The sequence below is a fragment of the Zophobas morio genome, unplaced genomic scaffold, assembly GCF_036711695.1.
Source record: "Zophobas morio isolate AGI-343-1 ecotype UQ-CSIRO unplaced genomic scaffold, CSIRO_AGI_Zmor_V1 ptg000021l, whole genome shotgun sequence".
Taxonomy (NCBI): domain Eukaryota; kingdom Metazoa; phylum Arthropoda; class Insecta; order Coleoptera; family Tenebrionidae; genus Zophobas; species Zophobas morio.
In genome coordinates, this window is record NW_026972126.1 from 5606898 (window position 1) to 5751076 (window position 144179).

A 144179-nucleotide genomic window follows, 5' to 3' on the forward strand; every position below is an offset into this window, starting at 1 on the left:
GGTGGAAAACTTTCTCTCTTGCCCTCGGACCATCAACTAAGTACAGCACGTACTTAGTACCTTGAGCAAATTCAAGACTATTGACGTTATGAGTAGGTAGATATATTTGTGATACAAAACAATAGTTAACACGTGTTTTGTAATAAATTATTCCTTTAACCATATTTGAAAATTTTTATTTTTTAATAAACATAAATTTGAACAATAAAATTCATGTTGATTGGCAAGCCACAACGATATTTTCAGAAAATGAATAAGCCCTTTCTGACTTTTTTCAGTATATAGCAATGTTCGTAAACTTGTTTCGATTTTGGAGGTAACAAATTAGGTTATCTATTGCTATAGTGGCGACTTATAAAAGTTTTGGTGGAGTTCCAAGATCACTTTTACTGTCACTCATATTCAATAATTTTAGTGAGAAGGAAAACAGATGGCAATGAGTAGGAAGTTGCCAACATTCTAAAATGATTACTTCATATAAAGCGTGTAGCTAGCTACTTTATAATTTTGTTTATTCAAAAATCAAACAATTTCAAACACACAATTTGAGAACATTCTGTCTTTCTACTCAATCATCAGTTTATCTTGCAGACTGGGGGTTAAAAATGCTGCAATCAAGTCAAAACTCGACATTTGCTTATTTCTCAATACGAAGATTGTTGATAAAAAATTTCAACCCGTTCGAAGAAACCCTTAAAAATCACCCCAAAACAAACTTGTAGGCTGGGCCTTAAAAATATTATTACCAAATCGAAACTTAATGTTTAGTTTTTATCTATACGAGAAGTGATAATGCAAAAAAAACTGAGCGTAAGCAAAGAAAGTATTACAATCGAGTCCGTCGGCCGACTCTCTACTTTTACATTTTCTCGATCTTTCGTGACCCCTAGAAGACGAAGAAATAGGTCTCTTGTTTCCGTCTGTCTGTCCGTCTGTCCGTCTGTCTACGGTCCCCGATTTTTATTAGACAGATAATCTCCGAAAGAACTGGACCGATTGTTGTGAAATTTTGTATTATGTTAAAAATATCATGTAAATGATAAAACGCTAACCAAAATTTGCCTAATCATCCCCACCAATAATGTTATGACGAAGCTGTGATGATGGCTTACTTTCAAGACCTGGTGAGTTAGTATCGTTTAAATATATGTTTACTAATAATGGTCCTTTTTTATATAGTCTGAAAAATACAGCCCTAATTCCTTGTGGGCAAAGTATTCGTACTTGAAAGCGACTTTCCTGATAAATGAAAATATTGACATTTCGATTTTCAAACAATTGATTGCATTCCTTAAGCAAAAATCGAAAGGATATTCTCCCAAAAAATCACAAGTCTTGACAGTTTAACGTCCATAAGAAATGCGCCTAACGAAACGCATCTTTTGAACAAGGTATGCAAAAGATTTATTTGAGAACGTTTTCTCAAAATATGTTGTTTCAGGTGATTCTAGTAATGGGCGTATTTGCTGCGTTAAGAAAAATTGAGATGGTGCAACTAACTATCGAAAATGTTATTGATAAAGGAAGTGTTATATTATATAAATTCCAAAAACTAAAATCGATGAATCCAAGTCGTTTACTACAATAGAAGAGGAAGAATTGGGTGCGTTGAAGTTGGTTCGGAAGTACGCAAGTTTAACACCTGCACAAAAAAATTATCTCTTCCATTTATCAATCGCTCGGTGATATGTGATATACTTAGTGATTAAGTGCATGTGCAAAGTAAAAATGTTCGGTTCCGTAAGTATAAATCGTGTCTTCAATCAAAGGCTACTATTTTTTTCTTTAAGATAAATTCCAAGAAATACTTCGACAGATTTGTACCCCATAGAATAAATACTGAGATAGATTTAATGAGAAGCAGTGACGCCGCTGGGTTGCTAAATAGTCCAGATATTCAAAGTGATGTTGGATTTATTAATTACGCCAAAGTGCGATACCATGACGGCAATTTTCAAAAGCTCTTAAGAAACACCTTACTTCCGTTAGAAGCCAAGGTTTTAAACTTTTTTCCCCCCAAAAAAATTTCATTGAATGGTGTTTCCACTCAGTGGAATGAAACGTGGCCAGTGAAACTACGCAGAAAACCAGTCATTGGTCCACCTGAAATGATCCTAGATATGCCACAATTTGACTCACGTCAATGTTAAGTAGTAAGTTTTTGTGGTTTTGAAAGAAATGACAGTCATTGTAGGTCATCATGTTGCCGACTGGAGTAGCCAAAATTGTCTAGCTACAATTTTTGAAAACGAAGTGCACATGTGGTATCCAGGCTGTCGTAGAGCGACAACTAATACAGGACAAGGTGTTCAACACTGCGTTAAATGAGCACCCGATGGCAGCAAATTTGCTGTTGGTTTATTTCCTAATAGGATCGGTATTTGGTGTATCGTCAAGAATAAAGTAAGAATGCATTTGTTATTCTAATTTTTCAAATCCTTTTTTATTTTACCAAAATTTCGATTGTTTGCAGCAAATACATGAAAACCATTACTGCTTGCATTTCTGCGAAATATTTTGCCTAGAATGGCTAGATAACAAGATGTTAGTAGCGGGATGCAGTAGAGGCATTTTAAGTATTTATACATCCGAATTAAATATTTTAAAAAGAGTCTGCTGTTTTCCAAAATGCAGTATCATTAACATTACTGTTTCCTGTGATAAAAGTTTTCTTGCTACAAGCAATATGAACAAGACGGTGATTGTGTGGAAGATTTCAGACATGGAACGAGTGTTCACCATTAAAAGCAAATCAATATATATAATTATAATTAGAGTAAGTTAACTTTCAAGATAGAAGCTTTTGTTTAGGTACATTGCGCCCTTTTTGAAGGCTTTAGCATCGCACCCTTGGAAGAGGTCATTGCTTGCTTGTGGCTGTACTGATGAAGCTTCAGCACGTGTAACTATATGGAATATAAATACTCAAAACCAAGTTGCTCGTGAAAAAACATCTCACAAAAATTCGTCTATAGGTGCTTTAACTTTTAATCCAATTAGTGGAGAACTTGTGGTAAGTAATTTTCCTTTATTGAACAAAAGTCAAATTCGTCTTTCAGGTCAGTTATTTTGTACGTGACAACCATGCAGGAACTGGAATTATCACTGTTCTTTCTAATATTCATACAGTTGTAGAGGAACTCCATATTCATGATGCTCCCATTTTGTATCTTCTCTGGGGTAGTGGAGGAAGACAGTTAGGTAATAACAATATCATTAGATTAGGTATCAGGTATCAGTTACAAAAAATTCAATACATACACTCCCCCCAAAAATTATCGCACCACCTCCAGTTCTAGCGAACCGGACTACATGTGGTTACCATATACATAGTAGTGATAAATGTGTGCAAGACAATGCCAAAAAATGACAATATTTAAAAAATATACATATTCTGGGCCTGATTTGGAGACTGTCTTAATGTAGGTACATAAGTTTATAAGCGTTAATTAAATTAATATCGTGTATTTCCACCCATGGCTTGAATAACGGCTTCCATCCGTCGTTGCTATCTTCGTAAAAGTGCACAATATTGTCTTGAGGAATATTTTCCCATTCTTCCATAAGAACTGCTTCTAGCTGTTGGAGAGTTCTAAAAGCAATTCCACGGCCCGCAACACGACATTGCAGATCATCCCACACGTGTTCGATGGGATTCATATCAGGGCTTCGAGCTGGCTGTTCCATAACAGGCGTATTTGTTTCTCTGAAATAAGCTTGTACAACGCGGGCTATGTGCGGCCGAGCGTTATCATGCATATAAACAAAATTTAGACCAATAAATGGTCCGTATGGAATGACATGTGGTTCCAAAATGTCTGTTATGTAACGTACAGCCACCAAACGAGCTCCAGGTAATGGTACTAAATCTGTACGATCTTGCAAAGATATGCCAGCCCAAACCATAATGGAACCTCCACCGAACTGTACACTTCTTTGAAGTTACATTGAAAATACTGCACCCCAGGCCTTCTATACACCAGTATTCGTCTGTCATTTGAGCAAAGAGAGAATCTAGACTCATCAGAGAACATCACATTTTCCCAATCTTCAATTCCCCAATTCACATGCTCCCTTGTGAATTCTAGCCGGGCTACTCGGTGGGCTCTGGTGAGTAATGGTCCTTTTGCAGGAACACGAGCTAGAAGATTATCTTCGCGAAGCCGATTTCTTACTGTCTCTACAGAAATATCCACATCTCGAGCACCAAACAACTCGATTTGAAGTAATCGATCAGTGCAATGCCTCGTACGGAGCGCTGTTAAGTGCAAAAAGCGATCATCCCATGGCGAAGTCACCCTTCGACGACCTTGTCCTGGTCTTCTGGCAACACTTCCTGTTTCATGGTACCTTTGTACAAGTCTAACTATTGTGCAATGATTAACTCCTAAAACTCTTGCTACGTATCGTTGTCTACGACCATCTTCCAACAGAGTCAATGCTCGTACAACTTCCTCATGGCTCAAATGCAAGGTTAAACGTTGAGGGACCTCCATAATGTCGAATATGTATGACAGTAGCAACAGATGTGTACATAAATCCTTTGCAAATCAAAAGGACGAAGTTCGTATATGTGCATATTTATCCAAAGAACTAGAAACCATCGTTTTAATCCTCATATTGGTTTTTGTTCTGGCAAATAAATAAATAAAAATATGTTTGGATATGATTTAGCCCCATATGTGTCTTCTACAAATTTTCAAATTGGAAATAACCAAAATTTTGAGGGTGGTGCGATAATTTTTGGGGGGAGTGTATAAGAACCATAGATTTTTATGTCGACTCTTTGAAATTTCTGGAGACACAACATCAAAAAATGTTTACAGTTTGCAGAACCAGTTTTTACAATTTTTAATGTTATATAATTATGTCATGCACAGATTTTTTAGCAAATCTTCTAAAAAAATGGTATTTATGTTTCAATTTCTGTAAGTGCGGATGAGAATTTATGTATAATACCTGCATATTTGGTATCTGATTGTGCGTCAGCCCATTAATGTTATTATTCAATCTAATCCTGAAAACCTGTATATTTCCTGAAATTTGGAAATTATCGATCATAACTCCTATTTTTAAGAAAGGTAAAAGAAGTGTGATAGTGAACTACCATGGTATCTCGCTGATCTGTAACTTTGCTAAGGTTTTTGAACTTGTTTTACATAGATTTCTTCTTTTTAATATTCGTAGTAAGATCTCAGAATCTCAGCATGGTTTCGTGTATGGCCGTTCTACTACTTCCAACTTATGTACTTTTACTCAGTTTGTGTCTGACTCTTTTGATAAGAGACTACAAGTAGACGTTGCATACATGGACTTCTCAAAAGCTTTCGATAAGTTAAATCATAAAATTCTATTAGTTAAGTTGAACAATATTGGATTCTCTGTCGCTCTTCTGGAACTAATCAAGTCTTAACAGGCTTCAGATTGTAAAATATTTAGGACATGCGTCCAAGACGTCTGTTGTTTCTAGTGGCGTACCACAAGGCTCAGTCTTAGGTCCTCTCTTCTTCGTGATATAATTATATTAATGACTTAGTCCAAGCTATTCACTCTAATGTTCTTTTGTATGCAGACGACGTAAAAATATACAGTGATATAGCTAAATATGAGGACTGTCTATTACTGCAAACGGATTTACTTTATCTCCTACAGTGGAGTAAATTGAATATGCTTCCAATAAATTTTGATAAATGTCACATAATGTCCTATACTAATAAGAATTCACAAATCTCATATGATTATACTTTAAATGAAGCTGTGTTATCCAGAGTAGGCTACTTTTCTGACCTGGGCGTGACTTTCGATCCCAAACTTACGTTTCGAGCACATATTAACAACACCTGTGCAAATGCTCTGAAATCCCTTGGATTCATTCTGCGTTGTGGCAGCAATTTCAATGACTTGAAATGTTTGCGAATCTTATACTTTTCTTATGTGCGCTCTAGGTTGGAATATGCAAGTATAGTATGGTCCCCTTTCTGTCAAAACCACACTGACGCTCTAGAACAAATTCAGCGCCGCTTTCTTAAAATTTAGCATATGGAGTAGATGGTACATATCCAATAAGAGGTACACCCCAAATCTCTCTTTTAAACCGATTTCAACTTACGGATTTAAACACTAGACGCACTTCTTATTCATTGAACTTTCTTAGAAATCTAATGGGCTCACAAATTGACTGTCCCACTCTTCTCAGCAAGCTCTATATCTTCTGTCCAAGACTTTCTTCTCGTGACCACCGTTGTTTCTATCTGCCTACACCGCGTATAGATGTCGAAAAGTACTCGCCTGTTTATCAAATGACCAATAATTTTAATTTGAGTCAGAATGATTTTGATATTTTTGTTAACATTCCCTATGGGATAAAGTAGTAATTTTAGCTACTGATTACCTATTACACATTTATTCCCATTTCTTTTGCAAGTGTGTAATTGGGTCTTGCATCCGTTGATTTACATATATATAATAATATTATTATTAATAATAATATTATTATATATATAATATAATAATAAGTCAGATTAGGTTAGCACCAGTAGGTCAGAGTAGTGTAGGTCACTTTCCAAGTGATGCGCGGATAAATGGTCGGTAGTTACGCTAGACTTTTGGGGATGGGGTGAGATTAGAGAATAATAGCAGACTAATTTGTATGCTGTAATTCTAGAATCTCGAAAGTTGTTCTGTTAATTTAATCAATACATATCATTACTTGGTCTTAGTACCCGTAATGATAGAAGTCTTGCCTGAATGCCGGTCATTTCCGGATCAGTGGTGGGTCTTAGAATAATATTAACAGCACTTTATCTGTTTTCCCAATAATAATAATTAATTAAGAAATTAGCACTTTTCTGGGTTCTTTTTGAAATTCAAATAAAATTAAGTTTGAGCTTCCTATTATTATTAATTTAAACTTTCTCTCAAAACGTTTTCTTTACGTTAGGTTTCGCAGAAATTAAAAATGTCTCTAATCTTCTTTAAAATGTCTTAAGATTTTGTTTCCTCTGAATTTTAAATTTTCTCTTCTGGACACCACTTTGTATTTTTTGATTGATGATGAAAGTTTAATAACAAGTACCTCAAAGAACTCAAAACCAGCATATAGTATGTACTGAATGAACCAAGTTAACAGCAAAAATGACATGTAAAAACACACCCCAAAATGTGAGACTGGACGAAAAAATGCCGAACTTATGCATTCTTACATAGTAGCAACTGATTATTTATTATACTAGTCCAAAAGCTATAAGGTTATATGACCATCATAAAAATAGTTGACCGGAAATAAATACCCCCTTTGTGTAGTTCGCACTAAGCTTACCGGTTGGCAATAAATCGTCTTCTAAACATTTCTTGCTCGCATTTAACAGGGCCGGCTTTCAAAGCGAGTGGTTATTTTGGAACCCTCAGCGGCTGCAGGTAGTAAAGGAATAATGGAGTGGTGGATTTACATATTTAGTGAAAGCCGCCCCTGATCGAAACCTCAACAGCCGGTCGAGCTGCAGTGGACACATTATTTACGACCCTAAAACCTTTTCTATTGAAACAACTTAACTTGGGATAATTTTATGATGGCCATATAACCTTACAGCTTTTGGTCTACTATATCTAACAACGATAAACATTAACTCAAATTATCGCAATTCACGTATCTATAACAAATAGTCCTATATTCGTAATTTATATATTTTGTAAATTTAAATTTAAATACTTATTAATAAATTAATTAATAATTAACAATAAAATAATAAAAAAATAAATTAAAAAAACTAAATTAAATTTAAATAACAAAATAATTTTTTGGAGTGATTCGTTAGGGACCCTGAGCTTCTAAGGCGATCGCTGGGTAGCCGGGCTGTCTTAATCCCTAGTCTGTTTCTTTTAAGGATTTCTACGAATGTATTGAAATTTTGTATCAACAATCCTCGTTTTGATAAATAAGGAAATGTCCAGTTTTGACTTGATTGGTGTATTTTTAACCCCTATTCTCCGAATAGGCTGAAATTTTGCATCAATAATCCCCATATTGAAAAACTACCGTATTTTTAAGCACCAGTCCGCAATGTTGTTTTGGGGGTAGTTTTTAAAGGTTTCTCCGAACGGGTTGAAATTTTGTTTCAACAATCTTCGTATTGAGAAATAAGCAAATATCGAGTTTTGATTTGATTGGAGCATTTTTAACCCCCAGTCTGCAAGATAATCTGTGGTCTGCAAATTAGAAACGCCTCCCAATCATAAAATTTATAAGATAATTAGGTACTCTAAAATTTATATGTTTCGATAATTTTTGTTTATTGGATTCTAAACCAGTGTGAACTGGTGTCTTTACAGAAAACAATAAAAATAATTCACACAGATTGGAAATGCACTGCAAAACCAACAGTTGCTGTCAACAGACTAACAATAACAAGTACAATAAGCTAGGAGTATGCGATTATTTAACTCAGTGCAAGATATATAATTTTTTCCAAACAGAATAGACTCTTTTGTGATAACGTTATCTTCAGTATTAAATGCGATTTTTTCATTGTGTAACATAACATTAGATAATGTTATGAAACTATAAAGTTATACAGGACTTTCATAAATGATTCTAACAACCAAGTGATAAGCAAACTGATTTGAACCGCCTCTTTAGGATTGTGGATTGTTTAATTAGAATGGAAGCAAAACTTCAAATGTCATAATTATTCTGAGGAATGATATCGCAGTCATATTATTTAAAATAAAAAAATTGCAATAGTTCTAAATTTATGAACGCCATGTACCTACTTATGCGTTTATCTCAGTAACATGTTAAATAAAGTGTAAGGATAGGAAGATATGGAGACAAAGTGACAAATACAGCAAACAAATGCACACAGTAACGAAAGTACGAAAAAAGATAATGAACTCAGCAAATGGAGTACAATGCCAAGGGAATGATACCCATGATATATAGATTGATGATGATGATGATGATGATAATATGTAGAACAGATAGAACGGATAGAAATTTTGAAATTCTTTAAAAGACTTTTGATTGACTTGAAGGGGAAAAAGAATTTAGTAAATTGTAAATATATTTTTTAAATTACATTTCCTGCATTTTTAACGGATTTTGATAGACCATTAAATTATAATTGCAATAATATATAAAACATTTTGAGGGTGATTCGTGCTTCCGAGGTTTACGATGCGTAAGCATAGCAAGTATGATATAATTAAAAGTGACATTGCAAGTCAAAGTAAATATGCATAAAAATAATATAAAACATTTTGATATTCGTTTCATTTCCAGTCGATAAAAAATAAAATATACTTAATTATATACTTGTGGCGACTTCAACCCTTTGTATATAGGCCACAGAGACTACTACGCGACTCAGCAATTGGTCAAACGACAACGCAGGCGCCCAGAAGAGAAGATGCACCGAAAAGAAACCGAAACTCTCTCTTGGGTCTAGGACACGATACCTATAAGACGTCGATTCTGTACAATTTTTATCGTGTAAATATCTGTGAATGAAGCTTGTTAAACCATAAGTATTTCGTTCCTCCTTGAATTAGTATAAACCGAAAACGTGAGTACCAAAAATAACTAAATACATACTTGTAAGATAGGTTTTGACTTAACATATGTTTCCCTTCATATTTTTTTATATTTGGGGTGTAAAAGCATGCAGTTAAAGGTCGATTTATAAACTTGACGCTGACGTTGCCGTTGGAAGATAAATATACAGTAAAGGTATGCATTGTTTATATCATCCGTTGACGTTGCCGTTGGAAGTTGGCACGCCGTTGGGATGACGTTCGCGATGACCAACATAGAAGATATAACATGGCGTACAGAAAAGTTGACCGAACTTCAACTTTAGCGTATTCTTATGCTATGTTTCCTATGCACAGCCAATCAGCATTCGTTCGTCCCCCCTTCGGCTATACGGTGGTACGCGGCTTATTTCTGTTTCTAACCTAGATAAGTTCTAAACTCTAAACTCATTTTAATTCAGAAGAAGCAGAATGGATGACGGAATCAATTATCAGCGGATACAACATTATTATAACTTCTAACCTCAAGTTTGACCGCGAATGACAGTTATAATATAAACAAGATACGAAAAGAGAAACGCGCATGTCAAAAACATAAATTTACGTGAATTACAAAGCCATTGTGAGCGGATAGGTTTGGTGCAGGGGCGGCTGGTCAGGGGCGGCAGGGTCGGCCACGCCGTACCAGTCATTTTAAAATACTTATTAGTAAGCGTTGAAATTAGAAAACAAAAAAAGAAATAAAGTTTGAATGTACGTTAGGATAGATCATATATATTAAAAATATATTTTATTATATTGTAGGTACAAAATAAAGCATTTGTTGCTAATTTTAAATGCTGATAAACACGCTTTGCCGGCGAGATTTCGGCACGCCGTATCCAGGAATGCATTATGCTCGATGTTTCGACTTCGTAGCAGCTTACGGTTTCATCGTTCTCTTTGTCTAGTCCACTGTAGTAGACAAAGACCTGGCGGAACGTATGTTGTGCCAGGTCCGGCGAAATCCTCCTTCGCCGTACCCAGCAACGCGAATTTAGTTTTTAAAACGCTTAATATTTAAGATGGCTAACCAAATTACAAAACAATAACGGCTTCGATGTTCTTCAGTGCATACTATTTTTTTTTAATAATAATTGTCGATTTAATACATTTTCCTGTGTATGAATAATAAACGAAAAAAATTACATTAAATTATCTAAAATTTTATTTTTCGTACATAACTTAGCTACAACATAAATGCGCTTTTTCTGTATTTTTAGCATCTAAGCGTTTTCAGATATTTCAGAAACGAATTTAAAGTTTTAAATCATTTTAATTTTTCAATTATTCAATTAATTTATTTGACAATTTGTCATATACATTTAAAAAAAAAATGTAAATGAAGATAGTTAACAGTTGGTACTTTTATTATTACTTTTTTTTATATTTTTTAACTGCATGTCATTATTTAATTATTATTATTTAATTGTGGATGTACGGGGTCGGCAAGCCGTATAGCCGCCGGTCGACGCGGAACTCAGTAAAAATAATGTTTTCGGTGGTTCTCAATTAATGATAAAGCAGAACAAGTAGAATTAAGGATTAATAGTATTTGGAATCAAACTGACATTGTCAATTTCCTATAAAAAATTATTTTAACAGGTCGAAACATTTGAGATGTTTTGTACATCCTGGCACGTAAAATGTCAGTGGTTAATGAGTAGCAGCCATACATTACGAAAATATATAACACCAAGGTGTAGACTCAAAATATTTGGCCGACCCGAAATTTTGACCCACCAGCCGCCACTGGTTTGGTGGTATATAGACTTTCTATGTTATGTCTTTTTGTCATGTTACGTATGCTAAGTGGATGTGAACGAGGTTTTACACTTGAGCGAAACAACTCTGAGATTATCGCAATCGCAGGCAAAAACAGAAACACGTGTGACTCAAAAAGTAGATCTGATTGGGGTTGATTGGTTGGCTGTGTTTCTTTTGGGGGAGTGCAACTAAAAAGTCCTGGATAAAGATTTCAGTTTTAAAAGTGTTATCAATGAGTTATCGGTTCTTGAGGGTGTGGTGATGTGAGCGAGATTTCACAAGGGTGTAATCCGTACTGATAATCATCATAAAATCTAATTGGATAATAATCTGCAATAATTCGGTGAGTCCGTTCCCTATCATTACTGCTGTATTTGACCTGATTATTGATAAGTGGTACCGAGTCAGTTGTCAAATACGAGTAATGTTAACAGAATTTGAGAGAAATTGAGAATGTAATAATTGATGAAATGAGCCTTGACATGTCGAGCTAACTCAATTAGCTGTCCGCCTTCCTGTGTTACCTAACTGGCAACTCGAGGTAGTATGTGGGGCCGGTGAGGGCGCGTATTTACCCCCTTGCCATTGCACAGTCCGGTACTACCCGTTTTTGTGTGAACTATCTGTTGTAGCGGATAGCCTCCTGTTGTTGCGGGGGAAGTGTCTGTTTGTGGCGGACAGAGTTGTCAGTGGGACATCTTGCGCGTCTTTAATTTTTCCCTTGATGTCCGTGGTCAAAGGACTGGTTATCAAAGTGGGCACCTCGCGCGTCTTCAGTTTTTCCCTTGGTGCCCCTGCACTCTTTGATACTAGACCTGGGATAGTAACTGGAGCGGGGGCGTCGTGCGCCTTTTTCCCCTCGCCCCATTGCACGACTCAGTACTAGTCGCCATTGTCGAAAGCGAGGGTGAGTACTTCGCGCGGTATTCCCTTAGTACTCATTGCACACTCCGTATCAGACGATAGAGACCGTTTTGACTCCAACCTCTTGAACAGAGCTCATTGCTGAATAATTTGTGAAGTAAATCAGTCTTATGCAGATCATAATAAAATGGTACTGAACTTGTTAATTATCAATTAATTAAAAAGACACGGACTCGCTGGTAATAAATATCACTAAAGTAGCAGATTGCATCCGGCAATCTTGGGGATCGATGTCTTATACCTCCCTTTGCATTTTTGCAGGTTGAGTAATTGTTGATAAAACCGATTCACCTCGACACCGGCCTAACTGACAAGGAAATAATAAAAGTGAGTTTATAATTTATGTTATATCAAAAACTGACGTTTGATAATGTGGATAAATGGTAAAGAAATAATGTAACGCCCTCACGCACACTCACATAAAAAAAATGTTTTCTTCGAAATTTTTCTCTCCTACATACTTATATACATATTATAAATATATACAAAACTGGAGTTGAGTGAAATAAAGAAGGTACTACCAATTTATTTTACAAACATTGAGTAAAATCTATTTTGGGACACCTGTATTTATTAGCAAGTTGTTTTGTGTAACAAATAAGTATTGTATTGAGCCATAGGGGGTTGTTATCACACAAAAACAAAGATAACAAACCCGATGGTCTCCCCTTGATGACCTTTGTTAAGTCACGTGTTGCGCAAGAATCGTGCGTTATAAATTCAACACCATCTGCAACCTCCATCTTTCAAAGTCCAAGTCAATAGATAACATTTTATTTGTGCAAACGTATGTAAATCGTGGTTTAGAGCCGAGTTAACTGTTTCATTACTTGTCTTGGATTTTAGGAAAAGGAAAAAGATGTACAAAACGCAAAACGGAGATACCTTTGATTCCAACAACCCCTACTGTAATTACCGGTCACCCCTTAGCACGAGGTATGCGAGTAAAGATATGCAGTACAATTTTAGTGAGCAAAAGAAATTTTCCACGTGGAGGCGATTATGGATAAATTTAGCCAAAGCTGAGCAGGTGAGTGCTTCAGAAATTCTTATTCTTGAAAAGTTAGGTTATGTTATGGTGATTATTGGGAAATTTTTGAAATTTGTACCCGGAAAATTTATATTGTGTCAGTTTATCCCTTTTAAGAATAATCTGGTAACTTAATTTTATAAATATGCATTTATTTGTTAAAATTAAATGTGAATGATTATTATCGGTGGGAGAAGATTTAGTATTGGCATATTCGATTTTTTGATGCCTAATTTTGGGTATAATGGTTGTGCGGTGTGATTTGTAGTTTAAAAAGTATAATTCCACAAAAATCTAGAATATCTGGTTGTTAGAGCCGTTCGGAGTTACTAAGATTTTGCGTGTTTTATTGGTTGCCTATACTATGTTAGAATATTGATAGGAGTTTTCGGTTTTTCTCACTTCTTTAATATTATTGTTCTAAATTTCTCTTAGAAAAATTATTTAGCAAGTTTTCAACTGTGTAACTTTAATTCGTATGTTCAAAGTTAAATAATTGGTGCGCACACTTGTAAAAACAACGATTTAAAAAATTGTCTATAAATTCACGGTTTTTGGTAGAATACTGGAGCACTTGAAACAATGACCAGTGTATTCTTTTTTTCTGGAGGATGAGATAGAACCAAGGTGTTTCATATATCCATTCCTCTAATATTTCTCATTTCTCAACGCATCTTAATATGTATACTTGGTTGCGTACTCAAGTACTTTTATAATCGATAACACTAATAATATAATCATTACCCAGAAACAAAATGTGACGAACTTATGGAACAATTTTTTTATTTGATGAACAATATTCGTCAGCCTAAGAGATATTTAATAAATTAATTCAGTCAATGACCTTACCTGTAAACCTTCGTAGTAAACTCAAGATAGAAAGCTCAAATTAGGGTAGCAATTTTTTTTCGAAATTTTTAAAGTACAGTTCTTGAAAACAATATGCAGATATTTGTTTTCTGGAAAAATCTAGTACCATTTGAATTGTTTAAGTCAATATCACTAATTCTCACTAATGATTGGCTTCAGCAATCGTACAAATAACAAAAAAGTGAAAAATTCGCATTTTGTAGTAAAAAAATCCATTGTTATATTGATAAAATTATCAAATCTGTTTTTTAATTTTATCGCCTAACATGTGGCTGTACTCACATTTTATTTTATAATCAAGAAAATCTGTTTTGAAAGTAGTTATTTTAGAATGTGTTCGAACTGTCGTAAAATTTATTTCACTCAACTTGAATTTTTTTATATTTATAAATTTTATATTTTTTATAAACTGAAAATGAAATGTAGTAAGTGTTGTATATTATTGTAATCGCAATTTAACGGTCTATTAATATCGGTTAAAAAAAGATACCTACGTTGCAATTCAAAAAAATATAGGTATGCGTCGTAACACGGATACCGTATATGCCTCATGTAGTAAAATATATACTAAATTAAGCTCACCCCTTCAAGCTAAAAACAATGACGTTTACAGAATTATAATATCTTGTATATTAAAATAAAAAATAATTCGGTAACGACGTTTTTTGACGCATATTAATAACTTTTTGCGATGCAGGAAATGAATGAATAGGTTTTACTCGTTGTGCTGTTATCATTAAATTAATGTTAGTAAGTATCTTACTAAAATTTCTTTCGTCGTAGATTCTAACTCAAACGTAAAATTTTTATTTCATTTCTGTGATTATACGTATGACGGTACAATAAAGAAAAATGGGAACACATTATTAAATCACAAATAATCACATTGTAAATATCAAGTTTATTTTTATGTAATATTAAATTTTGAGATGACGTCAACAGTTACGAACAGGCAAATTCTGGATAGTAATTTACTATGTTAACGACAATGTTTTCTAATTTATAAGTTAAACTGTGAAAGTTTTTTCTGCAATTTTCGATTTTTTTTTTTAGAAAAAATAAGGGTCGATTAATAAATCACTTTCATAGATCATCCCCGAGGGATAAAAATGTTTGACGGCATCTTATCACCAAATCAACAAATAAAAACGATCTAGTTAATCTGGAATCTCCAGTGACTTATTTTTGCGTTTTGTCTTATTTTTATGTATACAAGCGTCATTCATTTTACGCGGTATTTTATATATAAATATCTATACTGCTTACTTTGTTAAATATACTAACAACACTGTAAATTACTGTAAAATTTGTTTATTTTTAAGTAAGAGTAGTGTATAAAATAAGTTCTAAAAATGTAACCGTGCAACAGTTACACTTCGAAGTTCACAGCTTTTTTAATATTGAAAAACAAATCGAGACCATACAGCAAAGAATTTGCGTAACTTAAAATAGCCTGCGCAAGAAGTAGCGCTTGCGGTATATCCATATCAGGCGTAAGGGATTTTTTACTGGACCATACCGTGATTGAAATTGTGGCTGATATAAAATATAAAATCATTCCGATTGACAAAAACGCCCTTGTTACAACATCGGGCATAATTTGGCCGAATATGTAACTCATAATTATAACAGAAGTTATTATTATGTAGCTGCCAAAAACCACATGTGGAAAACACACATAAGGTAAAGTCTCTGCCGATATAGTTACTCCTTTAGTGTAAAAAGCCACGCAAATAATACCAGTCGCCTAAAAATAGAAAAATTGAAATTTATTGAAATGCACGAATGTAACCTTACCAACTGAGTAATTTTTAGCACAAAATCTTTGCTGTAAAAATTGTACGTTGGTGGCGAAGAAGTAGAAATATTACAGGCCATGTTGATGTTGGAGTCCACACTAAAAAACCTCAATAATGCTTCTCTGTTGGATCTGTTTAGTTGATCGTCTTCCCCTGTTGACTGGGTTATGGTCACTTCGGCCATTTCTTTGACTTGCACGTTTAAACTGAATATTTTACAGAAAATTCGAAAATGTTTATCTTTTAGCACCTTTGCGATTTGTTTATTTACGAAGCGGAAATGTAGGTGGTGTTCATTTATTTTCACGAACAGGGATATTTCTTTCAAAATATGTATTTGTATTAAAATAAAATATAACAAAGTTATGTTTTCGTAACATGAAGTAGCCAATTTAGTATCACTACAATTCCTTCCTTATAAAGGTAAATCTGTTCTTTGAACATCAAACACCCTGATCGTTCGTGTTTCACTTGCTTTTACACCAAGTCGTTCCCGGTATCTCTGGGGAAAATGAACTCTACAGTTTCCGTTTCCACAAATCTATCACTTATCACACTGTGTAGTGTACTGCGAAAATAGCTTTTGCTGGATGTTGGAAAGTAGAACGTTGGTCATACCGTAGTTGAGGTGTGCTGCGAGGGAAAAATATCTGCTGGCATTTCTCGATTATCCCAGTGTGACGGAATAGCGTGTGATTCATATTTACATTCTGAAAAACTTGGCAGTGAAACCACAGGAGTTTCCGTATACAAACAAATCCCTGTTGACCACGTGTTGGGGCTAAAGGTGGAAGTGGCTGAACAAGGTGGGGGTTGAGCGCATGGTGATTTTGATCACGTAGTAGAGTAGCTAGAAGTAAGTGAAAATTACTGCAATATTCTTTATTAATTTTTTAGCACGTGACTTACCGGCAACCTCAGAAAAATTTGGGTATTGACAAGTTTCGTTGACGGACTCGGCAAATTGTAAACCTGTTTTAGCATAATTAAAGGAATGTTACATTATTTACTTTTTGAAGTTACAACTTAAAACAGTTGCAAGGTAAAAACAAAACATTCTGTTTATTTTACATATTTACATATGGTTTTACTCGTGTACGTATCCTTATGTACACGAGTAAAACGCAAACCACTTACAGTCACCAGCACAAAACTACTGTCTTCGTTGTCGAATTATAAATGAGTTATAAGGTCCAGAATAGTCGTAAAGGGTACTTATCTTCAATGTTTGTAACATGTTCTACGCATTTGGACAATTCCTTTTTTGACAAAGTCATGACTTGATTTTTAATTAGTTCGATAGCTTCCGTGTTAAATTTTGGACTGACGATATTGCTTCAAATTCTTCTTTTTAAATACCCCAAATCATGTTTGTCGTTGCCCACCAAAAAATTATTTTTCCTATTTTCGATTCACTAGTCATGACTTAAGATTTTTTCTCTTTGTACACGTGTAGTAACATATTTTTTAAATTGCTTCCCATTTCTTTTCTACTGATACTGAATTCGAAAATTGTGGTTTTTTAAAATTTTATAACCAACCAAAAATTATAATGGCTTTAATGGTTCCACCAATTTTGTGGTGGAACTTTTTTTGTTTTTAATTTTAGTAAAAATAAGGTTCTTCGTTCTAACCCGATTTATGCATCTAACATCTAACATAAGAATTGATGCAATTATATCTCAGGGACGAGGAACATTCTGGCTAAAAATTCTATACTTTTTATAATTTACGTGCGGGGATGTTATAATCTACCAGTAATAGTATCAAATATATATAATCTAATCTTCATAATGTACTTTCGATAAGTTTATTTTCTTCTTTTTGAATGATGGTGATGATTTTTGAAATTGTCTTAACTTTTATTGTTTCTGGATTCAGCAGTACTAAAGCCTAGGTGTTGAAGTAAATGAAGCAACTTTGTGAAAAATATAAGCTCTGTTATTTACTTATTATTCTGAAATTGGTTTCACAGATTTTCGCTAACAAGCACTTTAATGTTTTTTATTAATTAATATTTTTATTCCATTCTTCAGAGAGGCATTTTGTGACGATAACAACGGCAACCTAATGTACAGAGGCTTTGAAATGAACTACATCACCCAATACTGAATCACCTCCCTATAAATCAGAAGCAAAAGAGTGTTGGTTGCCTACATTTACAAAAATGTGTTGCTTATATTGGATAATTTATCACAAAAATAAAAATAACTTCTGTGTAGGTAATATATCCTATATTTTACTTCAAAATGCGTTATAGATTTATCTTAAAAATTAATTTGTTTTTTTATTTGTCGTTTCGTATTGTGTTTTAAAGGAAAGTTTTAAATTTAACATAAAATCTTCATGTGCGTAAGGGTCAAAAAAATTTCACAAACGGACAGATTTGCTTAGTTATAATATAATTGGTCAAAATATAAGATATTAAAAAGTTATATAAATTTTCTAAAATAAATAAACTAAAAAAGTAAGCGAATTCATCAACCTTACTGCTTAAAATAACAAAACATCTACCTATTATTACGATTTGGTCCTTGTAATTGTACATTCATTTTTTGGACATCGGATGCTTTAACCATTCGTGTTTCACTCGTTTGTACCGAGTCGTTACCCATGGATATTTGAGAAGCTTGACCTTGGTAATCGTCTCTACAAATGCAAGCTTGCTCGCCCATTGCAGTGTACTGCAAAAACAACTTGTATTAAATAATACTAAGTACAGCGTTGACAATACTTCAGTGGAGGTTTCCTGCGAAATAGGAAATTCAGTTGGTGTTGTACGATCGTCCCAGGTTGAGTGCATTTCCGATTCACATTCACATTCTGAGATAGTTTGCAGTCCAGGAGTGTCCCTGACGGGTGGCGGTGTTTTTGGTTGCGGCGGTGCACCTATGCTTGTTTGACTCACAAGATTAGCTGATCTTGGGCTATGACAAGTACAAGGAGGAAGTTCTGCAAGAGCCACAGAAGAAATAAGTCCTTCCGTCGTTGAAACCGTTTGATAATGCATTTTTCCACATGTACATTGCCTTTGCATTACCTGATGGTACATCGCCTGTGGTTGTTGTTGATATTTTATAGCACATCTGAAAATAAGTTATTAGGTAAATTAAAGTGGCCTTCAATATATTACTCACGTAGCAGATTCGGCACTTTTACAAGGTCTTTGTGTAGAGATTTTTGCGTCGGAAGATGTGGGCGCACTTCCGGGTTTTTGCTGTCTCGGTTTTGGAACCATCCTTGTAGATACGGCTACTGTTCTAGAACACACTGGGCTGACGCTTGGACTTCTTTGTGGCACCGGGCTCAAAGAACGCGATTTTTCGTGTACATTTTGTTTTTTACCTCCGCAACACTTAGCTTTTCGCTTCTCTGGATATCGATGCACCGGAGTTCCATCGAGGTTGTACAGTTCCCCACGGGGCCCTTGATACATTCGGACACCGTTAGGAGTTACTATTTCTGTGACGGGCGTACCATCTGCCAGGTACGTTGCTTGCGGGTTTGTTGGTTGGGAGCAAGGATTCATACAAGATCGTACGTCCTCGACCCTATGTATTCTTGGGTCAGAAGCTATCCGTGTTTCATCCATTTGTTGTTGATCTGTTGGTAAATAACAAGGACCGGTACATTCACGAGGTTGAATATCCAGGGGTCTATGTATTCTTGAGTCCGAAACTATCGGTGTTTCATCCATTTGTTCTGGGTCTGTTGGTGAATAGCAAGGACCACATTCACGAGGTCGTGCATCCCCAGCTTTATATGTTATTGGGTCAGGAGCTATCGGTATTCCATCACTTGTGTACATTACACCATGCGGGTCTAAGTAGTAGACATCTCCGTTGCGCTGTATTACCTCATTCAGGGGTGTCTCATCTGCCAAATACATCCTGCCGTCAGATCCTTTATGCAACCGACCACTTGTTGTCGTTGTTAATGTTTGCGATCCACTTGGACGAATATTTTTCCGCCGAGATTCACAGCGGGCTAGAGGCGCATTATCACAAGTTTTTTCAGGACTTGGTAGGGGGGTTTCATCTTTAGCCACAGGGAATGTGCCTCCGTATGAAATGCAGCTTCTGTTCCTACATAGCTGTGTAGTATATGGATATGGTTGTACGGCGGTGTGGTGCGTAACAGTCGTTTCTGATAGGGGTGTTTTAGACCTTTTCGCCTTTACCTCGTGGTACGAATATTTCGGCCGTACTTCTTGCCCTCTTTTCTTTAGAAATCTGAAATTTAGGAGATGTATTGTAAAATACATTCACTTTCATTTCTATACTCACAAGAGAATGAACAGAACTTCAAATAAAAATACATTGGCAGTTAATGCAAATAGTACAATAGCGATAATTGGTAATATCCCAAATTTAGCAAGCGTTCCCATCAACATTCCAACAGTTAAATAAAACATTAAGGACCCAGCCATGGCGAATAAAATCCATTTGTTCCAGTGCATTGGATTCCGGTAACAATTTGCAATTACATCTACTATAGTAATAAATGCAAATGCTGATGCTACCACAAGTATTAAAACTTTTGTAACCATAGGTAAATGTAATGTTGAGTAGAGCAAACCTGCTAGTATCAAACATATGAGACATAATACCTAAAATCATTTCATTTTAAAATCACGTAATAATTTTTTAACACGCGTATAGGAGTTACCATCTCAACTACACGGATAGGGTTCCCAGCATAATTTACTGGGTCATAAACTTCGTAACGATTTCTAAAACATCTGTACATTTTTGAAAATATTTTCTGACATTGACGTTAATGCTTCAAGGTAACACTACTATTTTGTTGTGTGTGATTGTTATAATAGGTAGGATTTATCTTTGAATTTTACATAAGTATGTGTGGGTGAAAAAAAAAAAGAGAAGATTTATTAAATACACATGTTAAAAAATTAGTGTAAGGAACTACCTCCTCTTTATAAAGTAAATACTACACGCACGTTGCAGTGAAAACTTAGTGACAAAATGGATTTTCAACAATAGCTGAGGGACGTAGGATAATACTTAGCGACAAATATAGGTCATTTGTGTCAAAACTTTCATATTTAACAACATTTGCAATTTTAGTTTGGTAACTACTTGGGTAACAAGTAATAATAGAGGTTAACAGTATTATTATTTGTCTGTCACGTCGAATGATCATATCCACATTAAATCCTGTCAACTGTATTCTTGACACTCTACTAGGTTTACCAACAATTCTTATAAATACATATCCATATTTTTTTAGTAGCTGTTGCTTTCTATCTTTCTGTCGTTTTGTATGGACTTCAGAAGAAAAAATTACCAGTACTGGAAAATTGATACAATTGCATCGTATCGGCCACATGTGGCCGAAATACCAGAAGTCCTGACTATTAAATGACACTAAATTTAGTTTTACCTTGCAAAGAAAAAACAATATGAAAATTACAACCTACTCTTTTCAATCCAAGATTTTGCAGGTTAATAACGATCGTTCAACAATGAAAAGTTTGCATTCGCAAATTTTTCTGGAGATATTAAAAGATAACTGGAGGTATAGACTTGCTATTATTATCATAATGATTTTGGAAAGGACTGAACGTTGAAAAATATCTGCCACATTTGAGATATCTGTCTGAGAATATAATTCATGTATCACATGACCCCATTTCTTCCAATAAGATTTGTTCATGCCCTTAGTTACATGTCTATCACAGCGATAATAATTTTATTGCCTTATTGTGGTCTGTTGCTACCTAAATTTAAAAACTGTCAAGTTGACAAATTTTAGAATTTCATAAATTTTTTCGTCTTTTATGGCTTGCCAACGTTGGAGGCAAGCTCAAAACGACGAAATCAATTTTGTTATCAAAAAATGTGTTCATTTATTATATTCTCATGTTGAATATAACTCGTGATATGATTAATAATCGAAGATATGGCTCGTGAAACCGAAGCAGCACATTCAACTCGAGCTTCGCACTCGTTAAATCTGCAGCTCGGTTTCACTCGAAATATTATCGATAATAATCATATCACTTGTTATATTATAATTGATAATTATTTATTATTCTAGAAATTCTTTTTATGAATTTATCAAGTGACATACCAGACAAAAATTACGATCTTATGAGTATGTATTAAATATAGAGTTTCTATAAATGATTATAGGGTCGCAGTAGGTCATGTAAACGTGCCGCCTCTCAGATTTAACTGTACGGAGATCCGTACTAAGTACCCAAGGACGCATGACAAATATCACACATATGTATAACTGGTTGCCTAAACGCTTCATATGTTTTTAAAAAATAAAACTAATTCATTACGATAAAAAGAAACAAATTTATTGCGGTTAAACATCACAGTAAATATTGAAAATGTTCATCACTGTGTTCAAGGCACATGTTCATTCTCATTTTAATTTCAAAAATGTTCTGTAACATCCTTTCATCAATACTCTGGACCCGTTGTTCAATTGTTCAATTCTGCTCAAGTCGTCTCAAATCATCAACAATTTCCACAGATGAAGTCTTCCACGAGATTTCTCTTTGTTGATACTGCCAGTTCGAACAAATCTGCTGATTACATCTCTAATGTGGGCCTTTAACGATGTATCTTGAATTATTAAATCACAGTATTTGGTCAGATATTCTTGCTAACAAGCGATTACAGAATACACCTATTCTTCGTTTACGAAATCCCATTGGGATAACAAGACATAACGATGAAAGAAGTGTGTTGTTCAACAGAATAAACCATTTTCACAGTCTTCGCTTCCTAGCACAAAAACAAATTTTTCGCAAGCAACCACCAAGAGTTCTGAAAATGACTTTTTTGTAGAGATGTACCGACTGCAGTCGGCCGACTGTTTATAAATGCAACAGACAGTGGGTTTTTTTTTCTATTTCTCTGACTACCTTAAAAACTTGTTTTATTTTAATAAAAGGAATAACTGAAGTTTCTTTTTTTTCCAAAAAATGTGTTAAATTTTTTTGGATAATTTTAACATTTAATTTTTTGTAGTAACTCGGTACAAAAATAAAGAATAACACAATTTAGGGTAGTTTATACAATACTTAACCAATTTTAACCACTTTTTTGGAAAATTTTTGAAAATTTTGAATTCGCTTTGCGTGTTTATTGGACCATATATCGTGACGGCGATTTCAGAATCGTAACTAGCGGAAGATTATCTACACTTTGAGACCAATTTTCGGTCGATTAAACTAATTTTAACCGGTTTTGACAAAGCCGACTAGTCGGCCGACTGTAGTCGGTACATCTCTACTTTTTTGTTGTTTTGAGTTTGGATCAACGAGAATTACTGTAATTCGCACTTGAAAAACATTAAGACAATAAAAACAACGAGTTAAATGACAGGTTACAACTGACAGTAGACATTAATGTGACAAGTGAGAACTACAGGTATCAAAGTAGTACAGAATACAGAAATCGGACACTTATGTTGAGGCAGAGGGTTACGTTCATCTCCACAACACCGAAATCACAACAAATATTTGTCGAAGCGTTTCGCCAACCACGTTGGCATTGTCTAGACAAATTTACAAATATCTTTATGCGTCAGGTTAAAAATATTGAGAGGTCATTAAATCACAAATAAAGCAGCAAGTCATAATATGAAACAGAATCAAATAGATAAATTTTGGTTAGTACTTTACCGTCTATACGAAAATGTTAAAGAATATTTAAAATAATACAGTGATTAATCCAGATAGACAAGCGGACAAAAGGTCGGAAATTAGTTTTTGCGTTTTATAAAAAAAAATCTCTTACCTTTGTAAGTTAGTTAATTTTTCTTCATCTCAAATTTATGATGAAAATATTTTATTAAACTTTTGCTTAGTAAACCCTGAAAGTTGTTAAATGTGATAGCACAATTATGTAGAGTGAACAGAATAAATGCAATCTTTATTGTTATGTACATTTTTACATTTATTTTACAAAAATGGACGGATTTCGATAATCTATGAAAAATATACAAATCTTACTTTAAACAAAAACTATTCTTAATTTTATTTGTTAAATGAAATAAATTTATAAGTCCTGCCGCCTCATACAAGTGAACACTGCTTCAATGGTAAAAACAGTGGCATTCACGAATGACAAACAAATCGAAATTGTCATCATACTCAATTGATATTGTCTGGGGTGAAAAATCTTCCCACTGAATTTCAATCTGTCAACCGTTAACAAAATTCCTGTTATTAAAAATAACGCAGCTCCGCTTATTGCAAATAGTACTATTGTTGGAAAATAAATTCTATCCTTGATAACTCGAGAAATCAGCAGAATGATATTGATCAGCATGAATCCAGTGTAGGCTGTGTACATTATCCCGATGTGGTGCAGATTTGTGTGGGCCAGGTGGATACCATTTACTGGCTCATAGATGAAACCCATGCACGCTCCACAGATCAACTGTAAAGAAAAAGAATTCTTATATTGTTTTTGAATTGAGTTTTCGAATTTTACCTGTTAGTAAAGTATCAAAAATTAGAAATCCTCTTGTCTTCTAAATGTTAGAACAGAATCGATTGTAAAAACGGCGCTAGTGGCAAAAGAAATAATCACCGACACCAGTATCATGTACTGTTGGAGTGTGGTGGCAGGACTCACGTAATGTCTTATGTAATCTGATTTATCTACTAATAACAAAACTCCAGTAGTTAAAAACAATCCGGCGCCACAAATTGAGAATAAAGAGGACGTCCTGTATGGGATTGTCACTTCTAAGCAGTAGTTCAAAAGGAATACTACAGTGATGAGAATGTAACCGGTGTATGCTGTGTACAAGACACCTACGTGATGAAGATCACTATTACCAATGCCCATGGTGTCAATGGCATCAAAACCTGTGCCGATGCAGAGTATACAGAGGAGCTGGAAGAAGAGAAGATATGAAGATACAACTTTCATTAATTTTAGCAATGTTTTTTAACGCGTTTAAATAATAATCAATTGTTGGTACTTCTAGGTTTTTTAAGGCAGACCAGCTTGTCACCATTTTATAGTCGTGATCTACCGAGTCGTGATTTTCTTACTGTTGCGATTTTAACAACTGTAAAAAGGCGAACGACTTAACACTGCTGCACACAATTAATTTCTATCAATAAAGAATGTCAATGAATTTTCTTTTTCGAATGGAATTATTTTAGTTTGGACAGTGTAAACCTACAATTTGATTTGTATTCGATGTCCTTCAAAATCTTCGGATCTTGTGACATTTTATTTCTTTTTGTTGACTTATTTAAAAGAAGGGATATATTTACACCTTTTACGATAGTGTAAATTGTAAATGTTTTGTGTAATTCCAAAAAATAGGTCAAGTTTACAAGGGAGGATATTGTCTATAGGCTCGTTAGAATGTTTAACGTAAGCCCATTGCATACGAAATATGTATTATTTGTGTAAGTCCTTAGATTAACGATCGAAAAACTGTTAGGATAATACATTCAAAATTTAAAAGCAACATGCCCTGGCAAGCGCACGAAAAAATAACTTGTTTGCAAATTTTATGTTTAGAAAGGATCTGCAACGACTAATTCGGATATATAACGACAATAATGAATACACAAAGAAACGTCGTTGCACCAAAAACAATTTTTAAGAAAATTTTTGTAATTTCAAAATTCCGGTGAAAATGAAATCGTTTAGACGAGACGTGGATTTACCAGAATGGATCTTCCATTCGTCGTTGGGTACACGAAACCAACTTGCAAAGGAACTCAGTCAAAATTGTGATTTTTTTTACTGAATTCAAAAAATAATGACAGGTAATTTTTGTAGACATACTGAAGTTGTTTTGGCTGCCTGGAAAAATATGTGGGAAATTTATCGTTCGAAAATATTCCTCCTCTTATTGTTTCATTAAGAAAATCTGAATCAGAGTCAGATGATGGCGATGACCCGGACAATGAATTAGATTCTTCCAGTGAAATAATGGGGATAGAAAATAGTGAACTGAACTGAAGTTAGGTTAAGTTTAAAGTTAAATACTTCCTTACTATTATGTTAACATTTAATAGTCATTATTTCCAAAGTGATTGCACTGAAAGATTAAGCTCAGCTAGTAAGTTTACTCTCCTTTGTTTTCAAATTTTAACCTATTTATTATTCTTACAACAAAGATGAAGTTTAAAAAAATATGCTAAAAAGAACACAATTGGAAGTTATACATCACACAATCAAATTCATAATGGCTGTGTTTAAGGCTGCAGATTTAATAATACAATTATTAAGCAAGATTGAAAGAAGCAAGTTTTCAGATCACTAACTCCAAAAATTCGAATTATTTGTTTTGTTTATTCATACTGACAGGTTTTGGTTGTGTTGTACATACTTATATTAACAATAAATTGCTTCTATGATCTTAAACAGAGTAATAAAACATCAAATAAATAGCAAAGGATAAAAATTCATTAATAGAAAAATTTATCGTACCAACCGATAAAGGAAATCTAACTTAAGCAACGCAGTTTCTACATTTGTCACATTATTGAATGATTTTACCTTATTTTTAAACTAAAAAAATTGTAAAATTTCCATAGCCGACCCTGGTGTATTTTCAAATCCTTGAATTTATTAATGTTCATAAATTATGTCGTGTTGACAGGCCTAAAAATGAATGTGTACAAACATGGCAATATTTTAAAATATCTCAAAAATATTTTTACTTATCATAGAATAAATAAAGGTATAAAATAATTCTTTCTAGCTAAAATAAATGAATAGCAAATTATTGACACTATGAGCTTATCTAAATATTGTTTTTTTTTAATAATAGGCACTTAGTGAGGTCTTATTAATCTAAAAAAATTCGACCAAGAAACTTTGACATGGCGGGTTCACTGGCACGTGTTGTCAGCATACTAATTTTGTGTAGGTACTAACAAAATTTTGAAACGTACACATTTAATTTGGAAAACAATATTTTGGCTACAGGATAAATTAATTATACTTAGCTAAAAAAAGAAAATCCGTGTTCTTCAACAATCACAAAATAATTAATCTACTCTTAATTTTGTCTATTAATGTTTTAAAACTCTATTAAAATATAGGTCAGATACATATTAAACAAGTCGACGTTTGAACATACTGGTTAAGATGAAACATTGTTAAACACATACCAACTCTAGCAGTTTTATTCCAACTTGCCAATGTAACTTAAGCTTATGTCTAATACTTTTCGGTTGTTCTTTTGTCTCTTCTTCTTTACTATTTTCCACTTCCGCCGACATGATAATTCTTTTTGGTACGTCGTAGTTTAGCTCACCGTTATCCACTTTGCTGTTTTAATAATGCAACAGATACCCGAGTCTTAGATGCGTAATGCACGACTATTGTACGACAACTAAGGAGAATGAATAAGACAAGAGCTTTAATAATCACGTAATTGACATTAACCCTTGCTGCACTTTTCTAATTGGATCCGCACACCCACGTTTAATGTTGATGGTGACACTTACGAATCCCAATTAAAAACGTTTATAACAAAAGTGATAAACTATAAAATTTGATTCTGCAAATTTTATTTGTTTATGTGACCCCATCTAAGTTCAGATAAAAATAGGAGTAGGTTACGAAAACATGGACAGATAAACCATTCAAGTGAGATTTTGTTAATAACATAATTTGGAGCGTGCCGTGTAATAATATAAAACGATCCTGCGTTCCCAGAATTTTAGGACAAGTCGTTTTTAATTTAATCGGTAAATGTGCTGTTTCATATATTAATTTTCTTGAAACATTCTGTATAAGTAATTCTAAAAAAAGGGTACACTGATCAAGATAGATCCATAGCATTATGCTTTTCGAAGAATTTATTTTTCATTTGTAGTTTCTTTTGTTCATCACTGCTTTTGCCAATATTTTTTTTACAGTTACATATCAGTTTTACGTGCTTGATGACATACTGGAATTTTAAATGTGCTACACTTAAATTAATAAAACACAAATTAGGGAACATTAATATGTCGCAAGTAATAATTTATTAGTCGCAATGTGTAAAGTTGCTAATTAGATTTGAATGCTCTAATTAGGTCTATAATCATCACAACTCCGGAACCTATCATTAAACCTCCAAGCACCAATGGAACCCAGTTTCCTTCGTATGTTATTGCATCAATAAGGAGCCAGACGCCACCACCTAGGTTTACTATAATTCCTCCGATGAGAAAAAGTATCTCAAAAAGGCGATCGCTGTCATCCGCTATGTAAATTATTACGAACAACAACATTATGATCATGTAACCTGCAGTGGCTGTAATCATCATTTCAAAATGCGCTCCATAGGTAAATGTTGGTGCAGTTGCCAATCCAACTAATCCAAATCGGAACTTGAACTTATAACTACTCCATTTGGCCGAGTGACAAGTCCATATTGCAAGGGCACTAAAACTCAAAATCTAAAAAAGTAAGAAGCATTAAAATCAAAATTTGGTACCATCTACGTACCAAAACAATCAATTTTAAATACACAGCTTTGTTCGAAAATGTTGACTTCAAATCTTGCATTATGGCTATATTAGTTCATAGATTTGATGAACGGGAATAGTATCAGAAAAGTCATAAACATAGAATGACAGTAAAATTGTGTCACTCCTTCTCCATTGTTTCAAGCAATGACTTCTTTAATAGCGTAAAGTGTAGCGTGAGATTAAAAGCCTGATAAAATCATTAGGACAATGTGCACCTCATACTAGTTTTTCTAATTTAAACCAAATTACCCCCACATATTATAGGTAATATGGCATCATATTTTCGTATTCTGCAAACTGTAATATCAACAAAAAAATTTGACGTTATTCAAGACTTTTGAATAAAGCAGTTTTTGATCGCGTGTGACAACTAAGACCCTGTTTTATTCTTAATTTCTAGTACTTGTTGAACTTTGACTGTTTATGTTTATACTTCGAAAAAATTCGACCATTACCACGTTCACATCGCATCAGCGTCGTCATCAAAGTATGCATTGGTGTTAAAAAAAAGGGAAATTTGATTGATTTTATCTCCTTAACACAAAGGAGAGGATTAATTCATTAAGCGCACTCGATTTTTTTTTTTTTGCAAAAAATGTAGGAGTAGTTAATAGCAGGAACAGTATTAGAAACAAAAAAACCTATGCAATATTCGAAAGTAAGCCATTTTCGCATTACACGCATGAAAGCAAGCACGATACTCGTTGGGCCACTGTAATATTGTACCAAGACCGCATAAGTATAATCGTAGAAAAGGTGGCAATACAAGTTGGATTTTTTTTGCCAAGTTCGATACATAAAGAACAACTACAAAAACACAAAGTAACCTATATTTATAAATTGTACAATTCTTTTGTTTTTTTTTTTTTCTATATTTCCTCTGGTATTCTGACTTTTCTTTTTGGTACTTCAACCTATCCGCTCTTATATTTTCATATTCTACTATCGTTGCTCCTTTTCTGTGTTTTATTGTTACCATTTGTTTAGTTTTGATCGATGTTATCACTAGGTTGTAGTTACTCTCATTTTCTAACCCTCTTCTTACTCTTATATATTTTATTCTTTTCAAATCTTTTCTTCTAATAATACTAGATCTATTACATTGACTTTTCTCTCCTACTTATATTTACTCTTGTATACTTATGCATGTATATCTTTATGTTGAAAGAATATATTACCTGCTTTCATATTATTTAGCGTACAATATTTTATCATTTTTTGTGTTAAGGGTTGTCCGGTTAATAGACGTACAAAAATAATTAGTTCGTCTGTACTTTTTGACGTACGAAAAAATTAGTGTTCTGTCAAATTTTTGTAAATCTGGTCATATATTGCTTAAAGGTTGGTTCGAATTAGAATTTTAATAACTCTGTGCAAAATGGCGAGAACCGAAAATGAACAGTTTGCCAAAAGAGTTGTGCATTATTGTTTAAACCAAGCTGATCGACAAAAAAATCTTACTGTGCAACACTTCCAACAGGAAGGAATAGCTCGATCGACTATATGCACAATTTTGCAGCGGTTTGAAGTTACCAAATCACTTGCATACAAGAAAATTCCTGATAAGCCAGCTACACAAGCCATCCCAAAAGTATTAAATGCCATTTCCAAGATGTTTGAAAAAAATCCTTCACTTTCCGTCCGAGCTGCTGCAAGACGATTAAATATTGCGAAGTCAATTCTTAGCGACATTAAAATTAAAAAGTTAGGCATCAAAGCATGGGTCAAACAAAAGGCCCCTAAATATATAAAACACCAAAAAAAAAACGTGCAAAAACTGTCTACCGAAAAATTTATAAATGTGGACTTCGTAAAATTCTTGTTCTTGATGCCGAGACTTACGTTCCTATAGATCCAGCAGATATCCCGAAACAAGAATTTTTCCACTGTTCTGACCCAAGTAAAGTGAGTTGTAATGATAAAGTTAAACAGCGTGCAAAATTTCCGAAGAAATATTTAGTTTTGTTGGCGATCAGTGAAAATGGACAAATTTCGGACCCCTTTATGACAGACCAAAATATAACTTCTCAAGTGTATTTGACTGAGTGCATTAAACGTAGGTTAATTCCCTTTATCCAAAGCATTGACAAAAATGATGTATTGTTTTGACCCGACTTGGCAACAGTAAATTACGGCAAAATTGTTACATCGTTCCTGAATAACGAAAATGTAAGTTTTGTACAAAAAAATGAAAATGCCCCTAACGTTCCTCAAACTCGAGGAATCAAACGTTTTTGGGCTTTATGTAAAGAGGAATATTCCAAAAGAAAAGCCCCACCAAAAAATTTGAATGGTTTTAAGAGAGTCTTCAAAATAATTGCGCAAAAAGTGACAGAGAAGTCAGGAAAAGTTGTTATGGACAGTGCATGGAAGAGACTTCGAGAAATCGGTTACCATGATATTGACGGTACTGGAAGTCTATCATAATTATTTTATTGTGAATGCTTTACTATAATAAAATTTTGTTGATGAATCCGTTGTAATACATTAATTAAAAATGAATATTAAATTTGTACGTCTATTAACCGGACATCCCTTATTTTAGTTTCTTCCTCGAATTTTCTGATTTCTCGGGGTTTTTTCCAATTCTGCCGTCCCAATCTCCTATTGGCATTAAAAAACCTTTGTTTTCGGTTCTTGTACTCAATTCCAAAATTCGTCTACCTCTTTCTTTGTCTGTCCTCCATTTGGTCCATAGACCTACTCTTTTTTTCTTCCTTTTCGCGTTCCCTTATGTGTTTTTGAATCTTTTTCTTTTTTTCTGTGAAGTCATATATTACACCACGTGTTTCCTTTATTTGATACAACTCCTGTAAATTTTTTATTTTTAAAAATTAACACAGTTCTTTGAGCAACTTTGTATAATTTTAAAAGATCACTTATCTGAATAAATGACATAAGCGTCAATTTTTCAAGCTAGTTTATCATGGATAAATATCTATTTCATTGAATAACTTTTTAAGTATTGATTTTAGATTATTGGTTGCTTTTAATTGTTTAGAAAAAATCAATCTTTCCACTTATGAGGAAATATACCTAGTGTTCTTTAAAAAAAAACTTGACGTCATTTGCGGTTCTACCGGAAGTGATAATAAAAATGTGAGGTTACCATCACATAGAACTTTTAAAATAATACAAATTTGCTCAAAGAACTACAGTGTTTTTTTAAGAATAGAAAAGTTACAGGGGTTGTATCAAATAAAAGAAACATCCTGTATATATTTTCGCTTTAGTCCCTTGTCTTCAGCTGCTTTTTGCCCTTAATATTCTGGTCTTTTTTTCCCAATTTTCTATTTCGATTACACATGGTGTATCATGAATCTTCTTTGCATTTCTAATTTTTTTCAATGTCGTTCTAGTGAAATTTCCGAACTAAAACTCTTCGTTGTCCTTCGCGTTTGGTTAAATTATCATTTTACTTCGTGAAAATTTGTTCTTTTAAATTTTACCGGCGTAACTCTATGCAGGTATGAACTGAAAAACCAGGTATCATTGTACAGCTTTTTTCTTAGTTAACACAAAGATTATCGTCTTTAATTAAAAAATTGGTCCAAGGCTATTTCGACAGAACTTCCCCCGTTCTTGAAGTATAATCCGACAAACTCTTTAAAAAAAATTATAAAATTTCATTTTACCATTTTCGTTTTGACATACCTCTGTAAAGTAAAAACCAGCGGTATAAACAACACTCTCGCAGTCACGGCGCCGTACGGACAATGCAAAATGGGATATAATGTCCTTCAGCACTAGGTAATGGCAATCTGAAGCTCAAGTGTTTATTTATGTTTATACGTTGAAAGAATATCACGTAGAAATTAGTTTGATTTGAATGAGTTTGTATTTTCAAAACAGAGGACTAAAATTATTAATTAAACCACAATCGAACAAAATATTCTGAATATTATAATTCTTATTTTATCATTATATAGACGTGCGTATTCTTACATTTTCGAGAAAGTGGGGTGACTCGTTCTTAATATGACTGATATAAGTAAAAAAATTGAAAAATCGTATAATCTTCCATCTTTAGAAATGCGCAACACGAATTTTGATGAATACAGCTAAAATGTGAAGGTGGCGGTATTTATTGTCTAATAAAAAGTATCATGTCTAGGATCATTACAGCTCCAGCCAAAAGCAGCATGATGGGAACCAAGAACGCAGCAAAATTGCCTTCCTCTTTAATGCCAAATATGATATCCACAAAGCCTCCTATAATGTTCATCAAGAAACCGCATCCAATAAATAGCATTTCGAAGATGGGTTTTGTATCACCCGCTATATAAACAATGATAAAAATCAGGGTGATCATAAGCCAAGTTGCTGAAGCGGTAACTACTAGTGGGTAGCTGTTAAATACAGTGTACACTTTCAGTGAGCCATACGTCATTTGCTCTGTAGCCCAAATAATTACAGCGATCAAAAGAAGAATCTGCAGCAGAAATCTTAAATAAATATTAACACTTAAAGAAACTTACAAATTCAATTATTTTTAGGATAAAGTTGAGATTTGTTATTAATCCTTTCAGGTCTCCCATTTTCAGTTCTTTTCCCCACTAGACAGTGAATAGTTGTTTTCAAAAATATGACAGTACAGAGCAGCTGTTGGCTTGATCTATTTTATTTTTTTATATACTGAGTGACAAAAGTAAAAGAACACCATGAAGGAATGATAATTTTGTAATAAAATTTTATATATGGGCTAAGGGTTGTTAGGATCAAAACTGATCAGCATTTGAATTTTATTTTACGGTGAATAAAAACTTATCATGGGATGTGAGTCCTCGTCTAAATTTTAGTCAACTCTGCGATTCTGAGAGAAGTCGACCAGTGTGTCTTCGGGAAGAGGAATTATCGTTACGGTAAATTGTAGCCCAATTAAACAGGACCTTATCATCTGTGGTAAACTGTTATCAGTACATGATCGTTTTCCGGATTGGAACCGTGTAATTGAGTTTTTGGGCTCAACGTTTAACCAACGTTCGAACCAAACTGTTATCAGGTTTGGTGATTCTTTTATTTAAACATAGGTGATTAGTAAGGGTTATTTAAATAATTTTCAGAACAGCAAACAAAGATAAATTATTATTTAAAAAACGTTTAGCAATAAATACTTAATCTTTCTAAAGAAATATATAAATACGGTTCTGGGAACCAATCCCGAAAAAGCAGGTGACTCGGGTACTTTTATGGCGATTAAGCTCAATAACGGGCAGTTCAAGGTTTACCAGGCACTAATGACACTCATAAAGTGATTAATTCTATTTCCAAATATCTTTGGAAGTACTTTTTTTGGACACAAAATAAAATTTATTAAATCCTTGACAATATTTTTTAGTGTCCTAGTTATCAATAGGCTTTATTACGAATTTTGCGTAAGCGGTTTTTGAAAACTGACAAAACAGGTAACAGAAATAACTTTTTCGGTCTGAAAAAAGTACTGAAAAAAAAACATAGTGTTTCTTGGAAAAATATAGTGACATTATGGATGTAGATGATGTCGGATTCATTATCACGTACATCAAATATTAAAATGATTTAAAATGATTAACTTCTTTTATGTATTGATTATTGATTATAAGTGGCTAATGTCAACATAGTTAACATTGATATTTTTGTGTACGCATCGTCGTCAAAATCGACCGAACGAAGTTCCTAACAGTCGTATATTATCACCTGCTCGTAATGGAAGGTAACGTTTTCATTTTGTCTCACTTTTCCACTTCGTTCACAATATTTTTAGCCCAACACTACATAAGTGTATGTCGTTTTTTCACTGTAGACATTTTCGAAATAAAAATGGTCAGATTTTGTATTTGGTTTACAAAAATAGGTGTTCTGCCTCTGATTCTGTTTCAGAGTTACTTGTTTATACAAAAATTTGAGTTAAACTATTTTATCCGGTACGCACCGATCTTCTTCTTCATGTTATATGTAAAATACAAATTTTAAAACTGTAACATACTGACACTGTTTTTCTAGCAATTAGTCTGTACCTGGTGCCAATCATATACGACCAGTATGATTGCAAGTAATCTTCATCCGATTCTACTTTGGCAAATTGATGAAGCAACTGAAGATATAAAAAAAACCGTAAAGCGAATTTGGTTTTTCATCACACTGTACATCGTCGTGTCTGTAGCTCTGGCTTTAGTAACTTGCCTTGCTTGCGTGATACAAACCCCGAAAGAATTTTTCTTCTTTTTCGAAATTGCGGAACTATATTTTCCACAATGGAAACCTTTTTATACGTTTACTATCAAATCGGCGTTGTTTGTACTAGCGTACACGGGCGTAAGTATTCCAGGATTCGCAAGTTTTTATTTTTACGGGTACATTACTTTACAAAAGCTTATGTTAAAACATTGTGTGCAAAATATTAACACGAATTATGATCAAGTTGACAATGTAAGATTTAGTAGCGTCACGTACCAACGAGTCATCAATCAAAGACTCTTGTTCTGCGTGAAACGCCATATTCGCTTCTGCAAGTAAGGTGCTAGTAAAGTTTAACTGTGAAAACAAAAAATGTTCTAGGTCTGTAGCAAGATTTATACAAATTGCAGACGCATACGTCTTACCATACCAAGTCCTCGGTACTATTGTAACGGCCAGTATTTTCGTCTTTTCTTTTGCGGTACTATCTGTACACAGGTTAAAGTTTCTAATACAGATTATAGTTTGAAGGTTCCTTAGCTGGTCAGTATTTTCGAATTGCGACTTTCGTAGCTTTATCCTGTACCATAGTGCTCGGATTTGTGATCATTGGTCAAGAAATCGAGGATATGGTAAGCTACATATAGCAAGTTGCTTAAAGCGAGTCTCTACGTTTGGCGCATGGTATTTTCAATATATTTTCAAAATGTAATATCTCCCTTATTAAAACACTTATTATTGTTACGAAATTTTAAATATAATCTGTCCACAACTTTCTCGATATAATGCAGAAGCAGTTTTTCTTTACTTAGTTTATCATCCTTAACATTTGAGTGAAATCTTTCATTATGTACATATTTAACAAATAACAAATCAATATCTTAATTATAATTATTTATAGAAATTTCGGAACGTGGTTTTCACCATTTTCAGTTTATAAAACTTTATAAATAACCCCGGAAAAATAAATGGACAATATTTTCCAGATAACTTATAAAGTTTTGTAAGCTGAAAACAGTGGTGTAAACCGCATTTCGAAATTTCCAGAAACAATGAGACATTTATTTTCAAAGATATGTGATGAAAAACTTTACACAAATATCAAAAAGAAAATCTTAACAGCCTAATTAAAATGAAAAAACCGCTCTCCCGTTATACAGAGAGTTTTATGGGCAAGTTAAACAAAATCTCATAACAATAAATGTGTTAATAACGGAGATATTACATTTTGAAAATGTATTGAAAATCCCATGTGTCAAAGGTATAGACCCATTTTAATCCAGTTGAGTCAAATTTGCAGTGGCTGGAACTCTCTGATACAGTAACTGAAGTCGAGTGGTATAACTGGAACCAGACCAATCAAAGACTCTACCTCATTTTTCTCATTAACACTTCCAAAATCTATAAAATTAAATTTAGCGAAAACATTTCTGTCGGTTATGAGTCGGGATTACAGGTATAAATATTAGCTTCTTAATTTTAGTCGAATTGTGGGTTGTAGATTCTAAAAGCAGTATACTCTGCCGCAAACATCACATATAGTTTACAGTACACGTAACTATATAAATGGAAAGATTTTACTCGAGGTCCCTTCGGCAGGAAGCAACTGTTACAGAATTGGATTTTTAAACTTCACACTACGTCGTTTTGTGGCAAATAACGGCTTAAATAAATATTATAGACACGTTGTTGTAATACGTTTAAAATCATAATAAAAGTTTGATTCAAAAATTTTCCATCATTCAACTTTTTTCTGGATAATATTTTCTCAGCTCACTATACCCTGTTGTAACACTGGAAGCTCAGACAATTGTCGGTGATCAGGGTGATGGGTAGAAAAATATAAAAAAAATGAGGATTTGGGCGCCAAGTAAATTGTACCTTACTTACTGAAAGTCTCTCACACTCTTTCAGAATGTTCTTTGTTTTTTTTTATCACTCTGTTACACTAGGATAGGTCAAATTAAATCAGGTTAACGTTAGTTAATTAAATTTAATGAAGTGTCAAAATGTGTAAATTAACAATCAACAGAATTTCTAAATTTAGAAAAATTTCAAACAACAAAATTAGCAATAAGTTCCACGGCTATAAGTTTGTATAAAAATTGTAGAATAGATTAGGACAATTAAATTAAGATATTTAAATTGAAAGAAGTAAGACATTCGATTTTTAACAATTAAAGACTCTCCCTCGGAGTTAGCGGGTGTAATAACGATAGTTGGTTCAGTAATGCAACCCTAAGCGATACGAAAAAACGGTAGAACGAAAGCGGTATTCGGAACTATATTTTCAGGACACCTCCTGATTCTTACCACACGACTTGATCCTCGGGATCACCTCGAACGAATCCCTTCGAAATGGAGGACTTCACTAATCCTTCCCCTCTTAAGGAAACTTTTGACCCGGTCTAGAAGGATCTTAATAAATCTGTATTTAAGGTTGACTTTTAATTGGGCCGTACGCGCGTGTCTGATTAACATTAAGATGGCGAATTGTTTACATTCGGAAGTCGTACTGATATTTTAGCTTCGTGTAGACTTACTGATATCGTACTTGGTGAGATGTTATTTGTTTGATTCGCAAAAGAAGTAAAGTGGAGAGAAGAAGCGTGAAGAGAAAGCGATAGTAAAGTAAGAATGGAAAGCTAGAAGAAGAGTTGCACTGTTTGGGGTGTCGACAAAGAGTAGAAAGGAAAGGAAGATCATCCCCAATACAATTCAACGGTAACTGGTAAATAGAAGAGAGAAGGCGAGAGGAAAGATAAAAGTGTAGAGAAAGAGGTTTGGGTGATACGACACCCAGGGATGCAGAAAGACATTCCGTGCAGCTTGTAGCAGCCGCCCGCTAAAATGTGATGGGTAAAATGCGACTCTCTAACCGCCCTATATCGGCTGGCGCCTAAAAATCGAAAAGAAACCAAAAAATCGAAAAGAAAATAAAGTTCATTTAATACGACTAATTTTTCACTAAAACGGGGGTCAAAAATTGGGAATATTTAGGGCCGAATTCTGTAAAGTATAAAGGCACTTTGGTTAAAGGATTGTCCTTTACATAAAGATATTCCTATTCTCTAAAACGTAAAGGACCCTTATAGATCCGTTGCATAAAAGTGAAGTTCTTTATAGTTTCCCTTGTGCAACGTATGGTCATATGTGTCACTGTATGCAAATTATTTGTCAGTTTCATTAGTTTTATATTCCGTTTCTAAATAAAAGGGAAGAAATAGAAAATCTGTGATTATTTATCCTAGAGGAATTACAATAAAGGTATATATGAGTCAGAACAATGATGTTTTTGTACAGTTTTATAGTTTCATGGTTTAAATTTGTTAATATCAGCAAAAAGCACTAAAAATCGTCATATTAAAGTTAATTAAGCCCAATTTGGTGCAAATACAAATACTTTTACGATACCCCAAATAGACTGGTAACTAATATACAACTTTACAAAAACAACTCCTTTGGAGGGGTCTTCATTTATAAAAGACCAAAAGATCCATTAAAGGCCAGACCCCCCTGACCACACTAACATAAAGGGCCAGTGCTGATATCTCAAAAAATGTGCATGATTTCAAAAAATGTTTAATTTTTTTTAATGTTACCATCATCACGAACCAACCTACGAGCAAATAAATAATATTTTTACTATACTATGTCAGGCACAAAGACCACGACAAGAATTTCGTATCTAATAAATTAACAAAAGCTAAGTTTAAAAATCTCCCGAGCCCGTCACATCAAACATATCGACAATGTGAAAATTTGAGGTTATGTACAATTGTACAATAGTTTCCATCTCTCTTGACACAATAGTAAACGCAAGCGTTCCTTTTCTAAAAGCATATAATATCGTAGTAAAAATATTAAATTAATTGAAATTAGCCTCAAAAAATGAATGCTACCTTTGCGCTATATGAAGCAATAAGTTGACTTATGTCAAAATGTTTGCCAGGAATTGCATCATATCACTGCATACGAAGCTGTTTCTTATTGTTTATATTAAGTTTTGTTATATGGTGCGTTCTGTGTTTACTAATTATTAAAATTGTGAATTAGAATTTTTTATTAATTTATTGTCTTTGCCATTTCTATTGAAACACCACTTGTTAATCGTAAATTTGGCAACGTTCATATTCAGACAATTTTCTAACTAAAAACCGTTATCAATCAACCGAAAGCTGTCACCAATTGCTAAATTTTAAGCAAAATCAACAGGTGGTGTTTCAATAGAAATGGCAAAGACAATACTACTCACACATATCTCATACGTGACAACACTGTCCCAGACGTGACAGTTTAAAAATATTTCTGATGAAAAAACCGTCAAGGGCAATAATTCAAAATAATACCCAAATTAAAGGTTGTACTTCTATTATTAATATAAAAAATTCACCTTCGTTGGATAATTAAAACGGGACAGATACAGCAAAATTTCTTCTCTACATTTAGAATTAAGAATTTTTGATATGCCATACGTGACATACTTTCGTATTGAATTCGTTGTAATATGCAAAACACAAACCTAAAAGCAATTTAACCATGATTGTTAAAAAAACTCTAAATTTCCTAAAATAGTGGCCATTGTGGTCATTTCCGCTTTTGAAAACTAATATGACTAAGTTTTACACAAAATTATTGTTACAAATGTTCCGAACGTGACAGTGGAATGCTCCTTAAACGTTTAGCAGTAAGTACTTAATCTTTGTAACGAAATACGTAAATACGGCTCTGGAAACCAACCTCGAAACGGCAGGTTACTCGGGTAGTTAACAGATTAAACTCAATAGCAGACAATTCAAAGTTGACCAAGGACTAGTGACACTCATAAAGTGATTAACTTGGTTTCCAAATATGTTTAGAAAAATACTTTACTAAAATTTTTAGTTTGAAGCGCCATCAACGTCTAAGGATTTGAACACAAAATATTTTATTTTAAATCCTTGACGACATTTTTTAGTGTGCTGGTTATCAATAGACTTTTATTACAAATTTCGCGTAAGTCGATTTTTGAAAAGTAACCAAAAAACAGTGTTTCTTGGAAAAATATAGTGACATTATGTATGTAGATGACGTCGGATTCATTATTACTTAAATCAAATATTAAAAGGATTTAAAATGAGTAACTTCTTTTGTGTATTGATTATCGATTGTAAAGTGGCTAATGTCAACATAGTTAACATTCATATTTTGTGTACATATCCTCGTCAAAATCGACCGAACGGAGTTCCTGACTTTTCATACAATATCATCTGCTCGCAATGGAAGGTAACGTTTTCATTTCGTCTCACTTTTCTACTTCATTCACAATATTTTTAGCCCAACACTACATAAGTGTATGTCGTTTTTTCACTGTAGACATTTTCGAATTAAAAATGGTCAGATTTTGTATTTGGTTTACAAAAATAGGTGTGCCGCCTCTGATTCTGTTTCAGAGTTACTTGTTTCTACAAAAATTTGAATTAAACTATTTCATCCGGTACGGACCGATCTTCTTCTTCATGCTATATGTAAAATACAAATTTTAAAACTGTAACATACTGACACTGTTTTTTTAGCAATTACTCTGTACCTGGTGCCAGTCATACACGACCAGTATTGTTGCAAGGAATCTTCATTCGATTCTACTTTGGCAAATTGATGAAGCAACTGAAGAGATTAAAAAAACCCTAAAGCGAACTTGGTTTTTCATCACACTGTACATCGTCGTGTCTGTAGCTGTAGCTTTGCTAACCTGCCTTGCGTGCGTGGTGCAAACCCCGAAGGAATTTTTCTTCTTTTTCGAAATTGCGGAACAATATTTTCCACAATGGAAAACTTTTTTTACGTTTACTATCAAATCGGCATTGTTTGTCCTAGCGTACACGGGCGTAAGTATTCCAGGATTTGCAAGTTTTTATTTTTACGGGCACATCACTTTACAAAAACTTATGTTAAAACACTGTTTGCAAAATATTAACACGAATTATGATAAAGTTGACAATGTAAGACTTAGTAGCGTCACGTACCAACGACTCATCAATCAAAGACTCTTGTTCTGCGTGACACGTCATATTGACTTCTGCAAGTAAGATGCTAGTAAAGTTTAACTCTGAAAACAAAAGATGTTATAGGTATGTAGTGAGAATTATGCGACTTCTAGATGTATACGTCCTACCATACGAAGTCCTCGGTACTGTTGTAACGGCCAGTATTTTCGTCTTTAGTTTTGCGGTACTACATATGCACAGGTTAGAATTTCTAATGAAGATTATAGTTTGAAGGTTCCTTAGCTGGTCAGTATTTTCGAATTGCGACTTTCGTAGCTGTATCCTGTACCATAGTGGTCGGTTTTGTGGTCATTGGCCAAGAAATCGAGGATATGGTGAATTACATAAAGAAAGTCCCTTGACGCATGGGATTTTCAATCGATTTTCAAAATGTAATATCTCTATTATTAACAAATTTATTGCTATGAAATTTTAAATATAACCTGTTCACAACGTTCTCTATATAACGCAAGAACAGTTTTTTTCAATTAGTGCATCATGTTTTTTTTAGCACCTGGGTGAAGTATATTTAAAAAACAATATTTTAATTTATAGAAATTTCTGAATGTTGTTTTCACCATTTTCGTTTCACGAAACCCAAAGTTATCCAAGAAAAATAAATCGACAATGCTTTCCATGATGACATAGTATAAATGATTATAGAGTTTTGTAAACTGAAAACAGTGCTGAAAACCGCATTCCGAAATTTCCATAAACAATTGAGATACTGACTTTTAAAGATGCGTGATGAAAAATTTTACACAAATGCTAAATAAATAAAGTAATTAAAAAAACTGTTCTCAGTTAACAGTGGAGATACTGCATTTTGAAAATGTGTTCAAAATCCCATGCGTCAAACGTAGAGACTCCCCTTAACCCACTTCAAATTTACAGTGGCAGGAACTTTCTGATGCAGCAAGTGAAGTCGAATGGTATAACTGGAACCAAACCAATAAACGAATCTACCTGATTTTTCTCACTAACACGTCCAAAGTCTATAAAGTCAAATTTAGCGAAAACATTTCTGTTAATTATGAGTTGGGGTTACAGGTATAACTAAATATTAGCTTCTCAATTTTAGCTAAATTGTGGATTGTAGGTCCTAAAAGCAGTATATTCTGCCGCAAACATCACATATAGTTTACAACACACGTAAAAATACTGCAACAGCCCTTTGGTATCTACAGTTAATTTATTAATTCCAGACACATTTGGATATCTGAATTTATTCTGATTCCTTATTGCATTGTCATCTTCTAAGTGAATTATTCCTTCTCTGATAACCCCGGCTTTGGCACTTGGTATTTTCTCGCTTTTGGCGTTAGGGCTCTGACTCGTCCAGACCCCTGGCTTTGCCTAAACCACTTGGCGATACGAAAACGTCGTCTGACGACAGTGGAAATCATTTGGGGCGATTTCCACGCCAACTACATCTTGCTGTAAAAGAAATTTCTATCTTTTGAGGTTTTCCTTGACACTACATAGTATACGCACAATAGTCCCGTTTTTACTCTTGTCATAGTTTGGTCTTGTGGATAATTTTTCAATTTAGTTTTCATGATTTTTTGGATTGTTTATCTTGGTCTTTTCCCCTCTGATCATCCCCCTCCCAACGGAGTTAGTTGCCCTTCACGAACTACCCTTTTCATTTAACGAATCACACGGGACCAGCTACCCCTCAGGTGTTGCCCTTTTTAATTTGCGATTGTAGCGAACTAGCTTTAACCAACCGTTGGAAGTTTGTCTCTTTTTTTGGAATGTCTCAAGGGGGTGTTTGTGTATGGCTGACACATCGTCTTGAGGAAGGTCCCCAACCAACGACTTCAAATCTCCAACCCCGTGAGTAGCCCTGGGTTCAGTACATCTCACCAGAGGCTCGCTCCGTATCGTAAGTCTTAAAATTAGTCGCTTGGATCTGGGGTGAAGCTTCCCATGGAGGCCTCATCTTCTTATCGTCATCCGTCGACGTCGACCTTTAGTAGTATTATATATATCTATTTAGGTATCTTTGTTAAAATAATAGCGTGGTTTCCCGAATTTCTTGCGTACATTTGGTTGCGTACGACCCGCACTAACTTGTGAACCACGACAATTGTACGAAGTACGACAGATTTTGTGAACTTGAAATTTTGACTAGTTGATAGATTAATGTTATTTAGCTCTGATATCCCAACCCCCTAGGTTCAGATTTAACCTAGGTCTTTGGTTCGAGAGGTTGGGCACTGTGATAAATCCGGGGCGCTCACTTACATCTTTGTTTGGACTCCGTCGTCTCCGCAACTGGGCATAAAAGGGCCAGGGACCCGACGGGCCACACCCTATTTTCCAATCTTGGTTTTAAGAGCGTTACAATACTCAAGGCACCTTCGACAGGAACCAACGATTTCAGACTTGGATTTTTAAACTCACCCTACGTCGTTTTTTGACAAATAACTACTTAAATAAACACTATAGGTAGACATGTTGTTGTAATTCGTTTAAAATCTTAATAAAAGTTTAATTCTAAAACTTTCTATTTTGATATTCCGATCCAGTAATACATAAAAACGTATCATTTATAATAATTCAGTTTTTTTTTCTGGATAACATTTTCGTATCCGATTGTAGCCAGATAATGGAATTTAAAAAATCTGAAGACCTAAAAGCAACTATGTACTTTGTTTTTATTCATTTAAGACGACGAATTTTTCGTTTAAACTGCGCGTCAAAAATTGGGGATATATAAATTAATTGAAATTAACCCTACTCAATGATTTCGGAACTTATAAAAAAAAAAAATAAACATGTCTTTCAACGATATCTTTAACCTTAGGCGCGCAGTTTATTAAATTTAATCAATACCAAAATTATTAGTTGACCACACTTTTTCTTATCCACATCAAATGAAACACTGTCTGTTTTCATTTAATGTGGAAAAGAAAAAGTGTGATAAATGAACAGTTTTGATATTGATTAAATTTCTTCTACGGAGTAAAACAGTTTTGATATTGATTAAATTTCTTCTACGGAGTAAAATAAATTAATATTTATTAAATTTATTCCATTAATAGCTGCGCACTGCAATTAAACTCCAACACCTATAATTTTAAACGCATATTCTGTGCTGGTGAACATTTTTTGGTGCATGTTAATGATCGAACTCACCTTTATTATTTTGGTTTTTAAAAGCTACTTTAAAAAAATCATTACTGAACAAACAATGGATTCTATAGATCTTTGCGAAAAAGCTGCCCAAGATATTCTGAGCATGGTAAATCGTTAGTCAGAACTCATAAAAGTTGGTTACGTCACCTCAAAATTTTGTACAACTACTTACCCTCAAAAAATTAATGCTACGTTGGTACTATATGAAGCAATAAATTTTATTGATTAAATAGAAAACGTTTTATCTCAGTTTGTTGGATTCAGTTTTGCTATTACTTCTAACTTATTGTTATTATTACACTGTATTCAAATTGAGTAAAAAGTTGATAACATCACAAAAAAGAACATATAGTTACGTTTTAGTTTTTTTAGTAGAAAAATATGCAAAAGTGTTATTAAAAAATGTGGATATGGTAACATATATTTCTTCAAAAATTAAAGACTTCACAAAGGACGTCTAATATTTCTAAATCTAAATTAAAATACTAAAATATTTACATCAGGATGAATACAATTATCTCCAAAACAATATTACAACAAATAAATTATTATTAAAAGGTTTAAAGGACCAGTTTAACAATATTTTAACTGAGATTATGGTAATCACGCATTTAACGAGTCGTTTAGGGACGTCTAATTGAGGTAGAGTCGGTCACGTGGTATTTTATCCCTGTGTTTTAAATTTAATCGCAATCAAATATTTAATTGGGCTTGTATAAACCGGGCCAAAATATACGAAAGTGGACGTATGCTTATCCTTGGGTAGATTGTTTGAATTAACAGAAATGCATAAATGGTTCTGAAAGCCTTAGTGGTACAGTATTTCTAAAGATATTTGAAAACAGATTAGTGTCATTAGTCCCTGGTCAACCTTCACCTGCCTACTATTGAATTTAATCCCAATAAAAGTACTTGAGTACAATCCGGCCCACATGGAATGAAGTGACCTGCGATGCGGTGCTTTGAAACATTTATGATAGGGGCATTTATATCCCCCTGAGTGTGCAATCAAAGTATTTAATTATGTTTCCAAATATTTTTAGAAACACTTTATGTCAATCTTATTGTCCATTTTGAGTTATTTTTCGTATTTTTCGTATACAATATAAAAGTGAAAATCATTCCGTCACAGAACATCCTATTGTTGCGTAAAGGCTAGCGCATATCTGAACATTCAAATTAAAAATAATTCCAAATTTAATCAGAACTGTGTTTTATAAAATATGTTATGCAAAAAGCATTCAGTTATGTTCAGAATCGAAAGACATTTAAATACATGTTCCTGGACTCTTTGATAACTCAAAACTTGGTATTAAAAGAGCGTCTAGTTTTTGATACAATTTATGGTACCTTTGTATAAGTTCTTATAATTAAAGTACCTAGCTGATGTGTGTAAAAAAAATCCTTACAAAATGTAATTAAGGGACGGGATTAACGTCATTGTATACTTAATACAAAATTCACTAACTTTATTAACGCTATTCACAACAAATAACAAACATAAGGTAAACTATGTACGCATTAAAATATTTATTTCCTGCGTAAATGCAAAGTCTGATATGAAAATTCCATGCGAAGTGGAACGTTTTGGATAATGATAGCACACTGTCGATGAATAAATATAATGAAGAATACAAATCAATACAAAAATTTCATTAAAATTACCACTAAGGCATGACAAAAAGTGATCTGGCCATACATGAGGTACAGATTCTATATTAATGCCCCAAAATTCGGAAATAAAACTAACTTAGCTATATTTTTAGAAGATACTTCACTCTAATTAATACTCGTAATAAACTATTTTTTATATCAGCTACATATTAAAAGACCGTATACTTTTTCACCATCATGGAACCAAGATCATTTTTTGTAATTTTTTATTTCTTAACCAAATCTAAGATACTTAATAATACTTCAAAATTTTTCCAAGATTTGTCACATGGATGCTGTAAGTTACATATGATTCGACAGAAATTCAAACTTCTTATAATTCACCACTAAATTATCAAAAACACGACAAAAAAGAAGTTCGAATTTCATTGGAAGCTAATGAGAGAGTTATTTCTTATAACGTTACGCTATCATGGTTAGAAACTGCATAGCTATTCACAAAGTTTTGAATCATGGTGATGAATGATGATATTAAACAAAAAATTAAAATGTATCCGAATAGCGTAGCTTTTATAAAAAAAATTTACTCGTCGCTAAGATAAATACAAAATTGGATATAAAAAATTACATTTTGGCTTTGATAACGAAAATTATGGCCAAGACTGTGTCAACAAGGTAAGCTGCTCCACTTAGTATACACAAAGAACCCATCGCAAGACCGACCTAGAATGTATTGTTGTTAAAAACGATCTAGTTTATTAACGGGTTAATTATTAATACCTCTCGTTCTGAAGCAGATGTTAGATATTTGTGTTCCACGAGGTAACCACTCCAGTAGTGAAGAGCTGTAGCCCCTACTGCCACCCACAAGAACACGCCAATAATATTCATTAAAATGTCAGTGAAGGTGCTGAAAATTGAAAGTTCAGTATCAAGAATTTAGTTTTTTCTTTTTTTTGAAAACAAACTTTTTGTGATCGGCTGTCGCAAAGCATAAACTTATGATGGAGACGCAAGTATAGATAAAGTATCCTACGAAGACTCCAGACGCGACAATTTCAGCATCTGGATTCTTCTCTTCGTTTAAATTCCATGTTCCGCCGACTCCCAAAAATCCACCGCCGTATCCGGTTCTATACAAAATCAGGATGATCAAATTGAGTACCTGAAAAGTAGCACAGTTTCGGTTGAAAAACATGCGTAAATAAACTATTTAAACAAAACGGTGTGGCAAGTCTTAAAATATTTACAGTTCAAATAATAAATGTAGTAACAATGCAAGGATACTTTACTAATTTAGGTAGGGTAATTTGAAATGGTGGTTTTATGAATGAATGAGTGTATAAAGTAAGATGACTGGACCAGGTCCAAGTCAATTGGAGTCAATTAATAATTACAGCTAATAGTAACATGCTGTTTCACAATTAAGGCGTGTTATCTTCAATTGGATAAAGTTTACAAATATGATAAGCTTTTGTTTAATTGCTCTAGCTCAAATAAAAATTGGCTTCTATCGAATGACTAATCTCAACGCGGTTTAAATTAATTTGGCTATATCGCACGAACAAATATGTTTTGGGCGAAGCAAGGTCTATTGTCATACCCTAATTACGTTCCTTGCCTCTTCTATATTACAGGCATACGTTTAATAACAACACGAACACATGACTCATCCGTGAACTTGGAACTCTTAGCTTCCGGTTCGTCACCGTCCCATTTTGGACAAAAATTTGAAAAATTCCTTCGGATGAAAATGTAGTCTCGTGTTGGAATCCAAACACGCCCTGTTTTCACACAAAGACTAAGTGCGCGATACCATAGATAAGATTGACACGCACATTTAAATAACTATCATGAGCTCTACGTCGAACAAACGTACTCACCAACTTAAGAATCTTCAAAATTAAAGCACCCACGGTCTCTATACTCGTCATTTTAACTTTTCTTTACGTTTTCCACCAAAATAACACACAAGCTCGACCACCTTACTGATTCTACACCTGTCTCGATCGAAATGAGGTAAAGAGATAACTATATCACTGATAAGATAACTCTTGTTTTTACAGTGATGTAAGGGTAGATGATTCAAAAATTCCGACTATCGGTGTCAAAATAACGATGATTCATTCGAAATCGATCAAAAATAAAAGTGATTATTGTTACAGGAATTGGGGTTGGACATCACTCAGGACCAAATTGCAGAAATGCAGAACAATGTCAACGACATTAATTTTGAGGAGTGTGCGGCTGAAGAAAAAATTACTCGGCATGATGTTATGGCCCATGTTCACGTCTTCGCAAAGCAGTGTCCAAAAGCTGCGCCGATCATCCACTTGGGCGCTACATCCTGTTTTGTCGGTGATAACACTGACTTGATTGTCATTAGGGATGGGCTAAATTTATTGTTGCCCAGAGTGGCCGTTGTTATTGACAATTTGGCGCACTTCGCTGACCGCTACAAGTAAGTTAAAGAACTAAAAGTTGTTGAGTTAATTTTTTTATTGACTTTTGTTGTATGTATTTATTTATTTATTTATTTATTTATTTATTTATTTATTTATTTACTTACTTTTTGGTAGAATAACACAGCTACTGAGGTTTAGTTGCAAACACACTTGCCATAATATCATTAATAATAATATTAATAATGATGATGATAATAAGTCTTTAAAATCATAAAAATTGTTTTCGCCCCTAAAGCACAAGTAGCTCTGCAAACGTGTTAGAGTCATCATATTTTTTACTACAGATGAATATAAAAATGTGTCTTAATGATTTACCATTTAAACGATAAGCTTAAAATATATCTAAAACTTCACAGTAATTTGGGTGATTTTATCTGTCTAATAAAATCGCCAATAGACGAACGAGAGACAGATGGATGCGGAAACTCAACATTTTCGTATTTAACAAGCTGCGAAATGTAGAAAAAACATGAAATTGGATCTACGTCGAAATGACCCCTATTATGGAACTTCAATAAATTTTATTTATTTTATGGTACAAGCATATTTGGGATATATTCACTATCTCAAGTTCCTGATGAAAGGAAAATATATGCGTAGGTTATACAAAGATATTTTTGATCTCTTAGATAACTATGTCGAATAAATTGAGATGTAACAAAACAAAAGCGTGTTTCTGCAGCTGGAAGGGCGATATATATTTCTACGAACTGATTTTCTGTCGTTAGCCCATTTTTAGGTACTTTTTTAATAAAGACTGCTTTTTATTTTGCTTAAAGGTATTAAATCAAAAACTGTTACCACTTACTAGAATATGCCATAAGGAAATAAGGCCATTTCTTTAATCAATAAAATTAAATGTGAAATTTTGGTTAAAATAAAATGACGAGCTATAGTTTTATTTACCAAAAACAGGATGTTACCAGTATGGGCTATAGTCGAGTCAATGAAATTTAAAAATGGTGTTCTATTTGAAATAAAAATCTAAATGAATTTAAAAAACCTTAGGTATCCTTATTGTCTGTTTTGCATAGAATCTGTGAAAAAATCTGAGGGGAGTTAATGTTTTTTTAAGACTCTCGAAGGTCTTGGGATTTTATTTTTGAAGTAATTTGAAATCTTGAGGACCTCTAGTGTCCTTTTTACTTCCCAAAGGTAAGTGGATGAAGTATTGTAATCGAGTACGTCGGCCGTCTGTCTACTTTTACGTTTCCTCAACCTTTCATGACTCCTAGAGTACTAAGAAATAAATCTTCCGTTTTCGTCTCTTAGTCTGTCTGTCTGTCCGTCCGTCTGTCTGTCCGTCTGTCTGTCTGTCCGTCTGTCTGCCGCCCCGGATTTTTATTTGACAGATAATCTCCGAAAGTACTGGGCCGATTGTTGTTAAATTTTGTATTTATATTAGGAATATCATATAGATGGTAAAACACTAACCAAAATTTGTCTAATCACCCCCACCAAAAATGTGATGACGTCATTTAAAAATTGTACATAGTAAATGGGTTTTGAATTGTATAAAATAATATAGTTCTACACATGTAGTTTATGACTCCGTGTAGAGTTTTTACCAGAAACGTCCAGATTTTTGTAAAAAAAAATCAAAATTATAAAACATTTTGCAATTTAATTTTGGATTTGCAAAACCGAATGCTTTAAAATCTTGCAAATGTTTTAAAGTTATGATAAACATGAAAAATTTTTAATCAAAATGTATTTGCAAAAATATGATGAGTCTGTACTTGTGATTTATCATTCCATTCATATTTTTTAGATTTGCTTAACAGGTCACTCAAAAAAATCAATGAATGAGTCCATTTATTTTATTGATTAAATCAGGAATAGTTCACTCCATTTTCCCTAAAATTTGGAGATACAACACTGTTATTGGTATTACATTGCACCAACCCAATTTGATAGACACAAAATTTTGTAGTAAAGTAAAAACTTGTTTGAAACATAGGCGTAGCACGCTTATTTACATTTACTTTATAAACATTACAGACGTGCATTTGTTTTGTTGCGCTGACTAGGTTCCGTGAATGTGGTATAAACAAGTTATAATCAACCAATTGTGAATTTCACCATCAAAAATTAAAATGAAATGAAATCCAATGTTTTGTATAATAAGCGGAAGTTGAAGCAATAAAAAAGTGTTACCGCTTGTTGTCTTAAATTAAGAATGCTTATACATAAATGATTTTGAGTCGCCTCTGCTAATACACGCGGCATACCTGAGTAAACTGTTTCGTTATTTCAATATTCAAGACAACCCAATTCATTTTCCCAAAAATTTGGGAATACAGTACTTTTATTTTTAGTATTACACTACATCTATCCCAACTGATATACGTGTCCTTGCAAAAATGTTGACGACATCATCGCAATTTTTTTTTAAATTGCCCCGCTACAAAAATGTAATGAGAAAAAAAAAATAATAGGCATGCAGTAGTCTTTAGACCATTTTTTTTATATATTTATGCATTCGTATTTTAAATACAAAGTTCTATAAAAACTTGTTAAATTTAAAGGGTGTTCAATTGCAGATTTCTATAGTAACGAGTTAAATTCGTAAATCTGATTGGCTGTTGTAATCATTAAAAATGAAAATAGACGCTGTTAATAATTTTTTTTGCTCTTTTCGAATTTGTTTTTAGATTGTTTCTAACACATATAGTTTTCTCAAAATATTATAATGACGAAATAATAAAAATAACGTATTTACGTGAAACAGTACACTATCATTATCATCTTAGCAAGGACATAAAATTTAATTAGTCAGTTATCACTCAGTTAACCATAAATAATACTTCCCTAATTAATAAATGAAACGGAAAGTTCATGTAATTGTTTTTTTTTGTGTTATAGAACAGTGTAATTGATAAAAGATAAAGATAGTTCTAAATTTATATTACGCTTACACTGCTCAATGGCATTTTTCATTTTTCTTTAAGATGGATTTGCGACAAAAGTTGTGTCATTTACAATATTGCAAAAATTAGAAACATGTTTATAACTGCGGTAATATCAAATAGGCAGATCATAATTATTGGAACACAGACTAAAGTATTTTTGTTTTTCCAAATTTTTTTGCAATAGATATACAGTCGTGACCAGAAAATTTTGGACGTCAGCGTGATTCCACTATCACAGTGTGTAACACCTTGAAGAATTGTAACCTTTTTTTTAGTTTTGTCATTTTTGACACTGCGAGTATGCTAACACTGGATGCAACGCGACAAATCTTTCAAATTTCAAATGTCAAAGTGACATTAAAGCATAGTCTACCAAAATTTTCAAATTACAGGAAAATTTTCTGGCCGCGACTGTATATTTTCTAATTCTTTAGTAAAGTCGCAAACAAAACTAAGCGACAAAGAAAAGTTATTTGCGGCAAAATGTTTAGTCATAATTTATTGTGGTTAACACCATAGTGTCAAGTGAATTTTCACATTCGCATCATATTTGTCATTTGTATTATTTTATTTTGATATTTAAGTATAATGTAGTGTCAAAATTTTGAAAAATCAAGAGTAGGTCATTGTTGCGAATCCATTTTGTTACTAAATTTTGTCTGCAAGTTTATTAATATTTTTTTAATTTTTGTTTTAATACAAATTTTGTGTCGGGTGAGCATAATTTATAATCGAGTCATTAGAAAGGGTTTAGTATATCGGTGATTAAACCACATTGATAAATGTCAATAAATGATAAATGTAAATGCAAAAATAGCGGACACTTTTTAATAAGATTTTTAACAAAATAAGTGTGAAGTTAAAGAAAAATTATTGTTAAACATATTACCACACCTAACCTGAGGGGAAATAGCTACACATCTACATATTATAAGCACATACTGACAAGTAGGTTGCGCAGTAGTTACAATTGAGTCTCATTGATAACGCAGTACGTGAAGACAATGTGTACAAACAAACTTTTTTGCTGTTGCAGCAACAATGTAACGCATCTGCAACGGGTGCAACCAACAATACTCCCGAAACAAAATGTTTTTCCGATTAATCATAAAACTAATAATCATCTATTATTCTACATGAGCTAAACATGCTTATAACAAGTGACGCACATTTCAGTAATAGATTTCAATTTCCAGAATTGAGCAACTTTTCAAATAAAACACATAGTCAAATCTAAATGATAACTCCTTATATAGGTAGTATCAGGCTATCAGGGTTTTTTTTTTATCAAAATGCGTAATTACTTATTATGCCTATGTGGATTACGTATCACTTTGCGCATATATTCAACACGATAATCAGCGATTGTGGCGATTACTAAGATCACGAAATCTACTACAATTGCGACGCATACGTCTGACAGATACGGGGTTCTTTACCTTATGATAAAGTAATTTTATCAGTTAAATTCACCGGACAAATATGAGATACAGTACCGTTATAAGTTTCTTTTTCCTATATTAAATCGAATTGTATCAGTTATTTTTAGTACACATCATACGTCACAGTATTATTAATCTGAAATTTTACTTGAGTCTGTATATATCAAAAATTACATTGACTGATGTTAAACAAATAGTGTTAATATGTAGAATTATGAAATTGAAGCCTGGGATAATAAACAGTTTTTAACCCACGCATTTTTATATTTGTGTAACAATTCTCTGAAATCGTATAGATAACACTTTTCATTGCTTCGTAGTAAAGATAATATTTCAAGTATTTATAGACCTAAACAAAGAAGGAAGGGTGTGGGTTATGATTAAAAAAAAAAATTCGGAACATTAGTACCACGTTTCTGCCTAGATTATGTTCACATAACCTCGTGATGTCAGGTTGACCCCAACAAACATTTTTTACACTTACAGGTTACCGTACAAATAGAAATTGATAAATTTTAATATTTGAATAACTTTCACGGTATTTACCGAGTTTATTGTTGTTCCTTATCATCACAGAACCCAACACTAACCGAAAATACAAATAAAACTTCTATTATTACATGTACTAAAATTATCTTCAGTGATGAGATTAATAATAGTATGAAATGGCGTTCAAATTCTAAAACTATAGCATGCTCTGACATTTCTAACCTCCCCCATCCTCCTCGGTGTGCAATTACCGGTCGGTTCGATCTTCACTACTCTGATATAGCCTCTTTAGTGCTAAGCTGTCATGATCAAAATTGCAAACAAAATGACGCGTTCCTAACACAACATTTTTTTTAATGTTGATCATGACTCGTTAGTTTTATTTAAAAATTGTAGATAAACTAACCCACTTGGATCTGTACCTACATTTGAGATAACTAAAAGCAAAATTTTCTTTGAATGATATATTTTCCGTATTTCTCACTTTTCGCTACTTAATTTCTTCACTCATCACTTTTATGAATCCATGAACTGTCTCAAATAACACTGTGTTTCAGATCCTTGCCCACTCTGGGCTTCACCCATCTCCAACCCGCACAACTAACCACCGTAGGCAAGCGTGCCACACTCTGGCTTTTCGACCTACTCATGGACGAAAAGGCCTTGCGACGAGCCAAAGACGATCTCAGATTCCGCGGTGCCAAAGGTACCACCGGAACACAAGCCTCCTTCCTCCAGCTATTCGATGGAGATCGCACCAAGGTCCAAAAACTGGACCAACGCATTGCTGAACTATCAGGATTCACCAAAGTCTATCCCGTTACTGGACAAACCTACACCCGAAAAGTGGACTTGGAGGTAGTCAGTGCCTTGTCCTCTTTAGGTGCTACAATGCACAAGATGTGCAGCGATTTGAGATTACTAGCCAACATGAAAGAGGTCGAGGAACCATTCGAAAAAACACAAATCGGTAGTAGCGCCATGCCGTACAAAAGAAACCCCATGAGGTCGGAACGTTGCTGCGCGCTAGCGCGCCACCTATTAGCGTTGTTTTCGAATGCGGCCAATACACACTCAGTCCAATGGTTCGAACGGACATTGGACGATTCGGCCAATAAGAGACTGACTTTGTCGGAGGCATTTTTGACTGCTGACGCTGCTTTGATGGTACTTGAGAACGTTACACAGGGTCTGGTGGTTTATCCAAAGGTTATCGAACGTCGAATTGGACAGGAGTTGCCTTTCATGTCTGCTGAGAACATTATCATGGCGATGGTTAAAAAGGGAGGGGATAGGCAGATCTGTCATGAAAGGATCAGAGTACTATCACACGAAGCCGGAGCTCAGGTAAAGGAGCACGGAAAGGATAACGATTTCTTGGAAAGAGTGAGAGCTGATGCATATTTTGCACCCATCGTGGGCGAATTAAATGAGCTTCTAAATCCATCGACGTATATAGGATGTGCCCCAGAACAAGTTACCGAGTTCTTAAATGATGAGGTGAAACCAGTTCTCGAAAAATATAAGGAGTACTTGAAAAAACCCAGTTCTGTTACATTGAACATATAAAATTTATCACTTGTTACAGAATAAAACGCTTTTATTTTACGTCTTTATTTTATATAAAAACCTTATGTATACATTTGTATGAGATTATAAAAACAACCACAAGCCATTACTTTTCACAATGATAAGTCAGATTTCCAGGCCCAAAAGCTGAGTTTGTATAAATTTTCAAAATGGGTTGATGCAATAAATAATTAAATGATGACAAAATGCACAAATAAATAAAACTAAGGTCTATGCAAACCTAATCACTAGGGAGAAGAGTATTTTCCAAACAGGCTGGTCCTTGACTTGGCCAGTTGCAAGCGCCAAGGTTGTTATCAAAGGTGAGGTGTACCGGGCAATTGAAAACATGTAGGGTGTACCTATTCTTGGTGCAATCCCACCTGCAGGCGTAGAATTTGTTACACTGCGTTGGATGTCTGAAGAGACCAGCTCTTTGACAATCGATCGTTCCTTGCAATTTTTCGTTTCTGCTCCTCAACCCACCGGGGCCATAACGGTCAAATTTACCGCTTTGTAGAGATACCTTATTGTCAGGAATTTCTTTCGCTAACGCCAAATCGTCCGTAACTGCATTGACAACAACTCCTTCTGATAAATCGGCTATAGGGGTCACAACATTATTCACAAACAGCTCAGCCGCTTGTGTAACAGGTGATACCGTAGATGTTACCGGACGTACACGAACTCGCCTCCTAACAGAGTAAGCTGGAGTTGAAGACGGCTCAATGATTTCATTGGTAGTACTCTTGATGTACACTTCAGGGGTAGGTGTAATTTCAACAATTTTTTGTGGTTCGTATTGATAATTTTCAACGATAACACCCTCGTTACTATCATCCACCACGTAACCATCATCATCGTCGTCATCGTCGACTACAATTCGGATTGGCTTCTTTCTAAGTTTAACCGAGTTGGACACGCAAGTACACTGCGCACCTAATTTTGCTGAAAGTAATGGATGGAAGTCGTTAACTTTAACGATCGTTTTTGGTCTGGCAACTTTTACTATCTTAACTGGTTTTCTATTCAAGACAAGCTTTAAGTCATCGTCTGACGATAAATCGGTACTCACAGGCGTGGTTACTCGCACCCTCGTTCTGACAGGTAAATATTCACGAGATGGCGCTATAATTTCTGGAGCGCTCGTAGTAACTTTAACTCTTGTTCTTACTGGTAGATATTCACGTGCAGGGGTTATAATTTCCGGAGCACTTGTGGTAACACTTATAGGTGCTAAGTAGGATTCAGTAGGGACACTCGTGCTAACCTCAACTGGTAAGTAATCACGTGACGGTGTGGATACCTCGATTGGTGCGACGTAATTTTCAACAACCTGCCCGAAGTTATCGTTTTGTTGATACTCGGTATCTAATGAACTGAATGAGTACTTGGCAATCGGGCGACTTGTCGTTACTACTGAAGGAATAGCGTTCACTCGTACTCGTGGAGCTGTAACTTGAACCGGTGCAACGTAATCATCTACAGTTTTCGAGACTTGGTATTGATCATCGAAGGAACTGAAAGAAAACTTAGAAATGGGTCGACTGGTCGTTACTGTTTCAACGACCGGCAAAGAAGTAGAATATGTGACAGGTCTAACAGTCGAGCCAATTCGACTATCATAGAACGTAAACGGTTGTTTAGTTATGATCGAGTTTATGGTTGAACTAAAAGTAGGTTTTGGAGTCGACTGTACGTAAGTATAATCGACGATAGGTCGTGCTGTTGAGGTTACCACTTTCTGGAAGATCTGTGGTCTGTTTTCAATATAATAAGAGCCAGAATTAGCTGTTTTTGAAACTACAGGTGCTTGGTAGTTTTGAACTACCAAAGGCCTCTCTTCAAACTGAACTGCAGGTTTATCGTAGACATATCCAGAGTCAACGCTGTATTGTTGTTGTTCGTATTCGTACCTCGGCGTTGTGGAAACCACAACTTTGTTTGTCACTTGTGGTACTCTATATTGTTGTTGTTGTTGATATTCGTACCTCGGCGTTGTGGAAACCAAAACTTTATTTGCCACTTGTGGTACTTCGTATTGTTCTTGTTGATATTCGTACCTCGGCGTTGTGGAAATTACGACTTTGTTTGTCACTTCTGGTACTCTGTATTCATAGACTGGTGTTGTGGAAACGACTGGCTGAATGGGAGCCTGATAACTTTCAACCACTACAGGTTTCTGCTCAAGGTTAACAGCATTGAATTGCTGAGTGTACTGATAACTTCCTGCCTGACCACCTGTGACGTACGCTTTCTTAGCAACAAATGGTACTTCTTCAACTGGTTCACGATTTTCGTATGTTGCTACCACAGGTGTTGGGGCTTCAACGAAAGATACGGCAGGTTTAGGATAATCATATCCAGCAAATTCTACAGTTTTTGCAGGTTGTGCGCTGAAGCTGTAACTAGAAACGATAGCTGGCTGTTTCTTTGTAACTACCGGTTTAGGGGTATACGAAATTACGGATTCACCTATAAGAGCAGGTTTAATTGTGGAAGGAGCAGTGTATGAGTAGCTGCTAACTACAGCTGGTTGCTTCTGAAGGAAAACTGCAGATTTTGGCGTAGACGATTCAATGTAAGTAGATACAACTGGTTGTCTTTGAAGGAAAACTGCAGATTTTGGTGTAGATGAGTCAATGTAAGTAGATACAGCTGGTTCTTGAACAATAACAGCAGGTTTTACTGTAGATGGAGCCGTGTAAGTATAGCTTGTTGCAACAGGGGCTACTTTTTGAACAACTGGTTGTTGAACAAAAACAGCAGGTTTTACTGTAGATGGAGCCGTGTAAGTATAGCTTGTTACAACTGGGGCCTCTTTTTGAAGATATACAGCCGGTTTAACTGTTGATGGAGCTACGTAATTATAACTAGAAACCACCGGCTTTTGTTCATAGTTGAATCTTGTAACAGATGCAGGTACTTCTTCAAAAGCAACAGCTGGTTTGTCATAAACGTACCCTTGGTTAACCGTAGACTGTAAAACATTCTTGTAAGTATAAGTATTAACAGCTGGCTTCACTTTTACAGGCGTTTGGTAGTTGTAAGTCGAAATAGCAGGTTGACTCGTAATAACAGTTTTTTGAACTATTGGCTGTTGGTAGGTAACAACTGACGGTTTTTCTTCAAAGGTAACACTAGGCTTTTCGTATCTATATCCCTCATTGTTGCTTGAAATACTGAAACTTGATACAATAGCCGGTTGTGCAATTTTCTGTTGAACCACCGGAGTAACAATAGGTCTGATTGTCGATGATGGTACATTGTAAGTACCAAAATCAATTTGAGCTTGATTAATCTCATGGTTTTGGAAATTTGTAAATGATACAGCGTTTTGTTGAACTGTGGCTGGTGTTGATGACACATAGACTTGTGGAGTTTGCTGAACAACCACAGGTTTAACAGTGGACGATGGCACATTGTACGAAGTTACTTGGAGTTGAGGTTCAACGGTGTAATGCTTTTGGAAGTTTGTAAACGATACTGCGCCTTGTTGTTGGACTACTGGTTGGACTGTAGCTGGTGTTGATGACACATAAACTTGTGGCGATTGTTGAAAAACAACAGGTTTCACAGTCGAAGAAGGTACATTGTAGGATGTAATTTCAAGTTGAGGTTGAACAATTTCTTGCTTAGAAACGGAAATAACTGGTTGCTGTTGAATAATTGGCTGAACAGTTTGAATCGTCGGTTGTACCTGAACAACTGGTTGTACTTGTTCCACTACGGTTAATGGTTTAGGAGTCGATGACGCAGAATGTGTTACAGTAGACACCACAGCCGCCTGATTCACAGTTTTTAGGGGAACTTCTTCAAAAGCAACAGATGGTTTATTGTATGTGTAACCTCTAGTTTTTTGAAGTAAATCAACATTTTGATAACTAAAACTGCCACCTGTCGTCTGTACGGGAGTTTCCTCAAACTTTACAACCGGTTTGGGGTAATCATAACCAACGAAACTGGCGTCTTGTTTCTGTACATTATAAGTAGATACTACCGGTTGTTGAATATGAATTTGCTCAACTAAAGGTGTTTGTACTGTTGAAACGACGGCGGGCTTTTGATACGTGGTTACAATTGGTTGGACATTAATATTTTCTTGAATAATCGGAGATGGAGTTGAAACAACCGTTTTTCCAAATGTTACTACGGGTTGGACATGCTGCACAAATGATGTTGAAACTGGTTTTTGGTATGTCGTTACAACTGGTTGAAGGTTAACTTTTTCAGCAACTAACGGTGTTTGCGTTGTTGAGACAACAAATGGTTTTTGGTATGTTGTTACAATAGGTTGTACACTGGCTACGTTTTGTTGTACCAGGGTACCAGTTGATATAGTTGATCTAAGTGGTTCTTCGATAAATGCTACTGTTGGTTTAGAATAGTGGTAACCATCTTTTGCTAAAATTGTCGATGGCGTAGAAGATACTACATTAATAAAACTGTTTGAGATATTTGTAAAACCAGTATTGCCTCGAGAAGCGGCTAAATTCCCATGTACTTTATATTGCAATTCAGGTACATTCGCAACAACACCTCCATTATAACTCTGGAATCCGGAAGCAGCTTTAATGGCAGGAACAGGTACTGCAGTCACAATCGGTACCGAGGAAACAGTAGCCACGGATACAGGCGACTGAGTAACGTGTGTTATAATATTAGTGTTTTCACCATAGTTAGTAGCTTGTATACCATTGGTGGCGACTCCAACTGCAGAGTATCCGCCTTTGACGATGTTAATCTTACCCCTGGTACCACTTCCGTAATTCGAGCCAATGTTCCCGTGATATTCAAAAGATGGTTGTACATCATCATAAGCTTCTTGCGCATTGTCGGCTACAATTTGTAACTGTTGTCCGTAATTCAAATTTTCAGCAAGTCCATTCACTAAGTGAGCACCGCCATTACTCACATAGCCCGTATTCGCTTGGGTTTTTACTACACCGGCAGTACCAATATTTCCACTGCCTACCAATAATGAACCACCCAAATATCCCGCGTTCGCTTGTGTTTTTACTACACCAACGGCATCACTACTTCCAGTACCCGTCAATAGTGAACCTCCTAAATAGCCTGCATTCGCTTGAGTTTTTACTACACCGACTGCGTCACTACCAGTTACAAATGAACTACCAACATAGCCTGCGTTCCCTTGACTGTTGCCTATAGCAGCAGCATCAATACTTCCAGTACCTGTCAGTAATGAATCTGTTTGATAGTTCAAATTAGTACCGTGCTGAATATTGTTTATTTGTAGATTTGAAGCAGCATTTCCTGAGGCCAGATGCTGATCATAACCATCACCTTGGTATGCTAGTAGAGTATCTCCGGCTTGTGATTTAATAGCTCCTAAGCCACCTGCTTGTTGTAGTTTAACGCCAAATTCAGCACCTTGATAACTTGAGGAACTATCTTGCCCATGTACATATCCTAGTCCCAATCCATCAGTTTGGGTTGTTTTAAGTCCAATGTTGCCACCTACGTTCCCGGTGGAATATTGCAATCCTAATCCGGAACCTTGCAGGCCAGCACCTGCGACGTAGCCACCTTTAAGCAAGCCAGCATTTTGTAAAGATTGTGCAGCATTAAGTGACAGTTGACCACTTCCTGTAAATTTGATTAAGTTAATAGACATGCGACTTTTATTAGTAAACTTAAAAACAACCAACCTGCAATGTATCCTTGTGAAGCATGACCAACATTACTGTAAATCTGAGCAACAGGTTGAACTAACGGTCCGTGAAGACCACCAAGGGCTGTGACTTCCAATACTCCTAAACCGTCGTACTGATCCAGGGCAACTGAGCCAGTTCCTCCATATACTACTTGTGAACCGACAGCATAACCACTACCACATCTCGGGACCAACCACGGCCACTCGCAAAGGAGTCTCGATTCATCATAAACTAATCCGAAGGGGCATCTAAATTCATAGGCAGATAGGGGAGATTTTCCGTGATCTAAACAAGCGAAGAACCAGCGACAGTTTTCAGGATCCGCGTAGTAACCTGTAAGCAAAAATGTGGTATAATTAGTTAAGAGCCGAATCAACTGCTTCTAAGGTAACTATGTAATAGCCGTTAAACCATCATCGCTTAGAAAAATAAATAGGTGATCAAGAGAATTTGCGAAGATTTTCTTCTGTACCGAATAACTAAAAAAAGAAGATGCGATGGCCGAGAATCGAACTCGGATCAACTGCTTGGAAGGCAACTATCCTGACCATTACACCACCATCGCTTACAAGACGAAACAGACGATGAAGAAAGGATGAGAAGACCTTTTTTCGTACCGATTTAATAAAAGAAAAAAAGTTGCGATGGCCGAGAATCGAACTCGGATCAACTGCTTGGAAGGCAACTATGCTGACCATTACACCACCATCGCTTATAAGAAGAAACAGATGATGAAGAAAGCAAGAAAGGATGTGAAGACTTTCTTTCGTACCTATTTAATAAAAGAAAAAAAGTTGCGATGGCCGAGAATCGAACTCGGATCAACTGCTTGGAAGGCAACTATGCTGACCATTCACCACCATCGCTTATAAGAAGAAACAGACGTTGAAGAAAGGATGAGAAGACCTTTTTTCGTACCGATTTAATAAAAGAAAAAAAGTTGCGATGGCCGAGAATCGAACTCGGATCAACTGCTTGGAAGGCAACTATGCTGACCATTACACCACCATCGCTTATAAGAAGAAACAGACGATGAAGAAAGGATGTGAAGACCTTCTTTCGTACCAACTTAATAAAAGAAAAAAAGTTGCGATGGCCGAGAATCGAACTCGGATCAACTGCTTGGAAGGCAACTATGCTGACCATTACACCACCATCGCTTACAAGAACAAACCGATAGTCAAGAGAATCTGTGAAGACTTTCTTATGTATCCATTTACTAAAAAAAGCTGCGATGGCCGAGAATCAAACTCGGATCAACTGCTTGGAAGGCAACTATGCTGACCATTACAGCACCATCGCTTACAAGACGAAACAGACGATGAAGAAAGGATGAGAAGACCTTTTTTCGTACCGATTTAATGAAAGAAAAAAAGTTGCGATGGCCGAGAATCGAACTCGGATCAACTGCTTGGAAGGCAACTATGCTGACCATTACACCACCATCGCTTACAAGAACAAACCGATAGTCAAGAGAATTTGTGAAGACTTTCTTATGTATCCATTTACTAAAAAAAGCTGCGATGGCCGAGAATCGAACTCGGATCAACTGCTTGGAAGGCAACTATGCTGACCATTACACCACCATCGCTTATAAGAGCTAACATATGATAAACAAAATTTATGAAAACATTGGTCCATTCTTTCTTATTAAAAAAGTTGCGATGGCTGAGAAGCAAACTATCATCAACTGCTTGGAAGGCAACGATGTTAGCCGTTATATCGCTTTACATTTAAATTTAAAATATGAAGAGTACCTTAGATCTTAACTCATTTCTTTATAAAATATATAATAATAATAATGTGAAATTGGAACAAATTTTATGAACACTTGTAGTGTTTCTGTTATATTTGTTTATTAAAATTTATTCTAGGTGCAATACCCGTTTAATCAAATAATATATCGTGTTCAAATTAAACCTTTGTCGACGTTAAATCGACGCCGCCAACAAGAAATCGCAAAAAATTGCAACCGTTCCGCTTACTGAAGCCATGTCTACCGAACAATTTGCATAATCACGTTGGGAATTCCCTCTTGGAATGACCACCTTATATACAGAAAGCGAATGCATTAATCTAAATCCTCTCACCTGGCTCATTCGGACAAACAAATCTTTGACGTGGTACGGGTGCAATTTCGCTACTTCCTGAACAGGGTGAGGCATGTGGTAAGCTTCCGGGCCAAACGCATACTTCAACTCGGCTGTCAAAAGCCAAACCTGCAGGACAATCGAATTCGAAAACGCTGAATTCGTCGGACAATTGGTCGAATTTGACGCAACGATAGAAACGACCACAGGAACGTGGATGAACGAAGTATCCTTGACGGGAACACTCAAATTCAGTTCTTGTATCCTAAAAAAAAAAAACAATAATAATAGTATGGGATATTCCATATCAGTAAAACTATGTACATTTGTAATAAAAGTATTAAGATTAGTTTTTAAAATGGGTTTTGAGATTATAACGATAAATGAGATATTTCGTGGCGGTATTATCAGCTGGAAAAACACACCAGATAACCATAAATGAATCCTGTGGATTAAAACAGATGTGTCTGTTAATAATAGACTTTAATTTTTATTGTTATTGTTTTAAAAATATTGACTATTTTTGCTTTTACTAAATAAACGAAGTGAAATGTGAAACGTTTCTAAAATTTAATATTTTAAGTAAAAGTAAAAGAATAAAATAAAATTTCCACATCTTCCAGTGCGCATGGAATAACCCAAACGTATTGAGTTTTACTAAAAAAAGTGTGTATGCGATGGCCGGGAATCGAACCCGGATCAACTGCTTGGAAGGCAACTATGCTGACCATTACACCACCATCGCACTTGAAAACTTACCTTTCTAATTACGTGAACATTGCCTTCAACATCTATTACTCTAGATATTCGGTAAGGCGAAACTTGGACGGTGTCTAGAGGTCGGCCGGGAGTTTCCAAGATCTCTCTTTCCAACGAGTGCAACACAGCGCCTCGAGGGGCGCGAGCTTGACGAGATAAGCCGTTGTACGCTGCTTCTAAGATGGAGCTTTTGCATTTAGTGCCGCCATCTTGCGATAGGTCTTTGAGGGCAATTCCGGCAAGTCCTCGTACCCTTGAATATTTTGCCTTAATGTCGATGCTGGTGGGGTCATCGAAAGCGATCCACTGGTTTTTACTAAAAAAGAATGGAATAATATGAACATAATATATTTGATATAGGTATATCATGGGTAGTTTTTTAATATCTAACACTCTAACAGGGATATTTTTATTTTCTAAATTGTAGAACAATTTTTTTTGTATTTTTTAATTTAATATATTAATTTCAGTCTGGCATGTAGGATACACAATGCACATTAATAACTATAAAAGAAAAACTAAATTAATTCAAATTTTATATTCGTGTTTATTTGAATCATTTAAAGAAGATACTTTATTCCAGTAGTAAAAAACATAAATATCATTTCCGGAAATTACGGCATCGATGTAATTCTGCGTCTACACAGTTTATAGATAAGTATTTTACGTCAATTAACGTAATCAATGTTTTCAAATATGTATTGGGAATAGGTATTAGAGCGGAAGAGGTAGTAAGCACGGCAGTTTAATTTTATTTAAACCAAACATAAATTGAGCTATGTACCATTTAAAAAATAAGCAATACTATATATTTGAGGAACTTATAAACCACACTCTGTCCTCTTTGAAAAGAAAAATTATGTTAACTAACTTCTCTAAATTTCTATATGCACAGATAACAGATATTTCAGTGGGATTTACTGCTTTGTAAAACTGAAAATAGATTTTTTAGATAGATATTTTGTTATATAATGTCCGGGATCCATTAAAAAAATGAGATTACAACCAACACACCTTGGATGGAATAAGTAACCTTGAACCAGACCGGCTGCGAAACCAAACAAGTGTCTGCTGAAATCTCGGAAGAAAAAAATTTAGAAACGACAAAATCTCGCTGATTGTTTTTCCGTCATAAATTCTTCGTTTTCCAAGTTTTCACGTTTTTTTAATTTTCAAAAATCGAAAACAGAAAAACTAGTGTCAAATTAAAAAGATAAAGATGTTTTTGATAAGCGAAACTTGTTTTTATATATATAGCTGTTCCGAAATTAGTAGTTTACTTTAATAAATCAAAAATAGGAAATGAAATGTGTTTTAAATAAACAACTCTCTAGTCTTTGTTCTTTTTTAATGGAATACAAAAACTCTATACTGTACGTGGGTCTATGTTACGTAAGAGTTTCACTGTGAAGAATGTATATAAAGTACGCATTATGTTCAAATAATATAATTAGTAGCACTTTATTGAGAAATTCTGATGCCTCAAGATATATGAAGTTTTCTGCGAAACTGATTAGATGCTATTCCGATTTACGCTGCTATTGGCCACTGCCATGGCCTGTTCAACGAATTCATGGTAGAACGGACACCAGGGGCAATGTCGTATTAGGTGTTTGCTTCTATACTTTTAACCGTGACGAAGTGGAGCACATTGCGAAAGACCATAATCTTATACAATAATTTACCATGACACACCTGCGCGATGCTATATCTGTACCCGAACAATCTTTTGAAATAGTGCGTTATAGGGCACCTTTCATCAACATCAATTAAAAATTTCTTCGCTCCTTTATACAAATACCAATTTGTTAACAACATTCAACAGTCGGCAATGTCTTTTACAATACTAATAATACCACATACCGAATGCGAAAATTAGTTAGTGAATAGAGTTGTAATTTATTTTTTTCGTATTGCTCGAAGCAGGGACACAGTGTTGAAAGTAGAAAGAAAAGCAGAGAGAAATGAAAAATGGGGTTAATGCACTTGCTGTGCTAAAGTTTGTAAAATGTTGTCGCGTAGTGTTTAAAGATGTGTTTTCTTTGAATTTATAACTAGGAGGTTTATCATAAATTAAAAAAGTGACAGCAGCAAATGAATGCAGACGTTAATACTTTATTGGAATTTCCTGTAGTTGCTAAACTACATCTGATGGAATTTCTGCCTGTGTTTTGAATAAAATTCCCGCTGCCGATCGTATCTGTTTACGTAATTGTAATACATAAGAAGAAAAAACCTACATAATAAGGACATTTTTTATTACCGTATATGTAGTTAAACTGTTCTAGTATAGTCACGTGATTTAATGAAGGGACGAACACAAAATTAGACAAAATTTTTGACAGAACATGCCCAAAAATTTTTCCAAATAGTAAAAAATGTAGGTATACTCGAAAAACATTTATGAACTTTTAGGACACCAAGAAATATGAAAATTATGTGTAAAAATGTCAGTATAAAAAATTTAAAGATCATAAAACATAAGTAGTAAATTCAGAAAGGTAAGGCGGGAAGGTGATTGGTTGTAAACACATTTCGTGAATATATTTGTACCTGTTTTTATAAATCATTTAGCTGTAGCTGCAGAAATTAAGTCATTATTTTTTGGCGTTGGTACATAACTTATAATTTTTTTGACAACTTTCTCAATCATGTTGTTAAGCTCACAGTACAACGATTACCTGTTTGTGGCTCTCGCCAATTTAGAATAAATTTTTCCATGCTGTAGAGGACAATAAGGGAAAGTTTGGTGAAGTTGCCAAATTGATAACGGATCTTGTATTATCAAAGCAGGAAATTAAGTTTATTTCCGCAGTTGAGGAATTTTGAACCATTTTTGCCTTTTATTCTTAAATAATGATTTCGAAAATATTTTTTGCCTGCAAGTAACCATTCTTCGTAAAACAAATAAGTATTTGTAGTAATCTGTGAATATTAATTTTAAAAGAAAGATTTCGATAAATTCACATAGGACACATAGTTTTAGAGACAATGAAAATTAAATGTTTAAGTACTTACACGTCTTGTCGTAGAAAATATTTTAATCAAAGAAATTAATTTAAGTTATACAATTGGGAAAACTTCAATAAGCCCTAATATATACTATTTTTGGAGTTTCCGGCAAGCGTCTGAACGACCACCGAGACCTCCCTGAACGGATCAGGATTCATTTTTCAGCCCTTATAAACATTTTCCGTTTGGGTCCTGACTCCAATCTGCTAAGAATTTCTCCGAGTCTGAGGCCATGAAACTATAATAGTTATTTATGTATTAAGAGCATAATTAGGGAGATTATGGCACGAGGGAATGTTTAAAGCCTGAGGGCCACAATCGACAATTATGCCCGTGGTATGTACATACATACATAGGTACAACCTTTTATTCTGTTTTAGTTTCTAAAATATTTTTAACGAAACATTGAGTATTTCCGGCAAGATTGTGTGAATTGTGCCGATGCGAACTTTAGTAAAAATGTTGTATATCGAAGCTTGTTTGAATAGTTAATTAATGTAATTGAATAATCAATCTTTGCTTAGCAATTTTTGACTGATTTGTGCCATAAAGGCCAATTTATGCCCGCATTTGGCTGCTTATAAACAAGATTATGATTCTAAAATAGAATAAATATATAACAGAAAATCTTGGATGAATATTTAAGTAGCTTTAAGGTTTGTGGACTATGCAGTGCAATTACCTACAAAACAAAACACGAACACTGATGACTGAACCCTCAATAAATAACGGTGATAACAACAAATAAGACAATATAATACAAAATTACATCTGGATGAGTAACAATGAAAATTAAACAGCAGGAACAAACAGCACGAGACGGATGAATAATAACCAAAGACAGAAAACTGGACAGAGAACAGGAATCATATGTGTATATGACTTCATTACCTATCAGTTAACAACCTACTTCTTTGTGTTTAAGCAGCCACCCATCCATGGCTTAGTCTTAATACCTATTACTTAATACAAACCACATCAACATATTCTCCTACGGTGACACACGTAACTGGTTGGCTTACGAGCTTTGTTTGTTGATATCGTTTTTGGCGGAGTGGAACAACGTAACTTTGGCTAACGGGGTCAGTGAATCTTGTGGCCTATTTTACATTATATTTACATACTTTACGTAATATACATATTCCTAAATACCGGAAGATATGTTTTTATCAGTCTGGTTGTCTTTAGAAACTACTATTTTTATCAAAGTCAAAATTGGAAGCATTTGGACATTACTCACCATTGGTTTTCACTGGGTTAATGATTATATAATTATAATTACTAGGTGAAGTCAGTGTATAAAAATGTATCTATTGTTTTCTTTATGATAATCCCTATAGGTACTTAAATTAAAATAAAAATATGCGTAAAGTGTTAAAGTACAGATAAAAAAGCATGTTATGCGTATGTTTCAAGTGAATTTTCCAACACAAAATTTTGTGATGACACAAAAGAAGATGTGCAACTCGCATTGGACACACCTTACTTATAGAGTGGAAAAAATTGAGAAAAACCCACCAATAAAACATCGCATTAGACGTAAAAGTGTCCGGAAGGGTTCACTTGAGAATTTAGAGGGCGGAAACTGTAATGGTCGTACCGCCAGCGGCGTTGTTCATTGTCTTGCGATTCCTTCGTGCTTTCACCTGATAGTGGTTCGTTACGTTAAAAAATTTCACTTATGACTCACCTATTCTAAAAAAATATACCTATACAAAAAGATATATTTTTAGAATACTTCCATTTCCGCAACGAAATGAAACTGCACTGGCCAAGCCTATGTGATAGATTGTGATGATTGAACGCGCTCCCCTCAAAATATTTCCAATATATGTATATTCAACACAGCAAAAATAAACAGTCGAAGTATGTAAGTACTGAGACATTGACAAAGCATGCTTTCCCATTGATTATCTGTTTCAAATATGTCATATTCTCCATACTTGTGCGAACTGCTCCCCCTTGGAATTTACGCCCCCATGGCGCAAGTGTTGCGAGGGTGTTATTTACGCCACCGGCTTTTTCTTACATTGTTACTGTTATTATCTATGTTTTTGTTATATATAGAAGTTATCAAAAATAAAATGTTGCAAAATCAAATTGTATGCTTTTCCACAGAAGGGGGATGTATTGGACTCTACTTCAGGGGCGAGGGAAATTCTGTCTAAATAACATTCGACAAATGTTTTCGTTTCTGTAAGCGAACGCTAAATTGCCGTAAAGAATTGTTTATGATTTTTCTCGAATTTTAATTAAAAGCCTAAAATTCCGATAAAAATTGGCAAAAATGGCATCTGTCAACAATAAAAATGACATTGCCGATCGTATTTTAGTAAATTATTATTAAATTGTTAATAACTATTTATTATTTATTAGCTGTTCATTAAAACAAATCAGAACTTAACTGTGATTTAGAAGTTCCTGCACCAAACAATATTTGTTTGGTGCGGGATTTTTGTAAAAAAAATTTTCGAGTTTTTTATACGCTTCTTAACAACATATCATCGCGCATTTTCGTTATTTTTGGATCACCTGTATATGCCAGAAATAAAACGGACGCCAAAAAGGCAGTTGCAGATTTCTCCTGACTTTATTATTTCGAATTTGTTATAAGAAGAAAACCGATCAAATTCCGAAGATTTGGAAAGAAACGAATTTTAAAAATTTTTTCACACTTTTTTCATGAATTGATGAAACATGTACACAAACTGCTCCAACGGTTTGGCATAAAATTTACAACTATTTTTAAAAATACAAGAGTTCGATTTAAAGGTTATACATCAAACTTGTGTTCTGACTTCCTGATCCTAAGCTAATTAGGTTTAGATCTTCATGAAAAACCAAAAAAAGTACATCTTTTTTTTAATAAAATAGTCACAGATAATTCATTTTGTTTTTACCTGTCCAAATATTTTTTTTTTTCGTATATTTTTAACACTCTCTAGTCGTATGTAGATGTGAAATTAATAAAATAAACTAGTTATAACAGAATATTATTTATCTTTCTGTTTGTATCAGAAGTTTTTTTATTGTATCTGTCTGCTTTTTTGTTATTAACAAAATAATCGTAAGTATTTGTAAGAAATTACCTAAAGATATAAGGCCCAGCTTGATCTTGATCCCTTTCCAATGTCCAATTCCCTCCATTTCCCATAACATTGCACAACTCATCTCTAGTAATCGACTGCACCTCCAAAGCCGGACTTCCCGGAGCGGTGTGCTTCTCACTTTGAAGTTTGAACTTGAAAGCCTGAACTGGCGATGTAATTACCAACTTCGACAAGGGCGCTCCCAAACCGCTAACCAAATCCACCACGGAATCCTAGAAAAAAGTAGCATTGATCAAAACGTGTCTTAGTCCGCCCATACTCTTATTTTTCAAACAAATAGGTAATCATTAACTGCGATAACCCGGATCTTGATGAATATTTATGGTGACATGGCAACTGTTTGCGAGGTTGTTATACCCGAGTCCTTTTAAGGATAATTGTGCAACCGCATGAGCTGTACTTCGTCTGGACACTGGTGTAAAAGGATAAGAGGTGTAGGTGTATTATTTTTACGTTTATTTATGCGTTGTGGTACTCCTTCTGCAAAAGTATGGCCTTCGTGAAATGTTGATTTGGTAAAATGACTTTTGTTACCTAACGTATGTTGTTTCTATTCTGATTCAGTGTGTTACCGATTGGTATTAAAACGTCAAGGAAATAAATCATGCAGTGCCCAAAAAGGCAGGACCTTGACTTATAAATAATGGTAGTGTGTGGATGGTTTCTCTCGGTACATTTGCAACGAATTAATTTTATTTTTTACAAATTTAAATAGTGTGTGCCCATTGTGGTGCAAATTAACCTCGCCTTGTCCATAAAAATATGAAATATGAGAAATATCGAGAATTTATTAACGAGGTGTCAGATTGCTAGAATGCACGTATCGGTAATTTTGTGGGAGCATTTTTTTCTGGAAATGATAATTTGTTTAAAGTGACCATAATTTACAGCATAATGACATAAATTAACAAGCGATCAAAAAACCCTCTAGTCTAGTAATCTAGTTGATCGTGTTTTTTTTTTCGGGAACACAGGTCTTAGAGAACGACCCGTCGTCACTGTAACATCCTGTCGTTTGAATTTCCCTACTTTATTTAGTTACTTGTGTATTAAAAGGTGGGTTAGGAAATGTTTATAAGCCGATGGTGGCCATTTTCATCATTTATTATTACAAATTTATTAATGAAACACATTAACAAACGAAATTAATTTTAATTCAAGTTTGCATCATATAAATGCAGACATACGATTTAAAAATTAGAGAGCTTTTTTATTGCTTGTTATGTACATCTCTTGTACGACACTTATTGAAAAACAGGTTCCTCAAATTTACCGAGATTATAGTTTTATAACTAAAAATAATAAAAATAATGACTCAAAAATATTTGAATTTTGTTTTTCATAAAAATTTCATTCTACGGCTTAGATCTTATATTTTTCGCTCTGTGTCAGTACCCATGTTTCGCAGCCATAAGTAAGTATTGACCTGTCTATTGCTTTATACATTTTCATTTTTATGTGCTTTGTAATCTCTTTTTTATTTATAAATTTCCTGCTCATTGCATAATGAACTTGATTTGTGCTTTGAATTCTTTTATTTATTTTAACCAAACTTTTTTACCTACTCTATTTCTGTTCACCCAATTGGATCTGTATAGCATTCTCTTCTCTTGAAATTGATAAAACTTTTATTGTTTTTATATTTATTTTCATTCCATGCTTTATAAGATTATAAGAGATTTTCGTTCCATACTTTAAGGTTCTCTTATATCTCGTTCTAATTTCATAATTAGCTCAGGTTATCTCCGTATCTGACACCTTCTATTTTAAGGGTTTCAGAGTTTCAGGTATTAGGTTTTTACAAATTACGTAGATATCTAGTCGTTAATTTTGACCCATTTATTTCATCACTTCAGATGTGCCCATTTTTTAATAAGTCTTGATCCCGGTCTTTCCCTCTTCCAATATTATTCCCTCCTCAACTGTGTTATCGTTATCCTCATTTTGGTTTTGTTTTTTTATTTCTACAATGTTTCCTAAGCTTAGCAAATTTTGAAAATACTCTCCCAATGTTCCATGATTTCTTGTTTTCCAGTTAAAATTTCTCCTTGAGCACTTTTTATTGTAGTGTTTCCTGTTTTGCTGTTTTTGAGATTTTTTAGCACTTATAGAATAAGTTTTGATTTATTTTGCTGTTTTTCAATTTTATCCCCAAATTCTCTTCAACTACTTTGCGTAGATTCACACATTAAATTCTTTTTTGCTTTGTTTTTTGTGTCGTTTATAATTTGTTTCTGTTTCGTTATTTAAATAATATTTCCAAGTTTTATTTTGTAGCTAATTTCATATTTCATGTTATCTATGCACCATGCACTTTGTTTATACTTATTAGTTTTCTGATATACCCCACATAATTTAACAAAATGTGCTTGAATATTTCCAATTTTTCTTCCCCCCTAACTTTGATATTTGCATTGTTTTCCTGTTTCCCTGTTCTACTAACACGTACTTAGTCTATTATTATAGATTTTTCTGCTCTGTTGTATTCTTCCCCCGAATACTTCCTTTTCCTCTACATGTTTTGTTATTACATTACTATTGTATTGCTCTAGTTCCTTTCGTCTATTCTGCCATTAAAATCTTTCGTTATGTACAAGATCTCTTTTCCATTCTTTATTGTCAGTTGTTCTTCTCAAAATTTGTCTTTAATATCGGCTTTCTCGTTTTCGTTTGAACCATATGGTGTTACTAATGTTCTTCGAAATCCATAAGTTTTTCAGTTCTATCGTAAATATTCCTTACTATCTTTCTCATTTATCAATATTATTTGGCCATTTCTTCTGAATTGTGCAGCCTACTCCTGCCTCAGCTCTCATATTTTCTTCAACGGCAATACGAGTATATATAATTATAATTTGTTTCTGTTTCGTTATTTAAATAATATTTCCAAGTTTTATTTTGTAGCTAATTTCATATTTCATGTTATCTATGCACCATGCACTTTGTTTATACTTATTAGTTTTCTGATATATATCCGTCTTCCAATCCTACCTTTTCTGGACCTTTTTTTTTTGTTTCTGTTATAGTTAATATGTCTGACTTCTGTTTTAAAAATTCTTCTAGTAGTTCGTTAACTTTGCTTCCTATACTTTTATATTCCACCTTGCCAATTTCCATACAGATGTAATTTTTTGTCTTTCTTTCCGATATTTCCTGTCTCCTTTTTTGTTTTTCTCGATTCTCCCATTCATTGTTTCATTCCTATTCCTTTTTCTCGCTTGTCCGTCATCGCAATCCTTTCGATTTTATCATGTTTTAGGTTTTGGGGTCGACCTCTCATTGTCGTTGTCAATTTCTTTGAATCTCTTGTTCTGGTTATTGCGTTTCAATTTTTTGGATTCAGTTACGTTTTGATAGCCGATCTCAACTGTATTTCCATAACCCTTTTTATATCTTTGCTTTGTACCTTATAAACTTGTGTATTGTATTTTCCTCCCATTTTTGGTTAAGTTAATAATTAATCCTTTTCCGTTTAAGATACTAGTCTTTTCCTTTATTTTTAATAATTACCATCTTTGTTTCAAACTTGCTCAGTTCGATTATAGACATAGATATTAAGTATAATTTATTTTTTGCGCTGTTTGTACTTTTAAGAAGTCTCACATTGTATGTTTCAATTTATCATTATTTTTATTGTTTATTTTTTTCCCATAATCACCAAGTTGTGCTTTATTTTATCTTTTTCTATCCCTTCCACTCTTTGTTCAAGAAATTTCAGCTGTTCTACTCTGCTTTTCAGATGAATGATTTCTGTGTTCAATATCTTGTTCTGTTGCTTTAACATCGCGTTCTGATTCTCCATCTCATTTTTCAAATTTCTTGAAATATTTAGGAAGAGTAAGTGCTATGTAGATCCTGAACCGATAGATGCAGAAATGTACAATGTACAAAGAAGAATTACAAATAGAATCAATAAAAAAGCACAATGAGATGCGACGTTGATAAATTTTTTCTTGAAATTTTGTGGCAATGGAAGGGTTCACAAAAAAATCGCAATAGAGTTATTTTTAAAATACGTCTTACAATATATCGTGGAAGGATAATTAAAGGTACGCCGTAATAACTTTCAAATGCCGATATTTTATTTTACACACCCAACAGTTAGAACACACTCTATTTTTAATTCTCCCCAAAATATTGCAACAGAAATGTTAAAAATAATCCTACTACTTTTTTGTAAACCCTTCCATTGCTAAAAAAATCAAGAAAATTTGGAAAAACGTAGCAACGTCGCATTAGTATTAAAAAAAAAAACTGTAGGTGTAAATCCTGGGAAGAGGCCAATAAAAATATATAAAAGTAGAACACTGTGTAGTTGAAAATAATTTTAGAATAGGGTCATCAAAGACCCGTACAACTTTAGTCTTTGACTTTTATTTCTAATAACTAATGAGTAGAGCTGTGCGGTTGAAATTTAAACGCTGCGAATTGACACCCACTCCGGCAGGCCATAGGCTTGCAACCGACGTTATGTATCGCGAAGAAAATTACGCGAAAAATAATGTTAACGGCATGTCAGTTGATGATTTTAAAATCCATATTCACGAAATAAGAGTAATCATAATTTTAATAATGTTCAGGTGTCCGTCTCGCTGACAATAAAACTATTTGTGTGAATTATCAAAAATAATCCACAACTGAAAAGCGAGAAGCGAGCAAGGCAAGGCTGTGTAGCCATCGGCACTGTGGGCCGATAGTGGGGATAAATAAATTTCAACCGCACAGCTCTACTAATGAGATATCGAGGAAAGTGCGCTTGGTCACTCACTCTATATATATGTAATATTAATAAAAAAGACATTAATAAAAAATACTCGCGAGTGTAGTGTAGAGTTATATAAAAAATCGCAATAATACAAAACTGATAATACAAATGTTAAATTTATATCATTCTATCAAAGTCCGAGCCTTCTCAATAAAAATTTTATTTAACATAATAATGTATCATAACTCAATTACATAAGACTACTTTATCAACCAATTATCTAAGAGTACGAAGCACCACTCATACTCGTAAAAATTAAGGCCTTTTTTATAGTCTTTTAAACAGTTTTATAAATATAGTACAACTCCTATTAGTTACAAATGTTGGTTTTGCAAAATAGTAGAAACTACTGAATTCTCCACAAATAAATAACTTTCCAAATACTTTACAGGATCTGCGCTCGTATGCAAGTTCAATTAAACTTCCAGTTGTAGTATTTACGTGTTTCAACTCAATCTAGTAGCAATTCTTAGAAAATTACCTAACCTTAATGACCACAGTGTACAATTTTTAACTAGAATAAACCTGAAGTGTATTAATTTTATTTTTTTTAGGTCTTTGTATTGGATGTATTTACCTTCTTTAATGCAAACATAATTTTATTATCGAGAAATTTTTTGGGATATGACCATCAAGCCACTTCAGTCAATATTTTAAATACAGCTAAAAAGTCACCTGCTAGGTCAAAAAAGTGAAAAAACTACAGGGCTTCCATAAATCTTGCTGACAATTGAAAATTTTCTTAGTAGATATTTGTAAAGTTTTAGTTTTTAATTATGACATCTGAACTTTCGTCGGCAATATACTCAATATACATACTCCAAAATACGCCAAAAATTTAGGTACCGCCTTGGAATTAAAATCATTTATGAGAGCTCTGTATAAATTTAAATAAGATGTTATTAATGTCAATTGTATAATGGTTTTTCTTGACGGTATTTGAACTTCTCTCATTTCTTAGTATTTGGAAACATTTTTTTTTTAGAAAATGTTAAGGTAAATCATGTGAAAATCAGAAATGCAGAACTTTTTTAATTCTGTTTTTCTTCATTATTATTGTAATTTCTTGCAAGTTTTATATGTTTTGTTCTCTTCTTATATCGTCATATAAAAAAAAAATTGCAACTCTGTAGAGAACTACGTGAAAAAAAAACTCAGTATAGTGTTGAATTGGTGAATAGCTAATTTTTGTTTTCTCGATGTTTCATAGCTCCTAGAATATGAATAATTAGGGCTCCCGTTTCTATCTAGTTATAGTTTATCTGCTTACAATACTAACATAGAAATATGTAATTTCCGACACTAGAAATATTTTAAGAACATCGTTTCACTAAAAAATTGGATTTGCTTGAGTGTGCTTCAGGAGCAAGGGAAATTCTGTCTAAATAACTTTATATCAGATAATAGTGAAATTCAGATAAGTATATATTTCACCCTTGGCTGTATAGTATCTAATAATTCAACATTCTTCATAAATTAACATGAAGTTGTCGTAAATGTAATAAGTTAATAACAAATATAGTTCTTGTTTAAACAAGCGACGAAAATAAATTCCTACTAATGTCCACCGTATTCTGATGTCATTCAAGATTCTAATATACTGTTTGTAATTTTTATCTTATATTGTTCGATTTTATTTTCAAATAAAGGTATTTTTCCAGAACATGACATGTATCTACGAAAAGAAACAGACAAGTGCGCGGAAATAGGAAACTAACATTTCCGTATTCTACAGGTTGTCAAACCGTAAGAAAACATGAAATTAATTATTAGTCAAAATAACTTAACTGTATTTACTGCTCGAGAATTGAAAATAACGTAAAAAATACCACTCATTCAAAATCATCAATGCCATAATTAAATAGAGTCCTGTTGGAAGTATTTTTTTTTATCATTTACATTATATATTTTTCGAATTTTAAGCTGTAACGCTTTCTCAGGTTACACACAATTACTTACAAACTATAATTCACTCACTCCACTGTTACATAAGCAATTAAGGTATTACAGAATTATTTAAACAGCTTAAAATTTTTAGTAGACCATGAAGTCATTTGTAGCATATTAGTGGTAATAACACAGATACCAGGTTTTAAAATTCTGCAATATTTTTAACAACTGAATTAATTTCTCAAATCATAAATTTTATGTATCTTATTGTAAGCGTGAAACCGTTTAAAATATAAAAATGTGTTTTTGACAACAGCCATACGACTCATATTATGTGCTCTGGTGGTGGCAAAAATACTTCTCAAACATCAGAAATAACTATTTTTTGGAAAATCTGAAATTTTTTGAACTAATTTTTTAGTAGATGCATAGAAGAGAAAATATGTATTATACTCCTATTATTTTACTATTATTTTTCAAAAGTAGAAAAATATCGGAAGAAAAAATTAAGACTCGTACTGATATGAGAATGTTTATCACACTTACAATATTTTTCAAATAAAATACTAATAAACATTTATTTCCATCAGGTACCTATGCATGTACTGTTAAATCAAATAATGTAAAAATTACTAAAGCACAAAAAAAATAGAAATCACAAAGACGTAACGTAAGTAATTTTCAGTAAATAAAAATCACAACGAAATAAAAAATTGCGTTTGACTGACGAAATGGCTATTTGTGGTCTTTGTTTTATATCTCACAAAACTCATTTTCATAAATTGGCTTCATCATTTATAAATAGAAAGTGAATGTTTAAAGTTTACCAGTCCCATCTTCCCCTAATACCATTTAACAAAAACCGTAAACGATTCAGGTCAATTACCAACTTAAAATATGAACTACGAAACCAAACCAATCTATTCTACTACACCATTGTTTTAATATCACATTAATTAAGAAAATGTTTATTAAATTTTTTATCACCTTCTCGTTGAATATATTTTCGAATGATGAAACAACAATAGATTACATCACCGTATGAATTTATTTTTTAAACTCAGCTTTTCTCTATCACCCACATGCAGATGTACATTTTTCATACAATAGCGAGTGAAGGTGAATTTTCAATTAATATTATTCACATTCATCAGAAAGCCGATACCAACCTTCATGATAGCGCGAGATTAGCCGACAAAACAGTTCTGCTTCAGTTAGCATAGTACTATGTATTGTTGCAACTCATTCAGCTATTTCAAGTAGATGATCTCTCACAATGAATTAAGTCATAAACCGGAAAAAAACTCAAAATTTCCATCTCACCCTAGTGAGAGTTTGATGACACCTATAAACACCGGAAGAATTTCGCTCCAGATTTTGCCATTAGTCACGTTTAAAAATACATTTGAAATTTTAATGAAAAAAACGTTTTACTTTCACCGGAGTCTTAACCTTGATCATATTAATAATCTTCCATCATTTATTTTGTACATTGCGTAATAAAACTGATTGATCTTACCGTGTTCTGCATATCCCAAAGTCCGGAAAGACGGCTAGGATGGAAAGTGACATTTTTGGAAGCGCCGAGGAAAGCTGTTTGCAGGATGAACAAATCCGCATTTTTGCTGAGAGTTTTGAAGTCGTAATATTTTGCTAACGTCTCGGAAATTGCGGGTACGGAAAGAACGATGTAAAGATCGGATCCTAATTTACTCCTGACCGTTGAAATAAAATCGGAGATGTCGTTCTTCGAATCCAGTTTCTTCAGGTTGATTTCTATACCATCCACTTTACTGCTTTTGAGTATGTTGACCAATCCCTGGAAATGAATAATAAAGTTAAATGAAAGTCATGACAGGTGGAAGTTTTGCGATTGTAACTGGATTTGCACGTTGCAAAAATTAAGTAAGAGGTTGTTACAAAGTTTCTTTTATTGTTTGGGCATGAAACACTGATATGTTTATTTCAATGCTGTAGTAAATAAATAATTAATAAAACCATTTCATAAAAATAATTACAACTAATAGTTCAATTAATGTATTGTTGTAGCTAATAAGGCAACGTAAATTGTGTAACTTAATCAGCCTTTAAAAATTGCCCATAATGATTATCCTCGATTTATGTTTTTAAATCGATATGTTGCTAAAACATCCATCGTATTTATTTAGCAAAAGAAAAAGATTAGTTCTATTGCTCAACCTCTTTGAATTATTGGACCGTGGTATTTAAGCTTCAATATTTTTTAATAATAGGGTTTTAATGATTAAATCATAAATCGTAATTTAGAGATTTCAAACATTAATCAAAAGATGTGAATTAAAAAAACATTAATCACATAATAATTAGTTCTACAAAGGAGAAAGTATTCCTATTCACCCCTGTGTTTATACTAAGTCAAGCACCGCGCACCATACGAAGATGAACGGATAAATTATGTTTAAAAAAATATTTCGTTAGGACCAGAAAGAAAATTGCTGGACGAGATAAAGTCGAGTTCGTCTATCTTACGAGACCCGAAAATGCTTCATTTGAACAAATAAAACACACATATGACTGACTGCGGGCTTTAGAAAAAAATTGATTTGAAAAGTAATGCCATCAAAATTGCAAGTGAAGTTTCAAGATTTATAATCTTGCCATTTGGGCTTTTTAAAATGGTGTAATTCTTTATTAAATTCGAAAAATAACATCAGAGATTATCGTAAAATGATGGACCGAGAACATTTTCAAAATTGGGTTGTTAATCAGCTTATTCCTGATTTGAGTAAGTTGAAACAAATGTGTGGTGGTAATGGATAATGCACCACAACATTCGTTGCAGTTTCTAGTTATGCATGTTTCGGGTCAATTTACAATAATCTGACATTTTTTGCGTTGATACACCTTTATTTTTTGTGTAGTGGCAATAATGATCTAAATGATTTATTGTGGAGCAATTATTTCCGACGAGGCGAAGCAATCGTTAGAGATTACTAAAGGCGTTTCGCAAACCACATCATACAATTTTTATGCAAGTGCATTTTAACAATAAAATAGTTTGGTAGAACTGATTTACTTATTACTTCACTAAATTATCGCTTTCATTTCTTGAACGAAGCCCGAACTGTCACTTCTTCAAAACTGTCTTCATTTTCGCTTGAAACTAGAGATGTTAGTCATATAATTACCGTTGAAAGTGCTAATCAATTGTCAAGGAAACTCACTAATTAATTACTTATCGTAAAAGTTCTAAATCGGTAATGCCTGCCATTATTGTTTTTGTAAAAATCAATTACCATTGGTTTTGAAAGAACTAAACAAGTAAGGATAATGGGGTAACGGTCTACAAAATCAGCATGATAAAAAGAAGATATGAAGTAAAATGAAACAATTACTCTCAATTTGCCAGTGTTCTCTGATATTATTAAAGTACATGCTACAGAATAAATAACTGGCACTGCAATAAATCGTAATCGAAACAAAGAACATGACAGTGATTCAGTTTGTAAATAATCCATTAATCAACTAAGCTTTTATGTGAACATTGTCTGCTATAACGTAAAATTAAAGATGTGTGTATTGTCTGCAGAAGTTTGTTGGTCAAATACGTGCTGTGTAAGTTATATACACTGGCGACTTTTGCTTGTGAAAAGTGAAGTGTAGATTGACAGAAATTACTAATGAAAAATGAGATCACAGATCTGATTCGTACATATTGTAATTATTATTATTATTAAAAACGTTTTAAAATGAACTACAAATTACACGTAAACCGGTAGTGAGCTAAATTTTTAATTCATTTCAAAAAGAAAAATATATTTTCCTAAGGATAGTGAAAATTACAAGTTTTTGTAATGTCGTGGTGTTCAAATTAAAACAATTTAAAACGTTGCGAAATATACGTGTGACATAACAGGGAAATACCATAAAACTCGAACTCAATCAACAGTCATTGTACTATTTACGGGAACGTACCTGTTGAAGTATATTTAATTCCAAGAATAATTTAAAATCTCAAATATTTACTACGTCAAAAAATCCATCGCTTCGGGGTAAGAGCATGTAAACATCATGTGAATGTGAAAGACCTCAGAAAGTAGAATGCGTTTCGCCCGAATTTGATACGAAACGACAATTTCTTTTTTACATTTTTTTTGTTTTTGTTTTTAAAAGTACTGTTTTGCGCGAAATAAAATCACCTTTTACTCGTAGTTACACGGTTTATTTAATAACGCACAAATAATATAAAAATTGCCGGTCTCTCGGGTCGGCACGTCTTTACCCTCACGATACTTCTCGACGACTCCCCGAGAGAGTGAAATAATAAAAATTAGGTAAACTACCCTAAAACGGGTGGGAGTAGGGTGGACAAATTGGCTACGCCCAAACCCCTGTTCAGGTAAACTGAACATAGTCCCCCCGTTGAAGTACTAACTTCAAGGATGACCTACTTATTGAGATAAATAATACATAATAATAAAGAAACAAAAAATGCCTAATTAAATGAATACATGTCAACTAAGATCATACAACAGGAATTAAATTAAAATTAACAAGAGTACAATAATAAAATGAAATATATATACACATGTATAGCCTAATTGCGCATTACATTAGTAATGGGCTCAATTTCCGCACTGATCTTTGCACTATCCCGTTTCTGGTTCGCACTGACACAGTCCTTATTTCACCATCGCGACCTGGATGTACGATTTCAACCCGACCGAGACACCAACACAACGGGGGAGCGTTATCCTCGTGCACGATGACGATGTCGCCCACATCAGGTTCGGTAAGTGACGTAAGTGCAGTACCGATCAAAAAAATGGCCAGGGGTGAGTACGGATAGATCGTCGGGATTTGAGGATACTGGGAGTTATAGGTTGAGAGTTAAGACACGCCTCGATCAATGTCAAATAGGTATACATTCCTTCATATGTGAACAATGACTGCCCTACAACTCGTTTTACATGATATTTAATGGTCTTAATACTTGCTTCCCAAATTCCACCAACGTGTGGTGACCGAGGTGGGATAAAATGCATCAGATTTAATAACACCGAAATGTATGACTCGTAATCCGCGATTGGCTCCCTTAAAATTTGATGCTGACGAAGTACAGTCGATAACTATTTCTAGGTAAATTGCCTTGGTGGCAAAACAAATAAACAAACAAATATAAGCCTTTATAGACTTTTTTCCACGACCCCTCCCTTCTCGAATTAGTAAATTATCGTCTAGAAAGGGGTTTAATTTGATTAAAGGAGTAGATTTTGGTAAGGCATTACCTTTTATGAGACACTTGAATTCCTCAGGAAATGATTCCTGTTGGACTATTTTAATAATAACGTTGCGATTATTTTCAATTTCCTTTACAGTTAGTGCGCTATTTACAGTTTGTCTATATTTGACTCTGTTGTAAAATCGTAAACAAAAGGCTACTACGCTTATTAATTTTGAAAATGATGAGTACCTTAATAATAAATCTGATGGTGATTGACCTTTATTGTGTACTACTGCCTTTGAATAGACGGTCTGACGTCGTTCTTCAATTTCGAAAATAATATTTGTTAGTACCTTAAGATCATTCGAATGTGTGATATTTTCACGTAATAACATTTGATATAAAAACGAATGGATTTTTGGACCAATTAATAACTCGTCATTTAAGCTTTTATAATTATATGATCTAAATGATATGTCAAACAAAATACGTAATTGTCTCGTGGTACTTTCTTTAAGAACACCGTGGTGTGGTAAATAATAACTACGTGGATTATCAATTTCGTCTTCAGGTACTTGTTCCGCATGACCTGGTTGTAAATAGTTTGTAATTACTGCCGAAAAGGATAATTTAAAATTCTCGTCCTTTCGGAATTTGCATTCTAAAGATTTAGAACGTTTTATGGCCCCTTCCCGAGAAGTACCTAAGTTTGGGTTTTCCGCCTTGAACGGAAGTGGTACCGAATACCTTCCCATTTCTAAGCGTTTATGACCCTTCATAAATTTCTTTTCGCATAGGATTTCGTCGGCCGATTGAAGTTTTACGGAAGTTTTAAATTCATCTAATTGCCAAAACTTTCCAACCATCTGTTCTAGGACGGGTTGGACATAATAAGAAGAACCCTGTTTTACAACCCCCGGATTATCTCCATGAGCATTAACCACTACCCAACCGAATTTAGTTTCCTGTAGAATAAAATCCTTATTCAAACATTTCCGATTAGGCTCTAAAATTTCGAAGAAGGCTTGAGCACCTAACAATAAATCTATCGTCCCTTTGACATGAAATGCGGGATCTGCTAATTTTATGTGGTGCGGAAACTCTAAATTAGCGATTGAAAATGACGTGGATGGTAAAAATTCCGAGATCTGTGGCAAAATGACACATGAAAGGTTCAAATCATAGTGTTGGTAATTAGAATGAATTTTGATACTTGCTAATTGTGAGGCACTAGTATTACAACGATTGACACCAGCGATTGACAAAACGATCGGTTGTGATTTAAGATTTAATAATTTTGACATTCGCTCTGAAATAAAATTTAATTCGGAGCCGCTATCTAACAGTGCCCTCACTTGATGTTTATTTCCCGATTTATCATAAATTTGTACCTGGGCTGTTGGAAGTACAACCTTACTAAAATAAACTTGTCGAGAATTTACCTTAAGAACAACGGATTGATCTGATTCGACTTGATTATTTTCACTGCTCGTACTTGGTATTTCGTTTGGCTCGGGATTATCTACATGTAACAACGCATTGTGATGTCCTTTACAAATTTTACAGACATACGACGATTTACATTCCGCAACCGTATGACTGTTCTGAAAACAATTAGAACATAGTTTTTTGGACCTCACGATCCTTAACCTATCTGTTACCATTAGGTTAATGAATTTTGCGCAATGAAATAAATAGTGAGGATCGGAACAATATGGGCACCTTACTGATTTGTTTGAATTGGTATTAAAATTTGCCTTCTTGTTTTTATTTGTTGATATTGCTGCTACTCTAATATTCCCCTTTTTTGGATGGGTTTCTTGACAATTATTATTCGATTTACTAGACATTAAGTGGAGTGTTTCTAACGTTTCACACCGTTTCTCCAAAAATTGTTTCAGGTCTTCCCAAGTTGGAAGTTCCGAACTTAATTTACCCTGCCATTCTCTTTTTGAAACAAAATCTAGTTTTTCTGAAATTATTGATACTAACATGATGTCTCGAAATTTAGCGTGATCAACATTATGAACTGTGAGCGCTTCTAAATGGCTATTAACACTGTCCAATAACTTTCTTAACTCTTCATGCGAGGGTTTATTAATATTAGAATTATTTAAAATGCCAAAAATGTGATCTTGCACAATTAATCTTGGATTGCTATACCGGTTTTTTAACAGATTCCAAGCGGGTTCGTAATTTTCACTAGTTACCTTTAATGATTCAATGATTTTTATTGCCTTGCCCTTTAGGCAGGACTTTAGATAATGAAATTTATGAATCTCTGAAAGGTCATTATTTTCGTCAACAAGAGCGGAAAATGTGTCGTGGAACGAAGTCCATTCTGTGTATGAGCCATCAAACGAGGGTAATGTCAATTCTGGCAGTTTTACATTAACCGCGCTATTTTGAACTCTAGAAATATCATAATTTTTTGCAGATTTGGTCGAATGTTTGGCTTCCAATGCTTTTAATTCGGAAACAACGTTATGAAATTCCTTGTCAAAAGTGATACATTGATCTGCGGTAGATGTTTGTTTTAAAACCGTTTCCAATTCCTCGATTTGAAATTGAATGTCGAAAAATTCGTCATAAAATGATCTGACTTTAGTTAAATATTCTTGTATTTTTGACAAATCAGCTGTACTTTCTTTAGATGACTTTAAATCGTTTATGAAGTTTTGAGCCATGGTTAATTTGCGTTTTAGCGCTCCCCGCCTCATATTTAAACCAGAAAGTTGTTCAGTAGTCATTGTTCACTAATGATTCAACGATAATCTACTTGACACTGATACGAAATACAGGACTAATGAAAAAAGGAATGAACTGCACTTACTGGTTGTCGTCAGATGTCACGATGCTCAAGATTGCCTTGGACGTGAAGCTGCTGAAGAAGTCGTCTACGCTTTGTGGATGTCGTCGTTGGATGCCACGATGCTCAAGATTGCCTTGGACGTGAAGCTGTTGCAGAAGTTCTGGGGATGCTGTCGTCGTTGGATGCCACGATGCTCAAGATTGTCTTGGACGTGAAGCTTTTATCGACGATACAGGCGAGAACAGTACCACTAATTCCGCGAGAAATCCGGCTCGAAGGACCAAAATGTTTTGCGCGAAATAAAATCACCTTTTACTCGTAGTTACACGGTTTATTTAATAACGCACAAATAATATAAAATGCCGGTCTCTCGGGTGGGCACGTCTTTACCCTCTCGATACTTCTCGACGACTCCCCGAGAGAGTGAAATAATAAAAATTAGGTAAACTACCCTAAAACGGGTGGGAGTAGGGTGGACAAATTGGCTACGCCCAAACCCCTGTTCAGGTAAACTGAACAAGTACAACTGTAAAATTTTTATAAACATATGCAAAGACAGTTCACATTTTATGCGTTATCAAAACATAAGCCAGTCTTATACAGGTGATTATAAAAATCGTGCATGAAGTTGGTTTTCGAAAAAACTGAAATCATATTTGTATTATGAATTTGCCGCACATACTTCAGTTATACTCATTAAGAAACGCTCAAAGTGGCCACATTTTGCTGTAAGAAAGTTTTGACTGACATTTGGGGTCGCTATCACAACGAAACGGCAAAAACCACGAAATTTCAAAGCCAATTTGATGAACGATCTTTTGTAATCACTTCGTACATCAGTTTAACATGATTTTCCCTTTAATTTAAATTGATAAAAATATACAATTTGTTGTATCCAATTACAGCTATAAAAAGTGTCAGTTTTAGCCATTTTTGTCAACTATAGAAATATAATCGAAGTACTTATTTTTTTTAAGTAATGAAATTTTCAAAAAATTGTAAAAATGCAAATTTAGCATGTTGTCAACAGAATGAACGAATTTCTTCTTAAAAAATCCGATGAAGTCACTGAATCTGATATAATATAAAACCACTTGACTACATCTTATTTAACATTTTCTTAATATGACAGTTTTATTCACAACAACATAATTAAAAGTTTTCCTAATTTTAATATATAAATGCCTTGCCAGTGTAAATTATCAAACTCCACCTAATTTTCGGCAAATTTCATCAGCAAACCTACACAAGTTGCATTAGAAACAAGAATTGGCTATAAATGACATCTTATTCAAATATAAAACCTGACACACACCTTTATCATTTTTATTTGGGGCCATGGATTTTTTTAGTCATAGATATATTTCATCTTATCCTTTTACACTTCGCAGTCAACTATTAAAGTTGAAACTAATAAAATCTCCTTATTTAACAACTAGATCACCACTCCCAGGTTCTGCGTAGTATACAAGTTCACTTTTTAATCCACGATCAAAATGGGAAATCGATTAATTTTTTTATTTTTATGACATTCATGCAGCTACTGTGGGCGATTTGTTCGGTAATTAACACCCCCTCAATCGTTAGTTTTTTCCTTATTATTTTATTAACTTATAAACATTTCAGCCTAATTATCATTTTATTATACACGGTGTTGCCAAGAAAGCATAAAACATTTACAGCAAAAATAATAACGAACAACAAAAATAACCCGACAAGATATATTACGAGCTTTATCCTTCGCTAATTTGATTTTTTAAGCGTTTCAACTACTATTATAATTAAAAAAAAAAGGATGTACTGAGTGTATATATTATTATTATTATTATTATTATTAGTACAAAAATAAGGATGGAGGTAAAACCTATGCATCCAGATAGAAATAAGAGACAATTTCAATAATAAAAGAAAAAAAAAAAAAACTGCACTCCTAAATAATACAAATAATAATTGGATATAATATATAATACGATACAGTACTCTTTCTTGTTATTTATACGTGGTAAAACTCCACACTTTATGCACGTTGATTCTAAAAAATCTACATCAAGTTGGTATCTGGAAAATATGTTATTTTATTTTAATAAGAATTTCAGCTTCCTTTTTTTCACCAAACAATTTATTGCTATCTAAAAATAACATAAATAAGAAATTGTGTGATGTGAGTATCACATGCTTTAGTGGTTTTCAGTGAGGCATTCTTGCAACAAATATTCAAATCGCTCCAATTTTGCTGTAGGCATATTTTTCTACTTAAGAAAATTAGGTTATAATTGACATTTATGACAACTAATTGGCAATCATCACAACGAAGCGGAAAATTTCACGAATTTTGATGTACCTTCTATAACACAAATAAATGTCTAAAGATATATAATTTTCTAAAATAAATATCTAATAAATCTAGTAGACACTAAATAAATACTTAATTAGCCACAAATGTATTTTTATAGTGATCATAGAACATTGGTAAAAGTGAGAGTAACATTAACAAGCATATAAAAAATAATCTGAGAGTAGCAAAAAATTATTCTAGTGAGCTTTAAATTAACCTGTTCATGCTGCGGCAAGCATTAATTCGTAACTGTAACACAGCCCAATTTTAAAACTGCATACCTTTTCACTTTCATTTTATCAGTTTTATCTACTCTTACTTTTAATCTTCCTACATAACGTTGACCACAATTTACGGCACTATCACATGACCACTCACCTTTCTATTGTTAATCTTTCACTTCTGTTGTTAAAATTTAATTGCTGACTCTATCAAAATCAAATCATCATTGATTAATGATGAACTTTCGTCAATATCAAGCTCCAAAACAGTAACCTTGACCGCGCTTATTTTTTTAATCGGCAAGTAAATGCTAAAACATAATTTAGCGAAGCGTGATTTATGATTTAATATTTTTAACTATATATAATGGAACCAGCCGACGGCACTCGGTAAATATTTAACATACCTGTACGACCATTCATAGAAATTAATCAAATGTTAACAACCAGTTTTTGCATCAGACTAATTCATCCAAATATAGTAAATAAACCAAATTACACTTCGGCTGGAAATGCCATGGGGGAAAATTTTTATCAAGGATTACTCTGGGAATCTGTAACTAGGTTACAAGGTCGGCATTTTTACAATAATTGTATGAAAAATTTATTCACGCTGTTACTGTGTGAAACCTAAATAATGTATAGCTCGCAGCCTTGTCAACATGCTAAGAATTATAAATTCAAACAAGAATTAATTGTCACAGAAAAAACTATTTTTGGCCAAAAAACATCCTTACTTCTGTCGGTATGTGGTTCCGATTACAATAATCTCAGGAGCACTGATTATTTATGATTCGACCTTTGTCAGATATTATGCATTATTTATAAATGGAAATTAATGCATATTACTCACACACACCTCTGACGTCTTATTCAACGCATTCGAATCATTAATAATTCGAGCAAGTGAGTAAAAATTGAAATACATGATGGAACTCTTTGCCCGTTACATGAGCTTAACATAGTAAGGCTTCTGAAAAAAAACGCTTATAAGTTTTGGATGCTCTTGTCTTGGATTGTATTTCCATATGGTTAGTTTGGATGGCAGCCTCTGAATGGGTGTGTCAACAGGAAGAAATAGATTATAAAAATTAAACCATAATTACTTGAGCACTTAACTAGGTAAGATGAAAGTGCAAAATTTTTTACATATTTTAGTATTACATAGGTACCCAGAGCGACCAGGATGTTAAATTTTACATAAAGGGCCATCTGGTTCTATTCTATAAGTTTTATGTAAAAAATTACTATATTCTTACAAAAACAAACAAACAATGAAAAAAACTCAGAATTTATAGAACCTAAAATTACAAAATAAAAAATATGTTGAAGTGGAGAATCGGTGCGATATATTTTTTTAATTTATCACGAATCAACCAGTATAAAAACTAGACTTGCCTAGATTCAAACGTAATATGAATTTTGTTTTTGACAAAAGGAGACATCGAAATAACAATTCTAAATAGACACACAACTTACGGAAAAATGACTAACAGTTCATTTAAGAAGCCAGTATTTTGAGAGCAGATCGTTATGCGATTAAAACTTATTTATGTAATGAAAGTAAAAATCGTTGCAATGAAGGTGCATGCTTATGAAACAAATTGTTTAAAACTTAGTAAACAACTCTTCTAATGTAAGTTATAATTATATATTTCTTATGCTTCTTACTTTTCTGGAATTTTAATTTAACTCACTTCAACAAGTGAAGGTGAAAAAACAACTAATTTCAATATGTTTTGTTCAACAAGTGATTCAATTACAGGATAAGTAACAGAAACGGGTCAGTTACATTATACAAGAAAACAATGTAAGAAAATATAAGTTAAAAAAAAATAGCATAATTATGCTAGTATAAGAAATATCTTTCTAGGAAAAAGAACTTATTTTACGTGGATGCTAAAGTTAAGAATGTGCACTTTCTGTTTTTTTTTTCTGTAGAAAAAATCCAGTCAGTTTGAAATAGTATATTATTAGCCAAGGTTGCAAAGCCAAGCATTCTAGACCGAGCGCAAATTAGAACCCGAGACGCGCAGCGTCGAGGGCTCTTAAGCGCGAGATCTAGAAGTGGCTTTGCAACCGTGGTTAATATACTATTTTTTTCACTAGTAGAAACCCTAAGACAAGAAATTGAAAAAATAAACGTTCAATTTTTTGACGCAACATGATTTTGTTTTGATTTCTAATCAAACTTAATCTAAATCTTCAACACAAAGAAAACCGTTTACACTTGTCGCTGAATTAATCATTTTATCTTCTACCGTCTACCAACTACCATGCGTATACTCAAGTAATGTTAGTAGCCCACATTTATTGATTTTTTAAGAAATAATCACATAAAATATTGCGTACATAACCTCAATCTTCTTTTTGAACCCATGGTCGCAAAAGTTGAATTTGCTACCTCTAAATGAGTCGACATTTGGATGCTTCATAGCTGCTAGTGAAAAAAATAATATTTGAACTCTTTTAAGTGAAAATACAGACTAAAAACAAAGAAAAAATGGAAACATTAATGAAGATCATTAATGAACAGTGTAAAAAGCAATGGCCTCAGTCAGGAACTTTACGATATCCCCGTCGTGGAATGGTATTCAGAAGTTAGTAATTCTTAACATTAGATGCAATTAATGTATTATAAAAAACACGACGAGCCCATTAAATAAGAAAAACCATATCTACTGAGTTTTTGTGGAAGAATAATGTCAATTCAGTAGTGTGTAAATAGTCAATGTAAATCACATATAATATAACTGACCTCCCGAATTCGCCACTTTCAATGTAAAATGAGTTAATAATGCTAACGATCGTTACTGTCGATTGTCTGGCAATGAATCCATGCTGACTAGGAGTAATAAAAGATTTATCATTGCTGCATATTCAGCTGTGACCTTTTTCAAAATAGGGAAGTTTGTGAAATTTGAAAAACTTTTTGAAATTATTGGTTTTAGAAAAATATATCTACACTCACACACTGAATATAAGACAGTAATAAAGGTGACAACTTTAATAAACAGTGCTCAAGTTGAAAGGTCCCACCACGTTTTATTCCTGACTTGACAATTTGACGAAAATTGTGAACAAAAAAAAGTCCTTCGGTGTGGTAGTAATATAGATGTATATGAATGTTCTGTAAATATTTAAAGAAGTATGAATAACAGATTTCCAGTTATAGATAGTTGATGTTGATAGATTAAAGAATAGGCTAAAAAATAAATATTTAATATGAAAATATATTACAGATCGCCGTAGGAACAGAAAAATAAAATTAAGGTAAAATTCCAAGGAAGTTCAACAAAACTGACGCAAAAGACAGATTTCGGGAACATTACAGCATGGTTAAAACTGAAAACGCTAGAAGAAGATGACATGAAAGCTTACAGAAAATTTCAGCACGTGGGTATTTTTTTTACACCTTGGGTGTTGTCCAGAGCGAACAATATTTTGAAGTAAATTTTAAAAAGTTTTAAGAGGAAGGACTTGTGAAGAGTTTTCATCAAAAACTGTGAACTTGAACAATTATTTTTGTATTGTATCGTTGTACGTTTCGTGTCTCTTATAAAACATCTAGATTTAAAATGAAACTTTTGATTGTGGTTTAGATGTTCGTCTAGTTTTTTTTCAAACTTAGAAGTCATATTTGATGCCTACTGTCCAGGTGATTTTATACGAAATTTTCCGCTTTTGTAACCTTAATTAAAATTTTAAATATCAGTATTCATACTGTGTGCCCAAATTGTTCGAATGCATTGCTTTCATTGTTTTTATTTTTCGGTCTTAGATTCAGAAAATTTCCGAAATTACTGGAACGAATATTTTGAAATTTTGGGTGAACATCAAAAATTTGTGGCATCATTATTAAATAAAATTAAATTTCTACAGTGAAATTTTATATTTTAACGCACTTCCCAAGCGTAAGCGAGTCCATCGGCCGAATTGCTACTTTCATATTTTCTCGACGTGTCATGACCTCGAGAGTAGGAAAAAAAGTGGTCTCCCGTTTCCGTCTGACTGTCTGTCTGGCGATCTGTTTGTCTGGTGTCTGTATCCATTTTTACCAAACAAGTAATTTCTTAAACTACTGGACCGATTATTGTCACATTCTATGAATATTATGTAGATGGTTAAATACTAACTAAAATATGGGCTAATCATCCCCACCACCAATGGAATGACGTCAAATTTCATAATTTTTCGAAAAAGTTGGATTTGTTTTATTGTATTTCAGAGGCGAGGGAAGTTCTGTCGAAATAACCTTCGACCAATTTTTTGAAATTCTAGTAGGGCATCAACATTATTGAATGATTATAGAATAACGATTAATAGGACCATATGATCGAAAAAAACTCCTCTAGTAGTTCGAGCAATTTATTTTTAAAATAAATATAAAAATATGTTTTTTCTACTTCAAATTAAAACCATAATTATAGAAACTCTGAAAAATTTTTGTTAAACTATTACTTCTACTGAACAATACAAAGCTCAATATTAATCACTGAACAAACGTACTATCATTAACACAATTTAGCCTTCAGTGTCGTTAAAAGCTCAGAGTCTTTTAAAATTTGAAATTGTCGGCAGAAAAATTAGTTGTAATATCAGACAGAATGCAACGTTCTATTTTAAAACAACAACAGAGATCAAAACGTCAAAATTTAAGACAAAAAGCAATTCAAGCCATAACTAAAAACTTCAGCCAGTGGCTTGAGTGACTGTTTAGTCATGTCTAAAACCTAAATCAGAGCCGTCAAGACAACTTAAAATGACACTTTAGATATGGAAGTAGGTAGAAAAATTGGTTGAAGGTTATTATTCTTATTTTCTAGTACTTTTTAACTTCGACTGTTTATGTTTATAGTTCAAAAGAATTACCACATTCATCAGCATCGGTGTCAAAGTATGCATTTCTGTTAAAACAGACTGAAATTTGATTGATTTTGTCTCTTCAACACGGAGAAGAGGACTAATTAATTAATTAAGGACAAACAATTAGACAAACTTTGGTTAGCGTTTTATTATCTAAACGATATTCTTAACATCCATACAAAATTATAAAAATGCGGACCGGCGGCAGACAGCCAGGCGGAAACGAGAGACCTTTTTTCGTAGTCGATAGACTCGATTACAATACTTCCTTAGCTTACGTTAGGAAAATAAAAATATATTTATCGTACCCTTTAAAAAATACGAGTATATTCAATAAATTTCTAAAAACGCAACGAAATATTAGTCTATTGCCAATATATTTTTATTTTTAAATAAATTAACGAATGAAGCAAATTACTTTCGTTGATTACTCAAAAATAGCTTATATAAGGTGATTAAAAAATGACGAACTAACTCAATGGTGCATTATAAAGTACACTGGTTACTTGATTAGTTAGAGGAAAATCATTAAAAAATTCCTTACATCAGTTTGGCGTTCACTTAGAAGAACAAACTATCGATTTAAATAGGTAAATAAAAAAACAAAAATTAGCTATTGTTGTTACATTCATTGTGAACAATTTTTAAGTTGTTTGTAATATTATAAAATGAAAAACTATAGCTGACGATATTTTGAAAATTTGTTTGAATAATGAAAGTCCCATAAAAAAAATAAGTGTAAAGGCCTATGTCTTCTACATTTGGGTCTAAGAAATTTTTACTTATTTTTTTTTTACTAAATAAAAAGTCGGTAACAATGTGTCATAGAGCTATCAATTTTTGAATCACCCTGTTACAATTATTTATTAGTATTACATTGTACTATAAACAGTTATATGTTATACTCAGTTCATTACCTGTGAATTAATTATCAACCTTTATTTTTGTAGCTAATCTACATTACATTAGCTATCACGATTCATCACTTAAACTGAACTTGTTTAACTGGTTATGCTAAAGAGCCAGGGAAGTTTTATAAACGGCTTAAGACCATTTATTTTTAACCCTCTTTATAATTTATAACACTATATATTTTCTTAGACAACAAAATATCAACAAAATTTTGTTTATTATTCTAAAAAAAAAATATATTTTATTAAAATAATTGGTATTCCTATTATGTACTACTAATTTTTTTTCATGCATATTTTTCAATAAGATTTCTTGGCTTTACCTCAAAAGTATGGTTTAATAAATTCAGATTTTTCTTTTTTTTTAACTCCTGAAATTTGTGGAACGACTAAGTAACATAGCAAGTAGGTTCTGATGTTACATTAACGTGTGTTTGCAAAACAAAATAGTTCCGCAGTTGTTTTATTTTTTCTACTTCAGCATTGCGTATAGATCAAATCAAATCGTTTTAAATATACCTACTACCATCTGATTTGGAAAATTAATGTTAGGCTTAATTTTTTTGTTTTTGTCTAGAGCATTAAACTTTTTTTCTTAAACGACGTTCGTTAGAGATACTTATAGAGATTTTTTTTCTGAATTCATTGATATAATTATCGTAGTGTAATATTTTCAAACAATAACAATTTAATATTTGCAATCCAATTTTTTGAATAAATATTTTCATGTGTAGTGTATTTAAAATGATTTAATTTAACGTAACACATAATGCTGTACTCAAAAAGAAGATAGCTGCGGGTCCGTAAATTAAAAATTTTACAATTTTATCACGAGTAAGATTCATTCCATTTAAATATTTTTTGAAAAATAATCGGTCTTCGTTAAGAAATTTACTCCATAAATTTTTCTATATTAAAAAGTTTTTTTCCTAATAATAACGACTCACTATATTTTAATACTATAGAACTTTACTGGATTATCTTGATTTTTTGTAAACAATAAGAATAAAAATTATGCAAATTTTGTTTTTTTTTTTATATTGGGCACACTTTGTTATAACATAAAAAGAAGGCCGTAACCAATATCGCATTCTGATATAATGTATCTACACATTTTCTAGAATGTGGGAAAGTTTCTAGGCCGAGAATGTACTCAGTCAAAAAATTTAAATTTTTATAGATAAAATTGTAATTCTACGTGATATCATTTCTTTCTGACAGCAGCATCACACTAAAGTATAGTTTGTGTATAATCGCAATTCGCAACCTTGTAATAATAATGTATCGAATGAACAATTCTGAGAAAAATTATCGGATTATAATTTGACAAAAATGGTGTCAAAAATCAAACTTTTGACAAACTATACTTTAAAAGTAAAATTTAAAAAAATGGCAACGATCAAAAATCAAAATACCTGATTGAACTCGTTGACGGTGATCAAAATCTTCACCCCCTTGATCAGTCCCCTGATCCTATCGATGGACTTGACATCGGCGTCGGCTGGCAAGATGACATGTGAGCATTTGCACGAATCAACGTGCGCCAATTTACTATAATAACAAATCAACTTGGAAGTGGTCTTTTTGGCCGGACAGTCGCTCGCGAGTACGTTCGCAACGGCGAAAATAAAAAATATGGCACTTAAAAAGTTCATCTTGTACGACTTTGGCATGTTTTCAGTTACAAAAACATCAAAGTGGCATTGTCCGTATGACACAGTTTTTTCTCTCAATGCACATGTGTTCGTCGGCCGCTCTACCGTTGGAATCACTAGACGCGTGAATGAAACTGAAAGTGGTCGCTCTTTTTTTGGCGGCCGATCTTATTTTGCCGATCGCCGAAGATTAACTGATTCTTTGGCGGTCACTTATGCCAACAAGTAGGGTGTTCTCCCTGAATTAGTAAGAGGGAAAAGTGATTCAGGTATGAATTTGGTGTTGTGGAGGAGGTTGGAGGACAACGTGCGATCATAGCGGTGCTTTTTAATGCTTATTTATGATTTCATCGGGAAACGGAATGTCGGGTGTTACGCTGGGTTTAGTCATGAATAGGGTTAACGTATTAGGTGTCATTTCAATGTATACTGCTTCAACGTATTCCTTTAACAAATACATACAGAGATTTATTTGCAAAAGTTCTTTAAACATCTCCACTTCAGTAGTACCTAACACAACTGCTAAATAATCTTTTTGTTTACAAAGAACTCGCAAACTTGCACACCTTACCGGATACATGTCAAGGAGTATTCTAAAAATCTTAAGTAAATATTTGCTTTATAATTACCGGAATAACAATGTAAACCATTTTGTAGCAAAAAACATATTGACTTTGAGACAGTAATCAAAACGTTACGGATCAATAAAATAAATTATTGTATTTATTATTTTTATGGACCATTCTGAACAGGAAAAACGTATCACAAAATTTCAAGTGACACTGCTTGACATACTCCTATTTAATAATGGTTTTGAGATGACGTAATCAACATCCCTCAGACACTGAACAAATAAATTTACAGTTTATTATTAAAAACAAATCGTCATTCTGTACACTACTGCATAAAACTCTTGGCAGTTTTGTGCAATTCATTTTCAACTAGAAATTACAGATAGTACATTATTTAAAATTTGTGCAATGAAGTTGCATTTTACTTAGACTCTTCGTCGTCTCTGAAGTAAGTAGGTACAGTGCAATAAATCCATCCTCTTATAAAAATTATAAAATTAGATTTTGGAAAATTTTATTTTTATTACTTCCCCAGTCCGTCGGCCGACTCTCTACTTTTACGTTTTCGCGACATTTCATGACCCCTATAGTACGAAAAAATAGGTTTCCCGGTTCCGTCTGTCTGTCCGTCCGCTGTCTGCCGTCCCGGATTTTTATTAGACAGATAATCTCCGAAAGTACTGGGTCGATTGTTGTATTTATATTAAGAATATCATGTAGATGGTAAAACGCTAACCAAAATTTGTTTAATTATCCCCACCAATAATGTGGGGAAGATTAGAGATAGTAAATGGATTTTAAATTGTATAAAATAATATAGTCCTAGTAATTTATGACTCCGTGTTGAGTTTTAACTCGAAACGTCCAGGTTTTTGGAAAAAATATCAACATTATAAAACAACATTTTACAATTTAATTTTGAATTTACAAAACCGAATGGCTGGAAATGTTGCAGATGTTTTAAAGTTATGATAAGCGTAATAAAAAAATTTTGCTGAATATATCCTATCTTAAATGTGCAAAATATAATGAGTCTATACTTATGATTTATCACTGCATTAATATTTTTTCGATTTGCTTCATTAATGAATGAGTCAATTTATTTTACTGATTAAATCAAGAACAGCTCGCTCCATTTTCCCAGAAAATTTTGGCAATACAATACTGTTATTTACATTATTACATTGCACCAATTCAAGTTGACATACGTATTCTTGCCAAAATGTTGATGACGTCATCAGAAAATTGTGTAAAGAAAAAATTACTTTAGGTGCGCTAGAAGTTCTGTCGAAACAACTTTCGAGTATTTTTTTGTTGGAAAAACTCGATATCCAAAAAATATGAATAGACGTAATGTATAGGCTCATAATTTTGCACGTTTCAGATATTATTTATACAGCAAAATTTTTGGATGAGATCATTAATTTTTTGGGAAAGGACGATCTGTGTTGTTCTGAAAAACATGGATGCCTAGAGTAAAAATTAAGGTTGCGTCATAAACCACAAGTACAAGAATGCTATTTTAAGCATTTATATTTTGAGGGAATTATCAAACAAATTTTGGTGGTCGTTTTACTATATATTCACAATGTTCCCAAAATACATACAAAATTTGACAACCATCAGTTCCGTAATTTCGAAGACGCTAGGCGGCAGATAAACGGAAACGGAAGACCTATTTTTAATTTTCTAGGGGTCATGAAACGTCGGGAAAACATGAAAGAACCCATTTGACGAATAGACCCTACTACAATACTTGGTCGGCTTAAGCAGAAGTTTCTATTAGAATTTTTGTTAGAAAAATTGTATTCTTTTTTTTGTTTCAATAAGCCCTATACGTTAAACCTAAAAAAATGATCGAAATTTATTTCAACAGAAGTTCCGTCCCCCGCGCTCCCCCGCGCTCCCCCCTCGCCCGAAAACAGTCCTACAAATTCTTTGAAAAATTATACAATTTCATTTTGCAATTTTTGTTTTGTGCAAACACTGATAACCTTTATAAAGTAAAAACCAGTGGTGTAAATAACACACAAATTCCAAAGGGGCGCAGTGCGCACAAGTGCGGTCAATATAAAGTATATTGAAAACGGATAATCAACGGGAAAAAGGACGTATTCTTAATAAAAACACTTAACTTAATATTTAATTTCGAGTGTTTATGTTTATACGTAGAAAGATGTTCAATGATTAGTACGCTCAGGTATCAAGCATCAGAGGTTTCATGCATTTGTGTTAAAAAAAAAGAAAATTTATTGATTTTATCTCCTTGAAACAGAGGAGAAGACTGATCAATTAATTAAGTTATAATGGAGTACAACGGTCCAAATATAATTAGGGGTGAGGGACCTTTATTATGACAGTTATTATTTTATTACTATTATTAAATATAGACGGGCGTAACATTACTATATTACATTTTGGAACGAACTAGTTCTGATTTAATAAAAAAAAAATCGAAACGCGAGGGGAACGAACTGAAAACCTACACCTGCAAAGCAGACTTTCACAACACAGGACCATTAAGTAGGTTTGCGTGGCTACGTATTATGTGACTAAAGAACAATAAAGCACAAATAGTTTTAAACAAAAACATGCCAGATTCATAAAGCACAAGTATAGCAGTATTCTATTTTATGAAATTTAAATTATGTTTATTGTACAAAATTTTGAGAGGTTTTCATCCCGTTTTTTGTGGAGACGATTAAATTTTGGTTAGCATTTGACCATCTACACAATATTCCTAATATACATACAAAACTTATCAACAATAAGTCTAGTAGTTTCGGAGATTATATGTCTAATAAACATCCGGACAGACTGCAGACAAACGGATAAGGGGACCTAATTTTTCGTGTTCTAAGGGCCATGAAATGTCGAGAAAACATGAAAGTAGTCAATCGCCCGATGGATTCGTTTACAATTCTCTTTTAGCTTACGCTCGAAAAGTGGATGGTTTTTAAATTAATATAAAAGGGGCATGCTATGCTATATTTTAAGTAAAATTTGCATAACAAAATTTTATCATGACGTAATCAAGTTTTTGGAAGCGATGAACAGATATATTCTAATTAGTGATTTACCATTTTGACAGTATTCTTAAAATGTCTGCAAAATTTAGGAGCAATCGGGTTTTAAGTCTTTAAAAAAATCGGTCTAAAGAGTTTAGACAGTACTTCCCTCGCTGTCGGAAACGTGACGACTGCATGCCTATTATGTTTTTTCGCATTAGATTTCAAAGCATTCCGTTTTGTAGTTCTTGATTAAATCAATAAAATAAGTTTGCTCATTCATTAAATTTCTTGGGCCACCCTGTATATCCAAATCCAAAAAATATGAATGGAATGATCAATTAAAAGAAGAGACTCATCATATTTTGTACATTTTAGATAGAAAATTTTGAGCTGACGTCATCAATTTTTTGGAGGGGATAAGCAAATATATTTTTACTAAAAATTTATTATGCTCTTTATAACCTTAAAACATTTGCAAGATTTCAAAGCATTCGGTTCTATACTTCCTTATTAAATCAATAAAATAAATTGACTCATTCATTAATTTTTTGGGTAACCCTGTATATGCAAATCCAAAAAATATTAATGGAATGATAAATCACAAGACGAGATTCATCATATTTTGTACATTTTAGATAGGATTTATTCAGCAAAATTTTGGGGTGGCGTCATCCATTTTTTAGGGGTGATGAGCAAATATATTTTGATCAAAAATTTGCCATGCTTATGATAAATTTAAAATATTTGCAAGATTTCAAAGCATTCGGTTTTGTAGCTCCTGATTAAATCAATAAATTAAATTCACGCATTCATTAATTTTATATATGTGCATATCCAAAAAATATGAATGGAATGATAAATCACAAGAAGAGACTCATCATATTTTGTACATTTTAGATAGAATTTATTCAGGAAAATTTTGGGGTGACGTCATCAATTTTTTGGAGGGGATAACTAAATATATTGTGATTAAAATTTTATCATGCTTATCATAACTGTAAACTATCTGTAAGATTTCAAAGCATTCGGTTTTGTAGATTCCAAATTAAATCTCAAAATGTTGTTTCCTAATTTTGATTTTTTTTCCAAAAATCTGGACGTTTCCGGTAAAATCTCAATTCGAAGTCATAAACTACATGTATAAGACTATGCTATTTGATACAATTTAAAACCCAATTACTACGTACAATTTTGAAGTGACGTCATCACATTAGTGGTGGGGATGATTAGACAAATTTTGGTTAACGTTTTACCATCTACAGTGGACGCCGCTTAATGTGATCACTTCGGGACTCAGACAAATTGATCACACTAACCGACTGATAATAATAACCGAAAACCACCATCAAAGACAGTAAAACTTGAAACAAAGCAAAATCATGAACAAGACAGTGTTTATTATGCTGGTAGATGAAGGTACATAAACATTAGAATTTATTTTAAACTTTGGTTATCATTCTGAGAAAGGAACCCCCGATTTCCTTTGGTTGTTTTTAGAAGTTTGTTAAGAAAGGGCTGAGATTTTTTTTTCTCTGGTAAGCTGAAATCTCGTCGTTTCGACGTGATCATTTTTACTTAAGTACCACTCAAATTTAAAACAGCAAAAATTCGTTCAAGACGAAAACGCACCGATTACTAAAGTCTGTCACTGATTGTGGTTGTATAAAGTGAGTAGTATAAGCGAATGCAACTTTTGCGAGCAATGAATGTTCATTAAAACACAATACTAGTTTCGGTCGTCTCGCTTTTCCAAAAAAGCAACTCCCGCTTGTATAAAAATTGCGAGATTGATCACAATAAGCGAAATATTGATCACAATAAACGGAAAAACTGTAATGCATTGGTATTGCATGGGACCGTTCCAAGCCATTTTGATCACACTAAGCGGTTGATAACATTAACCGTGATCATATTAAGCGGCGTCTACTGTACATGATATAGCTAATATAAACCAAAATTTGACAACAATCCGCCCAGTACTTTGGGAGATTATCTGTCTAATAAAAATCGGGGACGGCAGACAGACGGACAGACGGACAGACAGACGGAAACGAGAGACCTATTTCTTCGTCTTCTAGGGGTCATGAAAGATCGAGAAAATGTAAAAGTAGAGAGTCGGCCGACGGACTCGATTACAATACTTCCTTTGCTTACGCTCGGGAAGTAATAAACTGTAAAAATTTTCTTTTTTGTACAGGAAACAGGGTTTCATTAATGTTTGATATCTAGTATGCCATGGATTTTTAAAATCAGTTGATACCTGCTCATCACTACGTTCTGTTTAACCTAAAAATCTAATGCGTCAAATACCACAATATTAGCAACGCAATTAAACTTGAGATTATGTTAGTACTACCTACTATAACTTACCAACAAAATGTATGGCTACATAGAAAACATTATTGAAAGTCCTGTACGATTTTAATTTTTTTTTTCCAAAAATATACGCGACAAGGATTAAATAGGAATGGATTAATAAATAACAGATACAGAAGGAATAGAATTTATTTAAAATTTAAAAACATATTGAGATTACGTCATTAAATGTTTAGTGGAGCAAAATTTTGATTAGGATTTCAGTACCTACACGACACATTTAAAATCTTACAATAAGCATAAGTAGTTTAGAAATTCCGGAGATTATCTGTGAAATAAAGTAGCGAACAGACGACAGACAAACAAACAGCCGAAAACGATGAACCTATTTTTTCATATTTTAGAAGCTATTAAGTTAAAAACATGAGATTAGCCCGTTCTCGAATGGACCAAATTACAATATACTTCAAGAAGTAAAATTGGTTATTGCTGAAAATTAGCCATTTCGCCATTTTTTAAACTAACTATCCAAAATTGTCCACATACACTACCTTAGCAATGATATTAGGATAGTATTATTATTGATAATATAAAAAGACTAATTTGTAAATTGGCAAAAAGAAGATGCTGTCAAAGATAGAAAATTTTCTAAAAAACACACAAAAAAATGATAAGGAGAATTGGTCGAAGGTTATTTCGACAGAACTTGAATGATTTTGTGTCATCAAAACAAAGGAGGCGGTAAAAATTATTAATTAAGCTTTAATGGAGCCAAACGTATTATTATGATTATTATTAAATTATATGCTGCAGACCCATTACTTACTGTATTCTCAAGTTTTCGAGAAACTGACGTGAATCGGTCTTGATTTTCATCAATAAAAAATTGTCTTTGACAGAATCTTCATCTTGTCAGATTATTGCCGTCAATCTGAAAGTCTGAACTAAAAATGCAACGATCAAAGACATACTTTCCAAAATCCATGGGTGTTTTTGATAATGCTTTTTATTGCTCTCTCTCGGTACATCATAAAAATAAAACAAAACCGTAACGACTTATAAATATTTCAACATTAAACTTTCTACTCAGTCAAAACTTATGTAGAAACAAAAATCCTCTTCAAAAACAATAATTCAGTATTAGCAGAGAAACCACTAACATTGGCTCTTGAAGCTTATATAAAAAAACAAACTCCAAACAAGTATAAAATGCACGGAGTTTAATTTGGCATAAAAAAGAAAAATGATAATTTGCACAATTTAAGTATCATTTTATAAAAATATTTTTATATACTTATTATCTGTTACGACAAACAAACAAAAAGTTTTTGCAAAATTTTACAACAGAACAGCGTTATAACAAGAACGAAATTAAAATTAGAATAAAAATGAACATAAGAATGAAAGAAGGAATGAATGAGAGAAACACGAGTATGGAATAAGTATGAGGATGAAAATGAAGATAGTAAGAAACATGAAAGTGAGAATGGGATTGAAAAGAAAATATCAGTGACAAAAGGAACCCAATGTAGGGATTAAAGTGACAATTAAAGATGAATGTAAGAATATTTTTTAACAATCGACACATAATCTATCAATATTTTTAAAACTGATTTCTTATTTTTCGCACTTGTCGAAATCAGAGCAGTGGTAAAAGAAAATGTCACCTTTTTTGTTTGACATTGAATATTTAATTTTACTGTTTGTTTAAAAATTAATTTTATGTAGAATAATTACTTGAAATGCGTCGCAAAATTTATCTGTCTGCACTTGATATTATAAATATTCTGATAACTTTACTAGAGGTGAAATATTAACTTTAAAAACAATTTGACATAACAGTCGTTGTATAATAGACAGGAATGTAACATAAAATCATTGATCATGGTATAGCACGTTAGCTCACAAAACCTTCCGGCCAACATTATGTTGTCCGCGAACAACAATGTCAATTGATTAATTTTTTGCACCAGCGAATAATTAATTGAAGTAATCTGAATTTAAATTAAACGTCGACGTAATAACGGTAACACCTGTCACTTTCTAGTTTTTTTGTCTGTGAAAAATGTTCGAAAATTTGTGTGGGCGACATACCTTCAAACGATACAAATAATGCATTTTCTAAAACCAAAAGTGACAATTTATTATCGGGTACAAATATTTTGTTTTCACATTTTTTTATAAATGTAAATGAGGACTAGACCATCACTTTGTTTATACTCAATTAGTTGACTTTCCGTTTGCTGAAAGCTTTAAAATTTAAATCGTTACTTTTTGATAGAAGTAAAGTTTTTATTATTAGAAGATATTTCACATCAAGTGAGCAGTAAAAGTGTTTTCAGTCATTACGTTGTAAGTAATGACAGCAGTTTTCTTCTTGAATTAAAATACTCTTTTATTTCTATAATTACATTGTTTTTATCTATTGTTGAAATATAATTTAAAATGAAGTTTTTTAGATTTTTTTTTGAGAAATTTTTACACGAACGACAGATGATAAAATATATGTGTAACAATTTTTGTGATTTGATATATTTATGATAGGTCTCTATAATTATTAAAAAAACTTATTCATATTACACCCAGAGGCTAAGACAATTTATTTCGAAACGCGAACATGATCTCACTTTTTGCCGTTAAACAAACCTCATTGCTTTGTAATCTATAAACTACCCACTGTCCGTTATTTTGTTTTCTGATTGCAAAACTAACAAAAGTCATATAATAAATATACCGATAATAGAGTGAATGTTTTTGAATAACACAATTTTTTTAATAAAGGTCAGAAAAATTTATGACTTAACTAGCAGATAAAATTAAAGAAAATGGGTGTTACCGTTTTCCACGGACATACAGTTTCACTGCTCCGTTTAATTAAGTTCCTGTTATTCATTAATTAATTAGAACCAAGGAGGCGATTACCATTTATTGCAGATATCTTTTTATTGAAAACAGGATTAAAGAATAAAATAATCGTTTCTCAGTGCATTTGTAATGGAGCATATTTTACAATTTTCCAAGAATTCTCTGAAACGTAATATCTGATTCTGGTCTAGAAAATATCACCAACTAGTTATTATGCCATGAGAAACTTCTATGAATAGGACACCAAACATAACAACGAAAAGGTTATCAATAAAGAAACACTTTCTTGTCTATGAATCTTTATTGACCGGTTCTGTCATCGTGAGACTCATCAACATCATAGTACATCGTGCACTTGTTCCTCACTTTCAGTTTAAAAGTGTTCCATTAACTACCTTATGCAAATCCGTTTCACTTTTTTCCTATTTTAACGCCCACGCTACTTTCAGCGTCTACCAAACTCGTCTATCGCGAATGTCCATCTTGAGAATTCCCACAATAGGCCGTCCTTTTGCAAAAATGCTACAGTTTTGCGTCATAGACTCTTTGTTTGAAATGTGACTCGGCCAAAGTAGAAGATGCAAATTTCAAAACCTTGACGTTAATTAGCTTTACCGAAAACAATGTTTTTTTGACTTGCTAGAGGGGTTTTTGGTGTGGTCAACCACAAATATTTCCTGAATATTCAGATTTAAAATCGACAATGATGGAATTTCTTGCGGTAACAGTGACTGACCACTGCGTGGTACCCGATGATAAGTGCAGACGGCCCAGTTTCCAGGTTGTTGCGTAATGTGGAGGACCAGACTGTCGTGACTAAAGTACACATTTCAACACCAAAGTACGAATGCATGTGTGGTAATTGATGGCTGCGTCAGCGCACACCCGGGTTTGGAATTTGAAACACATGTAAAATAACTAAGGCGATCAATTGTGGGGACAAATACCAGAATTAGCACACCAGGTACAACTGCTGTACAAATTTAGTTATTTAAACAGGAACTTTGATATTTTTCTCGATTGCAGTTGTGAGGATCATTACGTAAAATAAAAATTGGCAAAAACATAAAACCATTTAGTTTTTTATTCATTTATTTGCGGGTTTCATATGGATAAACTACTACTTATGAGGGCAATATGTTGCAAACTATTGTTTGGATTTTTGAATGATGAAAAATGTATTAAACCACGAGTTTATCAGTAACATTGACTTGTTTGGTAACCCATAAGAATACAATTTTTAAAATAAATACAGACCACAAAGAAAGGAGTTTTTCTACAAATGTTGACACTATTGTCATATTGTGAAAAACAAGTTACCACTGGTGGAGTCAACGCAGCTGCAGAAGACGAAAAAATAAAACAGATAAAAAAAATTGTGTCCTTTTAGTTTATTTTTCCATTAATTTTTTCATAACATACGAAAAATGTTTATGCATACTTTCTTATTCTTAAGCATTATCTCCACACATTTTAACTAAATTTAATGCACATTCATCATTGCATATAATCTGGTTATTAGGAAAGACTGATATGCATGTAGAAGTGACACAATTAGGATTTATAAAACTGGGTATTTTCCTGCATGGTTTCACCAAAATTATCGTTAAACCTATAACCAACTCAATGGATGGAAAAAGTGGTAAACTAAACATCTTTCTGCGACTTTATTTGGGTTACAATTTATTAATCTATGACTAATGCCATTTAGAAAGGTATAATTAAGCGTTAAATGCACAAATGTGTGCCTCAAAGCGGATTTAAACCATGCTGACGGAATCAATAGCACCCAATACCCAGGCGTTGTGCATTTTATTATTTTTATCGTCTACATTTCAAGAAATCTTGTCGTGTATGATTATAGGGAAAGTGGATTATTATGTAAGAAATCGGATTGGGACCGATTGGAATATTATTGTGACTACGTATGTGGGATTTACATCTTATTTGTTTTTTTTTTCGAAATTGCAAATTATTGTTTAAATTGCAACTGCTTGCCGGAAGTCTGATAATTTTCTAATATGTATCAAGGCGACTGCAGCGAGATAAAAAACTAATTGAAATATTAATAACACAGAACAACACAATATGCAAATGCTTAATTATTATGCAAATTTTTAAACTCGTTAATTTGAAATATTTGATACAGTTTTAAACTAGTTTTCGGGGTTATGTTTTTTCTGGGAAAGACAAGGTTCTATAATAAATTTATTTGTATTTTATAGCAGTAAACTTTTTTTAAACGAGCTGACAAAGTTTCCTATTTCTATCGTTATCAATAGAATATATAGTGATTTTATGTAAATTTGCACACCATTTTTTTGTTGGTTAATTAAATAAATGTTGATTTTAGTTTCTTTTTGCACATATACCTAAAGATTATTTTCTTCTAAATGGATTACATCCGTTGCAATAAAAAGAGATTTAGAAAAATATCTCATATAAAACTGGCTATTAATGCGTCTGGAATAAAACCACAATTTGAACTTTAGGATGAAAGTGAACGTAATAATAAAACAAGCGGAAATACAACTTTTTTGTTCGTCTAATAGATTAATTTAGTACCTTTTTATAACAATTAGCGGTTATAAAACAATTTAAAGCATTCTAATTATAGTCACAAAATGGCTAAATTATTATGTCAGAACCACACATTTCAAGCTCTTCAAACACTGAGTCAATTTTCATGCAAATATTAATCACCTTCCTGAGCTACAAATGTCAGCCAAATATTTTTGTAATATTACATCATTGTCTTGAAAATGTTAAATTTATTGGAATAACTTGTCATTGTAGCCGTTAGCCTCTAGACGGAGTAGTTAACGTAAAACTTGGTGATGAAAGATCGTTATAATAACAGTGTTTACTGTTATAATGGTGTCCAGTTTTAATGAATACAAATTCATTATATACTTTAATAGTAATATACTGGTTGTCTTATAAACCACACACACGTCGTCAACTTTACAGCCTTTATTAAATGAATTGATTCACAATACATTCAAAGTTGTTGTTTATACAAAGTGGTTATAAAAACATTTGTTCATCAAATGGGCTTTGAAATAGTAAATCAAATGATTGATGCCTAAGTTTCACATGTCAGAAGTGTCAACTATGACCAACATGGGAGAATGTGCTTGGATCAAAAATTTGTTTTACTATTTTTACTTCCAGTGAATAAGGTACCGAAATATTTTAATAGAACATTAGACTAACGGCCACATTTTCTCGAAATTTTTGGAATACACTGCGGTCGTTATTAGTATTACAATATATCTATCCAATTCGCAGAAACAAAGTTTATAATTTATCTAAGAAACTGACTTTGTTTTTCGGATGTGAGTGAAATGTCACGTAAATAATCTTAGACCAATTTCTCTGTTTATCATTTTTACGAAACGGTTCTTTTTTATGTTTTACGTGAGTCTAAGGTAAATAAATTAAAATATACATGTAATTTTATATGACTTCGTACAATAAAAATTTACTTTAGTTTTGAAATTTCTATAGCACACGACACAAAATTATCCCAATTAATGTCTGCAAAATATGTTACGACTCTGAATCAATAAAGTGTGTAATACAACGCCATTAATTGTTACAATAACTTGACAAATGAATTCAAAACGTGAAATTTCTTTGTGATGAGGTCATTAACATTTTAGCAAAGACACGTATATCAATTGACGTTTGAATAGGTGCAGTGTATTACTAATAATAATTAATAACTCTACGTATTACATATACACAAATTTGTGCGAAAATGAATGAGAAATGTGAATCCGCTGACAAAGCACAAGTATAGACAGATATTATTTTGCATATTTTCCACACGACTTATTCGACAAAATTTTGAGATGACGTCATCAATTCTTTTAAAAGAGATGAATGGCAAAATTCTTATGATAACCTTAAAATGTTTACAAGATTTCAGAGCATTAGGTTTTGTAGTTTCAAGGTTAAATTGACAAATGTTGTTATACAATTTTGATTTTTTCGAAAAATCTTAATGTCTAGGGTAAAAACTCAACACGGAATCATAAACCACATGTACAGGAGTATGTTATTTTTTAAAATGTAAATAACATTTACTATTGTAAATTTTGTAGATGACACCATTCTATTGGTGGTGGGAAATGATCAAACATCCTATTGATATTCCTATCATATCAGTAGTTTCGGAGATAATATATATGAAACATACCCTATTGCAATACTCACATAGCTTACCCACGGAAAGTAAAAAGTAGAGACCGATGAGTCAATTGAACCAACAGCGACCTTGGTGTCAGTAATTCACCATTTTTAAGGCATGGCCACCAAATTTATCAGATGTCAGTGGTACTGGTGTAAAATATTATGATGCAATTTGGTTTTTTTTGAGAAAATCTGTATGCCTAGGGTAAAAAATCAAGGCGAATTCATTAACCACAAGTATAGGAATATGTTATTTAATAAAATATAATTGGCGCTTGCTAAAAAAAATTTAACGGATCTCATCAAATCGTTGGTGCGATGACTAACCATCAAATCTTGGTTACCATTTTACCATCTATCTATAAAGATTATAACAGACGACGGACAGATGGAAACGCGAGACCTACTTTTAAGTACTCTAGGAATCATGAAACGTTGAGAAAACATGAAAGTAGTAGTTAGATGACTATTACAATACTTCTTTAGCTTACGATCGGTAAGTAAAAATAGTAGAATAATATGGAAGTTATGCATTGGACAGCATCCAGTTATCACTTAAAAACGCTTACATTGTTTTAAAATAACCATAAATTAGAGAAAAACATAAAAATTATGTTATTTTATAAAATTTAAATGATGTTTACTGAAAAAATTTTGTTGGGACGTCATCAAAGTTTATTAAACATCTCCGAAACTACGGGAGCGATTGTTATAAAATTTTGTATGTATATTAGAAGTATTGTCTACATGGTAAGAGGAAAAATTTATTTAATTGTTATTTTTAGTTCCCGAGCGTAAGCCAAGGAAGTATTGTAATCGAGTCCGTCGGCCGACTCTCTTGTTTTACGTTTTCTCGAGCTTTCATGACCCCTTGACTACGAAGAAATAGGTCTCTCATTTCCGTCATATCTAAAATGTCCACAATATAATGAGTATATACTTGTGATTTATGATTCCATTCATATTTTTTTGATTTGTTTATACAAGGTGACTCAAAAAAATTAATGAATAATTGATTATATGCACAACCGAATGCTTTGAAATCTTGGAGATGTCTTAAAGTCATCACAAGCATGATAAATTTTTGATCACAATGTATTTGAAAAAATTGATAACGTCACATCAAAATTTTACCAAATAAATCTTAAATGTGCAAAATATGATGGGTCTATACTTGTGATTTATCATTGCAGTAATATTTTTGAAATTTGCTTATACAGAGTGTATAACATTTTACATTTTACAATTTAACTTTGAAAGTGCATAACCGAATGTTGTGAAATCTTGAAAAGGTTTTAAGGTTAAGTACGGTAAACCCTTAATCAAAATTGATCCGTTTATCCCCTCCCCCTAGCTTATGACGTCATCGCAAAATTTTACCGGATAAATGTAAAATGCATAAAATGTTATAAGTATATACTTGTTGTTTATCAATGCATTCAAATTTTTTGAAATTACTTGTACAAGTGACTAAAAAATTTAATGAACGAGGCAATTTATTTTATTGATCAACACGAGAACGACTTACCTAATTTTGCCGAAAATTTGCCAATTCAGTACTGTTACTATTAGTATTATACTACTCCTATCAAAACTGATATACCTACGTATTCTTGCAAAGAAATTGTCTAAATAACTTTGCACCAATTTTTTTACACTGTAACTAGTATTTTTTATATTTTTACTTCCCGAGCGAAATGTTTTTTTGTAAAGGCCACTTAAATTTTATAAAATATCATACCCTTGTATTTTTGGTTTATGAATCTACCTTGATTTTCTTTATTGCTATTATTTTTTTTATTGTTTAATCGGTCTTGGTCACATCTCCATAATCTAGCTTTAGTGCGCTCGCTTCTGAGATTTTAAGGTTGTTTATCAAAAGCTGATTTTCATTAATTATCATAAAATAACTAAATAGTGTGTTCAGAGAGTGGGACTTTGTATTTATTATGATATGCAATGTCCCGTGTTTCTGACGTTTGAAGAAAATAACTATTTATTTATTATTTTTACCAAGACTACCAAAAAATTTAATTTAAGTATTTGTTATTTATTGAAAATACATTTTTTTTTATTTTAATTAATTTTATAGTAGCTGCGTAAATGTAGTTAGATATCGACAAGTACGTCTTCTTCGTTAAATAATAGCCACTGCGACTACTACTGCTGTTTTTTTTTTCAGTAAATACACATAATATGAAAATAATGTAACGATGCTCGTGGTTTTATTACTAAAGAACTCATAAGTTTGATATGAGTTCCATCTCAAGAAGAAAAAAAATTCAACATTTAGCCTTTTCCGTCAGGAAGAAAAAAATTAAATAGCAAGGTAAAAACAAATTTCAGTGTAATCCAAAGTAGGACTTGAAAAGGTTAATATTTTTGTCCTTAATTTTAGAAACAAAAGAAATTATGTCGAATCACGACTATTGCAAATATAATCAATGAAATGCAAAAACTTGGCGACAAACGGACTTAAAAAAAAGTGGGATGACATGTATGTGTCCACTGGTTTTACAGAGAGACAGAGATGGGTTCTATTTTTTCTTCAAGTTCCGTTTGTCTGTTCTTTAATTAAGAATCGTTGAAGGTCTTACACCTCTAAAAGTGTGATGATGAATGTAATTAATTAAAAGAAATGTCATTCTCAACAAGTACGCTTATATTTATGGAGAATTTTTCTAATTGATTATATTCATTTATTGTTAGTAACAATTTTTTCTTATCTAATAAACTGTAAAGATAAATTTTTACCCATACTAATTATATTCACTAAATTCTAAGAATGTGTTTATGTATATATTCTGGTAAGAACAATGCCATTCACACGTTAAAAAGGCACAAAACACCTCATAAGAGTAGAGTTTCAAAAACAAAATCATGCATGAACAAGTTATTTGTATTCTTACCTGTGAATCAAAGATAACAAACCAACATGATATTAAAATCTAACATTGGCATTTGATTATTTAAAACAACCCACATTTAAACGACCGGTTTTTGTTTTCTCAATATAATGTAATATATTAAAATTGTTGTAAATATCATATTAAAAAAAAGTCTAAAGTTGCTCAGAAGGAACTTCACACGCCTTTGATCTGGTTTCTTAGATAAACTACAAAACGTAATTTTTTTGTTCTTAATAACCCGTCTAAGTTAAAAAAAAACTAGGCATTTATTATTCGATTACAAGTAAAGTAGTAAGTTATGCATATGCTACAAAGTGAGTTTTTGTTATAAAAATTATAATAACGTCATCAATTTGTTAATAATAATTATTATACCAATTCGGATAGATTACATCCGTACTGTGTTAGAATTTTCAGAAAATGAAATAATCCATTTTTAATTTAAATAACATCAACAATTTTCTAAACCTTCCAAATTGACTCTGTAAAAGTATGAGATGACGTCATCACATTTTAGAACAAGCGGTCTCCCAGTTATAACACAAATTTAGAATTTTTATGTACCATTTTGAATTGTTTTCCAAAAAACTTTCGTTTTCAATAAGAAATTAATATCAATTTCGAAAATCTGATAATAAGGAAAATGAAAAAGTGTGCTTTCGACTAGTAAAGCACACAGAATTTTAGTATGCAAATCCTCCAACAAGCGAATCCAAATCCGCCACTACGATCCATCATCATCGTTAAAATCTTAATTTGATGCGATTCAATAAGTAACTGCTGGTTTAAATAAATTTCAATATTTGACAAGGTAGACATTTACAAGTAGGCACAGTAAATCATCGTGTCATCTTTTTAAAAACAACTACCTATACATGACCGGTTGCTGTGTACACAACAAGACCGTTATTAATTCTCCATTGTTCTTTATACCCGTTCATCTCGTTCCTGCTGTTGCACTTCACCCATCGGAAAACCATTAAAATTTTAAAATTTATGAGAAGCGAAAGTGACCTACATTATTGTCCAGAATACAAAATTTTTTAATTATTTATAACCGGTGTCGTAACCGATTTATACACCAAGATTTGTCGCTACCAATTTATCAAATTTATCATATGCTAAATATATGTTGTGACAAGAGTAACACAATTTTATAAAAATATTAGAAAGACACTTCCGCCGAAACCTGTTAGTGTTATCCTTAACCTCCTACTAAAGCAATTAACTGGGTGGAAGAAATCAATGACCCAGCAGCACACAGACAAACCAATCATATTTAATTAAATTAGCACAATATTTTGACGATTAACTTGAGAAATTACCACACAAAAGCGCATTCATACTGTTAATCTCTGAGGTACAACGACGAGTTTATTTCATCAAGTAGCCAATTGTCCTAGTTTGGCCTGCACACAGGCAACGACCTGAGTTTTGATATTTAGACTAATTTAAATTGCAAGACTAGTTTGTCCTGATTTTTGAAATTCTGTACTGCATTATTCTTTTTATGTTCGTTGATTAAAAGTGAGCAGTGGAATTCTTTACCACCACAACATAAAGTGCTCAAAATTGCAACTGCCTTCATTCTCGTTTACAAAATTTATTAAACTTGTAACTTTTTTAGGTTAATATGCCTTACAAGTAATTCTGTGCCAGATTTAAGTGAAACATAAATTTTAAAAAATATATAAAAAATGATTAATGTTAATTCTGCTTGCCCCGGCTTCCCCTACATAAGGTGGGCTCGAAGAAAGCGCCTGCGACTTACGTTCATGGCGCTTATGTAATTGTTGCACCAGATTTACACCTTGTCTCGTGTCTATGACTAATAGTTTTTAATCGTTCTGTCATTTCTCACTCCGGCTCTATTACACCATAAATTGTCAAATTATTATAATTATCTCTGTTAAAAATCCCTGAAAAAAATGTCTTCTTACTCATGAAAACTTAATAACAAACTGGGCCGGGGCCAAATTTTGCGTACTGGTGTTATTAAAGAGAAAAGTTGCAGGAATTGCTGAATAAATGCAGTCTTAAAAACGGTTCATTTCCACTTTTCTGGGTTTTGTGTTTAATGACGATCTGTGTGGGATGTAATTAAAATTGATCTTGACACAGTTCGATAATCCGGTATCAGTGTCTCGTTGAACCTGATACAATTTTATTGCCCGTAAACAGCTTAAATTGAGATTTTATTTAAATGGGTGTTAATATCTTTAATTGTGAGAAATGTAAAGTTGTGTAAAAGACGGCTTTATCGGTTATGCAAAGTCTTTCTTCGAGATATAAATAATTCTAGAGAGTGTGTCAATCGGAAAATTTTCACACGAACTTCAAAACGTTTCAGATTAACTGAGATATTAATTTTCATTATTGCCACTTTCCTAGATGTGAATTAGGAAAATCTGCATAACCGGTGAAAGAGGGTTTTTACGAAACGTTTTTTTAAAAATGACGTTAAGATTATACAATATTAAACGACGTTGAGGATTTATTAAAATGAAAACTTAAAGTGTTATTTGGGTTGAGAAATGACCATAAATTAAAGAAATGCGGTTTCAAAAATGTTTTTTCGTTACCGACATTGTGTAAAAAGTTTTGATTTCAGTGGAAATTGATGACGACACGTTCATTTAAATTAGACGTCCATTGCAGATTCTTTACATGACTGCGGTTTCGTATTCAACAGGACGTTTTGTGATTGCCTGTTCCAAGAAACTTAAGCAATGTTGAGGTAATATTATAAATGAAGAAAAGTATAAGGAAATATTTTATTTATTTGTGGTATTTTTGGTTAGTTAGAAATTTTGCACATTTTTTCTAAAAAATTACTCATACTGTAATGTAGAAATTATATTCGAACAAAAAGATATCAATGATTTATTTTTAATACGTATCCACTTCTCAGCGGGAAATTTCTGTCTTTTATGAATTAACTTGTGTGAATTCATTAAGACAGCGGTTCAAAATTAAACAATAATTCAGTCTTTATGTTTCCCCACAAACTAAAATCGTGAAAAACTGATTACTCGGTTTCGTAGAATGATAGAAAAAAGATAACAATAATGCCAAAGTATAGTTGACAATACAGTATGACATTCATAGAGCAGATTGCCAAATCAAATATAGAAAGCACAATTAACCATAGTTCATTTGTTTTCACTCACACGATGCACAAACAATTCACAATTCAATATTCGTCCATGTAAATTAGTCAATAATAATTTAATAGTTTAAAGTGCATTATGTAAACGAAATGTTTGTACATTGTAAGGACTGATAATTGTACACAGCCCGCCAATATTTTACTTATCATTCATCTTGTGTTATTTAAAGTTACAAATTGTTTTTTGACTATACATAAATAATTGATTACTATTGAAAGCTGTTTGTGGGTTAAGGTAATAATTCATTGGAGATAAAATCATAGTTTTTGATAAACAACAACTTTATCTACCGAGAGACAATCTTATCAGATTAACTAATAACCAGTTTGACATGTACATAATTTGTTTCCATTGTTCTATGCATGTTTTAAGTTTTAACATTCATAATTAAAACAGAATTTTTTTCTTACGACCTTAAAAACAAGCCATACTTTACCCCATTTCACGCAAAACTGGAGGCATTGAGAAAAATTATTTCGGTATTTTTTTTCTATTTACTTCCCCGGTGTAAGCTAGAGAAGTATTGTAATAGAGTCCTGTTTTCTCGATGTTTAAGAATGCCTTAAGGACTACGAAAAAGTTGGCCTCCGTTTTCTTCCTTCTCCCTTTTCAATTCACGATTTTATCAGATTTTAGCAGACGATTACTGCACACTTTTAGGTTGTGTTAATCATAACGTATACACGGTTAAACGCTAACCAAAATAACAATATTTATGGTCTACAAATCTACTCTTATTTTTTATTTTACACATCAAAATTTTTAGACGCACATTCAAAATAATACAAGACAATTGAAAATCAATCTTTGAAAGTACACATCGATTACTCAATATTTGGTAAACGTTGTAAGGCTATTTTAGACACATATCCCTAATCAAAATTCATCTGGTCTTTAATTACGTCCTCTCACGATTTTACTAAATCAGTCCCACTTGAAATATGTCTATACTTGTGATTTATCAAATTTAAATCACGCTCCATTGAGGTATTACCTGGTGTGCCACAAGGATCTCATCTCGGCCAGTTCTTTTCTATTTATTTATCAATGACCTTAAAAATCAAATAGAATGTTAGAGTTCATATAGAGATAACCAGACTCTCACTAGATCGTTCCATAATGAAACGTCATTTGATCCCCATATTATCATCTAAGTGTTTTTAAATATCTGCAGAATAAATCACAAATACAATGTGATATTATTGCTAATCATATAAACATTTAAAAATATTTCGGCCTAGGTTTACTAACAAATCATCTTTACCGAGAAATTTGTTTCTTGTACATTGTTTTGTGAAATACTATTGACTATACTGATATAAATAATTTATTATCACTGTCACTATTCTGTATACAATGTACTAAATTATTGTGTAAGGAACTGTCCACTGCTTCGAATTCCTTATCATCTCAAACTACATGGATATTAATCGTCTTGTGTCGTTTAGCAAGATCAACAAGGTAATTTACGGAACTTGTCGTAGTGGGTATTCATTCCACTCAGTAAGTCTAAATAATCAGTCAGATCTGCACTGTATAAAATATAAATCTGTGTTCTTAAATCCAATTTCTCTGAAATTTAGGACTTTCTATGGAGTTATAATTAGGCGTGATAGATAGAGAATTTTGTGAACAAAATTTACTTATTCATCCCCATCAAACCTTGGTTGACGTAATCTCAAAAGTTTTCCAACTAAATCAAGTTTAATATTTATAATGTGATAGGTGTAGTCATATTTTCATTTAAAAAAATTTAGATATGAGAAAAATGCCTAGTTTAACTTGTAAATTAAGAAAGTGTGTGTGAAATATAAATCCCTAACAAAAATAATGCGAATACACTAGAAATCATTATACAACTTTGATTTTCAAAGAGACAAATCAAATTAGAACTCAAACGAAAGATGGGGTACATCATGTACTATCATAAATGATTATAGGGTCGAGGTAGGTCATAGAAGCGTGCCGCCTATCACTTTATGCGGATTTTACTAAATACCCAAGGACCCACGACAGATACCACACGCATCTGCATAACTGGTTGCTGAAGTTTTTTCATATCTTATTAAAAAATAAAACTAATTCATTATAATAAAAAAATAAATTTATTGTGGTTAAACATCACGGTTAATGTTGAAAATGTTCACCACTTTGTTCAAGGCACATGTTCACTCTCTTTTTAATTTCAAAAATGTTCTGTAACATTCTTTCGTCAATGCTTTGGACCCATTGTTCAATTTCATGTTGCAACAAGAACTCCTGAGGGCTGAGACAATCTTGTCAAAAATGTTTGCGAATTCTGCTAGAGTCGTCTCAAATCATCAACAATTTTATCAGATACTGAAGGCCTTCCAGGAGATTTCCCTTTGTTGACACTGCCAGTTCGAACAATCTGTTGATTACATCGCTAATGTGAGCCTCTAACGATGTTTGTTGAAATTGCAAATCAGGGTATTTGACCAGATATTCTTGCATACAAGCGGTTACAGAATACACCCACTCTCCATTTACCACAATAAGACATAACAATGAACGTATCTTGTTCACAAAACAACATTTTGCGTACGCAAGCACCAAGAGTTTTGAAAACGACTGTTTTGTTGTTTTGAGCTTGAATCAAGGAGAATTACTGTAATTCACACTTGCAAAATGTTAGAAAAATAAAAGTGATAACTTTAAATGACAGATTACAAATGGCATTAATGACAAGTGAGAACTGTAATAATGAGGCATAATTTCAGTGCAGCGAAATTTTTTAAATCCACGGCCAACCACGCGCTTAGAATCATTTATAAAAACCGGTTTGCGGAATTAAGATCAAAACACAAAAAAACCGAAAACAATATATCGAAATACAAAAGGTCGAAACTATAAAACATTGTACTTCAAATCATCAACTGAACAAGAGAATATTTTATTTATCAAAAAAATTATTATTGTTATAAATTGTAAGCAATTTGATGTAAAAATTGGATACAATCATCGGCATCATTTCACTCTTGGGTAAGCTATTTTACAATGTTGGCAAATCTCTCGTTTTTGCCTTTATATCGTTTACTTTCTTTCTCCTTATAGCCTGCCAATTGCTGATCTAATTTTATATTCTGATATGTTTGTTCTTCTAATAATCCTTCTAACAATTTCCAGATAGAAGGATTCTTCGCCTGAATCCGTCTATGAAAACTGCTATACCAGCCCTCTGCAATATTGTTAGTTCTGGGTAGTTCGTTGACGGTTTTGGCATAGCAACTCCATAAACTATGTTCGAACAGAGGTTTCTTACTGTTTTTTTTTTACATTTACCTATCCATACCTCTTCAAAATAATTTCTTAATTGGCCCAGTTCTGGAGTCATTAAATTGCTATTGCATCATGTTTGGAATACTTCTTCGATTTTGTCTAATGGTAGAAATCCCAAAGCAGAAAATAGTTTGACATTATGCTGAAATAATTCATAATTTGTATCGTATTTTTGTTTGAAGCCCATAGCTTGAAGGCGTCGGATAATGAAAATAACACCCCGCCTTTATTGCTCCTGGAAATATGTATGATTTTTGAGTTTTATTTGGCATTTATATAATGACCATTTACATGTTGACCATTTATTTCTCCGTGTATTGTCAACAATTGACAAAATAGACTCGGAAGAGACTTAAACGTGCCGTCCATAAACCCTGGCTGACTACTATTTAAAACTCGTAGATTTCTTTCGGTGGCAAAGAATAATAATAATCTGTCTTTATCTTTCAAGTCGTAAATCAGAAAATTTTTACCCGTTTTAATTTTTTTTAATTTTTCTGGTATAACCAAATCGTCTAAAGATATCGGCAGCGGAGGACCAAGGTACCGATTATTTTTTTCACGGGGCTGCCGGATTGTTCTGTTCATTGAGCTAATAGACGGACATGAAGTATTTACTATCTTCTGCCGTCAAACTTGTTGAGACTGCCGCTATAATAGATCTTGGAGGTTCATCGGTATTTAAGGCTTGACTATTGATTTCTGTCATCATTTCATTCACCTTTAATAATGCTAGATTTCCTTCGTGATTATGCTTATTTTTTGCAATCAGTTCGTTGTTACAGACGACGACGCGTCCTTTGCAATGCTTCTTATAGTTATCACATTTCCAGTAGCTCTTATAGTTTCCTCAAACCTATAAGGCGTTTATGGCTTTGACGTTTAAAGTACTTTACAGCCGACCCTTCATAAAACTTAGTAAATGTAAACCATGCCACGTGCCAGGGACGGTCGAGACGCGAAGGACCGGACTCAGAGTAATTTTGTTTGTTACATTTTTTTAAAATTACTAGCTGACCCGGTGAACTTCGTTTCACCTACAATTTAATTTTGAATGTGCAAAACCGAATGCTTTGAAAACTTGCAGATGATTTAAACATATGATAAGCATAATACATTTTTATTCAAAATATATTTACTTATCCTCTCCAAAAAATTGATGACGTCAGCCCAAAATTTGCCAAATGAATCCTATCTAAAATGTCCAAAATAGGATGAGTCTATACTTGTGATTTATTATTCCATTCATATTTTTTAGATTTGCTTATATAGGGTGACTCAAAAAAAATAATGAATGGGTGAATTAATTTTATTGATTTAATCAGGAACTGCAAAACCGAATGCTCTGAAATCTTGGAGATGCTTTAATGTTATCGTAAGCATAGTAATTGTTTTATTAAAATGTATTTGTTCATTCCCCCTAAAAAATTGATGACGTCACCTGAAAATTTTGCTGAATAAATCCTAGCTGAAATGTGCAAAATATGATGAGTTTTTACTTGTGATTTATCACTGCATTAATATTTTTTTAGTTTTGCTTAAACGGGGTGTCCCAAAACAATTAATCGCTGGGTCAATTTATTTTATTGACTGAAAACCCTAAATAAACTTTATTATTATCAAGAATTGTAAAACTGAATATTTTGAAATATTGCAGACGTTTTGAAGTTACTGTAAGCATGTTAGTTTTTTAATATATCTGTTTATCAAGCCCAAAAACTTGATGACATCATCTCAAAATTTTGCCGAATAAATCCTATCTAAAATGTGCAAAATATCATCAGTATATACTCGTAATTTATCATTGCATTCATATTTTTAGTTCCCGAGCGTAAGCAAAGGAAGTATTGTAATCGAGTCCGTCGGCCGACTCTCTACTTTTACCTTTTCTCGATCTTTCATGATCCCTAGAAGAATATTTTTTTGGATTTGCTTATACAGGCTGACGTCAAAAAAATTAATGAATGTGTAAATTTATTTTATTGATTTACTCAGGAACTACAAAACCGAATGCTTTGAAATCTTGATGATTCTTTAAAGTTGTCATAAGCATGGTAAGTTTTAGATCAAAATGTATTTGCTCATCCCCCCTAAAAAATTTATGATGTCACCACAAAATTTCGCTGAATAAATCCTATCTAAAATGTACAAAATATGATGAGTCTCTTCTTGTGATTTATCATTCCATTCATATTTTTTGGATTTGCATATACAGGGTGACCCAAAAAAATTAATGAATGCGTAAATATATTTTATTGATTTAATCAGGAACTACAGAACCGAATGTTTTGAAATCTTGCAAATGTTTTAAAGTTATAAAGAGCATAATAAATTTTTAGTCAAAATATATGTGGTTATCTTCTCCAAAAAACTGATGACGTCAGCTCAAAAGTTTGCCGAATAAATCCTATCTAGAATATACAAAATATGATGAGTCTGTACTTGTAATTTATCATTCCATTCACATTTTTTGAATTTGCATATACCGAGTGACTCAAAAAAATAATGAACGCGTAAATTTATTTTATTGGTTTACTCAGGAACTACAAAACCGAATGCTTTGAAATCCACTGCAAAAAAAAAACATAATAGACATGCAGTCGTCACGTTTCCGACAGCGAGGGAAGTACTGTCTAAACTCTTTAGACCAATTTTTTAGATTTGCTTTTACAGTGACTTAAAAAAATGTATGGATCAGACAATTTATTTTATTGAATAACTCAAGAGTTGCAGAAATGAATACTTTGAGATCTTGCAGACGTTTTAAAGTTATTGTAAGCATGGTAAATTGTTATTCATTAAAAATTGATGGGACGGCTCACTCGATTTTCGCAGATAATTTTGGAGATACAATACAGTTGTTATTTTTAGTATTAGTTACTCTGCACCAATCCAAGGTGATATACGTGTTGATTGTAAATGTTGATTTGGTCATCACAAAATTGTGTCAAGAAAAGACTCAACTCGAAAATGCTGAATATGTTTCATTATACTTTTGGTGGGAAGGAAGTTCTGTCGAAACAACGTTCGATCAATTTTTTGACAATGGTTGCTATAAATAAAACTCAGTGGATGCTCATACTCGAAATACGAAGTATCTACTCGAATATCAAATCAAAATATTTCTAGTTTTTCTAGATGACGCTAATACTTCAGTAGGTAACAGTTGATGCTCAAGTAGCATCTCGATACAACAAAAACGGAAAACAGTCCCAGTCTTCAACCATCAAAACAAAAATCGAGTCACCAAAATATAAGTTAGTATGGGGTAGACACCTTGAGATGGGAATCTCTATGGCCAGTGTTGGAAAGAACGCACTGCACAATAAATAAAAGTTAATTACCTGAAAAGTTTTCGATATTCCCGCTCCTAATGTGTTTTTCAAACTGAATGCACCTTTTGACGACGCTCCACGTTCATGAAAGTCGCCATGTTTAGTCAAAATTCACTCTTACAACGATCCTACTCGTTTTCTAAGCTGCTTTACAGACAGCTCAGTCATTTGCCACGCCGATGCTCATTTTTAGATTAAATGCTCACAAAACGCGTAGATGTTCAATTTGTGTCCGGGGAGATACAGTGTTTGCAAGTAGGTACTTCGTACTTCAAATATGAGTATCTACTCAATTTTATTCATACCACCCAATGTCTCGCTTCAATGTTTGACTATTATGTTGATTATGAGCACGACGCTGATCAATTTCCGTATCCGAATTACCCATGAAATAAATCATTGCGATTTGTACCTGAGGTAGTTCGTCGTACATTTCATTGACTTCGTGGACCTATGTCAGCTTGTCGTCTTCTCGGCGTTGTAATGAACTTCATAAAACGACACAGAATTATTTTCGCAGTCAATCAAATCTGTAAATTTTGTCTTGAGAATTTTAAAATACTGAAAACTTCAAATCAAATCCTCGAATAACGGTAAAGTTTGAGGTTTTGTCGAAACCAACAAAGTGAACATAGGTAAATAGAATGGCAGATCAAAACTAATAAGAAACTTTCGCAATGCGTAACTGAATTCACTTTAACGAACACTTTTCTTGAAGTAAACGACGTTTTTTGTTACGAAAAAACAAACAACGACTTGAAATGCAATAATACTTTTCACAATCGCACGGAAGAAATAGTTTTGTGTGACACGTCAGTCAGGCGACAGGTCCGTCAGCAATGGCCAACTATTCAAATTCATTAGAAGTGGCGATTCCCGTGCAAAATTTTTAAAATTTTTTTTAGCTTTTAGCTGCTTTTCTCTTGAAATTTTTCCAGAATTTTCTTTGCTATAAACCTCAGGGAGCCCGAGACCTTTCCAACGAATGCAAAACCGTGGAAATCGGTTCGTGCGTTCTGGAGTTATAGCGTCAGGAAGGAAAACCCGACTTATTTTTATATATTGTGTACGACATTCCACAAAAAAAGAAGACCAGTACAGGGCACGGTTGATAACACCGTTAATTATTAATTTAGAAGAGTCGAGTGATGATGACAGTGACTATTTCGATCAATAAATAAGCAGTAGTAGTTAATAAGTAAATAGTTGTGATGTAATAAAAAATGATTGAGTACAAAGTTACTTTGTTTTTACTTAAAATAAAAAACTCGAAAGGCGCAGTTGTCGGTAAATGCAAAACTCAGTCCTGCCCTGTGCTTTTACCAGAAAAGGTCTTTTCAGGTAGGTATCGGTGAGCGGGTTTAAGACATCCGGTTGTGACGGCCTATTGAATTATAATGGGAGTCAAATTGGTGTGAAGTCATAAACGCCTTATATGTTTGAGGATAGTATACCCGTTCCTTCTTTTTCTTTTAAATAAAAATAGTCTTTATTGTTGAATTTTCGCTTCCCTTCCTGACTTGTAATTTAAGTGTTTGAAAGTGTTATCTTCTCTTTCGTCGCTGCTCATTGCACATCTTTAGTTTTGTCAGATTATTTTTTTTATGTCAGTTAAACTGTTTACTTTAATTTTTATAAATTTGATATTTTTTATTTCGATTTTTTGTAATTTCGATATTTTTGATTTTGATGTTTTGTAGTTTCGACCTTTTATATTTCGATTTAATGGGCTTCGATATTATGTAAAGCGATCTTTTGTGTTTCGATTTTAATTCCGCAAACCATAAAAACCCTGTATGATCAATGACCGTTGTGACCTTCTCAAAAATGATCATCACAAAGGAACCAGTAGCATCTAAGCATTATGATCTAAGTTAGTTTTGATCAACTTCACTAACATCGTCGTCAAATAGAATAATTTGTGCTTTTTCCTCTTCAGAGTTATATCCGCTATCAGATTCCTTTTTCACCTCTGAACCGTAAGCCTTAGAGTACGCAGCAATAATTCGCCTGTTTCCGTCAGTCAGTCTATCTGTCGTCTGTCGTTTGTCTGTGTCGATTTGTATTAGACAGGTAATCTTCGAAAGTACTGGACCGATTGTTGTCAAATTTGGTATGTATGTAGTAGATGGTAAAACACTAACTAAGATTTGGCTAATGATCCCCAAAAACAATTTCATTCAATTTTTTTTTAGCAAACGACATTTAAATTTTATAAAATAACATACTCCTATACTTGTGCTTTATGAATCCGTCTTGATGTTTTACTTTATATTTTCTTAAAAAATCTAAATTGCATCATCATATTTTATAGCAGTATGAGCACTGACATCTGCTAAACTCGGTGGTCGTGTCGTAAAAATGTTCCATTGATCCATGGGTCACGATTTTTACTTCCCGAGCGTAAGGCAAGGAAATATTGTAACAGGGGCCATTCGACGAATGGCTATTTTCAGTATTTTCATTTTTCCTTGAATTTTCATGACCCCTAGAGTATGAAAAAGTAGGTCTCGCGTTTCCGTCTCTCTATCGTTTGTCATCTGTCGTCTGCCTGTGTCGATTTTTATTAGATAGTAGTCTCCAAAACCACCGGACCGATTATTGTGAAATTTTATATATATTAGGAATGTCGTGTAGATGGTTAAAAGCGAGCCAAAATTTGTTTACTCATCCCCACCAACAATGGAATGACATCATCTCCAAGATTTAGAATAGTAATTTTATTTAAATTTTATAGAGAAAGATATACTTGTACTTGTAGTTTATGAATCTCCGGATTTTTTGGGAAAAAATCAAAATATATAAAAACATTTTGAAATTTAACTTTGCAATGCAAAACCGAATGGTCTGAAATCTTGTAAACGTCTTAAGATCATCGTAAGCATTATAAATTGTTAATCAAAATTTATCTCGTTATACCTTCCCAAAAAAATTATGACTAGATCTTAAAATTCTGCCGAATAAATCCTACACAATATCATGAATCTATACTTGTGGTTTACCAACTCTATTTTATAGATCAAATCAAGAACGGCTCACCCCATTTTCCAACAATTCAAAAATCTCAGAGTACAGCACTGTTATTATTAGTATTGTTACGATTTACGAGGATTAAACCGACGTAGGTAAAACTCAAAGATTTATGTGTTGAATACACCAAATTACACAGCCCTAATCCACAATGAATAATTCACCTGGCTTAGTAACGTGCTCGTCGTACTCAGGATTGTTTGTATTTGAACCACTTCACTGTTCTGCTAGAGATTTCCATGAAACCGCTTCTAGGTTTTCTTGTCGTGAACATCCCGGAACGTCAGTCAATCAAATTTTATGATTTTTCGAAAAAGCTGTACTTCAGGAGCGAAGAAAGTTCTGTTTGAATAACTTTTGACAAATTTTTTCTATTGTTATTAATTTGGAAATTTGCTTATACCTAATCTGTTATGTTATCGGTGATTCGAAGGCATGTCTTTATCATAGAAAGCATATGTTAAACATTTTGGGTTTTTCACTAAAAGAGACACCAGGACGTTCTTAATGCAAATTTACATTTTTTTTTAAAGCACCAGTCTCTAAAACGATTGTATTCTTGATTGTATATCCTCCGTCCATATTTTTTGGATTTGCATATACAGGGTAACTCAAAAAAAATAATGAATGCGTAAATGTATTTTATTGATTTAATCAGGAACTACAAAACCGAATGCTTTGAAATATTGCAGATGTTTTAAGGTTATAAAAAGCATAATAAATGTTAAGTCAAAATATATTTGCTTATCCCCTCCAAAAAATTGATGACGTCAGCTCGAAAATTTGCCGAATAAATCCTATCTAAACTGTGCAAAATATGATGAGTCTGTACTTGTGATTTATCACTCCATTCATATTTTTTGGATTTGCATATACAGGGTGACTCACAAAAATTAATGAATGCGTAAATTTATTTTATTCATTTACTCAGGAACTACAAAACCGAATGCTTTCAAATCTTGAAGATGTTTTAAAGTTATCATAAGCATGGTAAGTTTTTGATCACAATATATTTGCTCATCCCCCTTAAAAAATTTATGACGTCACCACCAAATTTTGCTGAATAAATCCTATCTAAAATGTACAAAATATGATGAGTCTGTACTCGTAATTTATCATTCCATTCATATTTTTTGAATTTGCATATACCGGGTGACTCAAAAAAAAATACATGTGTAAATTTATTTTACTGATTTACTCAGGAACTACAAAACCGAATGCTTTGAAATCTACTGCGAAAAAAACATAATAGGCATGCAGTCGTCACGTTTCCGACAGCGAGGGAAGTACTGTCTAAACTCTTTAGACCAATTTTTTACTCTTTACTCTTTTCAAGCGATTCTATGATGGTTATGACCCAAAACACTTGAAAAGAAAACATAGAATGGTACTTTTTTACGATATTTCTCAGTCAGATTTTTTTAATTGATTGAACTGGTTTCTATAGTCTAGAATATGAAAAAAGCTGCAGTTTGATGTATGATACATCTATATTAACATCATTTTTCCATACAAAAAACCAAAAAAATGTTATACCTTGTCTAGCGAGTCCCCTTAAGTGGTTATGTGACAAGGTGGCTGAAGAAGGGGATTAAAACCCGAAACCGGCATTACTAATAAACAATAATAAAGAAATTTGGGAGATAGCAAAAAGGAAAAACCTAAACTAAAAATATAATGTACAAAATATGGATTCAACATAATTGTGTTAAATGTTTTAAGTTACCATTTTTTTAATTTTAATTTCTGCTAGTCTGCAACTAATGACATTGAAAATCATGTATCGATTGAATGAAAAAATTCCAGTGGCGTTAAAACCAGTCGCAACGATTTCACCAGGCTGGAATTTTAAAAATGCTTTCCCTAATCGAGCGATTCAGATGTGAGGCATATGGGACAACGAACTTGCATAAATTGTTGACTACCCAACAGAAGTCAAACATTATCTACAGAAATAGGTTCTGTTTTAGCCAACTATTAGCATAAACGGAACATACATACTGATACGAGTACATACAACTGCTAGTCTTAATATTTCTTATTTTTTCTTACTTAAAATCAACATTGGTAGTAAAACACCCCATAACTGTTATGTGTGTTATATTTATTGTTCGGGTCGTTGAAAAGTGCTTCCACATTTGTCTTCAATTTAAGATGCAAACAAACCAAGCACCAAATGATGTTCAAATTGAAGGCAAATTATAACAACAATGTGAAAAAGTATCCAGCGATGTTTTCCCAAAATTTGTGAATAGAGGAACACCTTTGTTTTTACCAAGTTTGAACAACATCTTCAATTTTTAAATGTTAAATAATTGTTTTCTTTTTTTTTCTTCGTAAAAGTCTTGCTAATGTCGGTCTTGGTATTCAAAGTATTTAAAATCATGTCTTAATGCCTTTACTTGATATTTAACTGCTTTCGTCGGCTTCACCATATCTTTACATTACAATTTTTCTAAAATTTTTTAATAGTATTTTAGATGCATAATTAAAAATTTTCAAAAAAAATGGAATAATGCAGATATAAAATAAATAAATATAATAAATTTCCAAATTTTTTGGAAACTCCTTCGATCACTCGGTGCACGATAATACTATAATATTTATTGCAAACACCGAAAAGCATAAAAAATTGTAGACGCATCTAAGCAAGATATTTTATTTATTTATTTTAAGATCAAAGAAAAACAACTTGGTTTGAGTTTTATAGTTTTACAAAAGCCTTTGTCAGCTGTTGTTGTGAACATTTTGAAAACCTTTTTTATTACAAAAAAAAAACACCTAAATAATTATCATATACATTTTTTTTCTTAGATAAATATTTGGAAAAAAATCTTCTTTTCTACTTAATAAGTAGGATTTGCCCATAAGTTCGCATGTTGTTGGGCAAACATTTTTACCATTTAGATTAATTTTTACAAAAGATAGAATAAGGATTATAAAAAATTTATTAAAAATTATTTTTCTTACCACCTTCTCTGACTAAAATAAATAATAATTTGAAAATTATACTGGCATTACTTTAATATTTATCTTTGTTGGCACGTAACGGTATACCCATAAAAATTAGTAATTAACCATAAATTATATATAAAGACATCATTAAATATGTATAACATACATATTAATCATTCAGTCAAATTAAACGAACTGTAACTAGTAACTATTAAAAAACGAAATAGCCATTCAACACGCATTAATTAAAAGAGCCGAATATAATAGCCAAAATTCAGTTCCATGAATTCATGGAATGTTGTAATGCAGTGTCGACAAGTCTCAACACCGAAATTGCATAATATTTACGAGAATTAACAATTTAAATCAGATTATTTAACGCATTGCCATACCGAACAATTAATTGTACTTTCATTTACCAATATCGACAAGTGTTATCCTCCACTATGCAAATTTTCTACACTTTGTTTTTTGTCCGATCGCATTTAACAAGTCTTTATAAGTGAAACTGTCCCTGATCTTAATTGCAAGTTATCGATCACAAAAGTGTGATACATTTTCTTTGTAGAAATTTATATCAATGCCCATTAGACAAATTCTGCTGTCGGTACGCGTCAATCATTAAAAGATGTTGGGCTCGGCCGGACACACTGTATTATGAAACGAATTGTATAAGACACCGGCTTTCATATTCTTATTTAATTTATTTTCATTTCTCTTCTCATTTACATAAATGGAAATTTGTACGATATGGGTCGCAAACAGGACTTCTTCAAGCTACTCCAGGATAATCAAATTCATTGACATTTAATGAAGCAGGATCTTGTCAATCATTTTACGAGTTACATTAATGAAGATTAGATCGCACAAAATGTCATATTCGTTATGGATACTTCTAACTTGCACAATTCAGGAAAACGTCCTTGTTAGAACACAATGTATGTGAGGATTAAAAAGTGTAATGAATTTTTTCAAGTAAAGTTTACCTTATAATATTTTCTGCATTTTAATACAAAGTGAAAAGAAATAATAAACTTAACATGATAAAATCGGTATGCGTAAGGTAAGAACGTACCTGCATCCGTAATATGAAAACAGCGATCTATAATTTATTGTTGTTCATTTTAGTTACTTTAACAATAATTATTATTAACTCGCTGAGCAAAAATTACAGTTTTCAGGTAACTTTTATTCAAACTATGAACTATGTATAAAAAGTTATAAATTAAAAAAAAAACATTATTCGGAAATATTAAACTCATGACGTGACGGGACCAAAGAATGCACGAAGCTTTTAGTTATAATGTGATGTAGGGCTATTTTTATCTTTCGTCTATAATAATGTCTTATTTATCATACTCCTTAAAAAATTAGTAACTTTTTGCTTTGGTAAGTCCAAGTTTTACATTCAAATTTACCAAGTTTTATAAAAAACTAGTATCCAATCAATAAAATTAACTGAAATACGCAAAAAGGATTTTAATTTCAAATCACTTGAATAAACAAGTATTTATTATACCTCTAAAACTCATTTCTAAACGTGTTTCTTTTTTACATATTTAGCATTCCCCACATCTATTACAAACTGGATAAATTGGGCAATAAAAATCTTACAAAAACAATAGTGACAAATATTGTAAGTAAAGATTATATAATTTACTAAAGCTCAGAAAAGGTAATCAAATTTTGAAAATTGAGTGTATAAACCAAGATTCATTCAAAAATGTAGTGACGACATTATGAAAAGTGAAACATACACCCTGCGAACCATATTATAACAAGACAAAAGCAGTGTTCTAGTTTCCAAAAAACGATGTTCAGATGAACACGAAAATATTAGGTGCAAATTTAAAACTGTGAAAATTAGTAGCCCACTTGTCTCTGTTTATAAGTATGTATATATTGTTGTGAATTTAACATTCAGATCACAGAAGTATAAAATCATCTTCAGAAAAAAAAATTTTAAATGTAAATTCTATAAACTTATTTATAAAAGTTATTCAAATGCCGACATGTTCTTACTTCTAATAAAAATTACACCAGTTTCACGTGTGGTATATGAATCCGTGTTGAGATTTTACCCTAGACATTTTTGTAAAAAAAAATCAAAATTGTATAACATTTTGTAATTTAACTTTATAACTGCAATACTGAATGCTGTAAAACCTTCCATCCGATGTGAGCTAATCGTAAGCATTGTCAATAGTTCATCAAAATTTATCCGTTATCTCCTCCCAAAAATTTGAAGACATCTGAAAATTTTGTGGAATAAATCCGACCTAAAATATACAAAATATTATGAGTCTACACTGTGGTTTATCCATTAAATTTTTTTTAAATTACTCATAAAAAAAACTCACTTGAAACATACGCATAGCACGTCTCTTTACCTATACCTTGACAGGTCATTTTTATTTTAGTTATAGTAGTTATCATAGAAAAAAAAATAAATAAAATTCGCTCGTACGTCAAATGCAAGGGCAAATAACTTTTAGAACAATTCTTTCTAATATATCCGAAATTAAAAAAATTATATCAACAACATAGCTATAATCATTAATCATCCAATACAAATTGTAACATTTTCGCAATTCTGTTCTAAATAATTTTAGACAAAAATAATCACTTCCGTCTGTTTGTCAATTGCCGTCTATCATTTGAGGTTTGTTGGCGATTTTAATTGACAGACCGCTGAAACTATAGAACTGATTACCGTGAAATTTTAAATTAATTTTAACATAACCAAAATTTATTTGAAAATACGGACCAAAAACTTGATGACGACGTTTCAAAATTTTGTCCTACTTATAACTTTCTGCTTGTAGGTTTTTGGAAAAAATTCAAAATTTTTGCAACAAAATTTTACGATTTAACCAGAATTCTGCTTTGAAACATTGCACACGTTTTAAGATTTTCATCAACATATCACATTCATGAAACATGTAGTACATATATCAGAGTTCATGTGTTCATCTCCTCCAAAAACTCAATGACGTGATTTCAAAATTTTCTTGAGTAAAATTTCAACGGTCACTACCCCTTTGTGGTTTGACAGTGCACTAAAGATAGTAAAATTCTGAAAACGCCGTTGCCTTAGCGTGAAAAAGGAAGCTTAATTTGCTGGTCATATCCTAATTGCGGTAGAAATTTTGTTCAAATATCAGATAGTGTAGGTGCGTGGATACTTTTGACCGAATTACTGTCTCTCTTCGGACCACGGAAGTTCAGGGGATTAGCGCATTGTTCTTAAAGTAATAACTTCGAGAAGGATATAAATACGATTTATGGTTAGAAATTTAAATATTGAGGAAAAACAAATCCTTTTATACTCAAAATGTAAAATAAAAGAAAATCAGTAACAAATATAAAGGGCAGTAAATGTCAGCTTCAGAACATATCAAATTCGTTATGATTTCGTTGCAGTTCAGGTGGTGTTCAATGTTCCACTTTACCACAAATATACCAGAGAGAAAACTTCAAACTTTACAAACTGGCAATATGACAAGAAACAACTTCATGCCATGACTAACTTCTTAGTGTATTTAGGTGGCTCTTTAGTCACGGCTGTTGTATGCATCTAAAACCTACATCAGCATCGTCAAGATGGCAAGTTAAAATTGTATTTTGTACCAGTAAAACACTAAACTTACTAGTGAGTTATAGGAAAGTATACTTTTTTTAAATTGGATAAAACAATGCCTATAAAAAATTAAAGCTCAGTGAAATAAAGTATTTTATTTCACAAATAATTAGTAAAAGGTGTTTCAAAAACACTCAACACAAAAACTTTTATTAGTTTTATAAAGGCGCTAAATCTGTGCTGCGAGCTTAACATCGAGTAGGGTCTCTATTACAGACCCAATTTTCATAACAAAATCAAAACTAAAAAGTTCAAGGATTTTCTACAGGCAACAAAAGGATATTGATTTCTGACCTTAAAATTTAACAACCCAGTATACCTCTGTTTCTATGGCAATACTTTGGTAGGTAGATAGATCTCTTCATTTTGATAATTCATATTATTTACCGTTAAAACTAATAATATACCGAGCGTCCCAGCGTACATGGTCCACTCATCAAATATCTCAATTATTTTAAAACAAAAAATTGAAATTTGGCATGTTCAATATATATTACCCAGTCTATTAAAAGAATAGATTACTGACGTCGTATTAGTTTCAGTTTCACAGGAAATGACATTAATTTTTTAATACAAAAGGTTATAATTTTTCAATACATAAAAATGTGTTTTTTTTTCTTACAACGATATATCACATGATACGATGTTATTTACTTGAATGTTTTAAAACGTCCTTAAAATAAAAAACAAAAAAGAAATTTAAAACGATCATAGGTAGCTAAATATACATTCTAATAAAATCAAAGTTAAAACAAGAGAAATCTATACAAAAACAATAACTTTAAACTAAATGTCCAAATTGACGACCTTCTGGCTCTAAACATTCTGCACGATGAAGTAGACCCCTACTTGTTGCTGCTTGTAACATTTCTGGGAATTCTGGGTGACATTCTACCCTAATTCTTTGTCTTCTAATTAGTCTCTTAGAGGTTGCTGATACATCCTATCTTTTAAATAGCCCCACAAAAAAAATCGAGAGGTGCTGAAAATGTATCATTCAAATAATCTGTTATTATTGGCGCGTTACGTGGTGGTGTACCATCTTGCTGGACGAGTGGAACAGCATCTTCTAATAACCGCGCTAATAATAACAGAGGAAGTTCGTTTATAAGAAATTCCAAATAAATTTTGCGAATTTAGAGTTCCTTCGTAAAATTTAGGCCCGATAATTTGACTATTGATTATTCCACACCAAACGTTAGTACCCCAAATGTTTGTGAAAATTAGTTTCTCTTAACCCGTGAGGATTTTCTGAAACCTAGTAATGGCAATTATGTTGATTCACCATTCCATTATTATTAAATACTACTTATGATAATACCCTCTTCACGTGCCTCCATTAGACAAGCAATAAAAGCCAATTTTCTTTCAACATGAGCTGCGTAGTACTAAAGCTTGATGTGAATGAATTTTGTAATCATGATATATGGCCGTTTTTAAAATTCTTTCTATAAAGGATTTTGAAATATTTGTTTCTCAGCGTATTTGCCTGATGGAGATACGAGGATCCACATTAGCCCTCCCCAAGACATCTACGGTATAATAATAATAATAATAATAATAATAATTCGTTTATTTCCAACAGGAAAACCCAATTACAGGAAATATAAAAAAATAGAACAATTTTTAAGTAGTTGGTTAAAAATAAAAATAAAAATATATAAAAATTGGAACTAAAACTAGTATACTTAGTATATGAACAAATTATAATATATTACCAATCCTAAATACTAAAATTAAGATTAACGCAATTACAAACATGCTGACATGATTGAATCAAAATGAATATCACAACAAAAAGAAATTATATTAAATAAATTACACATATTAGAAACAGGTAACTTTCGCAAAATATTGGTTCTACTAGTACCACAATAAAATGTAAACGACTGGCGCGAATTCATTCTTGGCACAAGAAAATTAAGTTTTTCAAAAAGATATGGGCAGTCAATTTGACCCTTAACTAAATCAACCAAAAATTTGATTGTTAGAATCACACGCCATGTCCTTAAAGAATTAAAATTGAATTTTGAAAGTAGCAACGACTGGTCGTACCCTCTCTGCGGATAATTGTGATTTTGAAGATAGTAAGCAAATTTTAAAAATCGTCTTTGCACAGATTCAATGTAGTTTATGTGCACCTTATAAACGGGGTACCAGATCAGAGAGCCATATTCGAGGCGGGATCTAACTAAAGCGAAGAACAGTTTAAATAGAGCATCCATATTAGTAAAGTCTCTACAGTTTCTCTAGATGAAGCCGTACATTTTAAACGATGTGGTTACAATTTCGCCAATGTGATCAGCAAAATTTAATTTTTGATCGAAAGAAATGCCAAGACCTCTTATTTGCGAGGAGCGATTAAGAGGAGTATTTTCAATTTTATAAGAATAAAACACGTGGTTTTGTTTTCTGGTGAAGGTCATAATGTAACATTTAGAATAATTGAAGAAAAGACGGTTCTGAATACACCAGTTGATTAAACTAGTAATATCGGCTCGAAGGATCTCACAGTCTTTTGCTGAAATGATTTCTCTATAAACCTTCAGACCATTCGCAAATAATAACTTTTCTGAAGATATCACATCAACTATATCATTAATAAAGATTAAAAATAATAATGGTCCTAAGTTAGAACCCTGTGGGACCGCGGATATTGGGACAAATGGAGAAGAATAGTGATTGCGATATCTTACAACTATTTCTCGAGCAAATAATTATGACTTAATAAGAGTATTTAGAGAATCGGTGAAACCATAATGACGTAGTTTTTTTAGCAAAATAAAGAAATCTATTGTGTCGAAAGCCTTCTGAAAATCAGTATAAATTACATCAACCTGACTTCTGCTATCGATTACTTCTGAGACATATCGAGTAAAACAGGTCAGATTGGTAGTTGTAGATCTTTTCCTAACAAACCCACGTTGTAAAGGTGATATATTATGAACTAATTGATAAATAAATATATTTATATAAAACTGACTCAAACATTTTTGCGAAGTTAGACAATAGAGAAATAGGCCTGTAGTTTTAATCTCATTGACATTACCTTTCTTAAACACTGGGCAAATCATGCTTTCTTCCACATAGAAGGACATTTTTTCGTAACAAATATAAGATTAAATAATTTAGACAACGGTCCTGCAAAAATTGTAGCGCAATCCCTAACTAAAAAGCTAGGTATTCCATCCGGACCTGCGGTCATAGTATTTTTAGAACGTTTTAGGGCTGCGAGAACTTCACATTCAGGAAAACTATTAATATAAATAGGAGAGTTAGAATTGCCGCATATTTCCAAAAATGATGGAACATTGGAAGCAAAATATTCAATATAAACACTATTAAAATAATTAGCAAACGCATCAACGATTTCTTGAGGCTCAGAAAATTCACAATCATTATACAGCATACATCCAGGAATTCGTGTTTGTCCTTTTCTATTTTGAACAAAACACCAAAATGCATCGGGATTAGTGATAATATCTGTCTCAATTTTGAAATTAAAATTTTTGTAAGCTGATTCAATCAGACTCTTGCTACGGGAGCGATAATATTTAAATGAGTCATAGTAATATTGAGTTTGATGTTTTTTGTACATTCAATAATTTCGGAATTAAACCAAGCAGGATAATTGTAAAAATGACGCTTAGCTTTAACTTTAAGTTTGGGCACATATTCTTCTAGGATGTTATTTAAAACGCTGTAAAATGCTTAGCATGCTTGGTCAACATTATTAAAAAATTTAAAAAATCCCAGTCTACTGACAGAAGTGCATTATACAAAATATGGAAATTAGCCTTTTTGAAATTAAATTCATTATCAGTTACTTTTAAAGAAAACTGTTGCGATTTAACCGGCAATTCAATATCAATAGAAAGTGAAGGGTGATGAGCATCTTCATGGACTAGTGGAAAGTCAGATTTTCCAACTGCACATTTAAGATTAGAGAAAATACGATCAAGTACATGACCATTAAAATTTTTAATACCATTAAATTGATCTAGATTGTAAAATGCTTTGAAATTATTCAGATGTATGGTGTATCGATTGAGCGGATCCATTAAAAACCCGGGCACGTAAAAATCACCTGCAATTAATACATTGTTGTTAAATTAAGATATATCTAAGTGACTGAAAGTATCCAAAAATAATTCAAAGTCCTCAAAAGATACAGAGCGCGGGTTGTATACAACGAAGATGGTATGTTCTTCATCTGTTGGTTTATTGCCGTTTTTCGTCAAAAGACTGTGCATTGTTTTTCGAAAGACCCAGATTGTTCCAAATTTTTGCTAATCTTGCGAAATACATACAATAACTTGGTTATTATCTCTCCAGAAATCTTTCTTGATTATCTTCTATTTCGCCTACACTCTCCGCAAATAACTATAACATCTCACTTTTCAGCATTGCTGAATCTTTCGTTGTGCATTTTTTGACACTACAATATTTTACTTATTTTAATCTAGCAGTGACAAGCTAGAACACGAAAATATGAGGAAACGTCACCGTACTTTTTTTTTTAATTCACAAGCGTTTTAAAGCTTCTAGATGTATGCTGTTATACCGAGTGATGTATCATTGAAAGTAGAAAAAATGCTCTCTTTTACAGTACTACAAACTGTACTCTATTAGATTTAGAAAAAAAGTTGATGTCATTTCCGGTGAAACTGAAGCTAATACGATGCCAATAGTTTACTCATTTAATAGATTATACCTACGTTGGGACACCCCGTATGTTTAAAGTCGATGCACAATGTAAAAACCAGGAAAAAATTAGGTTGGTAACGGAATACCAGTAATTTTACCTTTCAGCTTGCTAATTGTCATCAAAGTGACATTTGAATTTTAAAACTCCGCAGACAACAATTATTTCGTCAACAGTTTCGGTTAATCACCATAGGTTAGGATTAAGCAGTGAGTGAGCTTGCTTTTTTTACGTTCTTGAAAACAATCTTAACAAGGCTAATCCCTACGTGCTTTGATATATCTGAATACCAAGTGACAGAGTAGTCACTAAACTAAATCACGTTACGACTCAAAATCCATAGTTACGTTGTGGACGTTTTGAAGGTCAACTGCCAAGTGATTTTTTCATTGTGAATCGACTATAAATGTATTCACAAAAACATTCAAACCATAAACAATGGCGTTTACAGAATTTCACTATATCGATCCATTTTCAAGATATAAGGCCATTGAGTTTTATCTGGGGCAAGTCGTGTAGGCGTTACGATTAGTATTACATATCGTGTATATCAAAATCACTACATTCATATGCATTAAAAAATTGACAACTTCATCCAAAAAGGATATTAATCATTGAAATGAATAATGCGTTTTTGTATACGGTGCTGCTTGGGCTTTCATAATACTTTGTTGTCATTTAAAATTGCATACTGAACACATACAAAAAATGTATTTTCTCCAGAGAAATTTCATTTTTTTATAATTCTGTCAAGTAGCAGCTGTCATTGTCACTACAATGGTATTATATCTCAATAGTGATGACATCATTAAAAAATTACTTGTTAAACTTAATCTCAAACGTATATTTTTCAATTTCGTTAAGTCTCTTTTAAAAAATTCGAAAAGACTCATTTTTGATTCAATATTATTGTTAGTGAAAAATTGTTCACTGTACCCAGCATATTAACACAATTAAAACTTTTTTCCACTCAAAACACAATCACTTTTGATATTGATTATGTTTCGTAAGCAAGGAAAGTTTATTTATAAAAAGAATTAAGTAGTAGATTTTTTTAAATTCGACAATAATTAACAGAAATTTATGAAATATCGCATTTACTTGACTAATTCACATTATAGATTTTTATATATAAAACAAGCGTATGAAGGTGTATGTACTCCAGACGGTAAACTCGTACTACCTGCTGCGCTGGTGCTGTCAGTAGATTAGATTTATATTCTGTACAACTTTGCACTTTTTAATAGTGCATTACAATTTTACACGCTGAAATAAACTTAATCTAAAAGTAGATCAAATTCATAAATTACAATTTTTTTACCCGTAACAATTTGCGAATTTTTGACCTACAGGAATGTTTAGGTGAATTTTTGTCTATTATATAAATAGTCCCGAAATAAGTTACACACAGCATCGAAATTCTTTTTAATATTGTATCACGGTATCAAAACTAAGGGAAAATATCGGGTGCCTTCTATTTTATTGTTTTTTTTTTCTGTATGTCGTAGTGTTTGTTGTATCGTTGTTATCGTGTTCGACGCAGTTGTCATTTCGATGTCATACTCACTTTAAACGTTATTAATTCATAAGCGGGTGACAGCTTTCAAATTAATTTCGGAAACGACATACCGAAAAAAAAAAACAAAATCTGGTGATATAACACTCATGACCAGATTTTTATTTATGCACCCGTTATATCAAAGCGCACGAGTTTTCAAAAGCGTGGGGAGACAATTTAGTGGCAATTGCTAATAAGAATTTTTGTCCAACTTTAATCCCTTTCTCTCTCCATTTCCTTGCGCCATAAGTGTAACATTGCTTGTCAAATACTGGGATGTGGTTTATTCAAAGCATCGGACAAACTACTCTCAATATATTCGCACAAAAAGTGGCAAATTTAATTTGATAGTGTCACCAAAAAGTCTATTTTGAGTTCTACTTTCTAAACTTTATATATTTGTTGTCTTCATTTACCCTCTCTGGAAAATTCAATCATCTATACGGACTAATTTCATGCCTTGGCGGTTGTCAGTCATGCATGAAACGCTGATGGTCAAGTGTAACTTAATTGATTTCATCCATTTTTTATGCAAGATTAATGATGTAATACTGCATTATCTAGTCAACGTTTTATTATTTCTATTTTCATCAACGATTGCGTCTGTTTTTTATTACCGCCTTCGACTCCGTATAAATTATGAAGTAATCGAAGGCAATTCGATCTAGTTTTGAATTTTCGATCAAGAGTGAGTCTGACTGACTCTTTGTTTAGGCCAAGGACCTCACGTATGGACACGGATCCGGCATAAGTTGCAAATAATAATGACAGCCAGTGCAATTGCACAAATGGTGAGATTTTTGCAGGAACTTGGCGAAAGCACCGTCGAGACCTTGTCAAATATTGGCTGCTCTGGAGTGATAGGTAGTAAATTAAAAAAATGTGGCACAATGTCGTTGGTATTGTTATTCGTCCCATTCACGGGTCCCATTAGTCTTTCGGTGCGCTATTCCTGCTGGGCTGTCTATTGAAGTTGGTGCTGGCCTGTTTGCAACTTGTAATTAGATTAATTATATTATTATTGATGTAATGTTGCGTAGCAAAAGTGTACGCAAATGCATTAAAAAAATTGACGACTTTTAAAAAAATTGGGTAGAATTTGAAAGTAAATATTAATGTTTTGTATGAAATGTTGCAATAATTTTGTGCATTAGAGATTTTTTTTTTATCATCAAATAGTCACGTTTACAGCTTAAACTGAAAAAGCAATATTGATAAACTAACAATTTACTTTCAGTGGTTTGGATGTGATAATAAATTTTAATAGTAGAAAGTAGTCTACATTGGAGGAGAGAAATGTATGATTTTTCTTGATATGTAGCACCCTGGAGCACCAAAAAATGATATTCTTTCCTCAGGCATATGTACTATTTTTTCTCTCTCATCATTAACGGGATTATTAAAAAGTCTCCATCTTTAGTAGTTTTTAAATTCTATAACAATAGATACAATTTGTGGAAATAATAATATTCCAGGGATAAGGATAAAAATGGTTTGAATTGAAATGAAAGAACTTGAAGAAATTCATAAGGCTGCTAAAAAAGTGTTACACTGGGAACGTCATTCTCGCCTATTTCAGTGAAAACGCAAAAATGTCCAAGTTCTCCAATATTTGGGGTTAATATTCTGTATTAAAGACAGGCCTTCGACTTAACCATAATACAAATATAAGCTGATATGCAAAATTAATGGCATTAAAAAGATAGTAAAGATTATTATCAAGCACAAGGGTCAAATATTTGGGCAAGAAACAGGTCAAAATTTTTTTTGTCAACAACAAAAAATAATGAATATCTGATGCTTAAAAGCTAAACTCTTTTGTTAAATCTGTTATTGTATAGTGTGCCAAGAAATATACTAGTTTTATGAATTTGACTTCTTCAGGTTGATTAAAAATGCAAATTTATTGCACCATACCAAATTTCAGTAGAGGCTCTTTTTTACAATAATAATAATAATAACTTTATTCAGCCGTTACATAGAAACACTACATCTGATTTGATTGGCACGCTTCTCTTAAATAGGACTCCATACCCTAGACAAAACCTATCTTTCGAAAAATAATGAAATTCTGTATTATTTTTATTTATGTTCTAGCCTTTCTTCGATTCTAATTAGACTAACTACAAAGACAAATTACTTATTTATTAATTTATAAAAGCAACAAACTGCCACTTATATATTAGAAGTTAAGTACGATCCTGTAAAATGTCGAATTCATTCCGCTTATTTATATATACTTGTTTTTACAACTTATCTGTTTCGGGTTATTGTTTAAGATGCTCTTTGTTCACAAACAAGGGGCTCGGAAAGGTCAAAATCATAAAACCACTATATTCCTAGGTACACTATACTTTACCATGTAAATGTGTTCATCAAAACATGTTTGCTTCGATTCCGAGGTCGGATTAGAGAGCCACGCCCACTAAAACAGGATTAGTAGAACATCTAGCTTAACATTTTATTTATTCGGTAAGTACTTAAAATAAGTTGACAATTTAACAGTTATAGGCCCTAAATGTGTAAAGTTTTTTTTTTTCAAAAATTCTGCCAGCGGGCAACGAATAAAGCAAGATGTTTACAAATGGGAGCCGCTTTCATTATAAAAAAATTGGGCTAAGATTATTTAGACAGAACTTCCCTCGTTCCTGAAGTACAAGCAAGTAAATCCAGTTTCTTAGATAAAATAGTACCTATAAAATTGATTTCGTCAATTTTTGTGAAAAGAATACGTAATTTAACTCAACTCTTTTTGAATGTGTGAACTACATTCAAATACAAAATAATCCGTTTAGTTCAAGTTACAATTATTTTTAAATGGCAGCTTTATATTTCTTTATAATTACCATTTCAAATGAACGTATCAAGCTGCAGGAACTGGGCATTCCATGCGATGCCCGTTAATAAAGGCTTCCTGGAGGAACTGGACGTCTACGAAGCTTTTTCTCAATCCGATATTTTCGCGTTATAAAAAGGCAAATTGAAAAGGAACAGCGGAAATACTTCATTAAATTTTATTTAAACGTAGAAAAGTTACAAAATAAATACTTATCTGAAACAATCAAGGAAGTTTGTGAAGAAAGACAACAAGAAATACTTTTAATGTTTTTAATATATGCTTATTCTTCTCCGAGAAAAAAAAAATTAGTTGACGCCATCAATAATAATTTCTTTTATAAAAAAAAACTAATTCAAGGGTTATTTCGACAGAACTTCCCCCGTCCCTGGAGTGCAGTCCAACAAATCTCATTTCGTTGAAAAATTTTAAAATTTGTTTTTTGCTAAATTTTATTTGTGATAACCTCTGTACATTAAAAAATTGATCTAAGGTTATTTCGCACCTGAAGTGCAGTCTAACAAATCCCGATTCTTTGAAAAATAAAAAAAAGATGTTGCGACGATTTTTTGTGATAGAGGTTATCACAAAATATAAGCCCCGCCCACCCGCCCTATCTCAATTCTTTTTTTCGTCGTAAGCCGAGGGGCGGAGCTTAATTGTAAAATACTTATTTTTCTACGAGAAATTACCATGTCAAAAACGTTCTTAAGTAATCGTGTTATACAAAGAAAACTAAATGTATTAATTAAAAGAGAAAACCAAAAGAGAAGCCGCACCAAGACGGATACAATCTCAGTCGTGATGAATTTTTCATTCATTGTCAGACCGAGGGTCGGAGCGTAATTGCAAAATCGATATTTCCCTATACAAATTTACCATTTTAAACATGTGTTAAGTTTCTTGTTGTGAAACATATTAAGACCCGCTCTATCTCAATTGTGATGATTTTTTTATTCGTCGTGAGCCAAGGGGGCGGAGCTTAATTGCAAAATTTCTCTACAAGAAATAAAAAACATGTTTTTGAGTATCGTGTTGTTCAAAGAATACTATGTATATTAAGAAAAAAACAAGCCAGAAATTAAGCTCCACCCATATCCATCCCAAGCTCAATTGTGATGAATTTTTCATTCGTTAACAGACCGAGGAGCGGAGCCTAATTGCAAAATCAATACTTTCCTACAAAAATGTACCATTTTAAACATGTTTTACCTTTCTTGTTGTGAAAAGAAGACTACACATATTAAGAAAAAAGAGAAAAACGTAAGACCTTGTAGTTATAATACCTAATTTGTTTCTGCAGTGAATAGTAATAAATCTTGTTGATTTAAACGTCGAAAACTATCTTTAACAATAAATAAGTACTCACAGAAAGCTACAGTGTAAAAAATAGTGGCAGCTATTTAAAATATGAGGGTTTTGATGAACAGGTGATTATATGACTTAATATACATATATTAGCAGACTTCATTATGTCTATCAAAATTAGATTTTCGTGGAATTAATGCTGTCAACCAGAAAAATGTCCCCCCTGCTTCAGGGAATTTTTCTTCAATTTGGCAACACTGCACACTACCGCACTTTGATTGATTGAAAACCCAACGTCAACGGCAACGTAACAGCGAAAGTTAAAAGTTGGTCATCTCGAACGTCACCCCAACGGCGTGCCAACTTTCAACGATAGCGTCAACGGATAATGTAAACGACGCACACCTTGGCTGCGTATTTATCTTACAACGGCAACGTCAACGGCGAACAGCAACGTCAGCGACAAGTTTATAAATCGACCTTTAGTCGGCAAAATTGTATAATCTTCGTCATTTTTTGGAGAAGCATTAACAAAAAGATGTTGATTAAGGATTTACCATGCTTATGATAATCTTAAAACGTTTGCACGATTTCAGAGCATTAGGTGTTAACTAATGTAAATTTTGGAAATGATGTCATCCTGTTGTTGGTGCGGATAACAAAATTTTGGTTAACGTTTAACCATCTAAATATTATTCTTAATACAGAGTCATCAAAATTGATTGAGAGAGTTGGTACCCCCTGTTTTTGCCATGAGGTTTGTCAACATTATGACAGATTTGTTTAAGGTTATATGCCAATGAATTCAGGGGCGTGACAAATGAACTGGGGGTTGATTGTCGAACTCACCTGAATCAGTTGTTAATACGAAAGTTACCTTCTTGCAAAGTTGCGAACGGTTTTGACGTTTGTACGAATCGCCTTGGTCGATGCGCACCCTATACCTTATTGCTACTCGCATCTTTACGGACAAATTCCAGAAATGAACGCATCTAAAATTCGAAACTTCAAATCTGACAACTAAAAAAAAAAAATCGAAAAAAGACGCCACTGAGTTTTGAAATTTGAAACTTGAAACTTCAAATCTGACAGCTAATCTTTTTATACAACTTAATAAACCAAATTATTCAAGTTCAGGTTTACCAACTCTCTCAATCAATTTTGATGACTCTGTATACTTATAAAATTTTACAACAATCGGTCTAGTGGGTTCAGAGATTATCAAAGAGCGGAGAAAAACAGAAAAGAAAAACCTATTTTTTCGTACTCTAGAGATCATGAAACGTCAAGAAAATATGAATGCGTATTATTATAGGCGAGCTCCGCCTATATTAATATAAAAGATTGTTAGACACTTTCAATTTTTTGGCGAAAATCTCAAGGCGGATTCATAAGGCACAAGTACAAGAGTATGTTATTTTATAAAAGTTAAATCTTATTTATTATGAAAAATTTTGAGGGCACGTCATCACATTGTTGGTGGGGATGATTGGACGCATTTAGATTAGCGTTTTACTCTATTAACTTACGCTCGCGGAGTAAAAATTCAACAACTCCATAATAGTAACGTCTAAAAGACACTACCAACATGAATTTAGGACAACAGAACAAAAACATCAGTGAGTTGATTTATTTGTTTACCATAGTGATATTAATTAAAAAAACACTGGGAACATCATATAATCATAATCAACATATACTTATTCGGCAACAACTATGTCAAAATTCATTTCTTTAAGCTCGTACGGTTCCTCTACTCGACCTTCGCCTCCGCTTCTGAAACTTTCCTTATTGGCAAAAGAAAATGGTATTTTAACACTTGTACAATAAATAAATATTATTCTTAGTTTCAGTTATAATTATAAGGAAGAACCATTTTATTACGAACAATAAACGTTCACTTTTATTCGACAGCATATAATTTCGCATAAAATTATATAGCTAAAAGCAAATTATACCAATTTTAATGAAGACAAAATCACTGGAATCACCTCAGACAAAAATAGATCTGTAAAATATTTCGCGAACACTTTTACTTTCTGGATACAAAAAGCCTGCCTATAATTCAACAAGACTTTTAGTAATGCATTTTTAATGGACAGGGATTTTCATAAAAAGAATGTAACCTTTAATAAAAAAAATTTAAATCGCCTTGTCACTTTCCAAATATGGATCCTAAGTTTTCTGTTAACTATCTAAAGCGGCAAGATGTTCTAAAAAGTTAGCCTATTATTTACGATACAAAATCAGTGAGTACCGAAAATTAATGGTAATGGTAATAGTAGCGCTAATAGCTATATCGTTTACTCAATAAAATTAGATCGTTATGTAAGCAGCAGCGATAGTAATGAAAAACATTATTTTACATTAAATATTGCTTCAGTAATCAGTGACAACAGAATTCGACCATTGCCTCAAGATGTAATACATCACTTTACAAATTAATAAAATCACCAGCCGAAGATAAGTGATAGTAATTACAATATCTTACCATGTTCAACCGCAACTAACCGATATCTGTATTGATGAATTATTGATCAGAAATCTAGAGCACCATTGTTCCAACCCTATAAATTATCGCGTTTGTTTTTTCTAATTGCTTCTTGTGTAATATGTATTTTAAGTGAAAGGTCTGCATGGTACCGACTGATTTTTTATATAGAACAGGACGTTATTTGCATACCAGGCGGTCTAGGCAGAGTCTCCTAAAATCGGTTAAAACAGTCAATTACGAGAACCACACTTATGGAAAATAGTTTATCTTGTGACTTGATAAGGCAAAACAACATACAAGATTTTACTCTTATAATCGTTCTCAACAAATTGAGTAATTTAACGTTAATTCCGTTGTGCAACTGCACCACTATTCTAATTTTTGTGAATAACAACTGCTACTTAAAAATATTCCTTAGGTTTTTCTACGAGCAAGACTTGAAAGGGTAATTTGTTAAATGCCATTTTCATTAAAAAGGAGACGTAAACGAGTTGAACTAATTGTGAACAGCAGGTGGACGCGTAGATTACTTAAGTAGAACACAGTGACACTTTTATTGCTTAGAATTATCCATTCAACGCGAAAATACTTTTAGAGTAAGTATATAATAATAATTATTGTTACTATTACTATCACAGGAAATCATGCAGCGATAATCAAGTGTCGAACAAAAAGAGGTCACTTAAGTTTTCAATTTTGTAATATGTTTCATGTAAAAAATGTAGTGATTTTAATTTTGTTTAATCTACATATTTCCGGTAATGACGAAAATTTGTAAAAGGTTGATGTTCTAACGATTTAAAGAATACGCCGCTAATGAAAATTTAGAAATCATCGATATTTGCATTTTTTGTTACAGTGTTAAAGATGTTCGCATAGACATAATAAAATTATATAATTTATAGTAATCTTGTCTAGTTAGCAGTATGTGGGTCGAAGACATTGTAGACATTTCAAAATCTATTTTTACTTACAATTTGAATATAAATTTCAATGAATGGGTTTAAATTCCAGTCTCAATTTCTTCAAATTCTCTACGAACAGTTATTTAACATGCAGTATTGACTTAGATAATACCAGCTATTAATTATTTATGCATATTTGACGGAGCGCACAAATACATTTAATTTACTCTTTTAAGATTTTCGCAGCCGTTTTTTGACGTTACGTATGAAGTGATTAACTGATTAATTATAATTTATAAATCATGTATTTCTTTCGTTTTACTTCCCGAGCGTAAGCTAAGGAAGCCTTATAACAAGGTCCATCCGGCGAGTGAGTTACTTCACGGTTTCTCGAAGTTTGATGACCCCTTGAGTATGAAAAAATAGGTCTTCCGTCTGTAGTATGTGTGTCTGTCGTCTGTCCTAACTTTTATTAATTATTATTAGATAAATAATTTCGGAAACTGTTAGATCGATTGTTGTAAAATTTTTGGGATATACGCTCACAGAAAAAAACAAAATTGAATAACATTTGATACTAATATAATAAAAAAGAAGTGATATCTAATAATGTAAGACCAATTTTGTGTTGCTTAGCGAAAAATGATTTGACCAATTTTTCTTAAAAAATCAACGTTTTTACCAACTGAACTTTGATTTGGGTTTCTAAATGGTTTTTCAAATAGTACATGCCCCAAATTTCAATGAATATGAATTTTAAAGATAAAAATTGTGTTTTTATATGAACCTTTTATATGCACTAGCTTTAAAAACTGATAAATAAATATAAACAAACCATTTTTCCCAATTAAGGTGTGTCCTAACAGTTTTCTGTTTTTCAGCAGAACCGTACATAAATAGTAAATAATAATTTGTCATTTATGTACCCCGAAACTTTTCATCATCACTATTTAGATTTTGTGTTGTACTCAGTAATTTTTCAAACCTTTGTCTAGTTTTATGTTTTCTCGGCATTTCATGACACCTAGAGTAGGCAACAATAGGTCTCCCGTTTCCGTTTGCCTGTCTGTCGATTGTCTGTCGTTTGTGCTTGTCGATTTTTATTAGGCAGACACGATCTCCGTAACTACTGTACTAAAATCAAGGCGGATTCATAAACCACAAATACGGGAGTACATAATTTTATAAAATAGAAAATCATAAAATTGTTAGTGAGGATGGTTTGACAAATTTTGGTTACCGATTTACCATTTACATGATATTTTCTAATATTCATACAAAATTTAGCATCAATTTAAAATCAACACAGACGACAGACAGACAGAGGAAGATGGGAGACCAATTTTTTCGTATTGTAGGGACCATGACGCCGACAAAACACGAAAGTAGCCAGTCGCTCAATGGATCGTATTACAATATGTATTATCGAGCATATAAGCGAGAGGTAAAAATGGAAAACACTCACTTTATCAGGTTCTAGTTTCATTTGCAATAATCTAAGTATATTGTTA

General features: G+C 32.9%; 8 protein-coding genes and 7 non-coding genes across 16 annotated transcripts; 2 read left to right on the plus strand and 13 right to left on the minus strand.

Annotated features, from left to right (window-relative positions):
- The first annotated feature begins 12939 nt into the window (after window positions 1-12939).
- On the plus strand, window positions 12940-54294 carry LOC135133055 (adenylosuccinate lyase). The gene is made up of 4 exons (XM_064061306.1): window positions 12940-13045; window positions 13105-13288; window positions 47544-47839; window positions 53244-54294. Exons 2-4 carry the CDS (start codon window positions 13118-13120, stop codon window positions 54253-54255), a joined length of 1479 nt encoding a protein of 492 aa, XP_063917376.1. The 5' UTR covers window positions 12940-13045; window positions 13105-13117; the 3' UTR covers window positions 54256-54294.
- LOC135132843 (uncharacterized) lies at window positions 15497-17019 on the minus strand. Its single transcript, XM_064061054.1, has 3 exons — window positions 16867-17019; window positions 15956-16807; window positions 15497-15905 (listed from the first exon to the last, which is right to left on the minus strand). The coding sequence occupies exons 2-3, from the start codon at window positions 16139-16141 to the stop codon at window positions 15528-15530; spliced, it is 564 nt and encodes a 187-aa protein (XP_063917124.1). The 5' UTR covers window positions 16142-16807; window positions 16867-17019; the 3' UTR covers window positions 15497-15527.
- Window positions 18372-21112, minus strand: LOC135132324 (uncharacterized). Its single transcript, XM_064060384.1, has 5 exons — window positions 20626-21112; window positions 20244-20566; window positions 19095-20189; window positions 18692-19043; window positions 18372-18641 (listed from the first exon to the last, which is right to left on the minus strand). Exons 1-5 carry the CDS (start codon window positions 20704-20706, stop codon window positions 18468-18470), a joined length of 2025 nt encoding a protein of 674 aa, XP_063916454.1. The 5' UTR covers window positions 20707-21112; the 3' UTR covers window positions 18372-18467.
- Window positions 23852-27390, minus strand: LOC135132119 (uncharacterized). 2 transcript variants are annotated; one of them, XM_064060078.1, is made up of 3 exons: window positions 27089-27390; window positions 24435-24842; window positions 23852-24380 (listed from the first exon to the last, which is right to left on the minus strand). In XM_064060078.1, exons 1-2 carry the CDS (start codon window positions 27197-27199, stop codon window positions 24456-24458), a joined length of 498 nt encoding a protein of 165 aa, XP_063916148.1. In that variant the 5' UTR covers window positions 27200-27390; the 3' UTR covers window positions 23852-24380; window positions 24435-24455. The 2 variants fall into 2 exon arrangements, with proteins under 2 accessions (XP_063916148.1, XP_063916149.1); XM_064060079.1 differs by lacking the exon at window positions 24435-24842 and having other exon boundaries at window positions 27089-27379.
- LOC135133069 (uncharacterized) lies at window positions 31871-33009 on the minus strand. Its single transcript, XM_064061321.1, has 5 exons — window positions 32917-33009; window positions 32562-32870; window positions 32384-32499; window positions 32093-32199; window positions 31871-32042 (listed from the first exon to the last, which is right to left on the minus strand). The coding sequence occupies exons 1-4, from the start codon at window positions 32974-32976 to the stop codon at window positions 32136-32138; spliced, it is 549 nt and encodes a 182-aa protein (XP_063917391.1). The 5' UTR covers window positions 32977-33009; the 3' UTR covers window positions 31871-32042; window positions 32093-32135.
- Window positions 39767-41889, plus strand: LOC135132876 (uncharacterized). The gene is made up of 6 exons (XM_064061091.1): window positions 39767-40101; window positions 40150-40658; window positions 40705-40804; window positions 40848-40955; window positions 41515-41670; window positions 41720-41889. The coding sequence occupies exons 1-6, from the start codon at window positions 39853-39855 to the stop codon at window positions 41774-41776; spliced, it is 1179 nt and encodes a 392-aa protein (XP_063917161.1). The 5' UTR covers window positions 39767-39852; the 3' UTR covers window positions 41777-41889.
- On the minus strand, window positions 45217-47408 carry LOC135133056 (protein snakeskin). The gene is made up of 4 exons (XM_064061307.1): window positions 47262-47408; window positions 46347-46543; window positions 46159-46288; window positions 45217-46101 (listed from the first exon to the last, which is right to left on the minus strand). The coding sequence occupies exons 1-4, from the start codon at window positions 47310-47312 to the stop codon at window positions 46003-46005; spliced, it is 477 nt and encodes a 158-aa protein (XP_063917377.1). The 5' UTR covers window positions 47313-47408; the 3' UTR covers window positions 45217-46002.
- Window positions 54266-93733, minus strand: LOC135133054 (mucin-2-like). Its single transcript, XM_064061305.1, has 7 exons — window positions 93323-93733; window positions 77079-77378; window positions 68884-69116; window positions 62783-63098; window positions 62024-62288; window positions 59928-60266; window positions 54266-59865 (listed from the first exon to the last, which is right to left on the minus strand). The coding sequence occupies exons 1-7, from the start codon at window positions 93578-93580 to the stop codon at window positions 54497-54499; spliced, it is 7080 nt and encodes a 2359-aa protein (XP_063917375.1). The 5' UTR covers window positions 93581-93733; the 3' UTR covers window positions 54266-54496.
- Trnag-ucc (transfer RNA glycine (anticodon UCC)) lies at window positions 60427-60498 on the minus strand. The gene has a single exon. It is a non-coding gene; the product is annotated as a tRNA-Gly (tRNA).
- On the minus strand, window positions 60574-60645 carry Trnag-ucc (transfer RNA glycine (anticodon UCC)). Its single transcript has one exon. It is a non-coding gene; the product is annotated as a tRNA-Gly (tRNA).
- Trnag-ucc (transfer RNA glycine (anticodon UCC)) lies at window positions 60875-60946 on the minus strand. The gene has a single exon. It is a non-coding gene; the product is annotated as a tRNA-Gly (tRNA).
- On the minus strand, window positions 61022-61093 carry Trnag-ucc (transfer RNA glycine (anticodon UCC)). The gene has a single exon. It is a non-coding gene; the product is annotated as a tRNA-Gly (tRNA).
- On the minus strand, window positions 61311-61382 carry Trnag-ucc (transfer RNA glycine (anticodon UCC)). Its single transcript has one exon. It is a non-coding gene; the product is annotated as a tRNA-Gly (tRNA).
- On the minus strand, window positions 61453-61524 carry Trnag-ucc (transfer RNA glycine (anticodon UCC)). Its single transcript has one exon. It is a non-coding gene; the product is annotated as a tRNA-Gly (tRNA).
- Window positions 62697-62768, minus strand: Trnag-ucc (transfer RNA glycine (anticodon UCC)). Its single transcript has one exon. It is a non-coding gene; the product is annotated as a tRNA-Gly (tRNA).
- Window positions 93734-144179: the final 50446 nt, after the last annotated feature.

Coding starts and splice junctions, on each gene's coding strand:
- LOC135133055 (XM_064061306.1), top strand. CDS start 13,118: ATGTACAAAACGCAAAACGGAGATACCTTTGATTCCAACAACCCCTAC. Junction 13,289..47,543: donor ATTTAGCCAAAGCTGAGCAG/GTGAGTGCTTCA, acceptor TTATTGTTACAG/GAATTGGGGTTGGACATCAC. Junction 47,840..53,243: donor CACTTCGCTGACCGCTACAA/GTAAGTTAAAGA, acceptor ACTGTGTTTCAG/ATCCTTGCCCACTCTGGGCT.
- LOC135132843 (XM_064061054.1), bottom strand. CDS start 16,141: ATGGCCGAAGTGACCATAACCCAGTCAACAGGGGAAGACGATCAACTA. Junction 15,906..15,955: donor TGCTAAAAATTACTCAGTTG/GTAAGGTTACAT, acceptor TTCTATTTTTAG/GCGACTGGTATTATTTGCGT.
- LOC135132324 (XM_064060384.1), bottom strand. CDS start 20,706: ATGTACAGATGTTTTAGAAATCGTTACGAAGTTTATGACCCAGTAAAT. Junction 20,567..20,625: donor CTATCCGTGTAGTTGAGATG/GTAACTCCTATA, acceptor AAATGATTTTAG/GTATTATGTCTCATATGTTT. Junction 20,190..20,243: donor GAAGTTCTGTTCATTCTCTT/GTGAGTATAGAA, acceptor CCTAAATTTCAG/ATTTCTAAAGAAAAGAGGGC.
- LOC135132119 (XM_064060078.1), bottom strand. CDS start 27,199: ATGTCGGCGGAAGTGGAAAATAGTAAAGAAGAAGAGACAAAAGAACAA. Junction 24,843..27,088: donor GAATAAAACTGCTAGAGTTG/GTATGTGTTTAA, acceptor CTCTTCTTCCAG/CTCCTCTGTATACTCTGCAT.
- LOC135133069 (XM_064061321.1), bottom strand. CDS start 32,976: ATGGGAGACCTGAAAGGATTAATAACAAATCTCAACTTTATCCTAAAA. Junction 32,871..32,916: donor TCCTAAAAATAATTGAATTT/GTAAGTTTCTTT, acceptor TTTCTGCTGCAG/ATTCTTCTTTTGATCGCTGT. Junction 32,200..32,383: donor CACCCCACTTTCTCGAAAAT/GTAAGAATACGC, acceptor CTTGAGCTTCAG/ATTGCCATTACCTAGTGCTG.
- LOC135132876 (XM_064061091.1), top strand. CDS start 39,853: ATGGAAGGTAACGTTTTCATTTCGTCTCACTTTTCTACTTCATTCACA. Junction 40,805..40,847: donor TTTTCGTCTTTAGTTTTGCG/GTACTACATATG, acceptor TGAAGATTATAG/TTTGAAGGTTCCTTAGCTGG. Junction 40,956..41,514: donor GCCAAGAAATCGAGGATATG/GTGAATTACATA, acceptor TCAAATTTACAG/TGGCAGGAACTTTCTGATGC.
- LOC135133056 (XM_064061307.1), bottom strand. CDS start 47,312: ATGACGAGTATAGAGACCGTGGGTGCTTTAATTTTGAAGATTCTTAAG. Junction 46,544..47,261: donor TTTTGAAGATTCTTAAGTTG/GTGAGTACGTTT, acceptor GCTACTTTTCAG/GTACTCAATTTGATCATCCT. Junction 46,289..46,346: donor GCGACAGCCGATCACAAAAA/GTTTGTTTTCAA, acceptor TTCAATTTTCAG/CACCTTCACTGACATTTTAA.
- LOC135133054 (XM_064061305.1), bottom strand. CDS start 93,580: ATGCCAAAGTCGTACAAGATGAACTTTTTAAGTGCCATATTTTTTATT. Junction 69,117..77,078: donor TTTGGGATATGCAGAACACG/GTAAGATCAATC, acceptor ACTTTTTTCTAG/GATTCCGTGGTGGATTTGGT. Junction 63,099..68,883: donor GCTGGGCCTTATATCTTTAG/GTAATTTCTTAC, acceptor ATTCTTTTTTAG/TAAAAACCAGTGGATCGCTT.